General features: G+C 44.4%; 4 protein-coding genes across 7 annotated transcripts; 2 read left to right on the plus strand and 2 right to left on the minus strand.

The window, feature by feature from the left end:
* Positions 1 to 5,611: 5,611 nt before the first annotated feature.
* LOC119656111 lies at positions 5,612 to 12,660 on the plus strand. Its single transcript, XM_038062428.1, has 3 exons — positions 5,612 to 5,768; positions 11,243 to 11,981; positions 12,032 to 12,660. Exons 2-3 carry the CDS (start codon positions 11,245 to 11,247, stop codon positions 12,525 to 12,527), a joined length of 1,233 nt encoding a protein of 410 aa, XP_037918356.1. The 5' UTR covers positions 5,612 to 5,768; positions 11,243 to 11,244; the 3' UTR covers positions 12,528 to 12,660.
* Positions 12,661 to 18,224: 5,564 nt separating this feature from the next.
* Positions 18,225 to 30,730, minus strand: LOC119654219 (chromatin assembly factor 1 subunit A). Its single transcript, XM_038059432.1, has 5 exons — positions 30,095 to 30,730; positions 20,670 to 22,338; positions 20,444 to 20,613; positions 18,710 to 20,379; positions 18,225 to 18,579 (listed from the first exon to the last, which is right to left on the minus strand). The coding sequence occupies exons 1-4, from the start codon at positions 30,605 to 30,607 to the stop codon at positions 18,748 to 18,750; spliced, it is 3,984 nt and encodes a 1,327-aa protein (XP_037915360.1). The 5' UTR covers positions 30,608 to 30,730; the 3' UTR covers positions 18,225 to 18,579; positions 18,710 to 18,747.
* Positions 30,731 to 30,890: 160 nt separating this feature from the next.
* Positions 30,891 to 43,348, plus strand: LOC119654220 (dual specificity mitogen-activated protein kinase kinase dSOR1). 3 transcript variants are annotated; one of them, XM_038059433.1, is made up of 4 exons: positions 30,891 to 31,518; positions 31,576 to 32,224; positions 42,385 to 42,714; positions 42,833 to 43,348. In XM_038059433.1, exons 1-4 carry the CDS (start codon positions 31,412 to 31,414, stop codon positions 42,944 to 42,946), a joined length of 1,200 nt encoding a protein of 399 aa, XP_037915361.1. In that variant the 5' UTR covers positions 30,891 to 31,411; the 3' UTR covers positions 42,947 to 43,348. The 3 variants fall into 3 exon arrangements, with proteins under 3 accessions (XP_037915361.1, XP_037915362.1, XP_037915364.1); XM_038059434.1 differs by having other exon boundaries at positions 31,585 to 32,224; XM_038059436.1 differs by having other exon boundaries at positions 31,594 to 32,224.
* Positions 43,349 to 49,778: 6,430 nt separating this feature from the next.
* Positions 49,779 to 101,121, minus strand: LOC119653797 (DENN domain-containing protein Crag). Of its 2 annotated transcripts, XM_038058809.1 has the most exons (18): positions 100,306 to 101,121; positions 71,676 to 71,989; positions 71,375 to 71,563; positions 71,029 to 71,279; positions 70,809 to 70,915; positions 70,595 to 70,745; positions 70,432 to 70,533; positions 70,199 to 70,368; positions 69,910 to 70,123; positions 69,524 to 69,847; positions 69,201 to 69,435; positions 61,391 to 62,579; positions 61,048 to 61,335; positions 60,722 to 60,802; positions 60,007 to 60,382; positions 51,939 to 52,355; positions 51,693 to 51,871; positions 51,111 to 51,429 (listed from the first exon to the last, which is right to left on the minus strand). In XM_038058809.1, exons 2-18 carry the CDS (start codon positions 71,974 to 71,976, stop codon positions 51,111 to 51,113), a joined length of 4,893 nt encoding a protein of 1,630 aa, XP_037914737.1. In that variant the 5' UTR covers positions 71,977 to 71,989; positions 100,306 to 101,121. The 2 variants fall into 2 exon arrangements, with proteins under 2 accessions (XP_037914739.1, XP_037914737.1); XM_038058811.1 differs by lacking the exon at positions 60,722 to 60,802 and having other exon boundaries at positions 49,779 to 51,429; positions 100,306 to 101,120.
* Between the last annotated feature and the right edge of the window lie 43,058 nt (positions 101,122 to 144,179).

Consider the following 144,179-nt stretch of genomic DNA (forward strand, 5'->3'; position numbering starts at 1 on the left):
GGCAGTCCTGCAATTTTGTCAGCCTTGGATAGGAGGAGACTTTGGCATGCTGCAGCTTGATTTGACCAATCTTTATGTTTTTGGACATAAACTTGTTCTAATATGTAATAGAAAACTGTTAGAAGCATATGTAGAAGCATATCACGTCTCCGGCTTCCCTTTCTTCCGCCTGTTCCCTTAAAGGTGTAGGAGAAGTTATTAGCAGGTAGCATTCACTCTATAGTCCTTTCACCAAACCGAACCCCCATACGGGGTTCGACCACTGTATATACTATCCTCCGCGCGCAGCTCCATTGTGAGAGAGTGCACCGAAGATGTTGTGATTTGCTATATATTATGAGAGTCAAAGACCATCATTATCCTTCGCTTTAAAAATGGATTTAATGCCCTACAATTTCCTGATATGATTGAATTTCAATCTATCTAGGGAAAAGTGGAGCACCTCATGGTGACTTCCCTTAAGCGCATTCAGACTCTTTTGGTCCATTTCGTATACCAAGGTGAAACCCTCAACGTTTGTAGATTTGTCCTTCCTGGCATTCACGAACTTTACCCTCCAATGTCCAAAGTCCAAACCCGGGTTCTATCCACCGAACATGCGGATGATGTCCTCTACCTTCCTTCGAGAGCCCGGCAACCAACATCCGACATGTTCTGTCCTGCGCAGCTCAGTGTTCACAATAGTAAAGCCCGCCAGAACTCAAGCCGGGATTGCCTGCTGCAGCCACTTTAAGACTGCCTCAACAGTGTACTCCAAATAAAAAAGCTCATCTTGGCTTGGCTTGGAAATCTTGGCTTCGTTCCAGGCTCCAACATTTTTTCCATAGGCATTCCCGGGGGATGGTAAATACTCCCTCTGACATTTTGCCATCCTTGACCGAAACTTCCACGGCAGCGCTGGTGTAGAGCACAATAACGCGTTAGCCACCACAGATGTGTTAGTCTTATGCTTCTTGTGCGTATTACCACTGACAGAAGAGTCTGGTGTGCCAAGTGTGGATCTCATCGGGTTTATAAATTCCTTCCGCCGAAGATTTCGTTTCCTTACGCCCGATTTCTCTGGACAGTACCGCACCTAGTGGTATAGCAACGTCCTTATTCTTATTCCCAAGGTGCTTCATCTCCCTTCACAGTACCTCCTTCTGGCGCCGGCTTGGGGCCTTTCCAGGTTCATGGTGTCCGGGCCGCTTGGATGTGACTTCCTACCACTGGGAAAATTTAAATCCTTTGCTTCAATATTCACTCGTTTTGAGAATGATGGGGTCCTAAGTCCGCATCAACTTAATGCTGGACCGGACCAAATGGGGAGCAACGTACTCCCTCTTTCCTCGTCCACGGACCCCTCGCTTAGGGCTTGCACCCAAACTTTTAAAAAAGTCAAGCGACGACGGCTTTACGGTTTCTTACCAGGGCAGAGGCAGGGAACACTTCTGTTGCGTGAATGACAATAATGATACTTTGCTTACCAACCGTGGAGCCGCAATGGATAGATGGCGAGAATATTTCGAGCAGATTTCAAACGAAGAATTTATTTATCCTTCACTTCCACAATCATTGCCGATATTTGGAGCAGTTCCACCTGTCAACGCAACTGGGTGCTCTGAGGTGGCGGTGAGGAAGATGGGGCGGAACCCCATCGGCCAAACCAAAACCAAGTGGCCGGGGAGAACCTCCATAGTGGTGGCACCGGGAGACGCTGTACTCACTTTGGTTTGCCGGCCGTGATGCAGTAGGCGAATGCTCCAAAGGCCTAATTAGGGCGATCAGACCCGAATCTGCACGGGGACTCATCTGAAGTGGCAAATTGGTCACGAAACCTTACCAGGGGTATACTGGTACCATGGGAACCGGGAAAGCCCCTGGACTCACATACTTCGGATGAACTCCTGTTGTATGTGAGGACAGCTCGGTTATTTGCGGTTGGCCCCCCTAGTGGGAGTTTCATGGTGGTCGTGGTTATGCTCAAGCGAGAAGAGACCTTCGGGCCTCAACGTGATGTTGCGTATCAACACGGGTGCCGTACTCCATAGTTCGGTAGAGATTTAGGTAATTCTTGCATCCACCAGTATGAATGCTAAGCCATGCACTTGGTATAGACTGGTACCGTTGTAGCTTGTCACAGCGGCGCTCTGCAAAGCGAAGAGCTTGGACCCAGAACTGTGGCTCAGTGAATTCTTTTTCAGGAAGGAAGAACACCATCTGATTGGCAAGAAAGTACCACTGTTCCAATATGGAAAAAGAAAGGTAGTCCAACAGAATGTTAAAATTACCATCCGATCCGATTGCTACCACATACCATGAAGATTTTTGAACGCAGTCTTGACAACTGTTTTCGCGAAATCGTAGAAATAACCCTGAATCAAGCCGCATTTATCAAAAATTGTGGAACTACTGACGCAATACACGCTGCGCGGTTATTCATGGACAAACACCACGATCCGAAAAGTAAAGGTTGAAGTATGGCGGGTGTATCAAAATCGCTTCGTATCTCTGTAGGTCTTCATCAAGGAAGGATCCTCTCACCACTCCTCTTTGTTGTTGTTATGGACACCGGCACACGGGACATCCAACGTCCAGCGTCCTATACACTGCTTCATGCAGATGATGTTTTCCTAGCATCTAATAGCGAAAATGATCTCGAGGAAGTTGATCTCAGTCGCAGATTGAATCTAAATAAAACTGAATTTTTGACGACCGATCCCCATGAAACAGGCACAATCGATTTAAATATCTCGGGTGAACGCTATCAGCCAATGTAGAAAAGCGTTATGAAATTCCTTCACGCATTAACCCAACCTAGATGAAGTGGCGTTCCACAACTGATGTTCTTCGTGATCGACGTATCAAAGAACGTCTCAAATCTAAAATTTATCGTAACGCCCTCCGTCCTGTCGCCCTCCATAGTTCTGAGTGTTGGCCGACTATAAGAGACAATGAACGGTGTCTTGCGGTAATGGAAACGAAGATCTTGCGTTGGACGAGTGGCGTGACACGTTTTGATCACATACGAAATGAGGATATCCGCGATCATTATAGGGTTGCACCGGTCGTGGAAAAATTGCGAGGGTGGCGTCTTCGATGGTATTGTCATGCAATTTGTGCTAAAGAGAATTCACTTGCCAAGATTGGTCTAAACATCGAAGTCGATGATAAGCGACTAAAAAACCGGACGAAACAACGGTGGCTTGATACGCTGGATGAGGATTTAAAAGCCTCGAGATTGCATCCAGATCAGGCATTTGATAGAACCAAATGGCGAAACCAGTCACGTTTGTTAATAGAACAAAGGGTGAAGAAAAAGAAGAAGAAGTGGCATCAGGTTGCTTTACAGAAAGACGGAAGAAGAAGAAAGAAGGAACCCTGTCGGGTATATAGACCCTGATTGGAAAAACTGCATCGTGAACCCACGTTATTATATGGGCCTGAGATTCATCCTCAACAGCATGTCAAAAACCAAGTAGCCAAAAAAGCTTGTGTTGTCGCCGGGAAACATTGAGATGGTATACTAACCAAGGTGAATAAGCGAAAGCTTTGAAGCACGAACTTGCTGTCGAAATAGTAACTCCATCGTGGAATGCTTTGTTAAGCTAAGGATGGGGTAGTAAAGTTAGTGATACAGCTGTGACAGTATAACATAGAACGCATGATAGTATACTAGAAGGAAAGGTAACAAAACCAAGACTTGACTTGTTTCGGTTGATTCTTAACTTTCTGATGGGGATTACGATCCCCGCGTTCCTCAATTGGTATACCACGGGACACGAGCTAGTAAGTTAACTATCTCCAGTGGAAAGCCCAAACCGTAACCCCATGAGGGGAAGGTGACCTCTGCTGAAAACCTGGTTGTTAAAGTCGGAATCGTAGAGGTGGCAATTGACATCCATTCGGTTTAAATAGACTTCTTTTTCAACGGTAATATTTGGGACTTTACTAACATAAACTACCACCGCTGTAGACTGTTTGCATTCGGGGCGCTCATTTTCTTCCCTAACAAGATGATAGATCATCCTTCTTAAAGCCTTACGGCAATTGTTGGACTTAAAACCATATTAGAACCTCGCCTGTCCTCTCTTTTGAAGCCGAATATATGGGACTCACCGATCCTGTCAGAGAAAACATTTACCTCGTCGAATTCGCGTATGATCCAGACGATTATTTTCTTCATTTCAGTCCAGATTCAGATACAACTGCCAGAAATATTTCAAACAGAATCAAAGCTCTACCCTTGTAAACGACTATTGGCAGCATCCTATAGGCCTTCTATTATTCATTAAAAATTGACACCTAATTTTTCAAAAGTTTTCTCTTCAGAACTGTGAAACATTTTACGTAACCTACCACAGAAATTCATTTAAAAAAACACAAAACCAAAAAGTGAAGCACTTTCAAACCTTTAATCCAAACAAAAGCATTAATTTATTGATCCTCCACTTATCGAAAGTATTTTCCGCAAGAACAAAAAACAATTCATTTATTGTGATGGATAATTTCAAAAACATTCCAACCTCTCCAACAGTTGCTAAAATATCTCTCCCCCTTGGATAATAATGCAAATTGTTTGATGTTAATTTCATTATCATGCTAATTAGCATTCAGATACATTACAGTATCTATTTTCCGACATTCGTGCATTTTATCCATCAATCGACATCGGGGGCAATTCAGATTTTCCCAAGTTGCATCTGAGGTTTTCCCAGCCCCGTCATCATTTATGAGCGGTCCGTTCTGCTCGCTTAGATTTCATCAATTTCTGGACAAGAGGAAGAATCTTTCTCTGTGATTTTATTATTGCGTAGATTTGTAGTATTCTAATTATAATAGTGGAAAAAAGTTTTCATCATACGGAACAATCAATTCTGCGATTACAGATTTTTTGTTGTGATTTGTGGTGTATAGAGAACCCGGATATACGGTTGACAATCCAGAGATTCGGTTGTCGACCCAAAACAAAATATGGCATTAGCAAGAGTGTTGGATTTAGGGTGGGTTTATGGTGAGGTTGACTTTCAATGGAAATTGGGAAAATTGTGGAGTGTAACAGATTTTCCAGCAAAAATATATACCCTCGCAAAGGAACCTTTCGCACTCCCTCAGGCTTAACTCGCCTCTTTTGAGACAAGACAAATATCACCCCCAATTTATTAAGATACTATTGGCAAACCAATGAGTTTTGAACCCTCGAGTTGTCAGTCCTAATGGTAACTTCATCAAATGAAAAACACCATCGGCAAGCTGGTATCAACTCGCTCAACACCATCCTACCTTCAGTTAACTTCCTCGCTAACTACGCATTCACCACGTACTCAAAAACTTTGATTGCAAGTAATTATCTTCATCTGATTGTAATTCAGTGTCGAATAAGCAGCAACAACAAAAGCTGCGACCCCTTTGGGACTCCATCATTTCTATGATTGCTCTGTGTTCTGCGCTAAAAGGGGGCCTGACTCGATACATCATTGGAAACTATCTCATGTGAAATGGACAAATAATGCAAATTCCCGCCATGCTTTGTTACACATGGTCCAGTGATCTTTTGTTACTACGTTTTAACGGAGTTGAAACCTTATGAGCGGTTATTACCTAGGGTGATGCCCGCGATGTATGCCTGCATTTCTGGTAGCGTTTTTAGAATCATATTCAAGTCACGGATTGGATTCGGATCAGTTTGATTTGAACTTTCGCAAATGTAACCCGTTTTGGGAAAGCTGTGCTATGAGATAAAGTTTTCAGTGGATTATTACAGATAAATTGAGTTGTTTAATCAGTGGGTGAGTTGAGTTATAGTCATCATGAATTGAGCTTTAAAATGATACCCTTAATGAACTTCAAAAGGAAAAGTGTTCTCAGTGAATCCTTGTTTTGAAAAATTGTGAAATGCTGCAATAGTGCAAGAATTTAACAACAAATTCTTCTAGAGTCGATTTGTGCAAACCGTTGCGAAGTCAGTTATAGATACCATCACGCCATTTTAGTTATTTAGTAGAAAAGGATAGTATTTCGAATACTTAACGGGAAAGACAAGGACTTCAAGCTTTCAATATGGGAATGGGGGTGGGAAAATACTACATACTATTTTCAAATATAAATTCATAAGGCAACTATTAAAAAAAACTTACATGAAACAGTTTTGAAGTCATTTCTCTTGGTGACGATGCAGACTTCCAAACGTGGCTTTAAATTTTCAGGGATGAACCGCAAATTTTCTGAGAAAAATTAGTCTCATTCTCTATCTAGGGATTGTCCCAATCTCTCCAAACTTGCATCATGATTAGGTGAATGCACGCACGCAGGCACACAGTATGGGACTCCCGGTTCGATACGTCGTCGGACTACCCTGGAACCGTTTGTCACATTACTTCGGGCTAGTCCCCGAACTCTCCCGCTTTGCGGAGCCTTCAAATCAGGGAATTCCTTTCACCAACGGGAGGGGAGAGGAGGAAGGGAATTGTCAGTTCAAGAAACCCTCTGTCATCCGGCTCCTCCACCGGTCGAGCTATACCTTCTTAGCAACGAGAATTGCCCGAACGTAATGGGCAACACGGCCCCACCTGTCAGCACTCCTCAGCATCTCTTCAACAATGTTGTCTGGAGAGAGATCCCCTGTGTTTAAATAGAGCTACTGACGAACCCATCCCACCTACCACAAGAAATAAAAGTGTGGTGGGCTTCGTCCACAACTCCATTGCAAAAAACACAATCCGAAGATCGCACCTTTCCCATCTTGCGCAGGTAAGACTGAAAACTTCCATGCCTACTTAAAAATTGGGGAAATAGTCAGTCTCACTATGCTTCCGATCCAACCACGCACCTAAGTTGCCGATGAGTCGCGCAGTCCATTTGCCTCTAGTTTCATTTTTCCACGAGAGCTGCCACTCGTCTAGAGTGCATTGCCGTTCTTCACGAGCAACCACCTCCCTTGGCTTGTATATGACTCCCACGATCACCATCCCGGCCGGTTCAGAGACAGTGCAGTACGCAGACGCCACCCACAAAGCTCCCCGTCTCTGTAACTGTGCGAGACGTTTACGATATACATCCTTGTTAAGAGCGTCAGCCCATACCTATGCGCCGTAGAGGAGGACAGACTGCGTTGAACTCATCAGGAGACGTCGCCTGCTAGAGGTAGGACTCCCAATGTTTGCCATTAGCCTACTTAACGCCGAAACTCCGCCTTGTTGGCTGCTGCTTCGATTTGCTTAAAAAAGCTCATCTTTAAGTCAAGAGTCAACCTGAGGTACTTTACCGCCGGTTTTAACTCGATTATCGACTTGCCGAACGATATAGGACGCAGGGTCGGAATTCTCTTTTTAGTCAGGATGACTACTTCGGTTTTTTCCAGTGCAGTCATCCATCCGCTTACCCGTCGCATCAATATGCCGAATCTGCTTTGCGCTTGTTCGACAGTGTATCCAGCAACAAGCACCGCGACACCGCAACATCATCTGCATAGCCGACCAGGCGCGACTCTTCTGGCATGTTGAGTTTAAGTTGACTATCTTAGGTAGCGTTCCAGAGGTCTGGCCCTAGGATGGATCCCTGTGCTTCCCCCGACGTGACCTCCATCCTCCTTTAACCTTCTAGTGTTTCATAGAGCAGAGAGCTGTTCCTCAGGTAATCCCTCAATATCCGTAAGAGATAGTTCGGCACGTTGAAAGTATCGTCTAGTGTGCCTCGAATGTCTTTCCGTTACAAGGAGCACCACTCAAACCAAACTGCCGAGGAGATAAATCTCCGGCAGCGCGTATCGCTTCAGCGAGTCTACTTCTGATGAGCTTATCGAGTACTTTTCCAGCAGTGTCAAGCATACGTAGTGGACGGTATGAAGATGGCAACTCGGGGTCACCTTTCCCTTTATGGATCAGCGCAAGCATCGCCACCTTCTAACGAGCAGGGAAAGTGCCCTCTTTCAGGCAAGCGTTGAAAGCGCCCAGCAGTAGGTCTAGCCGGTGTTGGAATAGCAGTTTGTATGCCTCTGCTGGAATATCATCGGGTCCTGGCGCCTTCTCGCTTTTCATAGAGAGGACTGCCTGTTCCAACTCTTTTATAAAGAAAAATGGACAGTCCTCTGCGCTCTCCCCGCCGACGTCATCGTCCCAAACGGGGTGCGCAGGGAATAGTGCCCTTACAATGCGATCCATCTGCTCGGCCTTAAGTGAACAGGGTTTCCGCAGAGTCCCGATTTTTCGGGTTACCAGTTTGTAACCGAGACCCCACGGGTCCCCGTTCACAACGTCGACCAGCGTCTGCGGAGTCTCCTTTTGGCTGATTTGTACTCCGTCATTATAGTACATGCCCCCTCCTGGTCGCTTAGACGTTGTGTTAAGCAGCGGAGCCTGTGACAATCTTTCCGGAGCTCTGCGATTTCCATTGCCCACCAATACATGAAGGGCTTGCCATCCCTCGATGTCCTCCTGAGCATGGAAGCTCCGCAGGCTGTCGTTATCAGGTTCATAACTGAGTTTACGACAGTGTCAGCGGCGGAGCCACTGCCCCCAGGAGTACCCTCCAGCGCGACCCTACCTGTTCCAGGAATTTCGATAAACTTCCCAGTGTTCACCTTCGCAACGTTCCATGCACAGAAAGATCGCCGGGATGACGCACACCGAGAGTTTGTGTCCACCACTTCGAAGGCAATGTATTGATGGTCGCCTGCCGAGAAGTCTTCCAGAACTCGCCACCCGTCCACCAGCGACACCAGTGATTCCGACGCAAAGGTTACGTCTGGAATGTTTCCCTCGCAGCCTGGCCGCCGGAATGTTGGGGTAGATCCAATGTTTAGAACTACCAGTCCTATTCTCGCCGACAATTTGCAGATGTGTGCCCATAATCCAAACATCTCTATCATTTGGCTGGAGCGGCCCGGTTTCGTATCGTACACACTACCCAAGCAATTCTTATTTTCCCGCTGTTTAGAAGCTTCCTCGCCGATTGCTCGGCAACTTCCACAACAGCGAGTTTTGGCCTCGAGAATTCGCAGAGGTGATACCAATCCGAACATTGGTTATCTCCGGACATGACGGCTCCGGGGACTCCCAGTATGTCCCGGCGTGTATCGGTCATTAGCAGTTCGCTCTTCACCGAGAAACTTTCTCGAGTCTACTACCTAGGACGCAGGTATTATCCCAGCTAGGGTGTCAGAACTACTTGCTCGGGCACCTCGGGGACGCCACTCTCCGTATCGTAAGTGACCCGTTAAGGATCATCGACGATCCCTGAGGGAAGATGCTACCGGTTTGACGATAGCCCACTTGATCTAAGCCGATCAATTTGTAGTTTGTGAGCCCGATGTCCTTTTCAATCTGACCTGAGGTTCACCGCTTGATACATTGCACGGGTCGAAATCGAATGCTCTGAAACTTGTATGGCTTTTCGGTCCTATTTCGGCTATTCGTCACACTGATTAGTCTCTGAACCTCAGGAGTACCAAGAATTTCAGTCGACGCGCATTTTGATCACCTTCCGCTTTCTGGGCCGTAGAAGGCGGTGCCCATCATAGGCAAGTTCCATTCGTATAGGCGGCGTATTAGACCATCGTCACATTTTAGGAACATTTAGCCAATAAACAGTTTTGCATTAATAGAACGGCTCGGAAATTGGTTATTTGACACCAAAAAAAACATATCAAACGAAAAGGTGGTACCAATGGATTGCATCATGTTTTTGGCTAGCAATTATGAGCCATAAAAACTATGGTTTTGTATGAAGCAAAACCTTATTAGAATCGAGTCGATGTCTGTCTTTCCATCTGTCTGTCTTTTTTTGAGGAGATGGAAATCTTCAAAAGACAATGGTCTGGACATATCAGTGTGTGGGATTTTTACCCACTAAAATCCCCCCCCCCGACTCCTTCCCTGCCCCGGAAACCACCCTAAGGTATTACATCGCGAGGCGGAGTCAGCTAACTCTAGCTTAATCACCGTTCTTCTATACTCGGCGTACGTGACCACGCTTTTGTCCTCGTCTGCCTTTCGCAGTTTATTTTGGATAGGTGTGATCATGCAGTTGATCGCATCAAAATTCTCTTGTTACCGTTTTCGACACCAGATTTTCTGGTACCAGCACCTCTCCTGGAGTCTCCTCTAGATACCTCATTTCTTCCACAAATCTCGGAAGTGGAAGAATATATGCTCTGGGACTCCATCTCGATTTGGACAATCGGGTGAAGTCTCCAATTTAAACCTGTGCAGGTATTGGCAATATCCTCCGTGCCCCGGAAGAAACTGGGTGAGATTATAATTAATTTTCCAGTGTCGTCCCTCCAACCACTCCTTGATGGCAGGAATGAGTGTGTGGGTCCACGGAACCTTTCCCAGGCGTTCTCACTGCTCTTGCCATCTATTTATGGATATCTCTCTCAACGTTCTTCGTCTGCGATAAGGGAGAGATTAGCTTCGAATTATATATCTCATCTGCCAAGATGTCAATCGGCATCATTCCAGAGATGACGAATGCTGCATCATCTGAGAGAGTTCTGAAGGTAGAGCATACACTCAGGGCTGTTCTCCTGTAGACTGCACTCAGTTTGTTAGTGTTAACATAGAGCATGATTGAGGTCACCACCCTAGCTATAAGCAACCTAGAGGTATGCCGTGGCGCTCCCACGTTCCTCGCCAGGGCCATACTAGCAGTGAATGATTTATCGCTAACATACTGCATGTGTTGCCTACAGCTGAGCTTCCTATCTATCACCACCCCCAAGTATTTGATGGTCGGCTTGAAAGTGATATGATTCCCGATTCTAATATAGGCATAATTTCTCTTCCGGCGCTTAGTGATGAGGAGCACTTCTGTTTTTCTCCTCCGCAAGTGTCAGAACAGAGCTCTCTAGCCAACTTTTAACAGCACTGATTGTCTCGCTTGAGTATAACTCAGCATCTTCGATATGCTTTGCGACAACAACCAGCGCTATGTCGTGTAACCCACCACTGTGGCCTCCCTGGGAAGGGAAAGATTAAGTACATCGTTGCAAATGACGTTCCACAGTAGTGGGCCCAATACAGAGCCCTCCTTTCAGTTAAATAACTATCGACGACAGCAGCGAAATAGGCGGCAATACCAACCTTCAGTAGGAATTTGCGTATTAGATTCCAATTGACCGAATTGAATGCAATTTTCACATCCAGAATTACTACCAAGCAATATTTGCTGGCACTATCCTTTCCGTGGATTGCATCTTCGACCAAACCAGTAACTACTTGCCCTTTTGACTTAACATACCATTCCATTTTTTTCTTTTCTACAGATATGAGACACCTGGCATTGCTCCTAGCCGCTGTCGCACTTGCTACCTCAGCACAGTGCATGCTCATTCCTCAAGATATCGAAATTCTCGATGGCTATGAATTCGATGGGCCACCAGAAATCTACCCAGATGAAACCTACTTCGAAGCAAAAGCACTCGCCGATTCACTTCTCTTAAAAGCCATTCGAAATAAGAGATCATACCATGTCCTGCAATCACCCGGCTTACATAGTCACTTCCAAATAGATCCGATCGAGCCTGTGAAGTCACAAAAGGATGCTGATCACCTTCAAAGCAAAGTTCGATTACCACGCTCTATCGATGACTCTCAATCGCGAACAATCGACACCATTGAGGAGGCAGAAAATGAAACTCCTCCCAGTCTTCCAACTCCAGAAAAACAGGTTATGAATTCGGAATATTACTCAAAAGGAAATTGGAATGTTCAGACTTTTAACACTGATTACAATAACCAGAAATCAGAGACTGATGACATCGATTCAGTTCCAGATGCTACTATCAATGATGCAATTAAAAGTCGCCAGCCAAGAGTCAATTTTATAACACAACCAAAAAAGGACATGAACATAGAGGACAGAAACAGGGAGAGACTTACGAACTTTTTAACGAAACCCCCTGCTGCAACACCAATGAAGTCACGATATGAAAAGGGAGATAATAGGGGAGCAGAAAGTTATCCTTCAAGATCGTACGATCAGTATTTGAGACGATATGATAGGTAAGTTATATGCCCAGCTCCAAACTTCGATTTATATTTGGTTGTTTCAGATACGATGAAGATTACAACAATTACTATAAACGGTACGATCCCTATGAAGACTATCACCTCTACCGTAGACGTTACGACCCGTATGATAGCTACAGCCCTCGTACCCCTTCACATCCTGAAGATTACTACTATTTTCCCGATCGACGTTACGATCTCCCAGAACCTCGAGATTATCGACCAGTTTATTCCAATGATGTCTATGATCGGTCTTTTACCCCACATTATGAAGATCAAGCGGTTCGCAGACGTAATCGTATCATTTACTACGCTCACTTGCCCGAAGTTGTTCGAGCTCCGCCTACTGTCGATTTAACATATCGACATGGACGTGATCATCGATTCGATAGTTATTATCCTCCTTTGAGTAATTATCAGGCGGCTGCAAGCACGAATCATGCCCGTGGCACAGACTATGTTAAAAGGGAGAAAAAGGATTTTCGTCCCATCGAGACAGGGGTCAAGCCTGGGGCGAAAACTGAAACCGGTCGAGAATGAGTTTTGCATGAACTCAGAGGTACTCAAAAAATTAATAACCCTTTAGCGTTAGTTTTGTCTACTAATAACGACTAAATTTAGTTTAAGTTAGAACTGTAAAGTGAGAATAAAATATTTTTATTATTAGCATTGGGTCATAATTTTTTGATTTTGATAAGAATTATTTTTTCCATATTCGTAGACGTAAGGCAATATAAGAGCTACCGTTGAGAAAATACTGGGAAAATGAAAAATTTCAAGGAAAGTACAAAAAAAATGGTTTATTCAAAATATTGTCCCCCGCCAGCTACATATTTTTGCCATCTTTTTGGCAATACATGAATAGCGCCACGATAAAATGATGCATCTTTGGACCGAAGCCATTCATCCAGCCAATTTTGCACTTCTTCGAAGTTAATGAAATGAAGCTGAAGTGATAATCAGGAGCCAGATATTTGGTTCTTCGATTCTCCATCTGCCTCTCAGTCAACTAACGCGGCACCCATCTTCCTTCTTTTTGAATCTTCCAAATGGCATGTAAACGTTTCGAAATACCTTGGCATTAGTGTGTTTTTAGTTTAGTGTCTCTGCAAGTTATTCTTGTGTTTGCGCATCGTCTTCATCCAACAACGCTTGCAAATCGGCGTCCTCAAATGTTTTTAGTCTTCCGGAGTGCTCCTTGCCATCGGTGTCGAAATCTCCACTTCTGAAGCGTTTAAACCAATTTTCGCAGGTTACTCCCAACGATCCTCGTTCGCCTCCTCAATGGAACAACGCTGCATTTATTTTAAATTGAAGCAGAAAAGCAAAGTTTCCCGCAAATGCCGTTTATTTGGCACAAAACGCGATATATGTATATGTTGCGATGCGGCGGTATTATGACGGTTTATTATTGACAGATATCTAAGCAGTGAAACACAACTTGACACATTTAAAGTAAACTAAATACTGTGGCAGCGCCATCTATGCGTGAAACCCAGAAACTTAGTTGTGCACATAGTGTAACCTCTCTTATGTGAAAAATTGTTCAAAAATTTAAAAAAGTCGCCACTTTTTTATAAAAAATATTACGTCTTGCTCAAAGGCCCTGTTTCAACCTCTGGACGATGCAATGGTTAAGTGGGTAGAGCGTCAGCCTCCCAATCTCGTTGCTCTGTGTTCGAATCCCAGTCGTCATGGATGGCTATGTTTGTATTTTGTTTGTTTCGCTGCTGCAAACTTATCACTTGCACAGCATTAAATGTGATAATAACGAAACTGAACTACATCAACCACTCAGACCATCGAGAAAGTTGCAGACCACATATTCAAAATCAGAGTAGAAAACAAGCTGGTTCCCGTCAGTTTCAGTAGACTGAGTCTAACGACCTTACCAACGGATCATACACAAGTACATACCAGTTCGCAACCTACGGGAGCGGAATACTTCAAGCAATACCACACAAACTTCTTCTGAATCACGAGCTTTCGCAATGTCTTGAGCAACCACTAAGTAAGGTCCTTCTGTATTACGAGTTTTCGCTAGACTTCCGAAAATGACTACCTAAGCTTCTGTACCACGAATACCACGTCAGCATATAAGTGTAAAACACAATTTAAACGACTTTCCTAATACCAACCTAGGTCTCCAGCAAAAACCACGATACAGCAGCAAGAAAGGCAGGCAACGGGACTACGTAAACCATTCTTTAGTAACTTCAAGGATATCTCAAACCGAAAGGCGAGGGAATTGATACATTGTGCGAGCTCTAAAGGCTAGAACTAAGAATTAGAATCCTCCACTCTTGTTCGATCAGGAACTCAACGTGTGGAGTAGACACTTATAGCCAATACTGCGATACCTTGTCGTTGGAAGGAGCTACAACCGGAAAGGAGCAGAGAATCTACGGTAGAGATTGTAAGTACTGAGGAAGGAGCAACCCTCCTTGAAGTTTAATCATCTCACCGGCATTTAACGTCAACTCCTATTTGCCGAAGTCCTTAGTGAAACTCGCTACAGGATGAAACCCGAAGACAACGGAGCAGAGGAGTCTTAAATACGGAAAACGAGGAATGGCGGAGTTCTCGTCGAACTGGGCCCAAAGACGACTAACAAGAGTACGTTCTGCGAAGTGGTCAAGGGGTTATTGGGAAAGAAGGCTCTTGTTTCCAGCCTAAAGCCCATGTGCTCTCTAGAAATCCGGGATATTGACTGCCTCACAGAAAAGGTCGAAGTAGAGGGGGCGAGAAAGCGTGAATGTCCAGTCGGCATCAAAAGCTCACCGTGGTGGAGCAATATACGAGGAAACTTCTTAGCAGCGGGAGAATCAAAATCGGATGGGTAGTACGCAGGGAGCGAATGCGGATAGTTCCCACCAAGTGCTACAGGTGTCTGCACTATGGACACACATCAGCAGCTTCCAAGGGACCAGACAGGAGGACAGCATGCCGGAGATGCGGCCAAGTGGGTCATCAAGCTTGATGTTCTGGAGGACGCTGTTTCGAGCACGGAGGGACGAATCTTAGTAGGGGTCGATTTTAATGCCAGGGCTCTTGAATGGGACATGCCTCAGTCAGACTCCAGACGGAAACGGATTCTGGAAATGGCGACGAGAACCGGGTTCGTAGTTTTAAACACCGGATCCACACCAATGTTTCGGCGCCTCGGCTGTGAAGGAAGCATTCCTGACTTCATTTTAGCGTCGGAATCTCTGGCATCATCGGTGGACGGGTTGCGAGTCCTGGAAGACTTCTCGGTAAGGGATCGCCAGTACATCGTGGTTGACGCTACTTGCCGGCGAGCAGCAACGTGACGCTCCCCCTGACTGTGGAATGTCGCGAGGATGAACATCGGAAAGTTCGTCGAAGCTCTTGGAGCAGGTTGGGACGTGCTGGAGGGCGCTCGTAAATTCAGTGATGAACCTGATAACGACGGCGTGTGAGGCTTCTATGCCTCGGAGCGCCCCCAGGCGCGACAAGCCTTCTATGTACTGGTGGACGGCAGAAATTGCCGACCTACAGAGGGAGTGTCATAAGCTTCGCCGTTTGGTACATCGTTTGCACGCCAATGAGGAGGCATATGCCATAAAGGCACAGTATCGATCAGCAAAAAGGAGACTCCGCAGCGCTGTAAATTAAAGCAAACCTCACGACTGGCAGAAACTTGTTAACGAGTTGAATGAGGACCCGTGGGGACTTGGCTATAAGCTTGTCACCCGGAAAATCGGGCCTCTGGATAGGCCCGGCATACTAAGTACCGACCAGATGGATCGCATTGTGCAGGCATTGTTCCCCAGACACCCTGTACGGATTGATGTAAATAACGCGGAAAGCGTCGAGGATTGCCCCCTTTTTACAATGAGAGAGCTCAAAGAAGTTGTTCTCACTATGAAAAACAAGAAGGTGCCAGGCACTGATGGCATCCCGGCGGAAGTTTACAAACTAGTGTTCCACCAATGGTCAGAATTGCTCCTTGAAGCGTTCAACGTTTGCTTGAAAGAGGGCATTTTTCCTTGTCGCTGGAAAGTGGCCAGACTCGCGTTGATCAGTAAGGGGAAAGGGAGGAGGAGAATGTTCTCAGATTCGCTAAAGCCTGCGAACACCGTAGGCGGGAAGCCATTGAATAGGCAACTACGGGGATAGTACAATGGGCCTAATAATGGCCTGAGTGCTCGGAGCTGCGGCTCCCCCCAGTTAACTAAACTAACTAAGGGGAAAGGAGACCCGGAGCTCCCATCTGCATACCGCCCGCTGTGTATCCTTAACACTTACAACTTATCCCCAAGGCAGTTCGGGTTCAGAACAGGAAGATCCACAGTGGATCCACAGGTCGTAGATGTCGTTTATCGAGCCAAAGCACACAGCCGCCGATCTAGACGGATATTGTTCCTCATAACGCTTGATGTCAGAAATGCCTTCAATTCCGTAAAATGGACAGATATGCTAGGCACGCTAGAAAAGTGATTTCACGTGCCAAGCTATTTTTGCGGATATTGAGGGACTATCTGAGAGATCGACGAGTTGACTATAGAGTCAAAACCAACGGTTAAATACCTTGGTTTAATGCTCGACTCGAATATGAGCTTCTTCGAACAAATAAAAGCAGCAGCGGACACGGCTGTAACTGGAGTCGGCTAATGGCGAATATCGAGGGCCCTATATCTACTAGGAGACGTCTCCTTATGGGAGCAACCCAGTCGGTTCTGCTCTATGGCGCGCATCTTCAACGCCTTTTTCAATTCAGAGGCGGGGAGTTTTGCGAATGACGTCTGCTTATCGCAGTCTCCGAACCGGCTGTGATGGTGATCGCGGGAGTGGTCCCCGTTGCCCTCCTTTTCAAAGAGCGTGAAGCTATTATCGCCATAAGGGCGAAAACTTAATGGAGCTGGTTCCCCGTGAAGAACATCAACGCACCCTTACCGAGTGGTAACTTTCTTGGCAAAATGAGCCAAGGGGCAGATGGACTACGCGGCTCATCGATATGAGATTGATTACTTCCTTACCCTGGTGCTTAGAGGTGGCGGCAACCCTGTCGGCTGAACCAAAACCAAGTGGCCGAGGAGAACCTCCACGTGATGGCACCGGAAAACGCTGTATCGCATTGGCTTGCGGGCCGTGATGCAGTAGGCGAATGCTCCAAGGCTTAATTAGGGCGATCAGACCCGAGTCTGCACGGGGACTCATCTCAAGTGGCTTCGGTCACGAAACCTTACCAAGGGTATACTGGTACCATGGGAACCGGGGTAGCCTCTGGACTCATATACTTCGGGAGAATTCCTGTCATATATGAGTACAGCTCGGTTGTTTGCGGTTGGCCCCCTAGTGGGAGCTTCATGGGGGCTGTGGCTGTGCTCAAGCGAGAAGAGACCTTCGGGCCTCGGCGTGGTGTTACGTTTCAACACGGGTGCCGTACTCCTAAGTTCGGTAGAGATTTAGGCAGGTCTTGCATCCACCAGTATGAATGCTAAGCCATGCACTTGGTATAGACTGGTACCGTTGTTGCTTGTCACAGCGGAGCTCTGATTGTGGTCCCAAAATCAATCCATGCCTTAAGAAGACCGTAGGATTAAGTCTCCACGACAGGTACCTACGTTAAAACCCCAAGGACTTAACTTCCTTATCCAACTTCTAAGCGAGCATGGAAGTTTTCAGTCTTACCTACACAGGGGTGGGAAGGCGCGATCTCCTCATTGTGTGTTCGGCAATGTGGCGGACGACGCTGAACACACCTTTTTCTCTTGCGAGAGATGGGACGGCTTTCGTCAGCAGCTTTATGCCGATACAGGGGAGCTCCCTCCAGACAACATTGTCAGAGAGATGTTCAAGAGCGCTGGCAGTTGGAATCGTTTTGCGCATTATGTTCGGGCTCTTCTTATTGCGAAGAAAATTGAACTCCACCGACGGAGGGATCGGACAGTAAGGGATTCCTTGAACTGACAACTCCCTTCCTCCCCTTCCCTCCCGTTGGTGAAAGGAATTCCCTAACTTGAAGGCTCCCAAAGCCGGGAGAGCGGGAGGACTAGCCCAAAGTAATATGTCAAACGGTTCCAGGCTAGTTCTCTGATGACAGGAAAGTGTTGGTATTCCGGCGGCGTGCTGTTGCGGGAGTCCAACACTCTGTACGTGAACGCATTCACTTACCCTACTCCCTAAAAAAAACGTCAACCCCTACGGATACAGACACTAAGCAAAACAAAGGGTTGGACCGGGATGGCTGTCAAGAACAAACTACTAACGATATCCAATAAAATATCATTTTTTTTTATTTGTAATACAAACTACTTACTAGCATCCATCTTCTACCACATTTAAATAAAAATAATATTAACTTTACGTTATATTGTGTAACTTAGACGTAATTCATTTCCTAATAAGTAAACGAACAATTTACAACTCTATGGCTTAAAATAAAGCGAATCAGATGAGAGAAGAACGGTATCCCCTAGCACACATACGAATATAAAATAGTAACGCGGACATGATGACATCTGCAGCCCAGACATGTGGTCCGTTGAAAATGTCCCTTTCTACATAACCAGAATAGCTTCCAGGCTATTCCTTGATCTACGCTGAACGAATATGACCGCGGATGAAACTGTTGAGAGAATATCAAGCAAAAAGACTCCATAAATATTCAAATTTGATCAAAACTATCAGAGGAGCCCCTTTTTCGTTTTGAAATACAATCGAGAGAACAAAAGGAGAAATTTTGAACGTGAACTTACCTCTAACACTGAACAAGGTTCTTCCAACAATTCTTCGGCTAATCAATTATTTCTACTACCTCCGAGGGTGGATCGACCTCCATAGACACCACTGCATCGGTGTTCGCGGTTTTTCCATCTCCACTGGAAACTGGTTTGGAATCATCAGACTTTTCCGTGCTTTTATTCGAATCCTTCGCCACATCTGTTTGATTTTTCTTCAGGAAATTATTGACTAAATCTTTCTTCTGACTTTCTGATATTTTTTCGCCTCGTGCAACTGAAATAAGGAGTGGAACTCGCTTTTTGACTTTCGGCGTTGCTTGCTGCGGGGAACTTGTCGCTGCTGTTACAGGTTTGGGTGTTGAGGATAACGATTTTTCACTTTCGGGAGATGAAAAAACTTCGATAACTCTGTCTGAGTTTGGCTTTTTCTTAGGAGTTGTGGTCGTTTTAGTGGTTTTTTCGGTGGACTCCTTGTCTGAGTTTGCTTGCGATGTAGTGGAGTTTTCTGATTTTGTTTTTTCGTCCTTTGGGTCTTTCTTCAAAAATTTACTAATCAAATCTTTCTTTGTGCTCTCATTTACCTTCTGGCCTCGAGGCACTGACATCAAGAGCGGGACTCGTTTCTTAGTTGTGGAGTTATTTGCAGGCTTAGGAGCGGGAACCGTTGGTTCTTTTGTTGAGTCTTTCGATGGAGCAGTTGGTGGCACGCGGGAGTTGTTTGATTCGGAAGGAGCCTTCTTTTCTGTCGACGCAGGAGTAGTCACTTTATCAAATTGCTTGGCCTTCTCTAAATCGGACAATATCTTAGTGAATTTCGTTATTACAGCGGGGGTTTTCACCTTTGGATCAGTCACTTCTGCGACCTCTTCATGCACAGATTCCTCATCCTGGTTCACGACAGGTTCAATTGCATGTGACTGCGGTTGCAAGACGTATTTCCATTTGTTCTTTCGGTCCATACTTTCCAACCCATAACGCTTCAACATCTCTTCGCTAACCATCCAGCATAGTTTTTTCTTCTTTCGCACCTCATCTTCAACCAAAATCCACTTCGCTAGTTTTTCGATCTTTTTTTGAATCGTCGTCTTCGAATAGTTTGGAAAGGATTCATCTTTTCCAAATTTTTCAGTCAAATAGGCTTGAAACTCGCGAATCAAAAACTTTTTACTGTGTCGATTGGCATGAACAAGGCGTATTAGATCACATATCAGATCCTCCGGGAGTTTGACTTTCACCTTTTCCTTTTGTACAGTGGTGGCAGAGTCATTCGGCGAAGGTTCCGGCTCCGTCAGGATAATAGGATTTGTAAAGATCATTGCACGTTTCAGTAACGATTGCCAGACAATACTCGGACATGATTCAGGCTGGTTTCCATTCTCGTCGGCCCACACAACGCCTACCAAACGAGGCTTAATCTTTTCCGTTTTCTTTTTCATTTCTTGTGCAAATTGTTGTTGCAGGATTTTAAGCTTAGCTTTTTGAGTCTCTGGGCTGTTGTCCTCCTCTAGTTCGTCTTCGTTTTGAAGCTCTTCATCACTAAGATGCCCATGAGGAACGAAAAAGTCATTGTCAACTTCATACTCATCTTCTGATTCCTTTTCATCTTCAGACTCTTTCTCCAACGACTCGCCCGGCTCCTCTTCTTCCCATTCGTCATCTGAGTCGACCTCGTAATCGAAGGTATCCTAAGAGCGACAACACGAATCTCCAACTAACTGTTACTCTTCTATATACAAAAGATTGCCTTACCTTGTCCGTAGCGAAGGGCCTTCTCGGGCCGACGACTGCACTTTTCTTCCTCCAAGTACCTCGATATGGTGGTCGAACATTCTCGTGAAATAAGAAATATTTAGCGCGAAACTTCTGAACGGTTTTTTTCTCATCATCTATTTCGAGACCAGCGTCTTTTAACTCATCCTCTGCAAGAAAGCCACTTAGGACCTACAATTCATGAAAAAAACTCAAACCAACTTACCAACAATGACAACTTCGTCACTGCTATCGTCCTCCACACCCAGTGTCCTTGTATCCTTTCCTGGTGTGATTTTACCAGACTTCAAGCAGCCTAGATAGAGATTCTCCTTAGACTCGACTTCATCCTTTTCTAAAATTTGTTCGAGAGTTTCCTTTTCATTCCTTGCTAACATTTTCCGATGCAGAGGTGCCAGTTTCATATGATCTTTGACACGGAACGGCATAAAGTTGGTTTGAACAGGATGAACGTCTGAGTCCACTGACAAACGATCATCGGACTTTTCAACCGGTTTCGCCGAAATGAAAAACTTCGTGAAAGCTTCGGCTGCTTTCTTTTTCTTGTTCTCCGCTTCTTCCTTTTCGAGCTCCTTTTTTCGTCGCTCGTCTTCTTTCTTACGGCGTTCCTCCTCTTTTGCTTCTTCTTTTTTGCGACGCTCTTCGTTTTTCATTTCAAGCTCGGCCAGACGTTTCTTCTCCTTTTCTTCCTTTTCTTTTCGCTTTTGCTCTTCTTTTTCCTCTTTTTCTTTTCGGCGTTGTTCTTCTTTCTCTTCACGCTCCTTTCGACGTTGTTCCTCTTTTTCTTCTCGTTCTTTTCGCCTCTGCTCCTCTTTTTCTTCTTTCTCTTTTTTACGCTGACGTTCCTTCTCATCTTTTTCTCGTTGTCTTTGAAGCTTCTCCTCTTGAATTTTGCGTTCGCGTTCTTCCTTTGCTTTTTGTTTTTCAAGACTTTTCTTTTCAGACCCAACGGACGGTAGCGATTTTCTCTGTCGCGGCGTGTGGCAGTTAGAATCCTTGGAATCCTTATCTTTATCTGAATCCTTTTCTTTGCCAGATCCGGATTTAGATGCACCAGAATCATCACTGTCACTAAAGGAAATTGAATTGCGATTTTCATTCTGCTCTTCCTTATTTGCTACTTTCTCAGCGTCTGACGCAGCTTTAATTTCTGATTCAGATTCTTTGTTCTGATCTTCTTTGGCCACCGGAGGACTACGTGCTTTTCTTTCAAGTGTTCTACGAGATTTCTTCGAACTTTCAATATCTTCGTGAATATCCTCAGTTATTTCTTTTTTAGGTGTTTCTTCTTGCTTGCTCTCTGCAGGTTCGTCATCCTTACTCACTTTTTCACTGCATTCGGTTAAATTTTCGCCAGAACTTTCATCCTTTCCATTATTTGATTTGTCGCTCAGCTCGTCAGCCTCGTCCTTCGACCCCTCCTTGTCTCCGGCACTATTTTTGGCAGCTTCCTCTTCATCCAAATCTATAACCTCATCAACCTCTGGCACTGATTTATTTAACTCGGTGTCATCATTTTTTGAGGACTTTTCTTCCGAATCATTTTCGCTTGACTTTTTGTACAACATTTTTTCCAACATGTTCGCATTACCCATTGGTTTCGGGGAGTTCACCCCGTTGTTATCCGCTCCTTTGGCACTGCTTTTGTTTTCCAAACTTTTGTCAAGTTTTTTCGATTTTTCTTTATCGAATTTGGCCACCTCGGAACCATCATTAGATTTGAGTTTCTTTTCTGGATTTGATTCAATAATTTCTAAGTCACTTCCACTATCGCATGCATCATCGTTTTGAATTTGTTTTCGTTTCTTTTTTTGAGAAGTTAGTGGCAATTTTATGAGGAATTTGCTAGAATTTTTTGGTGTTTCTCCATTTACCTGGAAATGTATTTTCATAAGGTATCACTTCTAAAACTACGGGTAAATTTTAGTACTAAGAATGAGGAGTTAGCAAAGTACTAAATGAAAAATAAAATTGATTATTAAATATTTAATCTCTGCAGACTCAGTTCAACCACTTGCTACCAGAAAACGGGGTTAGTTTTCAAGAATAATTCCTTGCATGACTCGCTTTGACCCCGTCCAAAATGAGGGCATTTATGAATTGCGAGAGGTGGTGATGGTGAAGTAATGCCATTCGTGCTGATGATAAATCGATAGCTAAAGTATCGCTAACTAGACAATCAATTAAAAAACCCCGCGACATGCAGTCCTTGCCGTTTCGTGCAAATGTGCTTAAAATTTCTCCCCTCTCAATAGGCTTCAACTTCCCCACGATTATCCGAAAAGCTCATAATCTTTGTCATTTGTCATCCAGCCATAGGGTTGCCTTGTAGGTATTTCCTGGCTGATCCGACGAATACAAGGATGCCCATTAGGAGCGACCAGCCCCTCACTGACTTTAAAGTATAAAGTACATCAGGGAAAGTCTCGCTCCAGCAGAAGCATTCTCATGTCATACTTTCCATACTACTCCTCTTCTCCTTACCTTTGTTTCTGATCTGATAGATCGGTATTTGTCATCCAGTCTATAGGGTGCCTTGTAGGTAGTCCTGACTGATCCGACGAATACAAGGATGCCCACCTTGGAACGACCAGCCCCTCACTGACTTTGAAGTACAAAGTACATCAGGGAAAGTCTCGCTCCATCAGGAGTATTCTCATTTCACACTCTCACGCTACTCCTTATCTTCTTTCTTACCTCTATTTGATCTTGAATTAAGAGGTCGGAGGACATCGTGCTACCTTTAGTGAAATGTAGCTGCACCTCCATATTGGACGCTCATACTATATCCAAATGAGAGGGGCAGCTGCTCCCATACGAGTAGTCTCAGTCACCTACGGTGCAATTATACTCAACATTATGAATATCTGGTAGTAATATGGAAAACCAGATATCATGAAAGAATAGATCCCAGTTCACTTTAATATTAAAGACTGCTACACCAGCCTTACGGCAGATAGTGATAGCAACAAATGATAGGATGAGCTTGTAGCCAGAATGCAACAGAAAAGTGCTTGCTGACGACGAGGCCCCGTTACCGTAACGGATTAGGGACCATATAAGAGAGTAACAGCTGTTGGAGTTCGTGGATATCTCTGAACAAGAACATGTAATAAGATAATGGTCACCGGCGGATAGTCGCGGGTCAAGCCAGCTTGCAATGTAGAATGCAAGTTGTTGCCCATCCAAGTCTGAAAGGCAAATCGCATGCTGAAGTAATATATTACCGAAGCATGCCTTAGCGTTCCAGATCCCTCTTCACTTTCACAATGTAACCTTTAGGAAACGTCAGTTGGACCGTATTAAATTCCTCATAGCAATTTTCTTTCTCTTCTCGATATCGCGATCTCTATCCTGTCTAAAACTAACTCCCTGAATAAGGGGACACGTCTTTTGTTGGCTCTAAGTGGACTCCAGATTTACTTCTGCTTCGAACAGTCTTAATAAAGCACAGCATTCAAAAGAATAGTGTCCGGATGGCTCAAGTGGTTAGAGCGCTGGGCTGTCGTAGCGGAAGGTCGCCATTCAAATCTCACTGGTCTTGGTGGGATTTGTTATCATGTTTGGATGTCGGATACCAGTTGACTCAGCTGTGAATGAGTACCTGAGTCATATCAGGGCAATAATCTTGTGCGAGCGCAATGCTAGCCACATTGCCACCTACAATGTACTGTAGTACACCGTTACGATCTTGAATGAAGTGCTCTAACACATCATCCGTATAGAGTAGTGTGTAGGGCGTCAAACGTAGGATGTTCCTTGTGACAGTGTCCATAACAAGAACAAAGAGGAGTGTAGTACGCTTCCTTGGTAAATACCGACGGACACACGGGACTCAACGAATCCCCTTGAAAGATGTGCCTCCGTATACGGATAGACCCCGAGGTGTTGGAATTCTCAGATGAATACACTGATAAGGTGGTATACCATCCTTCCATGACTCCCGCCAAAAACTTTATTAGTTTGGAAACAATGCGATACAAATGTAGAACATCGATTAGCCAGGTATCTAGGATGCTGTCAAAAGCTCTAGCGTAATCCATATACCAACTAAAGTGATGTCTTTGACCTCTAGTTGCTTGTTCTACAACTACCAAGTCGATGAGTTGCTCTTTACAACTCCTTCACCCAACTCGGCTCTACACTCTTCTGCTTCTTCTGCATCACCGTGTCCTTTCTAGGGACAAGTTAGGTAATTCCCGCAATGAGGAAAGGTAGAAATTCCTCATCCCGACTAATAACTTGGTTTATGCTGTGTGCCAACTGACCATGTATACTGGGTAAACCTTTTATACCCGAAATTCTGCAGCCTGATCCAGACCAGGACCCCTCCAGTTCTTCGCACTGTTTATGGCTCATTAAACCTCCTCTTCGTTAACTTCCGCAAAATTTATGCCCGGCATAGCTCCCGGTCATACGCCTTCTCTAGATCCAGAAATACAATGTGGAGAAGGCGGCACTTGCCACGATGTTTCTCCATGAGTAACCGCGAAGGTGTATTACATCAGCAGCTCCGCAGTTCTTGACAAGCCCTTCTTAATTCACGATTATTTGAATGATATCGCGAAAACTGTGATCAAGAATGCGTTCATGATATGGGACAGAAACCGGATTGGATCAAAAATTGAGCATTCTCCTGGACTGCTTTCCTTTTTCCATATTCGAACAGTCATGTATTTCTTGCTAATCGGATGGTGTTCTACCCTCCTCAATAACCCAATTGAGAGCTCAGCTGTGATGTAGTCAAATCCTGTTGGTTCCCCGATTTGATTCGTTTGTTTCCTCAATCGTGTGGCGTTGACAGGTGGAATTGTACAAATTCCAGTTAGTCGGTATGTAAAGTACCATTCTTGTCATTAATGCAACAGAAATTTTGGATATCCTGTGTGCTTTGGAGTCGGCTTTTGACAAAACGATACAGATCTCCCACGCCATCCCAAGTGCCCCGTTTGTCGTAAAGATATTTGTCATGGACCGCTCGGGTGACAGCGAACGCTTTCTATACTTTCTGGTTGAAATTCTTGTAAATTTGCCAAAATGACCAGCGTTTCATCGTGGAGAAACTTATGATAGAGGCATTTTTTTTCTTGTGGGTCTTGATTTAGATATCTTCATCCCCTAGCCAAGTATCTCGATTGATGAAGCTCTCTAAGAGCTCCCTGAGAGTTCCTTCGTTTTTTCAGTGAAGGTAACATTATTTAGCGTGCAAACACTGATTTGCTTGGCTCAGACTTGCTTATGTCCTGACGCTGTCCATGTGTTAAGAGCCCTTGCTGCTGCTTCTAGACGGGACCGGGGCTCGTCATACCGCGTCGACCGATTTGAACGCCCTAACATTCCACGCGATCATTTTTTTAACGACATTAAATGCCTTTTCTTGCTCGGACTAGTTGGGAGGAATACGTACGTAAAATTAAGGCTTTGTACTCAGTGGCAACATCTTTCAGTCTGGTGGACGGAGATAAATGCTGCACACTCTGGACGAAATTCTCAGACTCACCCTCCTCTGGGTCCCCGGTTAAAGGAACATAGGGGAAAATGGGTAGGATTAATCAGACGGGGTGCCAATCTGAAACCCGCTGGCGACTGTGAAGTGTCGAATATGCTTATACTATTGGACAGCCACTTATTTCAGATGGAGAAGGTTCAACCCCTGCGCTAAGCCCAGGAACGAACAGGATTACAGTGGTTTACATAGGGCGTTGTCCATGACATTCAACCATTATCGATTACCCATCCCTATCAGAGTCAGGCTGCGGACACTAGGTAAACAATTCTTTGGGAAACTCCCAAAATTTCTGGCCTGGCTGTATGATGGGGGAGCTGCTGTCGTTCGTGGATGTCACGGGCTACCTCTGAAGATCTGTGACGGCTAGATTTCGCCCCCCCCCCTTTATCCTTTCCCTAGTACTCGCAGTCTTGGAAGTTTGTAGCATTAAAACAGCACACCGTAACGTGAACTGACCTATTCGAAGCGGTCTCTTATATTCAGGCAAAATTTATAATAATAATCGTTAGCGCAACAATCCAATTGGATCAGGGCCTTGAAATGTATTAGAGCACTTCATTCAAGACCGTAACGGTACACTATAGGATTACAGTATCCTGTAGGAGGCAATGTGGTCAGCATTGCGCTCGCCCGAGATTATTACCCTCATTTGACTCAGGTACTCATTCAAAACTGATTCGACTGGTATCTGACGTCAAATCACGAAACAAATCTGCCTGCCATGAGTGAGATTTGAACCGCGACCCTCCGTACGACAGCCTTGTGCTCTAAGCACGGAGCCATTCGGACACCAAAATTCAACGGTAATTAGCAAATTTATATAGTACAACAAGGCGTACCCAAAGAGGTTATTTCAGCGTGTCTAAAAATCCACTTCAAGACTACACCCGAATTTTCGCATGCCGAATCTCAAGGAAGATCTGTACGATGACAACAGATGTTAACTTTTTGTTTGAGAATTGATGGTGCCCTGGGTTAGTTAGTCTAGTTTACTGGAGGAAGTCGTAGCTCCGAGCACTTAGGCCATTGTTAGGCCCATTGTACTATCCCTGTAAATCGCCTATTCAATGGCTTCCCCCATACGTCGTTCGCAGGCTTCAGCTAATCTGAGAACATTCTCGAGAGGAAAAGAGTGTGCAGACTTTTCATTGAAGAAAACCTTACCAATGTGTCTTCGTCTGAGATGTGAAGAGGCTGGGCACCTGCATAAAAATGCAGAGCCGTCTTCTTCTCCTCCTTACATTAGCTGAATATAACCGAAACCAGCACCCCAATCTTTTCCATGTGATAGTTTAAAGAGCAGTGTTCGGTTAAAAGCCCTACTAGGGTCTTCATGTCCCACTTCTAAAGGGCAACAAAAATGCCGCTCTGGTGACCCCAGGTTCTTTCCCAAGGAATTTCCTCTGCCGACAAAAGTTCAAATTTCTCCACTCGGCTGCGTGAATCCTCGTAATTTCACCCTTCAGAATAGACTTGACAGTGGATTGCCAAATGCAAAAGCTGGTTCTGGGCCCACCATTGTGGATCCAGACCCTCGGCAAGCCAGTTTGTCAGCCTTCTTCATTATCAGCGATGTTTGGGGTCTCGGAATGTTTCGTTCAGTCGGCCAAGTTTCAGCAGCACCTGATGGCAACTCCACACCAACTGGGTTGATAGGTCATTGCTGTTTAGTGCTGATGATGCCGCCTGACTGTCGGAACTGATTCGAATGGTGCGACCCCTCCATTTTTGTCGCAGACATTCTTCGGCTGCCAATGAAATGGCATATATCTCCGCCTGGAATATGGTTATCATTTTTCCGAGGGAGCCAGTTCCATAATCGGATTCCCCGAGAACACCCTTGCGTCCGCCCTCCATGACTGACCCGTCGCTGAAGGTTATTAAGTCCGTAATCTGAAAAGACTCATGGCCATTTATCGACCATTCTTCTCTTTTGGTGATTACAACAGTGTGTGTCTTTTCAAAGACGAATCTGGAAACCATATGATCGGCCGGCATCAGAGCTACCGGATGTTTGTCAAGGAATTTCCAGATAGACGCATGACCGTGTGATTGGCCGCCTTTCCACGCTCCAATGGTGGTGTATCCGTTTTGATGAAAGTCCCCAGGTCCAACCTATCGCATTCCTACAGCACCAGAACAATCTGCAGGATTTCTCATATTATTCCTGGATATGGTGCTTCTGCGTTAACTTAGAGTCGAAATGTACTCTTAAATACTTGACTATTTGTACCAGCTGGATTCCCGTCCCTGTTAAGGTGGTTAGCGTGTAGCCGCCCCACCTGACGTTCCTAGTGAACATAACTAGTCCAGCCTTCCTAGCGTTCACCGTGAGTCCATTGCGGAGGCACCAACTCTGGATTTCATGCAGAGTTGCATTCAAGCGGTCACATACTGTGTCCGCAAACTTGCCGGTAATTATTACGGCTAGATCCTCTGCAAATGCTTACGTGAAGACTTTTTTGTCCTCCAGGAGCCACAGCAGGGTATCCATTACCAATAGCCATACAGCGGAGAGAGAACCCCTCCCTGTGGGTAACCCCTAAGACATCCTGCTTCGATAGACTTCTGGTCGACCAATATGTGGATTTTTCTCCACTTTAGCATGTGAAGGATCCAACTGATTAGTCGCGGTTCGATTTCATGCTGTCTTGCTGCATCACAAATTGCCGCGAATGAGCCATATTTGAAGTAGACTGATCGGTCGGAAACTTTTTGCGTGTAGGTGGGTCTTCCTGCTTTGGGAATAAATATCTCTTTCACATCACGACAGTTAATTGGAATATAAGCGTATGCTAGGCATGCACGATATATATTCCGAATGTGTAGATCCAGGGCATCCATTTTCTCTATTACTAGCGTAGGAATGATGATATCCAGACCTGGAGACTTGTATCTATGGAAGGAGTTAAATGCCCATTTTACTCACTCCAGTGATACTTCTTTGCATGCCAGATTCCAATCTCTCGGTTGAGGGCTGTATGCACCTGTCGGCCCTGGATTTAGGATGCTGCCTGGGAAGTGCCCTTCAAGCAAATGGTTTGCCGTTTCTTCATCGCTTTCTAGGTACCTCCCGTTCTATAAACGTAAATAACTCAGTTTCTGACTACGTTCTTTAACAAGAATCCGCTTCAACTTTGAGGTAGCTTCAAGAGAGTAATCTCTTCGCAAAGGCGTCTCCATGATTATCGTTTAGCCGATCTTATGCTCTTCTTTAGAGCCTTCTGTGGCTCTTTATAGCGATTCCAGCCAGCAACTGATTCACACTCCAGGGTACGATTGAGGAGCATCCTTGTCGTTCTCCTCTGTTTTGCCAAATCCGAGATCCACTATGGTGTTTTACCCTTCTTTAGCGTGTTGAGTGGACAGCTTTTCGAATGTTAGTTGTGATCATCTGGGTTGTCTTCTCAATTCTAGGGATGGATCTGAAGCGCTTCCCAGGGATCATGACTCAGGCGTTCAATTGTATTTTATACGTCGCCCAATTAGGAAATCAATGCGTCTGCGATCCGAGAGTGTGATATTGACACTCTCCACTGTCTAACCAGAGCCGCAATGTCAGGGTATGCCACCGTGATGTCGATGACCTCCCGCCTGACCACAGGGGTTCATTACCTTTATTAAGGATCTGGAGATCGGTTCTTACTAGATAATCCAGTAGTCTCGATCCCCTTAATGTTGGGTAGGTTAGCCTCCAATTGATAACGGACGGACGGACGGAATTTGTCTTGAATGGGGGAGGTACCTCAGATATTTTGCTTTTAAATCTATTTCAGACCAATATTACAAAATTATTGAGTGACTAGAATTCATCAAAAAATCCGTAGACACTGAAGTATCTGGAACTAATTGGAAGACACTCCATTACCGGGTCTAATCCCAATACGAAACCCCTTGATGAAGTTTCTTTTACATTTAATCGACGAGCTACTCTCCAAAAGATACAAGAACAGCTAATTTTGCAGCATTCCTTAAGTACCGCGACTGTGAATCTGTTAGTCAACTCATCAGTGACTCGCACTATCAGAGAAAGTTCGTTATCATTTTCGCCCCTAGAATCTCACATCAATCAAGATTGCACAATTTTACCCAATCAGCCCTCATGAAACTTGCACACTCACCTTGGGAACGTTTTTCTTTTGTTGCTTCGGGGTCCGTGGCGACAGGATAATCCTCCCCGTGCGATCGTTCTTGAGGCTGTTGATCATCACATCGATGTTTTCCAAGCGCACAAATGGATTCAAGCTCTCGCAGGTAGAAATAGTCATCGATTTCTGCTCCCCATCATGACCAGCTCCCTTGTCCTCATCATCGGACAGGACAACGACCTCGTTCTCCTTCGAATCGCTCTCCACATCCTTGCAGGCTACCTTCTTCGGACCTCTGATATCGCTATCGTCACTATACGAAAGTTTTCTTTTCTTGGGCATATTCCCGCCCTTCGGGGTGTCATTCTTCTTTTTCTCAATGCTCTCGTTCGATGACACCGCCTTGGTGATGGATGGCGGGGTCCCAGGTCCCGTCGCCGTCGACGAAATCACCTTGAACGGAAGCCTTGCCTGCACTAACTTCTTTCCACTCTGATTTTTGCCGACTTTCGGCGACGTAGGTGTGTTTTTCTCGACACTTTTCATATTGCCGGCACTTTGAGTTAATTCGAGGCTCCCTCCGGGAATTTAGTTTCATCTAATTACGTAGTTTCTGCGGACGAAAACTGCACTCAATACACAAAACCACACGGAACTGTCACTGGTTCACGGAGAAAACGCGCCAACGGAAAACATTGTGTTGGCCATGAAGTTGGCTGTGTGCGGTCCCGGCTCCGCTTTTTGGGGGCAAAATCGAACAGCTGTCCGCGGACGGTGGTGGGAAACTCCGATTTGACAGCTGATGGGAGCCTGGATACGGTCTATAGTGCGGAGTGGAAATATTGTTACAGGAAAATTGCAAGTTCGCAATTTCTGATTTGACCACTTGCATTTGTTTCAAGAACCGAATACTTCACGCTGATATATAGCATTTCATTCACGGATTCGCCCGTTTACCATCCGTAATTCAAACAATCCCAACCCTCGACGGGCACTGACTCCCTTCCCAACTGCGACTTCCCATGACAAGCCACCGCGACATTTGACAGCTCGACGTCATTCGGCTTCTCGTAGGTGGAGGTGGGGTGTTGATTTTTTGGACACTTTGCGCGGCTGCGGAAAAATTGTCAATCAGTCTTGTGTCTATCCCGTGAAGAAAACCAGTCGAGCCTGGCGAAAGTCCTCCGTCACACCTGTCTGCATCGGAATCGCTTCCTTCCCCGACTCGAACCGCGGCCACTATCGCGCGGTCCAAACTCGAAATCCGCCGCGAACAACCTTGCCAAGATAGGATTAGTAAATTGCAGAAGAAAAAAAACGCCTCGAACTGTGTAGTGCACGCGCCGAGCGATGTCGAAGAATAAATTAAATTTGACGCTGCCGCCGGGGTCGGTGGATCCAACAGTTGGCAACCAAGTGGTCCCCACGCCGCCGTTCAAGACGCCATCGGGAACAGAGTAATTGTCCTTTTTTACAACTTTCTCGTTTTTTGCTTAGTCATAAATTCACTAAAGTAATTCAAGAAAACATAGCTTGCTCGGGAAACCCAAGACGAGCATCGAGGCGCTCACCGAGACGCTGGAGGAGCTCGAGATGGACGACACAGCACGAAGGCGGATCAAAGTCTTCCTCAGCCTCAAAGAGAAGATTGGTGAACTCAGCGACGAGGACCTGGAGAAGTTGGGCGAGCTGGGCTCGGGTAATGGAGGGGTCGTGATGAAGGTGCGGCACATCCCGACAGGACTTATTATGGCGCGTAAGCTGATCCACCTCGAAGTGAAACCGGCGATCAAGAAGCAGATCATCCGCGAGCTGAAGGTCCTGCATGAGTGCAACTTCCCGCACATTGTCGGCTTCTACGGTGCCTTTTATAGCGACGGCGAGATCAGTATTTGCATGGAGTATATGGACGGCGGCTCGTTGGACTTGATCCTGAAACGAGCCGGCCGCATCCCGGAGAATGTGCTCGGGAAGATCACGCTGGCCGTGCTGAAGGGACTGAGCTATTTGAGGGATAAACATGCAATCATGCATCGCGATGTAAAGCCCAGCAATATTCTGGTGAATAGCAGCGGCGAAATAAAAATCTGTGATTTCGGAGTGTCGGGGCAGCTGATCGACTCAATGGCCAATTCCTTCGTCGGGACGAGGAGTTATATGTCGGTGAGTAGTTGAGTTTTCATATTATTATTTGCTTTGTCGTCATTTGTGCATAAAAAAGGGCAGACTTCACTTCGAACTTGAGGTCAAAACGAGGATTCTATTATCCCAGTAGTCTTCGTACTCGTACGTAGCAGTAAATCTATCTAAACTCGGCACCCGGAAAAGTGGGAGTCTGTGGAATCCCTGTTCACTTATTGCCGTAATAGATCGGCCGCATTTTACGGGCATTATACGCTGCACATTCCGTATAGGTTGACGACAGCACCATGTAAGGATTCGAGGATTGCCCGCTTTTCTCCATGAAAGAATCGGACGAGATAGTTCTCTCTATGAAAAACAAGAAGGCGTCAGAACTCGATACTATGCCGGCATAGGTATCAGCTGGTGGAATTTTTCTTTCCCGCTGGAAGGTGGCGAGGCTTGCACTGATTGGCAAATGTAAAGGAAGCCCTGAGCAGACGACACAGCCGGAAAAGTGCTCGAAAAGCTCATCAGCAGTGTACTTGCTGAAGCCATACGCGCTGCCAGAGTGTTATCTCCAAACCAGTTCGGTTTTAGAGTAGGGAAATTCACGGAAATGCATTCCGCGTGCCGGGTCATTTCTTATGGACACTAAGGGATTACATGGGAGACCATTCCCAGCGCAATGAGATGCTAGAAGGGCAGAGGAGAGTTGAGATCACATCCCAAGGTAAAACAGTGATCTATCCTATGGTCATACCTATTGACCGCTTCCTACCATAGTCTCTGCTAAAATTCCACAAGCCAGAAGAGTCGCGCCTGGTGGGTTATGCAGTTGATTTGTGGTATTTTTTGAGGTGCTAGGCTGACTTGACATATTGATGGAATGGGTAATCGGATGGATGACTGCTCATTGCTTTAACCTTGCACTGAAAAAAAAAACCCGAAGAAGTTATCCCAACTATAAAGAGGATCCCTACCCTGTGTTAAATGTCGAATGGTGAGTTGATAATAAAGTCAAAACCTTGGATTGACTCTCTCCGCGAAAATCAGCTTTGGTCTTAAGCTGGCCAATAGCAAACGTTGGGAATCCTATATACGCCTTGCACGAGTGGAGAGACAAGGAGCTTTTCGCATGTCGTCTTCCTAACAAATTGCCTCAGAATTGGCTGTGAGGCCGATCGCAAGAGTGTTTTGTGTTGCTCTCTTTACTAAGGAACGCCATGCACAAACGCAAGCGCGGTGGATACTCGTAAAGAACCGCAGTGCACATTAAATGAGTGGCAACTTTCTTGGCAGAGCCTAGAGGCAAACTCATCGGCAGCTTAAGTACATGGCTATATCGAAAGCATGGTAAGATTGCTAAGCTTTTAAGCTGGCATGAAAGTTTTTAGCGTTATCTGCACAAGATTGAGAAAGCATGATCCCCTCACTGTGTATTTTGCAATGGAGCGACGTCGATCTCATTTTTTTATGGAAGTTGGGACGGTCATGAGGCCTAAAAGAAGCCATTCGGAGGAGCAAAAAAAGCTGCTTCAAATAGCTGTGTGGCAATGGCGGCCCACAGAGTGGTAATAAAAAGGTTGCGGAGATCACCCCAGGTGATTTGTCCACCCTCCTGAAACAGATTGTTATCACTCTGTTCAATCACTACGAAAATAAGGGAAGGCAAATGGTTGTCCAGCTTAATGAGGGCATAATACCTTCAGGAACTGAAGAGGAGCTGTGGTAAATATGTGGTAGGATAGATGACAACAAGGCCCCAGGTTTGGATGGTATCCCCAATCGAGCTTTGAAACTGGCAGTGAAGACTAGGCCCGACTTTTTTCGCCAACACCTGTCCAGGGGAAAAAGCAAAAATTGGTGTTGCATCCAAAACCCGGTAAACCACCTGGAAACCCAGCGTCATATCTGTCTTACAATGGAAAAAATGATGGAGAGAGTCACCTACAACAGACTCCTACCCATCGTCGAAGTCAGCAATGGTTTGTCGGAACGCCAGTTTGGTTTCCGACGTGCCCGCTCTACAGTGGACGCAATTAGCATGGTAGGAAACCAAGCAAAAGGTGCACTGATTTCTGGCGGCTGCTCTGCCGTGTTGGCGCTCGATGTTAAAAAGGCATTCAACTCGGCTAATTGGAATAGAATTAAAGGGGTGCTGGCTGACATAGGTGTCCCCGGATACTTAGCGAATTTGGCGGAAAACTACCTCTCAGGGAAGACTCTCTGGTACGGAGCGGATGAGGGCCCCAAAAGTACATTGTCATAGCCGGGGTACCACAGGGATCGGTACTTGGTCCCCTGTTGTGGAATATCATGTATAACGGTGTGTTTGCTCTTTCCTTCCCAGAGGGGACTACGATTGTCGGCTTTGCTGATGGGCTGTGGTTGTTGTAACAAAACACCCATAAGATGTAGAGGTCCAGGCCACGGAAACAATGAGAGCGTTAAAGTCCTGGCTAGAAAGGGCCGGGCTGGCCTTGGCGGACTCGAAAACAGAAGCGGTCTTAATAACGAACCGCATGAAAAATAAGACTGTGAAAGTGGAGGTCGGTGGATATAAGGTCGTATCAAAGCCGGCTATCAAATACCTGGGGGTAATAATTGAGTGTCCGAATAGCTGAGTAGTTAAAGCACAAGGCTGTCGTACAGAAGGTCGCGGTTCAAATCTCACTGGTGGCAGTGGTATTTGTATCGTGATTTGACGTCGGATACCAGTCGACTCAGCTGTGAATAAGTACCTGAGTTAAATCGGGGTAATAATCTCGGGCGAGCATAATGCTGACCACATTGCCTCCTACAGTGTACTGTAGTGTACCGTTACGGTCTTGAATGAAGTGCTCTAACACACTTCAAGGCCCTGATTCAATATGGATTGTTGCGCCAACGATTATTATCCGAGTTATCACAATCTCGGCAGATGCCGGATTTTACCTAATACTAGCACTAAGTGCCAAGCATTTAGGCTCGGACGATCCTACCTACTTAAAAACTAAAGGGGCACTGGTGGTGGTGGCCGGTGGTAGGTCAGTGGGAGAATCCGTCCAGTACTCCCCGCAACATCGAGCACGTATGCAGAATGGTGTACTTCTGCATGGTTTGAACCAGACTGTGCGAAAGTCCCAGGACATCAAGGGAAGCCGTGAGGGATTTAGGTACAATACCTGTAGCTGACAATATTATGGGAACTACAACCACCCGCTCGAGACGCCAAATTTCTTTGATTTCCCGAGCCAATGGTTCATAGTTCACCTTCTTCTCCACGTATTTCCGTTCAATGTTGCTATTATGGGGGATAGCAACATCAATAATATACGCGGAGCGACCCGTCTTGTCAACTAACAGTACGTCAGGCTTGTTGTGTGCGGTATGGCGATCAGTCAGAACTTGCCGGTCCCAATACATGCTGTAAGCAGAACTATCAAGTACTGCTTGCGGCTCATATCGGTAAACCGGACATGTCCCCGTGATCAGCCCATGCTTGTATGCAAGGTTTTGATGGATAACCTTACATACAGCATTATGCCTGGTGATGTATTGCACCGGTGCCATAACAGTACAGCCAGAAATGAGATGGTCCAACGTCTCTAACGCCGAACCACACATTCTGCACTGGTCGTTCTCCACCCGTTCTTTCATGATGAGCTTTTTATAAGCTCGGGTGGCGACCACGCCATCCTGAATGGCACACATGAACCCCTCCGTCTCAGCAAAGAGCTCCCCAGCACACAGCCATCTGTTCGACAGATGCAAATCGACAAATGGCTGCCAAAGACAATTCACGTGTTTACCGTGCATTGCCTTCGACTTCCATTCCTCGATCCGCTCTTGGTCCGACTTCACCCCACTCAGAGGATTGAAAGATCGATCCTTCAAGTTAAGTGGAGTCAGTCCACAGTCTGCCTTACAGACAGCCGCATGCAAGGGACTCGCCTGCTCTTTACTGTAAAAATAAGCGCGCAGCGAGTCGACTTGGCGATGATGTTGTGCCGCCACGTCAACCACGCCCCTACCTCCGATGTCACGAGGCAGGTTCATCCGCTCCACGGCAGACTTTGGGTGATGCATTCGGAATTTGGACATAGTTGTCCGTATCCGCCGCTGGACGTTTTCCAGATCGGTCTTCGTCCACGGCAATATTCCGAATGCATAAGCCAGTGAAGGGATAGCGAATACATTCAACGCGCTTATTTTATTCTTCCCCGAGAGATGCGATTTCAGCACCAGCTTTACACGTCGCAGGAATTCGGACAGCAGAGCTTCCTTCAGATCACCAACTCGAGCATGGGTTCCTTGCAGAATTCCTAGGTACTTGTAGAAGTCTGTCTCGGTCATAGCTTCGATGTGGAGGTCACCAATGCTATGTCCGGCATGCGGCTCGTGATGACCTTTGCGGATGGCTTGGATTCGACATTTGTCTAATCCAAACTCCATCCGAATATCACGGCTGAACATGTCTATTATTCTCAACAGACTTCTAAGATGGTTGTCAGTACCAGCATACAGCTTGATGTCATCTAGGTACATCAAGTGTGTCAGTTCGCACTTAGCACGTAGGCCATATTTTATTGCAAAACCATGCCCTCTAGCATCATTCAGTAGCCATGAAAGGGGGTTCAGTGCCATACAAAACCAAAGAGGACTCAATGAATCCCCCTGGAAGATGCCCCTCCGAATACGGATGGGCTCTGAGGTATTAGCACCCTCAGATGTACGGACTGACAAGGTGGTATGCCACCCTTCCATGACTGTCGCCAAAAACTTTATTAGTTTCGGATCAATGCGATACAGATGTAGGATGTCGATTAGCCAGGTATGCGGAACGCTATCAAAAGCCTTGGCATAATCGATATAGCAACTGAAGAGGTTTCTTTGGCCTCTAGTTGCTTGTCCTACAACTACCGAGTCGATAATGAGTTGCTCTTTGCAACCCCTTGACCCAACTCGGCAGCCCTTCTGCTCCTCGGACAGAATGTTGTTGGTCTCGAGGTGCGCATTGATCCTTCCACTAATAATGGACGTGATGAATTTGTAGAGGGTTGGTAAGCAAGTGATCGGTCTTGTGTCTGCGGGGTCCTGCACCGTGTCCTTCTTAGGGATAAGGTAGGTAATTCCCGCAGTGAGGAAAGGTGGAAATTCCTCCGGCCGACTCATGACCTCATTTATACTGCGTGCCAACCGACTGTGTACGCTGGTAAATTTCTTATACCAGAAATTCTGCACCCGATCCAGACCTGGGCCCCTCCAGTTCTTCGAGCTGTTTATGGCTCCTCGAACTTCCTCTTCGGTAACATCCGCGAAATTCATGCCAGGTGTATTGACATGGCGGGTGCCTTCGGCGGTGATCCACTCAGCATGCTCAGCATGCTGGGCAGGTAACCCCCAAAGTCCACCCCAATACTCTTTCGCTTCCGTCACCGAGAACTGTATTGTCTGGGCGCTCTGTTGGGATTCGTTGAGAGATCTGAAAAAGCTCCGCTGGTTCCTCGCGTATGTTGCATTCTGGACACGTCTGGAATAACTTTCGCCATACCGTCGTAACCGACTGCATATGACAGAAAGTTTCTGTTTTAGTGTGTCCAGAATTTCAACAACGGGTGTCTCACAGGGGATGGCATAGTTCCGGTAAACCCTCTGCACTTTGTTTCTCACCCGTCGGCTGGCATTGCCAGTGCTGATCTGAATCAGTCTAGCAATGTCCTGCCTTAGTGAGTCCCGCCGACGCTCCAGACGAATTTTCCATGGTGGATCTCTTTTGTCACTCAAACCAATAACACGAAAGCGAATCTTCTGACCGTGCAATCTGATAGCCGCAACTGCACCACAATACACAAGTGATTGTAGTTGCAGCAGCGACATATCAGCACACAGTCGAGATGCAATCTCATCATTGATTTGAGATAGAATTCCCGGAGTTGCTGGAGATGCATAGAGCCTGGGAATGCCTGGTCTATGCAAAGGATCCATATCCGAGAATTCTATACACGCTCTTTGGAATTCGTCCCGAACCTCAGCGGAAACCTCAGCTGGACGGTGGAGAAGAGTGCTTCGGCGAGTACTGAACCTGTTGCCTGCAGTGCGGCGTGATGTTGTTGATGCCGCCGCCTCTGCCCCCATCGACTCTCGGTCACCAGTTTCCCCGATGACTTCAAGTCGAACACGTTCCCTGATGGTGGCCGGGATTGTGTCGCTGCGAGTAATAAAGCGGTACTGATCTGCGACTCGCTGCACAGTCACGTGCGCGAATTGCGGGAAACGCTCGACGAATCTCTGGTGCAACAAGGGGCGGTAAGATGTTGTACCCGCCCCCGCCGTTATTTCGTAGTAGGAGCGGATGATGAAGAGGTTCATTTCTTCAGTCCATTTCATCCGCTTCCTACGCGAACCTGCTGAAGTGGTCGCCACAGATTGTGGCGAAACAGCTGCAGCAGGCGGAGCTGTGCTCCTGGTCGTCGTGGCGCCTAGACGTCGAACCGCCCCACGACTAGCGGTTTCGACGCCGTGCTGTCCATTACGAGAGCCCGACCCAGTCACCAAGTCAGACGACTCCCGCCGGTTATCCGTACCGGACCTTAAATTTCTCCTTCTTCTCATTTTTTGGTGGTGCATTTTATCCCTAGCTGCCAGGTGTGTAGATAGCTTCCTTAGTGAGTAATCTGCAAGACTGCAACGTTCCTGCACTTTCCTCACCTACCCCCTGAGACGCTGCGGTGGCGTACAGCCATTCAGACTGAAGCTATCTATCCCTCCTCCTTTCACAACCGGGCTTGGGACCGGCTTCGGCGGAGTTTATTTTATTTTATTTTATTTTATTTATTATTATTATTATTATTATAATAATTGACACCAAATTGAGCTTTAGGGAACACCTAGAATATGCATGCTAAAAGGCAACCAGTGCCACCACCCGAATATTCCTGGGCCGAAACACTGCCGGAAGTTGCTTCTAACCGGAGTGGTACGCTCCATCCTGCTCTGCCCTGGGTGCGAATCTAAAGATAATCTGGTAGTTTCACAAAACAATCATCCGTCCAGTGGTTGCAGACAGGCCCTTGTATGGTGAACACAGTGAAGCCCACGGTGTTCTACGTAGGCACCTGTCGTGAGACTTAATCCTATGGTCCTCTTAGGACACGGATTGATTTTGTGACCACAATCAGAGCCCCGCTGAGACAAGCAACAACGGTACCAGTCTATACCAAGTGCATGGCTTAGCATTCATACTGGTGGATGCAAGAGTTACCTAAATCTCTACCGAACTATGGAGTACGGCACCCGTGTTGATACGCAACACCACGTCGAGGCCCGTAGGTCTCTTCTCGCTTGGGCACAACCACAACCACCATGAAACTCCCACTAGGGGGGGGGGGGGGCAACCGCAAATAGCCGAGCTGTCCTCACATACAACAGGAGTTCACCCGAAGTATGTGAGTCCAGGGGCTTTCCCGGTTCCCATGGTGCCAGTACACCCCGGCTAAGGTTTCGTGACCAATTTGCCACTTCAGATGAGTCCCCGTGCAGACTCGAATCTGATCACCCTGATTAGGCCTTTGGAGCATTCGCCTACTGAATCACGGCCGGCAAACCAAAGTGATTACAGCGTCTCCCGGTGCCACCACTATGGAGGTTCTCCTCGGCCACTTGGTTTTGGTTTGGCCGATAGGGTTGTCGCCCCATCTTCCTCGCCGCCACCTCTGAGCACCTATGGGGAACACAAATCAATCAAGGCTCAAGCTCTGTTTTGGCTTCCAAATATTCAGAAAGTTAGTTTGTCTTTGAATTGTAAAATGCCAATTGAGCTGCCTAGTTAGCCAGTTAATACCACACTAAGCCAGGACACGAAACCTGTCTAACTGCAGTTATAGATGATGACTGGCAACCTGTTTATCCTGAATTAGAGGAACGATCTATGGAGTGGATGCAAGACTTCTAAACATCGTGACGCATGCGGCAGAACCAGCAGAAGACATGCCATAATTCAGTTAAATTTCGACTGACCAACAAAATCGATCCGATAATGCAATCGATAGTAGATTCAGAAACAGTCTTCTGGATAGGTCACTAACATCGGTCTCAAAAGATACTACAATTTGATAGTGGCTTTGCGCATAATCAATGCGCTGTGACCTCCCAAATTCGGCTCAAGCCCCTTTTTCAGTCGATCTGTCGTTTAACAGTGAGAAATATTCTTCGCTCGTGACTCTTAAGACTCTTGAGCCTCTCGCCGGAGAATATTCATAAGCACTGGGCCGCAATCAAAAGTAGGATATACCGAAAAAGATTAATGCCGTCGCAAGGACGTAGACCTTTCGATGATGCTACGTCAACGATAGTTTTCTCATTCATGACAATGAGAGGAAACACGATTCTCACTCATATAATATCCGTCGAAGTTTCACCTCTCATGGATGAAACGACAAACTGTCGTAATAGCTAATGCAGACTGATCTTTCAGACAGAAACGCAATTACCTGTATCATCAATGCACTCAAGTAGGGAAACCTGGCTAGATCTGTGATCCTTACTAGGAAGTGAAAGATGGAGATGTTTGTTAGCATCCTTCTTCTAGCAAGCTAATGGAATAAGTAGTCCCGAAATGCATTTAAGAGGCCTCGACATAGACCAGGCCATTTTTCGCTTTGGATCTTCCTGTGTTGATTACATCATTGTAGAACAATTCGCCGGGTTTAGATGCCCGCTCCACCTGCTCTTCACTGATTTCTAAAGGGCTTACGACAACGTGGAAAGAGAATGTATCTGATTTATAGATCTTGGCAGATCGGCTGTAGATTTGGAGGAGGTAAGGAGAGTCAGACTAAATATAAATAACCAAGGTCCTCAGTTTGACGTCTAAATTAACGTGCAGAACTTCAAAGACACTGAACAATTTCTATATTAGGGTAGCGTTGTTTCTACCGAAGGTGACATTAAATTCAATATCGTTGGACGTATTAAGAGCCTTCGCTGTTTTATCCAAAATCTAGAATCGCAGCAATATCAAGATCAAGTCATTCCACATCAATGACCTCTGCAAAATTAATTAACATTAATCCTTCTCTGCGTTGTGGCCTTACCGGAAGAAAATATTAATCAGAAACGACGAGACCGAAAGTGGCAAATCATCCGCCTGATTTCGGGCTACGAAATACAGCGGATTCCACAGTGTAAGGAAGGGCAGTGGAGCAGGAACACAAAATTCTCGTAAAACTATATAAAGAGAAGAAACACATTACCAGAAACCTTTAAAGATGGCCCTGTATCCTCACATTCTTGGACGCTCCGATTCCAACATTTTTGTTACGTCGGATCAAATGCATTTCTTTAGAGGGAAGATATAAAAGAGATTGAAATACATCATAGGCTTCCAATGCAATATGGGGAGTATACTGTGTCACGTAAGAGTGTTTTTTGTAGATCCAGATCTGTTTTGAAAAGAACGCCACTGCTACATCAATACGCTCGTCCATACGTAGCTCAAAACTCCGTTGAAATTGCCAACAAATTATTTTTTTAAGGACTAGAACGTAGAAGCGTAGACTTTGCTCCCTACAGCTTTTATTTATTTATGCGACTAAAGGGTGTTGCGAGGTCATCAATTTTTCTCAGAAGCAGAGGTGTTGAAAATGGTCCAAAAGTGGCTTTGCAACCGCCTGGAAACCTTGGCAGGAATTTGCAAGCTTATGATTCGTTAAACTTCGTCCATTAGAAAGGAGAGAGAAGCTATTCAAAAATAATCTAAATGTCGGACCATTGATTTTTAAATGAATTGTAGAACAAAAAATCTCAAAAAACATTGCATCTCGTAGTTCTTAATGCGTATCGAGAACAGGTCCAGGAGAACTAGGCAACAACCTAGGGCACCAGGTCTAATAGGCCATCTGAAGTGGAAACATATTTCTGAGAAAAAAAACATTCAAAAACAAATTTTCCTAAAAAAGATTTAAAAAAATATTTTTAGCTATAGTTTTTGTGCAAAATTACAATGCTCAATAAGCACACGCTTTTACGTGAATATAAAAATGTAACACTTCAGACTTCATCTATTTAGTAAAGATATAGAAGATTTAATGGACTTAGAAACTTCCCTTAAGCCGACCACTTGGGACGCAAAAAAACTCCAAATGTCTACCATCGCTGCGCACATTGCTGCAAAAAAATATGCACATTTAACCTAATTCTTCACAATCATTTCTTTCCAGCCCGAACGTCTCCAAGGCACTCACTATTCAGTTCAATCCGATATCTGGTCACTAGGTCTATCGCTAGTCGAAATGGCGATCGGTATGTATCCTATTCCACCGCCCGATGCCAAAACCCTCGAAGCAATTTTCGACGAGAAGAAAAACGACGACGGGAGCAAATCGACCGTAGAACCGAAAACAATGGCAATATTCGAACTGCTCGACTATATTGTCAACGAACCACCACCTAAGCTGGAACACCATATATTTACCGACGAATTTAAAGATTTCGTCGATATATGTCTGAAGAAGAATCCCGACGAGCGAGCGGATCTCAAAACGCTACTGGTGAGTTTCAAATTCAGTTTAATTCTGAGCCTCTCGTTTGGTAAGCTCAGCAAAGCTATGCACCACTAAGTAGTCCTTTTTCCCAAAACTAACGCATCCTTTCCGCTTCACTTTTCAGAACCATGCATGGATACGTAAATGGGAAATCGAAGATGTCGATATAGCCGGATGGGTCTGCAAAACGATGGATTTGCCACCATCAACGCCAAAGAAGAACACATCGCCCAACTGAATCAATTAGACGCCATCGTATGAAATTGGTGCGAAAAACAACTTATCCTACACTATCCTACCAGTGAGGGTGAACGGTGCATCAGTCAATTCCGACGAACTGTATTCATGTGTACAACTAATGAAAGCATTTTCCGTTTTTCTACTCTTTTGTAAATTTATTTATCATTGCAAAGTTGCGTTTCTCGGAATTCACTGAAACTTTCAGCATCTCACGATACAGTGTACGATTTGTATGAAGTTTTGTCGATTTTTCTCTAGTTGTAAGGAAACGAATCAGCTGTTATTATTATTTTACACAAATGTATGTAATAGGATAGACTAGGAAGGGAGGATGAGATTTCTTGTTTAGTACTTTGAAGTTAAGTGAAAAAAGATGCAAATAAAATATTATGCCTGAAGACATCTATTGTTCTGGAATTTTTCTGTTTATCGTTGGCTATATTCACAGATATTCCGTAGCCTACATAACGACGAAATCTATCAGCGATACGACGACCGTCTGGTTGTGGATAAAATCCGGCTCAAAAGGTTGCGGTGGGCGGGTGACTTCATCCGTATGGATGAGGATGATCCAGCCCAGAAAGTCTATAAGGGCAACATCTATATTAGAAAAAGAAGACGAGGCAGACCTGAGATGGAGCGATGGTATAGGTGAGGACGCCACACAGCTTTTAGGGATATCGAATTGGTGGACCTCGGCGCAAAACCGCGGTGTCTGGAGTTCCTTATTAAGGCAGGCCTAGACCGGATACCGGACGAAATAATAGGTCATCCATTTAGAACTTTATGAACGTAATTCACAGATATAAGCCAAACAGCATCATCCAGGGCATGTACATGTGCATCTTTTTTTCAAGTAGAATTAAGGGATTATGGGTTCACCTCCCATTCGTGACAAAATTTGCTTCACACGCCTATTACCTTGTAAGGCCTGCGAACCAAAAATTGCGTAAAGAAAAGTATATATAAAGCGGAAGAGGTGATTCTGCTTTCTGATATCGAATGATGCTGGAAATTGAACCTAAAAGCGGACACACACGAAAAGACCACCTTGGGCAATGTAATGTTTGAACACTTGGGAAAACTTGGGGAAGACGGGTAAAATGCCAGATTCTCTCATAAAGGCAAGTGCGGTAAGCGATAAGTGGACAATCCCAGAATTACTATAGAATGTATGTGGACCATGACCATGGTGCGTGAGAACCAGGGACGAATTAGATTGAAAGGATGATTACCATTCTGTCAAAACACAAGAAATACTAGAATGCCATGTTACAAGAAAAAAGCGTGCACCGAACACAGCACCAAAACTAGCTTCTTCACAGCGGGGAAGAACGTAGTCAATACCAATATAAAGGTAATGTAATGCCTAAGAGGACTCTTGGAAATTTGCTATGCAAGGAATTATAAATATTGGTTGTAACAACCTCACTAGGGAGAGAATTCTGAATTGCGATGAGAACATCCTCTTCCCTGTAAAAAGAAATATTAGCATAATCACGGCGGACACGTCGTTTCTATACTAGTCATTCAACTAACTCGGTTGTAGCAAGTACATTAGAGTCGCATCCAGAAAAAGTTGGTTCAGTTTATAGCTTATGCAGTTGACTGCAGTTGTGGTAAAAGAACCTGTGGGTCGTAAGAAGAGTATTCTTGAGGGTTATTGTGGGAACTCTTCGAATAAGTAATGCTTCTTCTTATTTCGCACGGCGGGCATCACTGCTGATGCCACAAGATCTAAACACGCACTCGTCGGCCTGGACGAGAAGACGATTGAACTCGTCGCCCACGTTCTGAAGGAGTATTCCTACTCGAAATTAAAGGACATTCTCATCAAGCTACTATCGGTAAGTGAGCCAGCAAAGCTTCAACGGGAAGCCGCGGGAAAAATTGCTGAGCTTCAGCTCACGGTTGCAACCCTCGGGACTATCGTCTCTAAACTGCTGGTACCACTGTATCTTTGCCGATAAAGCAAAGAAATGTATCAGCCCATGCACGTTCATAGCTTCAAAAACCTGAACTCGTGGAAGGTCCGGCGACGACTACCCAGAACGCAGCTCCACGCCGCTTAATAGTATTCGATTCCTTGATTAAACGCCGTTACCTAATCGACACAGGCGCAGACGTGTCAGTTCTCCCAGTATCGCGGAATTACTAACTGATTTTGCATCAACTTAAACTTGCGGCGGTGTAAGTCTGGGACTTCGACGAACATTTTCATGGCGTTTCGCGGTTGCGGACATCAGCAGTCCCAAATTAGGCGCAGACTTTCTGGGCCACTATGGATTGCTAGTGGATCTGCAGAATAGGTCTCTTATAGATTCCGTAACTTCGCTCAGGTCTTCAGGTTAACTTGCCACCCAGCTCTACTATCAGTCTTTCGATCATTTTTGAAGAAGTAGCCGACCCTCGCATTCACGCGCTTCTTCAAAAATACAGCAGCATTACTACCGAAAGTCTGAGCATTTGGACCATCTTGAATTCATTTTTCAACGTCTCCTTGCGGCCGGTCTTGTGCTTAACATTAAAAAGTGCAAATTCCTTCAAAAGCAGGTGAAGTTTTTATGCCACATGTCATTATTGACCAGAGAATGCAGTTCGATTCTACCCTGTTCTCGGAGTTACGCATACTGCTAGGCTTCAAACGCCATCGGACGACCGCGTACCACCCGCAATCCAATGTGAGGCTAGAACACTGGCATAGGACTCTGAAGACGACTATAATGGCACACGATGATTCTTCGCGGTCGTTTTATTTGGCCTACGTACAAAAAATTACTTAACGTGTTTAATCACAGTATTACTGACATTATGGATAGAGAGAGTAATTAGTTAGTTGTCGGCAGAAGATCATGTAAGAGAGCTTTACTCAATTTCCTAAGACAAACAGCAGACCATTCGCTCGAATTTAATAACAGCAGAACCTTAAAAAATGGTCAATTCTTGTTCTGTAGAGGTAACAGATGTAAATCCTACCTTGAGGTTGTTCGCATCCCGGTAATCCCTTTTTATTGACTCCTCCATCTTTTCCGTGTTAGTGAGACAATTCAGATCCCTTATTTGAAGGGTGCGCATGGGTTCTAGTCTGGAAACCATTGCTTTCTTGTCTAGAATACTATGGGCTGCTTCGCAGGGCGTACTCTTCTTATCGGCCTTCGATCCAAGCTCGACAATTATACCTCGGTTCGAGTCCGCTCGATAGATTTAACAACCACCCCAGCGTTTTCTGGTTCGGCGTTCTTGCAGACTTCTCGAAGAAGTTTCGCGAAATATCTTTCTTCGGCTTGATCAAAATGGGATCTGACGGTGGTTTGCTCCTTCTCTTTTTCTTTGCCGCTGATGTTGTCGTCGTAGTCGACTTCGATTTTGCTACAGTGGAACCACTGCCGTCGCTATTCAACGTGGGTTGTTCTTTAATTTTCTCTATTTTTTAACGCAGATTGATTCGTTTTGACTACTAGTTCTCAGATCCACGCTGTTTTCCCTCGTTTCCTTTTGTCGATGGTTTGTTCCCCCCTCTGACGAGCTGATGGCACTGCGGTTTGTGCAACTTGGGGCAACTCCTCTTCGGCTGTCTTCCAGGAGTTTCGCAGCTGTGTAATGAGGTGAAGCATTTCTTCCATTTCCATTTTGCCATTTTTTTCATCCATGGAGATATTTCGCTGGAGAATGGTGGCAGCCTTCATTTTCCGTAGTACCACCCCGCACTTCTTGAGGAGCCTTTCTTCCTCTAACCTTGTCTTTCGGATGAGGTTCATCCTGTTGCCTTCAGCGTTGGGACAATGGGGCTTTCTACTTTTTTAGTAAGTGGCCGTTGTAACTTTGTATCCTGCTTTGTAACTGCTATTCTGTCGACTAAAAAGTACCTAGAATTCCTCTTTCAAATAAACTACCCTTGAGATATTTTCTAGACTGCGTATCATTTGTTAGAGGATTCAACAAAGTCGAAAATATAAGCATGCCGAGAGTGCTGTATTTGTTGCAGAAACAGCACGACTCAAGTTACCACTCCGCGGTAAATTTTTTGAGACGATTAAAGCGATTAAGGATATTTCCTAGAATGAGGCGATTTTTAAATCGGCTTGCAAGACAAAGTGACTTTCCTTGGCCATGATGCAGAGTTCCAAACTTGATTCGAAATTTTCGAAGATGAGCCCTAACTTTCCTGGGGGAAACTAATCGTACTCTCTATCTAGAGATTGCTTCAGGTAACTCTTCAATTGCTGCCTTACCTCTGCCTTAAGCCCGAAAACGGCGGTCCATCCACCAAAAGAGTGGGAGCAAGTTGCGCTCCATTTGCCGACCTCAAGTAGATGCGGACTTAGGAGCCTGCAACCCCTAAACAAAAAGAAAAAAATAAGGGAAAACAGTGTAAACACGTATGGCGTTTAGTGCTGGGCTAGACCACATGCTGAAGTCCATTGGATTGGAATCAAGAAAGTAACGCGGCCATTCAACCACGTCCGATGTCGGAAAAATGGACTCAACATTACACTCTGTGCCAATTTCACCTTGTGATTCTGGCATTTTTCATCGTCAAAATGATGCTGAGTCCCTGGAAGTACCACCGTCTCGATAATGTCGCAACGACAATTTTTTAGCTGACTTTGACCCTTTACTCCAGAAGACTAAGGGTACCTTGCCACCGGCAAAAAATTAGACTCAAATCATGGTCAGGATTTTGGTGATACTTAACAATGACAGGGATTTCAGAAGCCTCTGCATATTAGACGCTACCCCTTTGTACGGCAATCAGCTTCTAGTTTATAAAAAAATGTCCTTTTAAATCTTAGCTCAGCCACTCACCACTTGAATTTGCAACATCTAAGATGCAGACACTTTTTATTATAGATAAGAAATCGAATACTTTGGAGTTTAGACACTGATCAGTCGCTAATACCTCAGGAAACCCAAAAACTTTGTCGACGCGCATCTTGATCAAGGGTTCATAGGGTTCAGCAGAATTTCCACTTTTCCTTGATTCCCCGTAGCCTCGAACTGAGTTGATTTTCCGAGATATCTTGCGTTTCCATCGGCGTGGGATAAGAAATTTTGCATTTCTTGAATCTGGGGTGCCTCCCCTTTCGATGGAAGTATCCCCCAAGCGAATCCGACGATTTTCGATTCAGAATCAGAATACCCACAATATTTTTACAAGTCTTCCTGCTTTTCGACAGGATACACTTTGCAGTATGTTTGTTTCGTTCTGACAGGAAAAGTTTGGTGTATTTAGAAGCACTAAGGCTCGGCCACCTGTTATTATGGGAAGCTTGTGTCCGCATGGCTCAAGTGGTTAGAGCGCTGGGCTGTCGTAGCGGAAGGCCGCGGTTCAAATCTCACTGGCGGCGGTGGGATTTGTTATCGTGACTGGATGTCGGATACCAGTCGACTCAGCTGTGAATGAGTCAAATCAGGGTAATAATCTCGGGCGAGCGCAATGCTGACCACATTGCCTCCTACAGTCTACTGTAGTGTACCGTTACGGTCTTGAATGAAGTGCTCTAACACACTTCAAGGCCCTGATCCAATATGGATTGTTGGGCCAACGATTATTATTATCGTTCCCATATTTTGATAGCAGCATTAGCCAATGCTACTGACACCCCAATTGCTGGTTCCGGTGCAGCCCTGGAGGAAATTATTCCCTCTTCTACTAAAGCTTTCGAGATGTCATTTTTCTCTACACTACAATGACCAGGTACCCAGAGTAGTTTCACTGTATTGAATCTAGAAACAGAGATCAATCAATTTCTACATTCCTGAACGATTTTTGAAGTGATCAAAGGACTGCTCAACGTCTTCAATGTAGCTTGACTATCGCTACAGAATGCGATGCGTCTGCGCTTCAACCGATCGTCAATCATCCAGGTTGCCGCCCTTACGATCGCATACACTTCAGCCTGGAAGATCGTTGTATATTGTTCTGATGGAAAAGCCCACTTCACGCTTTTATTCGAGAGGTAAACTCCTGCTCCAGGACGATGTTCTGTCTTTGAACCATCGGTGTAGAAGACGTTGTGGCGCAGCAGGATTTGCAGAATTCGAAATTTATTTCTAGTGTCGCGAATGCGAGCGGTTAGATGACGCCACCGGCGCTCTCCACACATTTTAGAAGTCGCCACAGGAGTGGAGAGCCGGCGGTGAAAAAGTGCCGTTGGTTGGCAGCAGAGGGACTGCATGGAGAACATCCGGTCTCTTCTGCCTCCTTGACGGATTGGTGATTGATCCTTTTTCAATCAAATAAATTATTGATTGTGAAGTTTTCTTTGAATGTTTTATGACTTAGAATTTGGGCTGGTTGAGCAGACTAGCACAACGTCAATATATCTTAACACGCATTCTTCTGGTCTTTCTTCTTCTCAGTTTTCAGTTTCTGTCATTGCAGTGCTCTGAATAATTGAGTAATGCATTCAGAGCTGCGCCAGAAGTCGTGCTCATGGCACCGGTGACACCCAGTTTACGGCGAAAACTCTTTTGTTTCACATTAACCCACCAAACAAAGCATAAGCTGCATAAGCGAACATTAGGTCGATGTCAGCAATATAAAAAGTCTTTTCACACTTTTGAAAAAGTTATGTTGTTCTGTGCTTGTGAACCGGTGACTGATAATCCTGTTTTTGATCTCGTTCTTTATCCTTCTGACGTTCTCTTGGGTTGTAGACAAATGTCATTATTGAGTTGCGAAATCTGGGCCAGAGAAGATAACAACGTTTTGACCTTTAACGTTTGATCAATTTCTGCACGGCATCTCTTCTTCACATTCGTTATATGAGCGAAATGGAGTGTAGATAGGCTTCCATCATATAGGAAAGTAAAAAAAACACGGTCAGTTTCATAAAGGTGTGCTCTTTTTTCATTAATTTTATTTTTTTGATTTACATCACTTTCTTCCTCTAAATCCTAATATTATTTATTATCAATCATTTTCTTCGTTTAAATTTCTTTCTTTCGATTCAAAGGATCAGAAACAAAACGAAAACAGATAAAGATAAAGATATAGAGAGATAAATTATAAACTTTTAGTTTCATAATTTAGTTATTGAGATGACGGTTTCGACTTGACGAGTTTCTCTTCGTTTTACAATTAGGAAAGTAACAAGTACAATATATAAGTAACATTTTTCTCTTCCTGTCTTTATTTGTTATTAATTATTCATTTTTTTCTTGTGTTTATTTAGTTTTGAGTTTTTTTTATTCAGTTTTTATATAGAAAATATTTTTTTCGAGTTTTATCACATTTTTTTTAAATTGTTTTAATTTTCTCTTCCTCAGATAATCCTCTAATATCCCATCAACCCACCAATTGTTTTATTCTCCTAAACTCCATTTTCAGCTTCTATTCTTATTCCTTTTCTTATTTATTATAATATGAAAACTAGATTCAGTAGTGGAAGGAAGGGAATGACGAGGGTTTTGCTTCGACGTGGGGAGGTAATGAGCTGTCGTTACGACTTTCGCGTACGTTCTAGGGATGGATGTCTAACGCGCCTAATTCTAGTTTAAATGATTCATATTCTGTGATAAAAAATGCAATAAAGTATAGAAAGTCATGCGAATGGGTTGAAAGCAGTTTACACTAAAAATGAAGGTGGATAGTGTCCACACTGAACTAATGGATGTGGAATTGGCTAGTTAAAGTAGTTTTCTGCGTTCGTTAGAGCTGATGATCGAGGGTGAAAAATATACTTTAAGTACAGATTTAAAATATAATTCAAAGTCTTACTAACTTATACGATTTACAGTACATAATCCAACAATGAAAATCGTAGAAAGCCACTAAAGTTACGAGAAAATGTTCAGCTTTGAGCTGAAAGCAATTCAAAATACTCCTTCGCTCGCGACGCAGGCGGGTTCCGCGTCCTTTGTAGTTATCTGATTGGTCGCACTAGTCCATCGACGACGTTTCTTATTAACTACAATTGTTAGACTAAGAACACAAAGGATCGTTAAAACCCTAACCGCACGCCCAGTTCCAAACGATACAAATAGGCGAACGCTTAGAACAAATCATCAAACAGCCGGCGTTGTATTGCTTTCACTGTCGACATTTCTCATTTGATCGCTTATAGTTTCGTTTGCGATACCACTCTCACCTTTTCCTATCTACGTATATTTTTAAGTTTCAAATTACATTCTAGTCTCTTGAACGTTGATGGCTCCTGTCAAGGAAGCAGTAACGGTTTGAAATAGGCGCGACAACAGATAGCCGCCGCTGACGGCATTAGATCCTGACTCTGGTAGTACATATCACACTCTTGTTGTGTTAATTTATCAAAAACAGCGGCGTATTCACGATGAAATGACACCATATCGACATTCGAACGACCGATCGCGGTCAGTGCTAAAAACATAATATCCCTGTATATTGAATGAGGTCGTTCGACTCCAGAATGCTTGAGTTTATGACGTTCGTTCGCCAATCGTTTGACGGGGGAGATAAGATCGTTGCAACGAATCGCTGAAATGAGTTGCTGGATGACACTGGAAAGGAAACAAGATTGAATGTTTAGAATTAAAGTAAAACAGATGAATTGCATTGCTTCCGAGGTGAATCAAATAGAAACGAAGATTCATATTCAAGACGCTAGTTGAAATATCGGAAACCACTGGCTCTTGCTGTCCAATCATCGAATTTACAAAAATGTCGTTCGTTTTTGATTCATCCTCAAAAATTCATAACTCGAAAACGCATTTTATGCCGATTAATTAGAATTTATCTCTTAGCAAGGTCGGCTTCTACTTACTTCCTATTTAAACTAGTTTGGTCCGTGAGTAATGCCTTAAGCAAGGGGCTTGTTGGTTCTGGTTGTTTCCATAAAATGTAAACAGGAGGTCCTGTTTCGGCGTGCAACCTCAAATTATCCCATAAGCATTGGATATGGATAGTGTTTGGTTCCCGCAATGGATCGACTTCCGGCGCAACCTAATACAAAACAAAAAAATTGGAAGTTACCATTTCCTTATCAAAAAGTGACATCTTTCTAACTTACCTGTTTAGGTAGCGATAGTTCCGGCAAATGTGTTGAACTATCTATGCGTTCCATGATCCATATCAAATTCCAATAAATAATCGGATGTTCTTCAACAAATGACTCCTTCAAAAGCACCGAATCGCCCTCGTGTGCCAGTAGGTTTTCCAGCTCCTTTCGCAACACCAACGGATTTAAGTACGGAATGCTTAAGCTATCAGATTGCTTTTCGTTTTTCAATTTTTCGTTGACAATTATCTGAACACTTAAAAATGGCACGGTCATTTTGCCGCATGCATGGCACGTTGTGTTTAAATTTGAATCTTCCGCTGTCCAACCGGCCATAATTTCTTCGTCGTAGATAAGTACAGAGCAGTTATGACATTGCGAGCAGGAGGTCAGTTGTATGAGAACATCACAGTCGGGATTTTCGTGACCCTGATGAGAAAGAAAAAATGCTTAAACGTTTTGAATAATTTGCTTTAAACTGTGGAATTTGTTATCGGAACGACGATTTGTGCGCAACAATTCGACTATGTAAGGAGTTTCTTCATAAAGTAAATCATGTGATTTTATTATGAATCGACTGTACGCCACAGTGAGTTCAAGTCGCCTAAATTACATGAAAGGGAGACGGCATTTCAGTTCACAAAACACCCAAGGTCGGTCTACTCCGAATAATAGTTACATTAGTATCATTGATTTCAAATTCGAATTGAAATTCGTCTCAGTATATAAAAAGTATGCTTTTAACTAACCCCCAAAGCTAAACATGAGAGCTAACGATTCTGTCCAGGACAGAGGCAGTGCATCAGATGTTGCCTCACCTCTTCCCTGGGAGCAACGTAACCGAAAGCGGCGACAGATGATAATTGTTCCATTTATCTATGACATGAGTGCGAATTATATTCAAGTGAAATCTGTCGTGTGTTCAGGCCTAAACTAAGAGGGTTTGGATTTTTTGTTTGAGGATTGAATAAGTCCAGGCAGAGGTGCGGCAACGTCTGATGTGCTGCCTTTGTCCTTGAGTGGTTAACCCAAAAAGACGGAGTCCATAGACCACGCGAGAAGTAAGTTGCTTTGCAAGTGATCCGGTCCGTCATCATGTCAATGCGGTCTCAGGACTCCCTCAATCGTCAAATAACAAAACAGTTTGTCGTAGTGTTTATATTTCCTTGTGAACTACACAATCGCTAGAAAAATGTGCAGTTGCGCTACGAAGGGTCTTTTGAAGTCTTCTAAACATGCGTAACCATGCCATGAATCATACTTTACGAACACTCTAGTAGGCCTGGCCCTACTAGAGTGACCCTAGATTTTTCCTATGATGTTCGGAGCTTATATGGTAATCAAACTTTAATGTACCCCCATTACCATACTTTGCCTATGGTTTCTTGTAATTATTTTCATCAACTAAGCAAAGATTATCAAAGATCAATAGCACCATACCCAGTCTGGTCCATGGATACTATAAATCAGGATTCCAGATCTGCAAGAGAAAAAAGGACCTTCAACCTCTCCACCTATTGAAAGTTGATGATCTGCTAACAAGGGCCATCTTGCTTTGTAAAATTCAACTTGTAACTGAGTAGATATGGTTATTCCTATCGGTGGGCTGAAGATTCTATCTTTAACCTACCGATGATTGCATCGAACTTAATGTGACCTGACGTATTAAGTGGCTAACTTCACTTGTTGTGCCGAAAAATAGGTCATTTTCACGATTTTTTTTCAAAAGAATATCCGATGTCCACCCATGGTGCAATCCCTCTGCCATCAATCAGATTTGATCTAAGATCTACTGCTACTGCAACTGAGCACTCTAATTCCTAAGTGATTCGACAATAAAAAATATTTATAGCCTAAGCCGACCAAATCTGAATTCATGTTTGAGTTGTAGATAGTTTCTCTTTCAATTGGTATGGGACGCCATCAAGTGAACCCAGAAATCCTTAGTTTCTAAAAAAAAAATAATTCAGTTTCGCCAAGCTTAGGCCAAAACTATCAGGCGATTTTTTGTTTGTTTAGATATAATTCACACTTATAACGTACCCAGAGCAAAGGTGAGGCAACCTCTGATTAGTTGCCTCTGCCTTGGATGAAACCGTAGTGGCTTGAGTTCAGTGGATGTATTTCAGGGCAAAGTAGAATAAGTGTTAGGGGAACAAGTGGAAGTTAGAACCCGAAAATAGGGGGTAACCTTCAAATTCAAGGATCTACACAGATGAAGTTACCACGTGGAAAGATACCCATGTTGTGCTAAAATAACCATTACAGCGGTATAGACAATATTCGAATTATAAAAATGAGGGGGCAATGTCTATGAGGACACACAGACCGCTTCTATCGCAGAAAAGAACGGCCTCAGTCATGCAAAGAGGAAGTATCTCTTAAGGGATGCTTCAGATGCAACATGATAGGTCAAGGAGGTGCAGCAGGTGCAGAAGAAAATCGCGCCTAATAAAAAAGTCTACCGAAAATCCAGTCAGGTGCATCGTGCTTAAGATAAAAGATGCCCATATTGGCAAGCTGTAAATGATGATAACTGTCTGGCCAATAGTACGGGGCTGAATAGTTAAGATTTCCTCAAATAAATTTCAATCACCACAAGGCAGCTCAAGATCTGCTTTCCAGGGTTAAATTACCGGGCGATTATAGGTGAATTTTATAGAAATTTGGTTAGATGAAGAATACGATTGTAAACGCAACAATTAGAACTGTTTGAAGACAAACTGTACGGGAAAGAACCGAACTCTCGAAGTTAGTAAGACGGAAAATCTACAGCTTCCATATCTAGAGCTGCTACGTTTCTAATAGTGCAATAATTTAATATGGTAGTCCGAATGGGTCAAATGGTTAGAGCATAGAGCTCTCGCAGCGGAAGGTTGCGGTTCATTTATGTTAGCTCGATGTCGAATACCAGTCGAATCAGCTGCGAATGACCAGGAGTACCTGAGTCAAATCAGGATATTAATCTCGGGGGAGGGCAATGCTGACCACATCTAATATGAGGAAACATTAGTCGACCCTAAAATCAGGGATCGAAGGAAAGGGAGATGAAAAAGGTGGCTCAGTTGTGTCAGTATACAATTGACATATGTGGCGCTACAATACCACAACGACATTTGCATCATAGCTGGAAATTAAAGTACTGGTTGAACCAGGAAATCTTGACGATCTTTTTTTTATCTTTATACATGTACAGGATGGAATCCTTCACTTTTACGTGCCTTATGAAGGCAATTCTGATGACCGTGACGAATAACCGAATTCTGTCAACGGTCCCGTAGGTGCCTACAAAGTCATCTCAAAATCGATCACTATAATCCCCGGGGGATAACCGATGGCAGGATAAACTTAAAATGCACTTTGACCGTGCCCGAGCAAAAGCATCAAAGGAAGATGTCTAACAGCGGAGAGGGGGCACAAGATAGTTGCAGGCGGTTGACTGAGCTGTGGACGAGAGAAGCTTGGCATACCGACCAATCACGTAGAGAATGCTCAGAACATATAAGACAGCATTGGGTGGGGCAGTGTGTACCACTGCGGAAATGAGCCCCGTGGATCTTCCACTGAATGAGGCGCATTATCTCTAAGAGATAAGGAATTTACTGAAGACTGTTGAAAAGCCAATAAGGTATGGCAGCGACTGTGGGGTAATTTAGAAAAGAGCCGCTGGAATGTACATCGATACCATGTTCGGAGTAGTTGATATTCATATTCAAATGACTAAAAAACTAAAATAAAAGAATTCTTTGCGACCTCATTCATATCAACTGATTTCGTTGTGGTATTGGCGAATTTATATGGGATGACGTGAATAATGCACGAAATTCACAAAAAAATGGCAAATTTTCACCCCCTATAACTTTGTTAATAATAGTTGGATTTTATTCAAACTTGACAGAATTGTGCATTATGTTATCCCTTACACCTACGCCAAAATACTTCTGCGATGAACATAAGGAGTGGTTTTCGGTTAAATTTCTAAAATGTGGAAATGTACTATTATTAACTTTATTTGTGCATATATCGAAACCGGATGTATCTTGAGGCCTAGATCTCGTAGAAATGCACCAGTGTGAATTTTTCAGATTTTTCGATTGGTTAGGTTCTGAGAACGAGGCCTGTTACATTTTTTGATGGTCATATTTTAAGCCCTCTCTTCCTTATGCTTCATCCAATATTAAATATGGAACCAGTTTCTAACCAGTTTCTTTACTAATTGAGCCCTTTCATTTGATATCCCACATGGCCACATTCAGTGGAAAAAAATTTCGAACCCTCCATTCACATGTATGGGAAGCCCCCCCCCCTTAAACTTAACACAAAATGGCGCCACTTGTTGTATGTAAAGGGAACACCAGACTACATGTTCTTACCAATTTCCGTGACAATCGGTCTAGCCGTTTTCGAATAAATCGGGTGTGACAGACAGACAGACAGACGGTTATATGGTGAAGGATTGCACTAGCATCATTGATAGACCTAAACTGTGTCGAAAATGTGGAGAGGAAAATCATTTGGCGAAGGACTGCAGTAAAAACCCTCATTGCCTTCTATGCAGGGAAACCCAAAATCACGATTGTAACCACATAACGAGTAGCACCAGGTGTCCAGCCTACATGATAGCTTTAAGCACCCTAAATAAATGAGAGTCATTCAGTTGAATCTCAATCACTGCCAAGCCGCCCAGGACCTGCTAACACAGAAAGCATATGAAGTTTGCGAATACAGAAGCCTCCATCACGGCCTTCTGGGAAACACACATAGGTGGAAAGGCTGCGGTGTGGGCTTGCGGCAATCGAGCCTTACGGCAAGCAATGAAGCACCGCGAGCACGGTTCTGTAAGGGTTAAGATCGATGACCTCTGTATATACGGCTGTTATCTCGCCCCAAGTATGACAATACCAAAGTATTGCAACATGCTAGATAGACTGGCGAGAGACACCAAAGATCGCAACCCCAAAATTATTGCTGGCGACTTCAACGCTTGGGCAATGAAGTGGGGAAGCCAGAAAACAAATGAAAGGGGAAGAATCCTACTCGAGGTTTTTTCCCGCCTAAACGTCACCCTAACATCGGAAGTGTAAACACTTTTCGGCGTGGAGAGCTAGGCTCCGTTGCAGATCTTACTTTTGTAAGTTATTCGCTGATCAAGCATCTACACTGACATGTTAGCGAAGAATACACGCATAGCGACCACCAGGCGATATACCATATATTACTATTGAAAAGGGACCCAGAACAATGCATCTTCACCTCAAGAAATCAGAAACAGATTGGTCATCAAGAGCACTTGATGAGGATGCAATTCTCGAGGTATTGCAGTGGAACACAGAGTTTACTGGAACGTCCAGAGAAAAAGCATCGCAGCTGTCCCAACAGATATACCGAGCATGTGGAGCTTGCCGAAGACAAGACGGAGTTGGTGCTCTTTACAAAGCGGCGGAAAAAGAAAACTGTTGAAATTCGTATCCGGGCGCATGTTGTTTGCTCTCAGCCATCGCTGAAATACCGGGCAGTAATATTCGACCCCAAGCTGAACTTTAAACCCCGCTTAAAGCTTACTGGGTAGAAAGCGACGACTATCAGCTCAACACTGGCAAGGATGCTTCCAAAAGTAGGTGGCCCGACAGTCGACGATTAATTTTATCGCGAGTCGTCAGTTCTGCACTTTTATACCCTCCACCAGTGTGGGCGTCGGCGATAAAAATCGAAGAAAATCGCAGACAGCTTCAAGCTGCATGTCGATTAAGCGCTCTTCGAGCATGTTGCGCCTACCGAACAACATCTTATGAGGCAGCATGCGTGATTGCGGGGATGATCCCGATAGATATTCTAACCGATGAGGCAAGTCGTCTGTATGAAAATCAGGAAGCGAGCCTAAACAAGCAAAGTGAGCGTTTGCGGTCACTGGTTGCATGGTAAACAGCATGGGACCAGGCGGAGAATAGCCGGTGGACACACAGGCTTATCCCAGACATAAGCATGTGGACTATGCAGAGTGAGACGAGTTACGATCTGACTCAGTTCTTAACCGGACACGGTGGATACCAGCAACTAAAAACAGTAGAAGTACAGCGGAGGCATAGAAGGGAAGCTACTGCAATTAACGCCACGCAAAGTGGTAGCAGCACGTTTGGAGTGAACAGCTAAGAACTGAACAGCCCCGCGAAGCAATACCGAAACTGTGATCCCGCGGGGAGAGTGCGGAAAAAAAATATGGGAGGTTTTAGTCGGTAAGAGTCCGACATGCGTGTCCTAGATTCCAGATGCGTATTCATGATGGATCTCCCCCAGCCAATAAAAAGGCAGACAAACAGACGGACAGATAGACATGCACTCGATTCTAATAAGGTTTTGTTTTACACAAAACTTTAAAAAGCGATTCACAGGTTGGACGGTGAATGCATTCTATCATACTTCGAAAAAAATAAAATCCCAGATACCAGTATGGCGAGTAACTCCTATTTGGATAGAGCTCTTTAAAGGTGATGTTGATTTTGATTACATACATACTAACTTTTATAATGAAGTTTATATAGGGTTGGGGAAAAAGAAATGTTGTATTTTGTCAATAGACGGTGACACTTAGACATATCTTGTGTTGTACTTATCGCATCGGGTCATACTGTACGGCGATTCGAAGACGATAATCTGTGCTACAAGTATCTATTTGACAGTGTTGTGATCGTACGTTTCAGTCTCAAGTTATAGCACGTCAAAGATGGAGTCCACCAAGCAAGACATTCGTCATATTTTACGTTTTTACTACCTGAGAGGTAAAAATGAAACGAAGGCGGCCGAAAAAATTTGTGAAGTTTATGGGCCTGATACTCTAACGATTCGCACAGCACAGCGTTGGTTCGATCGATTTCGTTCTGGTGTAGTGGATGTCGAAGATACACCCCGTCCTGGTAGACCAGTGGTCGTAGAAACTAATAGAATCGTCGAAATCATCCAAGTAGACCGGCATGTAAGCATTCGCTCGATTGGCCAGGAACTGGGTGTAGACCATAGAATCGCTTGGAACCATTTGCAGAAGATTGGATTCCACAAAAAGCTGAATGTTTGGGTGCCACACGAATTGACCCAAAAAAAATCTCCATTTTTGAAGCGAATGGTGACTGATGATGAATAGTGGATCACGTACGACAACCTCAAGCGAAAAAGATAGTGGTCGAAGCGCAGCGAGCCGGCCCAAACCATCGCCAAGCCCGGATTTACGACCAGGAAGGTTTCGCTGATTGTTTGGTGGGATTGGAAGGGAATTATCCACTATTAGCTGCTCAACTATGGCCAGACCCTCAACTCGGTCCTCTACTGTGAGCAATTCGACCGTTTGAAGTAGGCGATTGAGCAGAAGCGGCCAGAATTGGTCGAAAAGAATGGTGTTGTGTTCACCAGGACAACGATCGGCTTCACACATCTTTGATGACCCGCCAGAAGCTACAGGAGCTCGGATGGGATGTCCTATCGCACCCACCGTATAGTCCGGATCTGGCACCAAGTGATTACTTTCTCTTCCGGTCCATGCGAAACGCTTTTGATGCTACTAAGTTGGCCTCAAAAGAGGCTGTTTGAGTTTTTTGCAAATAAGGAAGGGGGGTATAATGAAGTTGCTTTTTAAATGGCAACAAATTTGCGAACAAGACGGCGCATATTTGACTTAATTCGGATAATTCTAAGTATGTTAAATAAAGCATCAAATTTCGATCACAAATACGATATTTCTTTTCCCCCAACCCAATATAATGACGTTAACATGCGCGTAGACTTCAATTCCAACACTAATGTCTAGAAACCTAGATCGTAAAGAACAAAACAGCCCATCGACGTGGCGTGGCTTGACGGCTAGACATTGCAAAATAGCATATAGAGAGTTCTATGGAATGGCTTTTGTCAGAGGGTTGAAATTCTGGAAAATGGTTCTTAAAAAAACACATACGACAGAACAAATGTCCCAGATGTCTCAGTGAATATTGCCATCAACATTTTCTAAACTCCCATAACAAGCATAAAACTAATTTGCCAACTAGCATATATAATTCAAAACTTTCCAAATCAAGATAAAGACAAAACTTACCTCGCCATGAAATGAATACAAATTCTCCGGTAATGTGGGATAACCATTATTTAAACTCGTTGTCGATGAATGTTCACCCAGCGGAACTAGATTGTTATAGCTTGATTTACGCGATTCACTCAAACGACCCCATAAATCCATATCACTTGAAACACGACGAGTCCTCTGGCCGCCCGCACCAGATTCTTCATGATTCACTTCGTCTTCGTTGATGCTATCGTTCCCGTAACCGGAATTAGTTTTTACTGGAGTAGAATTAGCTGATATTGCTTCTTTGATCTCGTCCAGTTTCTTTGCCATCGAGGTGGCGGCATGTTTGATGCTGCTAATGCCGCCTTGAATTAATTCGTTGGACTTTTTACCTGTCAGACTGGGACTGGAGGGAAAATTTAGTGAGTTTATATCTGAGACAAAATGAAAGTTTTTAGGATGCGAAAAAGGATCAGCATTTGTAAGTTTATGTGAAATATTGAAAATAAAATTCGACTGTTTGGAAGATTTATCTAAAAATCAACAGTCGCGGGGCACGAATAAAACGTATTTTGAGAGTTATGCTCAGTCTAGAATCAAATTCTAGACGGCATCATGATTCTCCGTCTATAAAATTATTTCTAATTGGTTTTCATTTATGATTTTCTTAAACTGGGCATGCAAACGATAAAATTGTATGCAAAGCCCACATTCAGTGCAGTTAATAGCGTCTTTTCACACTTACCTAATATTCGATATATTTTCAATGAGATTTGCTGGTATTTTTAGATCTTTCTTAAATGACAGCCGTGCAGGTGAGTAGCGTCTACCATAATCATAATAGAAATAATAAATTAAATGATAAACGGTATGGCGAGTACAACAGGGTGAGGTGCAGGACGAGCGAGCGCGGACATATAAAAATAAAGTATACAAAAAACGTATGCATTACACTTTTGGTTTTCATGCAAATGAAAAGGATTTAGGGATAATATTCAATTGAATTTGATATTTTAAGGGAAACAAATCAAACTGAAAATGAATAAATGAAATGAACTCGCTTGAAATTACCCGAAATTGAATTTAAGCGAGGACCCAAAATTGGCCAGGCTCGACGTAACCGAATTGGCAGGCATCGTTTCCGAACGATGCATGCTGCGATGTGGATGCATTCCTTCATCAAATGTGGCACTTCGATGTCCCTTAAACAGGATCGGCTGGTCCGTATAGAGGGTGTTATTGTTCATTGCGATCCTCTCCTGGTCGTTCTTCGTTTCGCTTGACGCTTCAACGGCATCATTCTCAGCATTTAATGCGCCGAGGGGATCGTTTTGAGTTACAGGCGTTCGAGGTGATATTCTAAAAAAAAGTAATAAGTTCATCCAATTTAAGGGAATTGTAGGAGATTACTTACTTCGTGGGACTGCTGATTTTCAATCGCTGGTCCACTTCCATATCCAAATCTTCCTGCGAGCTGACAATCTCATGCACGCTTTCCACACTCTCGTCATCATGTGTTGTCATCATTTTAAGACGTTGAGCCATTGCGCTGCTACTACTCCCACCACCGTCTTTCCCACTTCCGCCACCGCTAGCTGCTAGCATTTGCTGTCGTTGCAGCTTGTCTAGAATCTTTGCATCATTTCCGAAATCATCGATAGGTTTCGAGAGTTGCCGACTTAAATCTCTTGGCGGGCTTGACGGAGCTGAACGAAATGAAGCTGTTGATTCCATTGCGGAAGGTGAGGGACATTTATTTCCAGCATCTCCCGATATTAGCAGTCCGGCACTAGTTATAACATCTGCAGATTCTTGGGGATTCGATTGACGAACAATATTCCCCAGTTTGCCTCGAATCTTATCGAATGCCGAGAAATCAAAAAAGTTGCTCACAGGCTCGACATGAGATGAGTTGTTCGAATCTAAACTGGTTCGAGACGTTCCATCGACGGTTTCCAAAGTGCTTAGATTATTTTCAAGAGATGTTGACAGCCTCTTTTTCGAAATTCGTCGCATCCCTGCTCGTCTGAAATGTGCAGCTCCCAAAACGACATTTTTTATACGATTCCATCGCATCTGACTGAGCGTTGTACTGTCTGAAGGCCATTCAGATTCCAGAACACATCTATTGTAGAAGCCATAAGTCAATGCATTCGGCTGGACGCCTGATCGCTTCATAAGATAATGAAGTCTCACTGCCAAAACGGGGAAATTATAGCTACCACACAATTGCATCATTACTCGGTAGCAGAACTCATCACAAGTAATTTTTAGCTTGCTGGCACGAAGCAGTAAGTCGTAGGCGGCTTGCAGGACAGTTTGCTCTTTTCCCGGTGCATGCAGAACCATACTTGGCAGGACCAGAAAGTAAAGAGAGTAGCAAGTTGCCAGTAAGTATTTGGCCCACAGTTCTGGATGTTGTTGACATTTTCGTGCCAATTTATGTGCTAGTTTGATTTCGTGTTTGGTACGACGTGCGATTGGTGATCCAGGAGCAACGCCCAAGTTTTGTTGAAGGAAAGATGTTAAATGGGTCTTTCGGAGAGGTTTTAGCAGTTGCGGATCCAAGGTGAAAGTTTTATAGACGAAAACTTGCTTGGAATCTGTAATAATAAACAAATTGAGTTGTGTGGTCATTTGTTTCCTGAGTTTTTATTCTATTCGAATTTTGATTCAGATCCATGACTTTTTTCTAGGCTTATTTTAGCTGAAATTCTTACCGAAAGATAAGAGTGAATGTAAAAATGGAGACAAAAAAACGATGAAAGGATAGGGACAAAGAATATGTGGCAAAGTGGGTCGAAAATACAAGCGAATTTGTAAAGACACAGTCATGTGTTAAGAAAACTCGAGAAAAAGGCAGTAGCATCTGCCGATCTTATCTTTTATTTGTAATCATCAACAAATTATGGCGTAACGAGGCGTCCTAAATGGATCACGAAAAAGAAAGAGGGTGCCTGCCTATTTACTAATTAGTTCAGATACTTACCATTCGTGTTTTTCTTATAGTTCGTACCGAGTAGTCTTCCCGGCACCCAGAAATTAAAATATGTCAAATTTCTTTTTTTAGGGATTGGGGAGTCCTAAGTCCGCATCGAGTTGATGCCGGACCGGACCAAATGGAGAGCAACTTGCTCTCACTCTTGATGGTCCACGGACTCCTCTTTTCAGGTTTAACACCCAAGTTTCAAAAATTAAAACAGGGAGGAAGACCGTTATGGTTTCTTACTAGGGCAGAGGCAACTCTTCAGACGCTGCCTCACCTCTGCCCTGGGAGCAGCGTGACCGAAGCGGCTCGCAGATGTTATGCACTCCCCTTCAAATCGATGCGGACTTAGGACTCCCCAATCCTTAAAAAAAAAGAAATTGTCTAGCTCCAGCCAAACTTTTGGTCTGAACTGTAGGCGGATTTACGTAGAATATAATTCGCACTTTTGTCGTGTTTGCGAATTATAAAAGGGAGCGCATAACATCTATGAGCCGCTTTAGTCCCGCTGCTCCCAGGGCAGAGATGGGGCAGCGCCTGAAGAGTTGCCTCTGCCCTGGTAAGAAACCATAGCCGTCTTCGTCCCTATTTTAAAATATGTCAGCTATACACTCCATTTGTAGAGGCAGAACCTCTATATAATCCCTACTTTTCTATTATTTTCTTTTCTTTTATCCCTTTGCGGAGTTAGACATAGTCCTGATCAACGTTAAAAGCGTGACAATCTTCCGATGAAGAAAGTTCGATTCGATTACTGATCTTACGTACGCCAGTTTCTCTATGGTAAAGTGTCTATGAGTGAGTCAACATTATACCCATTGTTACCCAGCAAGCGCAGCCAGCGCAGCAAGACAGCTTTAGGGATACCAATGATAACGGACTGAGGATTATCCGATTCGGACCACTATTTCGTTGGCATGGTGCTCCGAGCCCGAATTACGACACCACCTACAACCCCCTCTGACAATCAGGTGAGAGTGAATACTGAAAGCATCCACAACAGAGCCCTCCGCAACACCTATAAGAGGGAAATGGATGCCGCAATAACCGCAATCAACAGAGATCCTGGAGATGAAGCATCAACAAATGATGTTCACAACCACCTGACCGTTACGGTTATGGTGTGCGGGTCACTTAATCCGTATGGATAAGGATGATCCAGCCCGGAAAGTCTATAAGGGCAATATCTATGGTAGAAAAAGAAGACGAGGCAGACCCTGCTTCAGATGGAGCGTGGCGTAGATGAGGACGCCAGACAGCTTTTAGGGATATCGAATTGGTGGCCTTCCGCGCAAAACCGGGTTGTCTGGAGTTCCTTATTGAGGCAGACCTAGACCGAATACCGGTTGTTGCGCCGTTGATGATGATGATGAAAGTCACGACTTAGCGGTCATAATACGAAATAACTTCGATTATGCGGGCCCATTTGCTCTTCATATCTACTGGAGACTTGGCTCGGGTTTTTATAAGGATTACATGGCTGATCACAATTACTTTAAAGTTGTCTCGGGCATTCCCTCATTGCTAGCGCTCTCTGTCTCCGTCTGAGTCATTTTTCGTGGAAATTATCAATGCTGGCTTTCACTACGTTTCCGAAACTGGAGATGTACAGGGAACCGACGGAAATTAAATAGGTTATCGCCCATGCAATAATGAAACTACGTCAGCATATGGCCACCTCTTTCAACTAAATTAACTATTGGATTCCATCCCTATCGACATGATCGAAAGACGTGGTGGAAGAGACGAAACATATTTTCCAAGCCCTTCCGGTGAACTATCTAAGGCGGATTTAGTGCACTGAATGGGTTTATCGAGTGATATCTTGTCCGGAGCTATAATTGGTAGACACAAGGTTATGCAGGTACACGAATTGTTCAACACCTTTAATGTCCCTATGCGCCATCGCAGTCGTCACGACTTTTCAAAAAGCTTACACTCATAATCCACTCTACTACGCATTGATTGCTTGGCATAACTCGCAATGAATTTTTGCCCTTCCTTTATGTGATAATGTGACTTATTTCCTACATATCACTTCCGCCTTCTGATCAACACGTCTACAGGCCGTCTGGCCCGTATGGCGATCAAGTTCTTCATTGATTATTGTTATTAGAAACGTAAATGGATATTCTGATCCGATGATACGACGCAGATATAAATTGATGAAGGATTAGAACCTTTGAGCAATAGTGACAGTATGAGGACAGATGACTTAATTCACAGAATTCCTCCAAATCCTCCAACTAAGACAAAACGAAGAACGTCATAGCGGGGAAAAAATTCGGCTTTAGGCTTCGAATTCCTCTGATATTCGATCTCGCCCTGATATATAGCTATTACTTCCTCCGGAATCTCCCTTCTGATGCAGAGCATGTGCAACAGCTTAAACTCCGCATACTGCTCCACAATGAACCGAAGGGTGTTAATATGGTCGGTAAAGGAGCATCTGGAGCGGAAGCTAGCATGATCACGAGGTACTCCTTGATTGATTTTAGCTAATATCTTCGCGGAAGCAAGAACCAAGCAAATATTCATTTAGTTGCTTCATTGAAGGCGGATGCTTTTATTCGGAACATAAGAAATCACCCTTTCCTTCTACTCATTGAGAAAGATCTACAAATGAGTGTAGGAAACTATGTGGAAACTGCATGAGCTTCACGGAAAAGTCCTGTGGGGGACCGTTAAGGCTGGAAGCTATGCACCGTTTGAGTGCATTTGATGGAGATGTTTAGAAGAGCAGTGCAAATCTGCATGTTACGGTGACTTGCCGTATCATCTAGAAGAGATGGAATATATGCGGTGAAGTGCTCTTTGCACGTCATCAGCTGCTCAAACGCGCTGAGAAACCTACCGTTATCATCTCTTACAGTATGACCACTAGTAAGTGCTTCCAAGAGGACGTATACCATGGCGAAACCTTTGCTAATTGCGGCAGCTTCAACTTCTCTCACCACCGTTTCTGCTCCCTTCACCAGTGCAGGAGTGGATTTTTTTGTATCACGGCATATATCTCTGTAACAAAGCTCCAACGCGTTGCGTTTATCCCCGATCATAGCCAACCACGCTTTATTCCCCTGTGAACAGATGCTGTAGCGAAAATAAGCGACTATTAAATGATCCTTTCGACGACGATGTCAGTACCTCTTTTGATACGCACAATCAGAAGATAACTCCTAAATCTACTGCTGATCGCGATATAGTCAATATGATTATATATTTGCTGGCATTCAGGACAACCTTGTAGTCAAAGTCCTGTCAGAAGGCGACTCCTAAATCAAGAAAGCGCATCTTGCGGCATTCATCAGCAGCAGTCCGACACCTCTCTGTTACCATTCTTTACCAGGGTGCAAAAGAACAATGCCGAAAGAGAGAGAGGAGTACTGTCCAGAGTTTCATCATTTCAACTCGCTTACGCTCCCAATGTCCAGCTTATATCTTTGGAATTCTGACTCAAGTTTGAAATAATCCTCGATGCTGTTGTCGATGCTGGTGTCCACATCGGTTTTCGAAAGCAAAAGGTCGTAACCATGAGATCAGTCCCTATCCGAGGCATTGTTGACGTTCTGATAGCAATAAACTTTTAAAATTTGTAAGTTGCTAGCCTATATATTTCTATCCCTTTTAGACGCTTTTAACGAGAAGCAGGGAATACTGTCAGTGTATTCTTAAACTTCAACTTGGCTAGGGTGCGAGTGGCATGATCCGCATTTTACAAATTAACATGCACCGGAGTGCAACCGCTCACCAGCGAAGCTCGCGGCTGACAGAACCTTGTCAACGAAGTGAATGAGGACTCGTGAGGACTTGGCTGTAAGCTTGTCACCCGGAAAATCGGGGCTGCATACTAAGTACCGATCAGATGGACCGCATTGTGCGGGCATTGTTGCTCAGACACCCTGTACGGATTGATGACAATAGCGCGGAAAGCGTCGAGGATCGCCCCCTTTTCACAATGAGAGAGCTCGAAGAAGCGGTTCTCACTATGAAAAACAAGAAGGCACTAGGCCCTGATGGCTTCCGGGTGAAGTAAGAAATTTTTCCTTATCGCTGGAAAGTGGCCAGACTCGCGTTGATCAGTAAGGGTAAAGGAGATCCGGAGCTCCCATCTGCATACCAACCGCTGTGTATGCTTCACACGACCGGAAAAGTGCTTGAGAAGCACTCGCTGAAACAATCCGCGTTGCCGGGGACTTATCCCCAAGGCAGTTCGAGTTCAGAACAGGGAGATCCACAGTGGATGTTGTTATGGAGGTGGTAGATGCGGTTCATCGAGCCGAGGCAAACCGCCGCCGATCTCGACGGATAGTGCTCCTCATAACGCTTGATGTCAGAAATGCTTTCAATTCCGTAAGATGGACAGATATGCTAGGCATATTAGAAAACTCCTTTTACGTACCAAGATATCTCTTGCGGATATTGAGGGATTATCTGAAAGATCGCTTCCTGCTCTACGAGATACTAGAGGGCCAAAGGAGGATGGAAATCACGTCGGGAGTAGCACAGGGGTCCATCCTATGGCGGGACCTCTGCGACGCTATGATAGTCTGCTGAGACTCGATATGCCCGAAGAGTCGCGCCTGGTCGGTTATGCAGACGACGTTGCGGCACTTGTTACCGGACGCACTGTTGAACAGGCGCAGACTTGGCACATTGATGCGACGGGTAAGCGGATGGATGACTGCTCAGGATTTCAGCCTTGCGCTGGAAAAAACCGAAGTAGTCACCTTGACCAGAAGGAGAATCCCGACCCTGCGTCCCATATCGATCGGCGAGTTGACTATAGAGTCAAAACCAGCGGTTTAATACCTCGGCTTAATGCTCGACTCGAAGATGAGCTTCTTTGAGCAAATGAAAGCAGCAGCGGGCTGCGGCTAGAGTCGCGGCCTTGAGTTTGCTAATGACGAATGTCGGGCTTCTATATTCACTAGGAGACATCTCCTTATGGGAGCAATGCAGTCGATTCTGTCCTATGGCGCGGAGGTATGGGTTGATGCCCTTGACAAGGAGGTGCATCGTAAGTGCCTTGCTCAAGTGCAAAAGCGGGGAGCTTTGCGAGTGATGTCTGCTTATCGCACCCTCTCCGAACCGGCTATGATGATGATCGCGGGAGTGATCCCCATTGCCCCCCTTGGCAAGGAGCGCAAAGCCATCTACCGCCGTAAGGGCGAGAACTTAAGAGAGGTGATTGCCTGTGAAGAACGACAACGCACCCTTACCGAGTAGCAACTTTCTCGGCAAAATCAGCCAAGGGGCAGATGGACTGCGCGGCTTATCGACAATTTAAACTCGTGGATGAACCGAACGCACGGTGAGACTGATTACTTCTTTACCCAACTTCTAAGCGGGCATGGAGGTTTTCAGTCCTACCTGCAGAGGATTGGGAAGGCGCGATCTCCTGATTCTGTGTTCTGCAACGGAGTGGCGGACGACGCTGGACACACCTTTTTCTCTTGCGAGAGGTGGGACGAATTTCGTCAGCAGCTTTATGAAGACATAGGCGAGCTCCCTTCAGGCAACATTGTCAGAGAGATGCTGAAGAGCGCTGGCAGCTGGAATCGTATTGCGGATTATGTTCGAGATTTTCTTATTGCGAAGAAGATTGAACTCGACCGGCGAAGGGATGGAACGGTAAGGGGTTCCCTGAACTGCCACCTCTTTTTCTCCCCTCCCCTCCCTTTGGTGAAAGGAATTCCCTGACTTGAAGGTTCCCAATGCCGGAAGAGCGGAAGGGCTAGCCCGAAGTAATGTGTCAAATGGTTCCAGGCTAGTTTAATGATGAGAGGGAGGTGCTGCGGGAGTCCAACACTCTGTGCGTCTACCCTACTCTCAAAAAAAAACCTCAACTTAAAGGGCAGCAGTTATTTTCGGTTGGACTTTGTTTGCTGCTTTCTCCTAATTCAAAGCTGCTACATGACTCAGAAAATAAGCAACCACAGGTCGTCAGTACGGTCGAGATGTTTGAGGAATTATGTCATGGTTCAGTGAGCTCCTCTAAGTCCTTCGGCCAAGGCAAATATCCCAAGAAGAAAAATAGTATCAATGGATGTTTGGAACCCTAGCGGATTCTGTTTTGGGCATATTTTTTTTCTAGCACATTCAATCAACGACGAATATACCAACAAAATAATTTCAAACCAAACGAAATGTCCTTTCATAAATATCAAGGGTTGTATCCCACAAGAAAGTATTTTAAAATTAATTATTCACAAAAACAAGCAAAAAAATGGTTACTTACTTCCCGCACTAATACTATCCGGCGGCAAAATGAATTTCGTCCTCTCGCTACTATGTCCGGATTCCCAATCAACTAAACGAACATCTGACTGTGCATCATCATAAGCGCTAACTTTCTCCGTGCATTCATCAAAGAAAGCCAATCCATGATCGCCATCGGAAACGAACGATCGTTCTTCGATAAAACGAATAAACATTTGGGTTTTCATGAGAAGTTGGAAAAACTTATGATGTGCCTGTAGGAGATAAAATGCAAAAAAAAAATACAAAATTAGAAGCTTCAATCGATTAAGGATATACTGGGGAATGGGGAGGGATACTTACTTTATCACGCGATCTCAAAAATGCATTCAACTGAAACAAAGCATTCGGATCTGTCGCACCCACGGACGGTGCTTTCGATATAGGAACTAAATATTCACCATAGCCTCTCAGTATTGATGCCATGAAACGTAAAAAGGCCTCTTGGATTTGTTGCTCTAAACTCTGTTCTCGTTTCTTTCTCTTAAAATCACGATCTAAACTATTTTTCGAATCAATTCCTTGATTGGCTTGTAAATCCTCTAGATTTCGTAGTGTTTGCTTGAGAATGCGTGCTGCTCGTTTTGGCAGTAGTTTTGTGGTGAGATGTTTTTGAGCTTCACATATCTGAAAGATTTTTACAAGTTGCCGAAGGAGATGCATGAATACTTTGAACTTTTATGTCTTACGCTTATATTATTCGTATCTAAATCGATGCAAGTGACGTCCTGCGGCGGCTCGTATAGGTCGAAAAATCGTGAATCGACACCAATCAGGTATGGCACGGGAGCGTGCAGAACTTCCGCGAGACCAAGCGGGCACAGTGGTATGTAAGGACATTGCCATTTAAATGGGAATAATAGAGTGACAACAGCTTCCGCCACTGCTGTTAGCGTTGCGGGTCTTTTGAAAAAAGGACAAATTCAAATAAACTTGACGCCATCAACAGAGCTGGTTGGATAATCAATTGAAACTTACCTAAGGGAGTGAATTAAAATCTTTTGCTCTGTAAGTACTAAAAGTAAAACGTGTAAGCAATTTTCAGCTCCTAAATTGGACAAAAGATGACGGAACCCGGCCCCACTTCGTGGAAGTGGCGAATCTTCGGGTTGAGTTAATAATATCCGGTCATTGCTCTCGCTGGACATCTGAAACCAAGAATTATATTCTTATTTTCCTCGACTTCACTTAGAAATCGTCCGTAATTATACCTGTAAAAGAATGCTTGGGCTTGGGAATGGAACTTCCTCCAATAGTTGTGTGATATATCGTTCAATTGGAACCTGTAAACCATCCTTCTTTGTCGCCATGTGCTAGAGAGATTAAATGTTGTTCGGATTCTGTTTGATAAGCGAGAGGGAGGGCTGGGCTTACCTGTAAGTACTGTAGCCATCTCTCGAACGTATCACCGAATGAATAATGTGAAAGCAGACAGATTGCTTTGTTAACGTGCAATGAATGACTCTTACTGAATTCTTCATCCCATCCCAGTAGTTCTTTCTGGTTTTCCGTTAAATTCTCTTCGCTGAAATTCGTAAAATTGCGTATTAAATTTTAAAGCCCGCGAGATTGGCCGAAAGAGTCTTACTCAAAGTCTTCATAGAACGTCAATGCTGATCCATAGACCTTGTAGGTGCCGTCATTGACGGTCAGAACGAAAGTACTAAATACAGGATTAATTGCTTTTCGTTTGCTCTGAAAGTTGAAACAGAATCTTGAAATTCCTTTGTGAAAAAGTCCGTCAAAGCTTTTGGATCCCAGAATGAGTGTCTGTGATAAATTTTTAATCACAATTCGTGAAAACTCACCGATTCACTAATATGTGGCCACGCTTCCAGCGAGCTTCCCATCGGCAAACAGAATAGAGGCACACTTGGGCATAAATTTAAAGGAAAATCGTTATGATCAACGGTTGGGTATCTTAACAAAATTTCGGGCTGATAGCTAATCAATTTTGGACGGTTCATTGATTTCTTATAGCATAGATAGACGTCACTGCCGACAAGGCCTTTGTTCAATGTTTTCGGTATTTGACAAAAAGCGTGCGGTGGTCTTTCCCCTGTAAGAGAGCAACCGTTGGGCAAAGTCAATATTTCGGGAAGATGTTAAACAAACAAGCGTGACGAAGTCGTTTTTCTTGTTAACTGGACTAACCTTTTGATGCGATTATAATACAAAGCTCCGTCACGACCAATTCATTGCATGGCATATCACTTGAAGCGCGTCGATACGTTATGAATATCTTCGCTGATGAGTTGTTCACATTGGCGACCCGATTGCCGGGTGTTTCCGTAACCATCTCTGCATCAGGCATAATACGTTCCGCGCCATCATACATAACCCCTGGAAAGATTCAAGTCATCAAAAACTCAGTAAATTGAATGAAAGTGAATCGCAGAAGCAATCCACCCGTCGTACATGCAATCTAGACATATAAAAACATAAATCGTCTTACCAATATCAACTAAAGGCGGTCTATCCTTGCCCCGTCTAAAGTAAATGTAGCATGGTGTCGTACGAACCGAACCGTAATTTAAATCGGCATGCAATCCGGTTGGAGTATATTCAAGGATTTGATGTCCTTCAGGGATCTTCTCGCCCAAATCAGGAAAGAACACGCCAATATCGGTAATTGGATCTATGGAATTTGCTGCACGTAAATGTCCTGAGTCGTTGAATATACTCTCTTGTAAGAGTTGGGGATTTTCGGGCATGCCAGCCACCACGAAATAATCGGCTACACGTTTTTCATCCATTTTTTATTGATATCTGGAAATAGTGTAAAATAAAATGGGAAAGTGTAAATGCCTTGTGTTTTGGGAATTAATGATAGGTTGTGATGTTTTTTCGGGGAAAAAAGGAAAGTCATTTCGTCGAGACGGAGAAGAAATTGCGGAAAATAGAATGCCATTTAAAGTCTGAAAGGTTCAGGACAATTATTGGGTAATCATAGAAATTGGTCGATTGTACCTTTGGTTAACTTGAGGTTGGGAAGTAAAAGATAATATCGGGAAGGACTTTCCTGGAGTAGGGTTGCGGAATTATACGTCTGAAATATAGACAGGTGAATCAGATAGCCATTGTCTGAAAGTCTTATATGCAGGGCGGTAGGGAGAAATTCCGGGCCCTGGATGAAAATCCATTTTTTCATATAATGTGATGATGAGCAATCAAATGTCCTGAAGGAAAGTTATAAATTTTTTAATTTAATTTGGTTCGCAAAGCGGCAGGATGTTTTGAAATCGGAGTTATCGTGTAGGGTTAGGCGGAGAAAACGGAAGAAATCATCCACGCCTCATATATTAGATCCCCTGATACATCTATCTAAATGGTTTTCTGCCTGCGATCTTTGCAGATTTTTGCGAATTTTAAATCTAAGAGCACTTCTTGAAGACTGAGAGTGTGTGCATTCTTCGGCAAACAAGGCCCTGCCGAGTTATCTTCATCTTAAGACTGAGCCAGCCAGGCAACCGCATCTGGGGTACATGTCCATCTCATCCTTGCAACGAACAAAAAAGTCTATCATTCCAATTTTCTCCCGGGGATACTCGTAATTTAGGGACCAATATTTTCTTAGAAACCCTAGTGGTATTTTCATGTCTTCCTTCCTTAAGAAACCTCAAAATTTTCTCCCTAGTGGCCTCAGGTTCTTTCACAAAGGATTTCGCCTATCGTCATGAATTATATTCTCTATTTGACCCGCATGAACCGTTGCAAGTTTAATCTTCAGATCAAATTTAATAGGAAAGCTCCTGACCGCTAATTCCAGTTCTGTTCCTACCATTGTTACATCAAACTGTTGACTATCCTTGCCTGTTCGGATGAAGGCAGTTTGTACGTCTCGGTGCGTTCTTCCCATTATGTCGATATCGTCAGCATAGGCCAGTAGTTGGGTTGACTTAAAAAGAATCTACCTCTTACATTTACCTCAGTATCACGAATCACTTTCTCGAAGGCCAAGTTAAAGAGGACGCATGATAGGGCATCTCCTTGTCGTAGACCGTTGTTGATGTCGAATGGTCTTGAGAGTGATCCTGCTGCTTTTATCTGGTCACGTACATTGGTCAGGGTCAGCGTAGTCAGCTTCTGACCGCAAATGCCAGCTCTGTTTTCACCATTGTTACATCAGACCTTTGACGACCCAACCTAACAACATCCTCATTACCAAAGAGGATTGAGCGCCTACGCGCTGGCTTCATATGATATTGGCATTTAGTGCTGAAAACGCCGATTGATTGTCAGAACAGATTCGAATGGTACGGCTCTACCAGTAAAATTTATCATTATCATCAACGGCGCAGCAACCAGTCTAGGTCTGCCTTAATAAGGACTCCCAAACATCCTGGTTTTGCGCCGAGATCCACCAATTCAATATCCCTAAAAGCTGTCTAACGTTCTGGTCTATGCCGTCGTTCCATCTCTCTCTTCCTACCATAAATACTGCCCTTATAGACATTCCGGGTTGGATCATCCTCATCCATACGAATTAAGTGACCCACTCACCGCAACCTATTGAGCCGGATTTTGATCACAACCAGACGGTCATGTGATCACTAACAATTTTCGTCGTTACATAGGCTACGGAATCGCCCCCCAGGATCAGTATAGTCAGTCTTATCAATTTCTACCTTAACTTAACTACTTTTTTGCGACGGGACTGAATATGTTTGTAGCCGTATCAATGACAACGTTCTTGAGGTGGGTGTGAAGATAATTTGCCGATGTATCATTTTCAGGACCTCTGTTAACTACGATCATTGCTGCACCCATTTCTCTCTTGCAGATTTTACGGGGGGCTGTCTTGAGTGTTCACTCTCACCTGATTGTCATAAGGGATACAAGGCGCTGTTATTATTCCCGAAGCACCAACGAGATAGTGATCTATTCATTCCAATTTGATCCCTCTATATGTTCTGACATTCATCAAGGCTGAGAGGTGACGGCGTTTAATTAACACGTGGTGAATTTGGCTGAAAGTGGTCCCGTCTGCAGAAGCTCACATTTGCTTGCGGACCGCTTTCTATGGAAACCAAATACTTCCAACAACTAATTCGTGCGGAAATACTAATTGAATAATCCGCAGTCCGTTATTATTGGTATTTTCATTTAAGCTATAGGAGCCAATACATCGCCTAAATACGGGCCCCACCCCTACTTGGCTATTAAAATCTCCAAGTATGATTGTGATATACCTATGACGGGTTCGAGGGTCGGTTATACTACTTCGAAGACGGTATCCTTGTCCGAATCTGCGGTTTCCTCTGTAGGGGCGTGAACGTTAATGTGACATTCTTTCCCTACCAGTAAAATTAGATAGCAGGAATATGGTTTTTCGAGGACTTGGGCCAGTTCCATGAGCGAGTTCTCTGGAGCTTTGGTACATTCAATAAATCGCGTTGATATAATTGAAATGTGTCTTGTTAGATTATTTCTCGATCGAAGAAGATATTTCAAATGGATACAGGTCTCGTAACCATTGAAAAATTCTAGGTTTGTTTGAGGTTAATAATAATAATAATTCTGCCATATGCAGTCGGATACGACGGTATGGCGAAAGTTACTCCAGACGTGCCCAGAATGTGATACACGCGAGGAACCAGCGGAGCTTTTTCAGATCTCTCGACGAATCCCAACAGAGCGTCCAGACAGTGCAGTTTCCGGTAACGGAAGCGAAAGAATATTGGGGTGGACTTTGAGAGTTACCCGCCCAGCATGCTGAGTGGATCACCGCCGAAGGCACCCGCCATGCCAATACGCCTGGCATGAATTTTGCGGAAGCTACCGAAGAGGAAGTTCGACGAGCCATAAACAGCTCGAAGAACGGGAGGGGTCCAGGTGTGAATCGGGTGCAGAATTTCTGATATAAGAAATTTACCAGCGTACACAGTCGGTTGACACGCAGTAGAAATGAGGTCATGAGTCGGCCGGAGAAATTTCCACCCTTCCTCACTGCGGGGATTACCTACGTTATCCCTAAGAAGGACACGGTGCAGGACCGTGCTAATACCTCAGAGTCCATTCGTATACGGAGGGGCATCTTCCAGGGGGACTCATTGAGTCCCCTTTGGTTTTGTATAGCACTAAACCCCCTTTCATGGCTACTGACTGATGCTAGAGGGCATGGTTTTGCAATAAAGTATGGCCTACGTGCTAAGCTGGGACTGACGACCATCTTAGAAGTCTGTTGCGAATAATAGACATGTTCAGCCATGATATTCATGTCTAATATATTATTAGACAACTGTCGAATCCAAGCCATCCCGGGTATAGCATTGGTGACCCCCACATCGAAGCTATGACCGAGACAGACTTCTACAAGTACCTAGGAATTCTGCAAGGAACCCATACTCGAGTTGGTGATCTGAAGGATGCTCTGCTGTCCGAATTCCGGCAACGTGTAAAGTTGGTGTTGAAATCGAATCGGTCGGGGAAGAATAAAATAAGCGCGTTGAATGTATTCGCTATCCCTTCACTGGCTTATGCATTCGGAATATTGCCGTGAACGAAGACCGATCTGGAAAACGTCCAGCGGCGGATATGGACCGATCACACCGACTACCACTAATAAGCAGTGCACGCGAAGGAATACTAAGTTATCAAGAAACACAAAAGGAACATAAAATTGCTTGAGGCTTGTACCGCTCAATGATCTCTCGCTATTACGATTTACTCGAAGATCATGCATGAGGAACTGATTCGATACTCGTCGCAACCCTTCCTGACGACGCTCAAGAAATAGCTTATCATGATTCATACCGAAAATCGGGGGATGATCTTTGATGAGTCTTTGAAATAAGGTGAACCGCGGAGTATGAATTAAAGTAGACAAAAACATGTCGAACATTATGATTTGCGAAGCAGTTTTGAAACACTCTGATCAACTTTTTGTTTGAGGATTAAGGCAATCCAAAGTCCAAATCTTGACAACAGACTGGACCAATTGGGAAGCAAACTACTTCTCCTGAAGAAGCCTCTGATGAGTTAGTTACTTTTGCCCAAGACGAAACCGTCAGTCATCTTCTTGAATTACTTGGGTGTTTAACCCAAATATAGAGGTCCATGGACCACAAACTTGGTCGGTTCCGTCATCAAGTCGAGGTGGACTCAAGATTCCCACAATCCTTAAACAAAAAATTGAATTCGGACTAGTTTAGGTTTGGATCCAAGGTGATTTTCATTTGAATATAATTCGCACTAATGCCATGTTTGCGATTATATGTGAACGAAGCCGATAATCGCCTGTAGCCACTTTCGCTCAGAGGTAAGTTGTCTCTGCCCTGGACGAAACCGTCAATCGCCACTCTGATCCAGTTGGATGAATTATCTTAGCTTCATCCTTTCCCTCTCCTTTCACTGCTGAATCCATTTGAAGACCCTGGATGTAACCTTCGATGACAAACTTTGTTTCAGCTCGCCCTTCATTGAAATCATTAATCCACCTTTCAAAATGTCTGGTTTTATCCTACGTTCCTCTTCATACTTTATTTCAATTAAGCCATCGGTAACACTTTTAAACCTCCTAGACCCTCTTTTTGAAAAAGAACCATCCTTGTGTGGAGTATCCGTCACGACTCCATACCGCCAATCTCGCTTCCCTGCAGCAACGCCTTATCTTCCATGATATGTGTACTTTTTTCAAACTCTGTAATTGCCTGATGGACTGCTCTGACAACAACATTTCCGCATTATCTCTCGTAGTACACGTAGTGCGGATATTTTTGACGCCCTCTTCGCGGAGTTCGACATCTACTTTCAGTCCCCGATCCTGGGACTATGGCGATTTAAGTCCTTTGGCTCTGTCTCCTTAAGGGTAAGTTATGCCATTTACTTGCTCCTCCCTCTGAGCACAATATGTAACTAAATAAACATCGACGTTCAATGAACTGATAATTCGGCCATGTATATTCGCGAAGAAGAAATAAACAAGAGTTAAAGTTGTTAAAGGATGACGCATGCAATTACTACGGACAATAATGTAGCCCTGATCACTATTAGCGAAGAGAAGAACACTATGTTCTCAGCAGTTAGAAAACTAAAACAAAAGACTAACTTCTCCGATAATGCAGAAATAAGTTTTTTATTTCTCATATGCCGATATTTCGGGACCAGTTACCCTCTTCCTAGGTGAGTTATAAAAAACAATATGCGATGCCCGCCCAATGACAAAAGACTTCCTTTGGTAAAGCGGTGGCCGACATGGTTATTTTCGATAACGTGTACATCATTTGAAAGAGAGCAGCTAATGTCAAGGGGAAAGGGACTAGAGATATTCGCACTCAATGAACTAAAGACGTTTGACTTATTTCATATATTTCAGGAACAGGACAAGTAAGCTCATATCTGCCGCTACCAAATACTGGGTTGAACTCGAGAGAAAAGTGCAGGCCGCGAACAAGGTGGAACTCTTTTCAGAGTTAACATTGGACCGATAAGGCTAAAGCACGAACAGGAAGTCAACTCCGGTAATATTAGGGGAAGACGGTACACTACAACTATCAAAGGGGCAGAATTACCATAATACTATTATTATTGAAATTTAAGAGATAGTTTGATCATAGTGAGATTAATTATATAAATGGATCAACAGAATAATCAAAAGAACCAGTTATACATCAGTATTTGTCCCGGTCACTAGTGGAGTTGGTCGTACCTTTTCTCTCGGTCAAAGTCCTGATTTAGATGGAATCGTGAGGCTATCAGCGTATCAAGCCATCGTTGTTTCGGCCGTTCTTTGATCGTTTCCCATAAGCTCCGATGAAGGGACCAATATTATAAACCGAGTTCTCGTCAGCGCGAATTGCATGTCCATACTATCTAAAACGCTTCTATCGCAATTTCCCCCCAATTCATGCAACCCAATGTCGATCGCAGATGCCCTAATTCCGGCTCTGATCATGGCGTGTTATGCCATTGGTCTAACGCAATATGTTCGCCTTCATTACTGCGAGGCGCCGTTCATTGTCTTTTATAGTCGGCAAACACTTAGAATTATAGAGAGCGACAGGAAGAATGACTTTGCGCAAACCTTTATTGATAAATAAAATACTATGCTACCAATCGGCAACGATAATATCTAAGCAAAATACGATGTTTCGCTTCAAAGTTGATAACGACAATATCGGTGAAATTCAGTTGTTGTCCTTGACCAAAATTCGGAATCGATTAAATTATACAGCCTCGCTATCTTCAGACTATGATGTGCTTCAAAGTTCAATGAGTTCAGTTTGACGTAGTTAATTTTGTTTTTCATGCTCTTACGTAGGCCGTTCTGGTTTTCTAAGTTGCTGCCCCTTTTAATGACCCAACCCCTCTAATTCGAGAGCTACTGAATCCTTGCCATATAATTTCACTGATTCTAATTATCTTTGCAACTTTTTTGCTGGACGGAGTTACTTTATCAGATTTTTTATAACTTTTTTTTTTGCGGAAATGGAAGGCCTTATCCTAAACGGAATTATCGAGCGGTTAGATGAGACAAACCCCTTTCTTATCAGGTTTACGCGTGGCTCACGCCCGCCTTTAAAAAAATACTATTCATTGGACTTTCCACGATAAATTCATCTTTCCGAAAACACAAATGAATCGCAACACAATCTTTATGATATGACGTGATTCAATTCGCAAAGTCCTCATCTGATAACGACAGTTTTAACTTTCAATTAGAAACTGATAAGGCGCCATAATAATGCATTACCTGCGAAAATTATATTACGAAGCGTTTCGAAGCATTTCATAAATACAATAAAAATAAAAATAAATGGACTTATTGCTGACATTCACACTGATATCGAGCTTTAGAAGATAATCTTAATCGCAACATTGATATCGTAATAAAAGATAAATAGCAGAATCTCTACCAAGAAATTGATAGTATTCACTCATGCCTTTTCCGTCCCGCAAAAATGATTTCAATCGAATTGATAATGTTCGAATGAGATTTTCCCGGAAAGGAAGGCACTAAACTGTATGCTTTCCTCAAATTTCAGAAGTTGGAAGCAGTGCTCGAATTTGTCAAGTCCTTCAAACGGAAGCTCATAAGCATTTGAAAAACGCTTCCATATGAATGGATCCCTGCTTATGGCCCAATATCCAACTTTTGAGATTTGAGTGGAAAATTCACTTCTGATGGAAAATCGAAATTCGACACAGCACGGTCGGTAAGGTCATTGGATTTCTAGAGGCTCTCCCCAAGAACTCAAAGTGACGAGCCCCAAAACCAATTCTTGCCATGATAGCTGTTCGATTTTTTTCTCCCATCCAATCATAATTTTGCAATGAGGAATTTTCCTCGCTCACTTAATATTTTATGGTCCCGCCAATGGATTGACACAGCTCGTTTCACATTTAAATTGGACAATTGACCTATTTGAAAATGTTAGTGGTTCCCATATGAAATACTTATCAGGACAAAGTTCAATGCGATTTCGACACCGGGGATGATAAACGGAGTCGAGTTTTGTTGTTGAAAGGGATTTCAATGAGGGTGAGAAAAGAGCCATTGACACTCATTAGTTAATTCATCAGCTATTTGTGGATGTCTGAGATACTTCGAGATACTGGTCAAGTCTTGCTTTATTTTTATGGGAAATAGTCGCATGCGTGGACCTAGATTAAGCCAAATTATCTATGAAACTTTCGTCTGAAACAGAAGACTCCTCTTTCGTCCCCCCTTTTATAGCTGGCACCATGCTACCATTAAACGATTTATTTATTCGCACATGTTATCTCAGAACGTAACAGCCTCATTGCATTGAGTTACATAAAACCCGCACATATTGTATCTGGGTCTCACTGTCCATGCTCCGTAATGTCAGGCCATGATACAGACAGTAAACAACCACATGAAATCGGAGCCTCTTCAGCGACAACTTCTTTATTGTCACATTCAACTCCGTATACGTACTTTCATAAAAGTAGAGTAAATATATCGCGTTGTGAGCAGAACAGCAAAAAAAACGACTCCATTATTGTTCTGTACGAGTAGCAATGGATGATACTTGTCTTGCATGTTTCGTCGTTTCGATGTCCACAATATCAACTTTCTGAGGGAATTGTTGTGCCTCGCCACTTAATGGATTTAATATGAAATCCCATTAATTTTTAATTCCTTCAGTTATTTAGACGGACGGCCAAGCAGGCAAGTGTGCTTTCTTCCCAGTCTAGTGAGGGTGTGTTTTTGATTGTGGTGCATTTAAAAGAAGTCAGAGCGAGGACATATCAAATGTAATAATCTAAAAATAGTCCTGAATGGACTGTTTATGGGACGGGGAGGAAAATGTTTTCTCGAGCTGACTTATGCCAGTGTCAACTGCGGGGAAAGTAATGGATATATAATTCCATGATGATGTGAAAGTTTTTCAAAAAGCAGCACTGGTTGATGCGCTGCTGAAAATATCAAGACGAGATTGGCTGACAATGTTAACATCCATCAAGATTACTTTGGCAAGAGAGTGGAAGTGAACCGACAGAGTGGCGTCGGAAATCTTATAGCCACTGAAGCTTTTATCCACCACTCAACGCCAATGAATGTTCACAAGATTGCACTGGATGTCAGAGATTGCATCCTTGTAAGCCTGTTCGCCCACGAACACAGATATACAGAAAAGGCATATTAATGATCCCTTAATGCTGTCTTGTCGTTACTGGAGATCTATGATTGCTTGACAGATAGTCAAGTAAATCTACGAGCTCTAACCCTTCCACGCTCATAAGGCCGCGATGCACTTGGCTTTACATCAGTCTAAATTTGACTGCGATGTTATAAAGGATTATGGATAGTCCCCTAACCGACATTGGTGTATTCAGAAAGGGACAAACAGAGGGCAACGCTCTCTTATGTATACGGTTGCCCTTCACCCTTAGGTTGGATATAGTGCGTCAACCACGTCTAAGCGTTTTGCGATTACCTGAAATGAATTTCAGCTCCTCACGACTACCCGAAACGCTCGCACTCCTCCTCTACTGTTCTGCATCAAGAGCCCTTGGGGCGACCTATTTCGTCGGCCATCTTGGGAGAGTGGATCCCACTGCATGGTGTGGCCCGCAATGCAACTGCCACTCCTCCTTAATGCATGACCTATCCACTGCCAGTTCCGTTTTTCGGTTGCATCGCATACGAGTGCCAAGCTAGTGCGCCGATCAAGTTCTTCGTTTTAGATAGCGTCAGGTCTGCGTAATCTAATGGTACGACGCAGAGAGGCATTGTTGAAAACTTGGAGCTTTTGAATAACAATGAAGTTCACAACACAAGCACAGAATAGGCTCAACCTGATCTTGGTGTTGAGATAACTGCATTTCCATTTCATTTTAGACGAGGCAGCGAAAGCGTATTCAGCACTGCGTCGGGTAACATCTAGGTCGGTGCCACCGTCGGCAGAAACCACGCTTCTTAGATATACAAATTGATTGACGCCTTTGATGCTTTGCCCATTAATGCAGATAGGGAGAGTGTAATGACTTGTCAGACTGAGGACCTTTGTTTTGTTCGTCTATATCATCAGCCCAATCTTACTTGCCTATCTATCCAAATCCAGAGCCATTTGGCCAAAGTCCATGACTCGATAAGAGAGCAAACATATGTCATCAGCGTAGTCGAGGTATTTGAGGAAGAATGTCATCGTCTATTTAATTCCTCCACTTCCTCCGGACAAGCAGCATGAGGAACGTCATCGATAACAAGAAGAAATAATATCGGTGTTAAAAACGTCCAAATCTTTGAATTAACCTCCATTCGGTGGCAAAAGATCAGTGAATAGATTTCAAGGCTGTATCCCTAGTAGCAAATCAAAGACTAAGTGACTGAGAGAACCTCCTCGTGGTATCATCAGGAAACTTATTTTTATCCGATACGCTAGTCAAGGCTAGTTACCATAGTATGGACACAATGAGAAATACTGCCCTCGACGATCTTTAATCGATGAACTACAGGACTTGAATATATAGATAAATGTTTAACCCGGGGAAAGCAGTATTCATAAGATATAGGCAGTAAATGCAAGATACCCTGGGCTGCCAGATATGTTTTAGTTGTCGTCTAGATAGTATTCGACATGGTAGAAGTTTAGATAGACTTCGGTCCCAGCAGTAAAATTGGGAGACCTTCATCCTTCATAAACTGTGATCCGAACTACCTTTTTTCGTACCAAAACGATGAGTGTCCAGTGAATCGCCTATTTTAGGCCATGGAATGTCGACAAACTGTTAAGAAAAGAAAAGTCTCTTCAGCGAAGAAAACCGAGCGTACGATGGTCAGTCGTTCCAATATCAGCAAGAATAGAAGAATCTACTAATGGAAACTACGAACACTAGGTCAATGTCAGCAAAAAAAGCAGAAAAAGACAAAGGGAACATCTGTGGCCTTTTGGTATGTCAGGCTACTCACTTTAATACTTTAATGCGATACTGTCATTCTACGATGGGAAAATCTACACGAAAAACGCAAATTTGACCTATCAAAAATGTGTTAATCATAGGAGGATTTGCATCAAACTTTCTAGTAATGTTCACGGTATCAATAATTTCTGTTTTTCAAGTTGATGACAGCGGAGAAAGGAGGGGTTAGTATTACATTATTGATTGTGTGCATTAATTCCACCCGTTATCCAATAGATAGTTACCACATCTTATCCAATAGATAGTTACCACATCTATTGGATAACTGGTGAGTGATTAGCGATAGATAGTAATAGTAGTGATTTCATTGGAAAATACTTTGGCAGTACTTTTATATGAAAGTATTTTTGACAAGTTGTCAAACACAGTATTTGACATTGGTCTGATGTGAGAAGTATTTCGTTTGTCGCATTGAAAATGGAAAATTTTGTGCTAAAAAAGTATTTGCGGGAAGCATTACTCATCGTTTACTTGTTGAAGCTTACGGTGAACATGCTGCAGACGATAGAAGATGGGTTAGACAGACCAAAGGTGTTTATGACGCAGCAAGCCTCCTAATTTTTTCAGATTTTTCAGTTGTGTAGTTTCTAAGAATGGGTCAGTGAAAGAAATGATCATTTTCGACTCCCGTACTCCACACCTTTCCAACAAATGTCAAAACTAAGATCGACTTCGGAAAGTACTAACCAAGACCTTTCATTTGATACCCTATATAACCATATTTGATAAATAAAAATTTACACCCCGGTTTTGCATGTATGGGGACCCCCAACCCCTAGCGCTCTAACCGTTTGAGCCACCCGGACTTATGGATTTGAATAAAAAATTATGACACCTTTGAGAGAGAGGAGAAAGCAAGAAAGGTACCCTAAGCTTGAAATGAATATAAAGAAATGAACCTAAGAAACTAAATTACAGAACATTGCAACACCGATATAGCCTATATTGTGAACAGATATCGAAATCGACGAAGGCTACCCCTATACTACCTTTGCTATATATTATAATATGTTAGATCGTTGGGATGTAAACATCGTATTAAAAAAACAATATTGTAAAAGCCTTCGAATCCGAAAAAAATAGTTTACCCCCAAAAGATGACGTTAAGAATTAATTTTTGAAAATCCCCCCTCAACCAAGAGATACCGTATCTACCAAAGCAAATGTTAATCCGAAGGTGCCAAGCCTAAGTCGTATAGCGGGTGAGGTAGCACTTCCCAGCCCAATTCGTCTATTTTCTACTAGATGATATTCGCGAGTGATATCTGGTCGCGTAAATATGCTCTGTGACCCTAAGCCCTAAACACAACATAATTCTTTTCCTGAATGTTCTGTTTAGAAATCTGTCAACCACCGTTGTTGTCTACTCTTGTTGTCAAAGGGGTATTTACTTTTCGTCCGACGGCCCGGAAATCGCTATTGCTAATGAGGTCACTCGTACTGCATTGTTTGAATCAATGGAATAATGCAGCCCTGATTTTCGATACCGATTTGTCTTTTTTTAGTTTTCTTCAAAATGGCCCAATGGTAAACAAAAGTATATCAAAAGAACGCCTATAATCACAATTGTGGAAGAAGGCCTAGTCACAGAACGACACCTCAGGTTATATGTAAAAAACGAGTTGAAATGCGTTAGGGAGGGTTGGATCAAGTGGAATTCTGAAGAACTTAGAATAAAGCTCGATATTTAGGATGCATGATTGATGACACCAAAATAGTAGCTATCAGATCTTAGGAGACGCGAAGGTTATGGAGAGACCTCAGAGAGGATAGAACGTTCCCATCAAAAGAGTAGGAAAAGGGAGTTGACACGGTTCTGAGCAAGTAATACATCAAATGATGAACGTTCAGTGTTAATACAGAACACCCGTACACCAAAGTGCCAATGCCAAACTTAAAGGAGGAGCAATCCATTGAATAGAAGAGATAAAGGAAAGTCCTCATGGGCAGGAAATGAAAGAAGGAAATTGATTGATGAAAAATAAAAATAATACAGTGTCTACAATCAAACCCTGTATCTACAGAATTAGTTAGGGAAATCGACGTAGGTCAAATGACGGGAGGATAATGCTTCCCTGACCTGCTTCTGAAAGAGTTAAATTCAATGGCAACATCTACAGTTGATATGCCCATCCTAGTCCAACGGTGGCGCAAGCTCATATTAGTTAGTATGATATTGTACCAGAGATAGATGTCGAGATCAAAGCTGTGAAATAATTTCTGGTGACTTCAACGTGTGGGCTCTGGAAGTCCGTTGGCGATCTTCTATTTGAGTGTTAGTTATTATTACCGAATATCAGATAGAAGTCAGATGTGCATCGACAATTGGTCTGTATCTATTGACGCTGCACTTGGCCACCCCGACTACTAACTCAAATAAAAAGAGATTATTTGACTATAAAGGAGACAGGAGATCAAGAAATAGGGAGTGGATACAGATGAAAAATGATCACGAGGGTGCTCATAGGCGAATTGGGGAGAGTTGGAAACCAAATCAAGAAGTTTTAATGTTAGTAAAGGGAGGAGTTGACAAGGGTAAACAATTGTAGATATCTAACCAAAATATAGTGTGTTGAATTGCTGCCGTTGTGTTTGGCACCTAATTAAATAGAGTTTGCAAAAAAACGTAGACTGATGAGGTCAGAACAATCTTTGACTCCACCGGAATGGCGAAATTTTCGTCAAGATTTATATTTAGTTCGAGCACCTTCGCATATTTTTATGCTGTGGTAGGTAGCGTGTTCGCATAGACCAATGTGAGATAGGGAAACAAAACAGATAAGCAGATTTTCTAGAATATCAAGAGAAATGGAGGCTGCGGCTGGATAGATTCTGCAGAACACAATTCGATTGTAAAGGCTAAAGAGCTATTAAGAACCAATGGAATCAGCATAGTTGACATTAAATTTAGATTTCTTTCGGTGCAGTGTAGATTTGAACGATCCATTGCAAAATCTAAAAAATAGTGATCGTCAGGAATTTTGACAAGCCAAATCCAGATTGAGAAAGGTAGTAGTGATGAAATTGAATTGTTAAGAACAACGTAAGTGCCTATAGGGGTGGTAGGGAGAGACTACATTCCATAGTAATCTGGCTGACCTTTTGTAGGAGTGTCCGAACACGAGCGTCAGTAATGTCCTCCAAGATTACGGAAAGGCTGTTACTTGGGTGTGACCTTTCTGCAGTCCACCAGCAATCCATAGTGACACAAGAAGTCTGCATCTAAAATCGGAAAGCCGACATCGACTAGGATGAACCGCCACGAAAACGCTCTACGCAAGCTAAGACTCACGTCCACTTGCCTGTACCTGTAGGTATTTATTTGTGAGGAGTTCGTTGCTGCGAGTTTCAAATTTTGTGGTGTCGAGGCACGGGAAGAACCGAAACCTCCGCGCCGGTATCCACAAGGTAGCTGCGCCTGCTGAGAGGGTCTTGGATAGTGAAGCGACGTGGCGCTGCGTTCTGGGTGGCCGTCGCCAGGACCCCCGCGAACCTAGTTTTTTGTATAGGTCGCGAAGTAACACGGTAGTCCGGACGACCGGACCCGAACCCGAGCGGCCTTTTCGGGGTGGACCGTGAGCGAGCTCACGACCTACCACCCGAACGCTTAGCGTTCCACGTCGCTCTCATTTCGGCCATGCTTGCAACAAGAGCGGCCATTTCGCGTTTTAATGTGTATTCCTCGGTGAGTTGCTCTATGGCAGATAATGTAGAGGCAGATAGGCCAGAGCTTCCAAAGGACCTGTAACGCACGCGAGGACCGCCTGGGTGCCTTCCGAAAGACGCCACAGCCAGAGTGATTTTAGCAAGTCGTCGTCAATCTTGCTCCCGTCTAATGGCCCCATTTCACGAAGTAATTGGCTGGGGGTTCGATCGCCCAGCATTAAGCCCGCTATCAATTGATCCAGTTTTGCTGACTCACTTACAGAGTAAACCTAGTGAACCCAGACGATTTCAACTTGTCAAGCCAATCGTCATTCGTATCGCTTGAGCAATACAGAAGCGGTGAGAACTATACCGTCTGGGCCACTCTACGCTATTCTAGATATACATTTCAAGAAATAATCATTTCTAAAAGATTTTGTGGGAACAAAACCTTACTCAAATCGGTTTATTGTTTGTCCGTGTGGATTGGCACGAAACTTGATGGAAACCTTGGAAATTCCACGGATTTTTTCCGCACCTCTAGTGTGAATGACCGCCATATCCTTTCCCGCCTAAAAATGAGCTACTTTGTTGTTTTAAAAATGTTTAACGCTATTGAGAGTTTCATAAAACGTATATATTTTCTATTGGGACAGTGTCTAATGAGTCAAATGGCCATTCCCTTTTACTATCTTATTTTTCTCTTTCTATTGTACATAGTGTCGGTTCCGATGCCCTTTGAAGAGCTAGATTTCGATCGCTATAGAGCTCTTTAGAAAACTTTCGTAATTGTGTCCATTAAGTCTACGTCCAAAACATTGGTACGACAAATCAACTGACCTTGCGTTGAGAGACATTAACAAATATGGACCTTGATAGGATGTTTATGGTACATTGAAGGTATCTTTCTCCATCCACCACTTTGAATAGCCAAAAATAAGACCCATTTTTGAAAATAACTATGACTCAGTCGCGATTGACACTTTTTTGCACCGCATCCGCTTTTTGGAAAGTAAATGTTTTCCCGCAGTGCTTTTAAGAACAATCTGATTTTCTAGAAGTTGATGACTTGTTGTATTCAGGGATATTTTTCCAGGATGTTTCCGCAGAATTTCGCTGAATCGCCTGAATATCATGAGATTATTTTTTAAGAGCAATTTTTTGGTCAGCCTACCCTTGGATTTCATTTTCATTCGCTTCCTGTAGTGACAAAGGAGAGTATTTTGAAGACCAAGTGGTGACGGATATTTTTCCGCTTATTCACAGAATGTGCTGATCAGGATAAGTAAGCGAAAATCCTTAGGTATAATACCAATTTCATTGGGGAATTTTCTAGTTAGCATCTATACCTGAGGCGATACAACATGTTAGGTGTGTTAGGTAGAAATGCGTCAGATTCAGGGCTTGCTTTGCCATGGCTAATTCCTGGCATGCTGATGTGGGGTGCTGTCCCCAAGCTCCTTAATTGGCGCGATATGAGATCAGTTTCTAATTTAACTCCCACCAGCGGAAAGGAGAGGATAGAGCTTGGCTATTTAGGTTGGCCTCGTGAACGTTGTGGTTGGCGTCCAAACGGACAATATTGTGTGCTAATGCGATATCAAACAACGCCGCGTGTATTCAACACAATAAAGTTTTAAATAGGTTTCGGTTTCAACAGTAACATTAGGCGTTGTCCCCAACCAGATGACATTCCGGTGATTATCCTTGGGGCTTTATATCAGTTGCTGGTCGTAAAACCATCATTAGGAACTTTCTTGACCCCTTTCGGCCTCCATACATCTACTGGCCCATCAAACTATTTTTGGGCCGTTACGGCCAGTCAAGTCGGTTTTAGACGTTTTATTATAGCATACGAATTGCTTATTGAATTACATATCCATCATTTTTTCGCTCTATAACAGCGAACTATAAAAGAAATTGGAGCTTTCATACTTCCAACGCATCTCCTTTACTATTCAGACGCGGTAAAACCACGGCTTTAACATTTACCTTCAGCAGCTTCAGACACGGTGAAATCATGACTGTAACATTGACTTTGAGCAGCTAATGATTGGTGCTAGTTTGGTGTCATCGGTGCCTGAAAAGATCATCAATCTTGATGCCATTCCTACATTTTTTGAATCCTTGAAAGCAGATTAGAGATGGCTCTGATAACCGAGGATCACTTGATTTTCAGATTATTATTAAAGAAACCCTACTTTGTCGTAATTACCAAAAGGGACTGCGTGGCCTTTAATAGGGTCATAGCGTAGTAATTCATATCGATTAGTAAACTATGAAAAGACAATTGCCAATATGGAACTGACGGAGCTCCTTGGAAAAATAGTGACTATATTCCAAGCGGCGATACATATACCTCATTTTATTGGTAACAGGAAAATGGTGGCAACAACAATGGTAGGTTCGAATCATTTGAATCCGTTCGAGTAGTCGTTCGGCGGGGGAAAAGTTTGCTTGCCAAGGATCTAACTCTACAATGGTGGGCCATGAGCAGGATTTGGCGTCAAATCACCATAAGTCTGCTCTGAAAGAAAGTACTTCTATTTCAAAGAAATTGGAATTCAATCCGACAATCCGATCCTTACGAAAATTGCTGAGGCACCTAAAGAAGCATTTTTATTGTTTCTTAAGAAGGAGTGCATATAAATCCTGTTAGAATTTGTAGCGGAGCAGTGCTTTCCAAACTATCATCTGTGATGGATGTGTTTAATGGAGAACACGGCCCTGCGCTCCTGTTGTAGTATGAGACCTATCTTCTTTTTCTCAGCCTTTGTCCCCTTCACAAGCGGGGTCGGCTCGATATATTATGAGACCTATGTAATTTGGATTTCGAAATCCCACCATTTGTTATCCTAAATTACCACTGGACCCATCTGCTTACGATATATGGTGGTGGTATAAAATATTTGCCTTGCTTTTGAGGGCAGCGGTACATCAGGGGATCCGGAGGTAGGAATGTTTCATTGGTCGACGTTTATGTGTGAATTAAGAAGCTGAGGAACGTTAAGAATAAGATAAGATATGCAATTGATTTGAGGAGATGCTGATATCAAAGGAGAAATAGGTCACAATGCTACGATACAAACGAAGCTTCAAATTGAATTGGGCGACTCACTTGACAGGCTGGTCTAAACCGATGCCTTACCACAGAAGTAATACTTGATGATGGTCTCTCTTCGTGGAGGCATAAGAAGAGTTGGAGTGGGTTTAGTCTACGTGAATCTGGTGCAGCAATCTTTCTAAAATGTCAAGCCCTATTCAACAGAACAACAAATTTTTGTAATTGGATATATCCTTCCAAAGCAACGTCTTTCTGGGACTGAATTTCACCCTTTCAAGTGTCTTACTAATTGACCCGGTAAGAATTCACTACTTGTAACTCATTAAATGCAGGAACACTTTGTTGGTTTTTCCTCCTCTCCCAATTATACCCTGAGAAATACCTGCACTAGAAACTTCTCTGACATTCAACACGAAATTAGAGCCACATAAGTCCTGAAACTACTTGTCCTAACACTAATCTTATATTTCATCATAATTTACAAATTCCTCGAATATTTCTACGTTGAACGTAATGGTAACAAGTCTAGCCCGGACAGAAGCACATGTTTGTGGCGAAACACTTCCCTGTACAGGTAGCATACCCACTCCGAATGTCTAATGCAAGGACGAATGAATAATAGAATGAACACGGCTGCAAGGTACTAAATTACTCGTAATTAACGTTAGCGATGACTGGAAAATGAAACCGGGAAAGTGGAATAGAACACTTTTCAATCGATACCGAGGAAGGCACGGTAAGGTAGGAGCATGTTACTCCTGCACTTAAGTGGCTTTTCCCTGACGAGCCTCTAGATTCTAATTTGATAGGCGCTCGCTTTGATCGAAGTCGTTATTTGTGAATGTGTAATAAGTTATTGTAATTGATGGAAGGCATTATTGAATTTGAATGCCATTGGACGTAATTTATCTCGGAAGCAACAACATGAACAGAAAAGATCTTTCCTCCACCGCTGCACCGAATAGAACAATGCACATTCGCCCTAGATTGGACGTCCCACATATATTGCGATTCTGGTCAGTTTAGTTGAGTCTTTTTTTTCAGCCCCGGATGAAGAACGAAGAGGCCGTGAAGGCAATCGCGAAAATGGTAACAGGCCGAGTTGCATTGACTTCTACAACGATGTCTTCGCTGTATCTTATGAATGTTGTCTCGTAAATAACGCAATTGTTGCACTTATTTGCTTTATTTACAGCCTCATTGTTGTGAATGTTCAGTTTTTGTTCGGCGACAAAGCAAAATGGAATCTTCAAATGTGGGTATTCATGGAGCGGAGCCACAGTATCTGTAATCTGTGAGCGAAATCTCAGAACTGGGTTGGCTCTTTGTGCTCGACACCAAAGCCGGTTGTGCTTGGTTGCTCTGGTTCTTTTGTCGACGGAGTGTGGAACTCTTTATCTGAATGGAGGCCACAAGACGGATTTTTTTGATTTTTTTCCGGTAAAGGGAATTGTCCCATGATAAAAGGCGAATTAAGGAAAAGCTGAAAGGCTAAGTGCTTGAAATTAGGATTTAAGCTTTCTTTTGAAGGATTTCAAGTGCATTAGGCTTGATTTTTGGTTGATTAAGTAAGCGTGGTGGACAGAGAAATTGAATTGAGAGTCGAGCCTGTCATACATTGTTGTTCTGATCAACACGATCACCCATTGTTCTGATAACAGAATCTTTATCAAAAATGCTGGCAAGTGAAAAGACATGACGCAATCGTTGAAGATATCTTTGAACTTCCGGTATTCAACACAAAAGTGATGTAAAGCATTTTAACTTCTCCATATGTTTGAAAACGGCGGAAAGTGCATGACATTTAACGGTCGTTCACTACAACGATCGTGTCATACATTCATTCGTCGGAGTCAAGGTAATAGAGCACAAGCTCCGAATAAACAAATAAAAAAAAAACTAAATTAATTCCCAGCATAACAATGTGATGGCCACATAAACTGTTGCTGCGACGATCTTTTTATGCTCCCAGGTAACATTGAAGCGATCTGGTTGGCCGCATGCTTTGTGGTCCCATAAAACAGACTTGGGGGGGCTTAGTCTTATCATCGTCCACACTCACCTCACGGAATCTTCATGGCATGAAAACGAAACCAGGCATCCAACCTAATAAAGTCCTCTGAGCATTTATCAAGAACGCTATCATGTGGAACTGCTGCGGGTGCGGCTTCACTAATTAATCGTATGCTAGCTCTTACTTAGAATCTTCAGATACAACGTGAAATAGATTTCGTGGATTTCATGAATGAAATTGTGTAAGAAACTGAGGAAATTTGTAATGATCTCGAAACGGAAATCTGGTTTGTATGTGGTAAACTGAAATGGAAAGTGACGTCGGGGCTCGATTTAAGACCATCTGGAATTCAGTGTTTCTTCTTGTATCTGCTTTCCATGGAGAGGTGTGGAATAAGATTAGCCTCGACAGATCGATTGGCTTTAATTACAAACGAATCGAAAGCGAAGCAAAGCCATTGCAGCATGAAAAGTCTTAACTGTTGCAATCGGATGTGGTTACGTGAGCACTTGCACTTGGGCTTTTATGTGGATTAATGAGTGTTTTTGCATGAGAGGCCTCGACTACTGGTCTGAATGGCTGTTGTTACCTAAAGGCCAATCGTTGTCAGGCTAGGAAATAGCATTATCTTGTTACCGCCCCATTCAGACTGTACTTTTCCAAGCAACAATAACGTGAAAACCACATTGGGATCGAAACATTTTTCGACCCCAAAACATCTAAGCCACATATCTTATGTGCATGCAATCTATCGAGCAATTACCCTGATATTTGCTTTAAAAGCAAATTAAAAGATTGTTGTGTCAACATCGTGTCATTCCTCTTAGAATTCAAAGGTTATCGGCTGAACATTTATTCGAGAAAACAAGATTGATGGCGATAAGCCAACTCTTTTACTTATTTCGATTGAATAAGCTGAGAAACTTTGAAAATCCAGAATTTTTGTTTGTCAAATTTGGCGTTTCCCAGATGACTCAGCTTTAGATCGTTTACACAGAAATTGGGAAATTACAATGTAACAGGTTTGATGGGAGCTCATATTTGGAAAGAATGCTGATGCGGAGGCGACAATTTCAATTTCGGAATGTGTAAGTTGAAGATCTAAAGGCTATTTCAGCATAGACACTTATAGGACATGTGAATATTTTTCGGGATTAGTTTGTTAAACTTGGCACGAGGTATGTGAAAGTCACTGCGCTAGGCAACATATCTAAGGATATGTCTCAAGCAGATCAACCAACACACCGACTCAGGACGTCCAGCATCCTCAACAAAAAATTTACTTTGGCCTGGTTTGGGTCTGGATTTATGGCGGATTTCACTTGAATATAATTCATACCCATTACGTGGAGCGATTACCATCTGTCGTTACTTTCGGTCACGCTGCTCCCAGGGCAGAGGTGAGGCAGCGTCTGATGAGTTGCCTCTGCCCTAGACGAAACCGAACGAAGCCGTCAGTAAACTTTTTCGTTCGTTTTTGAAAGCTTGGGTGTTTAATCCAAAAAAGAGGAGTCCGTGGACTACAAAAGAAGAAGTAAGTTGCTTCCCAAGTGGTCCGGTCCTTCACCAAGTGGGTGCGGACTCAGGACTCCCAGCATTATTAAGAGTAATGATGTCTTTTTATTTTTTCGATACAGTGACTTAATTTCGTTCCAGCTGGATTACTAGGAAAATTACTGGATTACTAGGAATTACTGTCCGGTAAAAGAGTTAAACTGCGGATCAAAATTTCTCGACAACTTGGGGAAAATTATTGACGAGCTTGCAAAACCTAGGATTGGACCATCTTTCAGTCAACGTTCACCTGCCGGATTTGAACCCAGATTGAGATGGTGGAGTTGACGCCTTAACCGGCTCGACTTTGATGTCGGTTTAAGATCTTTAATAAACCATAGGTCCATTACGATACGATAACATGATATCTTTAACTAGCCTAGAATTTATCATCAACGGTGCAAAAATCGGTATATCGTTTAGGCCTGGTGTAGTAAGGAACTCCAGACATCCCGGTTTTGCACCGAAGTCCACCAATTCGATATCCCTAAAAGTCGTCTGGCGTCCTGACCTACGCCATCGCTCCATCTCAGGCTGGATCTGCCTCGTCTTCTTTTTCTACCATAGATATTGCCCTTATAGACTTTCCGGGGTGGATCATCCTAATCCATACGGATTAAGTGACCCGCCCACCGCAACCTGTTGAGCCGGATTTTATCCACAACCAGACGGTAGATTTCATCGTCATGTAGGCTACGCAATTTTCTATCCTCATGTAGGGGGCGAAAAATTCTTCGGAGGATTCTTCTCTCGAACGCAGCCAAGATTTCGCAATTTTTTTTGCTAAGAACCCAAGTTTCTGAGGAATGCATAAGGACTGGCAAGATCAGTATTTTGTACAGTAAGAGCTTTGACCCTTTGCTGAAACATTTCGAGCGAAACAGTTTTTGTAAGCTGAAATAGGCTCTGTTGGCTGCCAACAATCGTGCCCGCATTTCATCGTCATAGCTGTTATCGATTGTGATTTTCGACCCTAGATAGGAGAAATTATCAACGGTCTCAAAGTTGTAGTCTCCTATCTTTATTGTTTTCGTTTAACCAATACCATTCGATGTTGTTGGTTCTTTGTTCTTTGGCGCTAACGTTGCCACCATGTACTTCGTCTTGGCTTCATCATTGTGTAGTCCGAGATCTCGCGCCGCCTGCTCTATCTGGATGAAGGTAGACAATGAAAAATACCTAACGTTTATCCCTCAACACCCTTCTTTTCCCTGCAGGTATGGAGTTCAAAATTAAATCCTATCGTTACAATATGAAAATAGCCACACTTCAAGGCACCATGACTTTTTGACACATGGGTCATTAAGCCCCGGGACTAGCACACACATCGCACCGCGATTACCATACTACCATGTTTTCCGGTAAAACCAACTATTAGAGTATATGTGTCAAAATTTCATGGCATTCCCGCTAGTAGATGTAGCCTGCCCCGCATCCCCTACCATTCCTCTTCTTACCCCTCTCTTTGTCGAATACCTCACTGGCAAACTTGATGCCAATGTCGGCCCTGGCTACGATAGTCTTCCAAACCTGTTTTTGCTTAAAACTGTTCGGTCCATTTCCCTTCCCCTATCCTTTATTTTCAACAAAAGCCTTGAAGACAATCATTTTTCCGTCTTGCGGAAAGAGGCTCTCATCATCCCCATTAACAAAAGTGGCGATCGTACGCTTGCCGAGAATTACCGTTCCATTTCCCTCCTCTCCTTCTGTTCCAAAATCCTGGAAAGATATGTCAGCGACAGGTTGTCCGCCCACTTTGGCCACCACATAGTGGAAGAACAACACGGCTTTGTTAAGCGTAGGTCCACTGCCTCCAACTTGCTCGACTTTACCAATTTTGTCGCCAAATGTCTAAATTCTCGACAAGAAGTGTTCACATTTACACACTTTTTTAAGGTTTTGTGTAAACACAAAACCTTATTAAAATCGGTTTACTATCTGTCTGTCAGTCTGTCCGTCACACGCATTTTTCTCGGAGACGGTTATAGCGATTGACGCTAAATTTGGTAGAAAGGTGGGAACTGTGAACGCTCACGCATACAGTGAATTACATCCTTTTACGTCGAATTTAAGAGGGGGTCCCCATACATGCAAAAGGGGGGTGTACAATTTTTTTTCATCAAATATAGTCATATGGGGTATCCAATTAAAGGTCTCGATTAGTATTTTGCAAAGCCGATCTTAGTTTTGACATTCGTTGGAAGGGTGGAGAGCGCGGAGAGTTGAAAGTGATCACTTCTTTAAGGGGGCCATTCTCAAAAACTACCAAACCGAAAAATCTGAAAAAAATTAGGAGTCTGCCAATATATGGTGCCTGGGCTCCGAAATACCTTCCATGCCGATATCTGTTTAAATAAAGTTATTAATAGTATATTACTAAAATTTTTTGTAATTGGTTAGAAACCCCCTTTAAGTTCATCCTAGTACCATGAAATTGCAGTGATATAGGCTATAATATAGAGCATGATCTTACCAAGTTTGGTGGAAATCGCACTATTACTAACAAAGCTATAATACCTCAAATTTGTTGCTTCTTTGAAAATTGAAGACTATGAATGTCAATATCACCCGAAAGTGGATACTCTCACATAATATATGGATATATTACGTACTACGTACTAAGAAATACACAAAACCTTTCGTACCTGAAGCGTCCAGCTTCCGGTTTCCCGACTTGTTTAAACTTTCCTCGGGTCTGATGAACTGTTTCTCCTCTAATGACATCACCTGCCGTCCTGAGTCTTATAACACAGGTAACGCAGACATTTTGATTATGCCCTTCGCGGAGCTCGAAGTCTATTTCTACTACTCGATTCCTAGGCTTTGCCGAAGTTACAACGCACAACAGCTTGATCCTTCTAATTTTTCTTCTTTAAGTAGTTTTACGCATAGGATAAGATTATTGCTTTCTCCTCCTCCAAAGGGCAATAAGTAACTGGAGTTTACTCTGTTTATTGTCCGTTAAATGAATGAATAAATGAACAAATATACTAGTACCGTTGTTGTTTGTCACAACGGAACTCTGATTGTGGTCCCAAAATCAATCCGTGTCTTAAGAAGACTGTGGGGTTAGGTCTTAACGACCGGTACTAAACCACCAAGACTACCAGGATGTAACTGGCTTATCGTCGATTATAATAATCATTACGAGGCTATGGTTTCTCAATCAGAAGGAAATGGAAGCGTGGTCCAAGGACCGCTTATCTCTATTTAGATTGAGTTATCCGTTATTTTACGTTAAAGTTCTATAAATAATAATAACGAAAGGTACATGCCGTGTATCATTCAATGGCACTGGTACCTAAAACTGGTGACTTTAATTTGATCTCTGACTTGTGATCAAATTTCGGTCTTCCGAAGACCACGTTTAGGTGCAGGGTCAACGTTGCTAAAGGAACGTTGGACCAGAGAGAAATTGAGCGTTGTCTACCACATACATTCATAAGACCCTGTGTGGGAACGTCAAAATTTCCATCAGGCGCATCCTTTCGTGTGAATCGAAAGTGCTCGGCGAAAGTGCAAAGGCACAGGCCGAGTAGGTTAGAACAAACGGCTCATCCGTGGACAAAAATTGGCTATGGAAAGGATATCCGAAAATAAAACCGAACATGGAAGAGAATTGGAGAGAAAATTATTTTCTAGGGCTTCGGACTCCCTGTGCCGCCGATTTTTAGGAGTGGGCGAGCGGACTCCCGTTGTGGGAGCCTTAGCGACTGTAGCATCAAATGTTCTAAGTGCCTGGGGGAGTAGAATTGATTCTATCGTTGAGAAGAAGCTCGATTCTTCGCGAATTCCGACCCAAACGGACACAAGCGATTGAAAGTGCTACCTCCAAGGAAAGGAAAATCCCTAATCACCCAAGCGATGTATGATGCAGTAACCAATCGGGGAAGATGCTGCGATTAAACGTATTAACAGGGCAGCAAACCGCAAAGAGAAAAAAGTCCTAACTCGCAAAGAAATGAGAAGGCTGGCTCAAGCTGCCGGCGAAACTTAAGTGAATGCAATTCTGGACAAAGGGATTGTGTTTTATATCCATGAAAAAGGAAAGATCGGAGGAAGATAAGACCGGCTAAATTCCTGAGATAGATTGGAAAGTCCTTAGGACAGGAAGCCGACATAAGGGCTAACAGGCCGGAGATTATATAGTCCGAAAATATTTAGATGAGATCACCATGATAGAGGAGATTCGCAAAGAATTGAAAAGCAATTCGACCTTGTTGGAATTCAAGTTTCAACGATAAAAAACCCCAAGGAAAACTTTCGGTGGAACGCCATTCGACCAGTGAAGACAGTAGAGTAAGAATAGGCTATGTTATGTGTCGATTTAGGGAGCGTGACAAAGAACTGTGTCTGAGTATTATCGGCGTCATGAGCACCACATCCGGCGTAGCTCTGAATGCATTACTCAATTTGCAGCCCTTGGATTTCTTTATTCAGAACACTGCAGAGAACTGAATCTAGTTTTCGCAATGCCTTCCGATTCTCTGATCCCCATACATCTGTTTGGTAGACGATATGATGTTATCTTGAAACGGATAAAAAACTGGGACGAAACAGAAGAATGCGTGTCCGGATATACTGACGTATTCTACACCGTTGGCTCAAAGACAGAAAATATTTCTGGAGCCGGAGTCTTCCTCCCGAATAAAAACGAGAAGTGGACTTTTCCTTTGAGACAATACACAACGGTCTTTTATGCTGAATTATACGCGATTTTTAGGGTGGCAACCTGGATGATTGACGAGTGGTTGAAGGGCAGGCGCATCGCAATCTGCAGTGGGCGTTGAGTAGTCCTCTAATCACCTCGAAAATCGTTCAGGAATGCAGAAATCGTTTGAACTCTATCTCTAGATTCAATACGGTGGAACTACTCTGAATACCTGATCACTTTGGCGTAGAGAGAAATTATATCTCAAATGCTTCAGCAAAAGAGGTTTCAATCTCCCCCATGCCGGGAACGGAACCAACAATTGGGTACCAGTAGCATTGGCCAACTCTGTCGTCAAAAACTGTGAACAACCTTCCAACAATGACAGGTATCAGATCACAGAGCCTAAATGCTACTAAACACAGCAAGCCATAATTCACTATTTGGACATATGTTCAAAGTAGGAATTATTCAAGATGATACGTGTCCCTCCTGCAATGAGGAAGCGAAATCCACGGAGTATTTCCTATGTGAATGCCCCACCTATGGACAAATCAGGCATCATATCTTAGGTGCCGATGTTCTTCAGTTGCCACGGGTAGCATCACATCTACTAACGGAAATTCTGCGGTACGTTAACGAATCCGGGATATTAGATGAGGGTGTCGAGTACAATGGGCCATCACGACCTGAGTACTCAGAAGCTATAGCTTCTCCCCCACCACACACACGAATAGGGAGCGTAACACTAAAACAGGGCTAGATGCTTTTGTTTCCGCCAGTACGAATTACAGGTCGAAGTAATGCATTTCATTTCAGAAATGACTGTGGGGCTGACCTAACTTACCAACTATGCAAAAGGAAGGTGGTATGGACCATCGGCACACTGCAGGCAATAACAGAGGCTTGGAGCACAGAAGAGCCTTCAACCCAAACCGCAGATAAGGTTGATAAAATCAACATCAACCACCCCCAGGCGGCGGAGGACCTACTATTGCAAACCATCCGCGAGAAAGATCCTGAAATCAAGGTAGTGGGATTTGGGTCAATGCGCTCTGGACTTGCGGAGAACAACCCTTCCAGGAAATAATGGAGCATCGGCGTAGACTTGTCAAATATGAGCAGGTGCTGGGCGCTCTGATTCTGGATGCGATAGGACATTAGTCGAAAATCATAGTATGGGATTTTAATGAATGATCTCTTGAATGGAGCATGTAGTATTCTTTTCGAAGCAATCGCGCAGCTAGACGTGGTACTTGCGAATGTCAGGATTTAATATGTCCTCTGTGATGTTCTTCTCAAGTCAATGTACTTAAGAGCGGAGCACGAATTTTCAATGTCAATGAGAGGGGGTATCCTAAACATTTGTACGAATTTGTGCATTTGGAATTAGCAAAGCCCTAACTGTGTGCTCAAGCTAGCAACCTATCAATGGGCTACAATAGCCTTTTCAATGAAGAGGACGAAGTAGCTTCCCACATCCTATTTGATTGAAACGTGCTGTCGCTGTTGTGATCATGCCACCTGAGGAATGACGAACCCTGAAAAAAAGGGCTCGATCAGGCGCTTATAGTGGATTATCTCCCTAGTCTAGGTGCTAGGACAGGACTCTTCACGTAAATGAACTTTGGTAGTGATAAAAATTTAGGCCAACAGTCTGCAGTATGGGGTAACATATCCCCATGCTTGCCAAAGTTCTACCATTAACCCATCCATCCTAATGCGATTTTAGTGGTTTGAACTAAAAAACAGCGTAATGGTCGAAGTGGTTGACCGTTGGCCCCCCGATCTCATGCTTGATTCGGTCACAGTTGCTTGCTTTGTGCCTATCTCAGTTTTGTGGGCTGGATTGCAATCTTGTGAAGGATGGAGTAAAAAGCAATAAGAGATTATTTGGATTCTCAATAATCCAAGAACGAAGAGAGAAGACAACAGTCTGAAGGATCTCCCAATTCTTACAAGATCCCAGACTATATCGTCTTGACCAGCCAACGTTAACTAAAAACAAGGCCTTCAGTGATTGTCTAATCTATTTTTATCAATCCTGCACCAACCTCTGCGTATTTTACCTGTTTCTTTACTCAGCGCAAACAAGGGAGACCCCGCCGTCATCTTCTGCATTCAACTTTATCTGAAAGATTTCGGTTACATCATTTCGGGCCTCTTATCATGATTTCCCTTATCTTATCGTCCGTAGTACGAACAAGTTACATTTTTGCGTTTATGGGAGAGTCCCAAAGCTGCCACGAAGCATTTAAACGAAATTCGAGGAAGCTGTCCCTCCGAATTGTACCTTGAATTGGGGCCCTTCCCACTCACTTTCAAATCCTGGTAAAAGTAATCAGTGTCTGCAGCCTAGGCTCATTTTCTGTTTGGTTTTTTTGCGATCCATGTTCAGATGGCAATGAGATGAGCGGAACCGTGATCACACCAGTTTGAGCTCATCGCCCAGGTCGGATTCAGTGGACAATTGGCAATAAGGTAGCTTCAAGCGATCGCAATATAAATTGATCCAAAACTACAAGAGCAGAAAACTCGACAAGACTTGGGACAGCCCCAGGGGAAGTTGCGAGGTCCACAGTGAGGCGACTGGTTTGTTTGATCTTCTCCCGGACCTACCTGCCAGGTCGAGACCCACAACTCCCCAAGTCCAGGCGCACTGACTAATGCTAGCGCGCTTGCAGTCCGCCAGTCATACAATTGGCATCTTTCTGCACTCAGAGGTTGGCGAGCAGATGTTCGGTGTTGGTTTGGTGCTTGCTTACCTGAACAGAATGCGGAGGTTGAGGTGCTCGGATGCTGCGATGGAGCAATCTGCACGGGTTTCGGCCAGGTGATGACTGTGCCGTTGCTCCGAATCCGTTTCAAAACCGCTCCCCGCTTCCTCAGCCGCGGCTCGCTGCAATTAGCGCGACGGCCGATCAATTGAAAACAAAGAGATTATAAATTTTAAACACGCGGACTGGCGACGACATCGCATTGTCTGCGGAATCTGCTTTGCATGAATTGCGCGGCCCCACTCGTCGCGGGAAGGCAGGCAACCGCGCGGCGGCACGAGCGCGACGAGACGATATGCGAATTGCTCTAGAAACGAGTTGACACTCTGCCTTGCACCAATTTGACCTGAAATCACTGCACTAATTGCCACAACTACGCACTATTCCACTTCCACTCGGGGCACAATGTTTACTTTTCCACGAATCGATTTTACACAATTGCCAGACGATTCCACGCGACCAGCGTGTCCTTTCCTCGCTGCAATGAACAAGTGGCACTTTTTGTTAGCGCGTGAAAAAAGGTCAAAGGCGCCCCGCGCTCCGCCGTTGCTCTGCTTCCTGGGGTTTGTGTCACGTTTCCCAGTCGAACGGGTTTCGTTGAATCGAGGCGGCACTCGCGGTGGAACGCACGGTTTCCGATTGGAATTGATTCAATGTTCACACGATTCGAGGTGATTGCGCGATTCTTCACGCACGGAATGATTCAACGCCGGACGTTTCCACAAGTTTGAAGCCGCGACCAGAACGACGTAATGTTATGTCAATAGCGGACGCCATATTTCGTGAGTGGGAATGTCTGTGGGGAATAAGCCTTTTCTCAGTGGCCGAAATGCCGGGGAGAAATGTCAAATGGACACTGAGCGAATTCACCGCGGTGAGTTTACACGGCGACCTCTGATTTTCAGTTGGGATGGTTTGTGTCTTGAATTCGTGTTCACAGTGTCGAGCCGCTACGTCAGTTTTTTTAACCGGTTCCTGCGGTTCAATATTAGCTACTGACATCGAAAACGCATTCGATACCGTCTTTAAAGTCCCGTGCCCTTCTAAATACAGCAAAAAGACCTTGTTACCGTGGTGTAATGAAGATCTCTCTAGCCTCAGGAAGCTGACCAGAGAAATCTTCGACATCTGCTACAGGCAAAAATATTGGCAGCCATACAAGGACTGCCTGAAGAAGTATAAGTCGGCCATCATGACCGCCAATAGGCGGTCTTGGCTGGACTATTGTCAGAACATCGAAAGCAGCAGTGAATCCGCGATGCTCAGTAAGATTCTATCCAAGGAACATAAGAGCCCATCCTTCCTTAAAAAGTCGGAAGGCTCCTGGACAGAATCTTCTAGCGAAACCTTGGAGCTGCTGGTTCAAACGCACTTTCCCGCCAGCGAGGAGGACTGTGAGTCAGAACCTTGCTGGGAAGGTTTGCGGCAACTCAAGCTGTGCGAGACTATCAAATCGGTAATTACCGAGGATAGGATCGGCTGGGCTATAAACAGCTTCTCCGCATACAAATCTCCAGGCCCAGATGGCATAATGCCAGTCATGCTACAGAAGCAGCAAGAAAGGGTTGTGCCATGGTTTGTTGAGATTTACCGGAGCTGCATCGAGGGATTTTCATACCGAAAGCAGGCAGGCGCGGTCATGAGTCCGCGAAGGACTTTCGACCAGCCAGACCTCTTTCGTGCATGAGACCCTAGAACGCGTCCTGGACATTCACTTAAGGACGATTACGGAGAGAACGCCTTTCTCTAAGTCCCAGCATGCCTACCTCAAAGGAAAATCCACTGAAATCGCCCTCCACGAGGTAATTGGCACGGTTGAGCGGTCGCTGCAATACAAGCTTTCAACAACGTCAGTATCAACGCCATCAAGGAAGCCTTGACCGGTATTGGATTGGAGGCGTATCTAACGCATTGGATTATATCCATGCTAAGTACCAGGGTAATCCAGTCGGATCTGGGAGGCAACCACTTGACCGGAGCTGTGAACAGAGGCACGCCCCAGGGTGGCGAAATCTCACCGGTGCTCTGGTTAATAGTAATGGACAACATTTTACGTAAATTGGACAGCAGCGGGGTGAAGGTGGTGGCATATGCCGACGACTTGGTGATATTAGTATCAGGGATGTTTCCGTCCATTATGAGCGACATCATGAAAGGAGCGTTGCGAAAGGTGTGCCTGTGGGCCGGAAGATGCGGACGCAGCATAAACCGAACCGGCCGAGGATGGTTCTTTGGATGTACACCGCTGTAGTGCGTCTGATCCTAACGTAAGGCTCTATTGTATGGTGGCCGGCTTTGAAGAAAAAATACAATAGAATGACGCTTAATAGGGTTGGGGCTCTGCAGTCCTGCTCGGCAGATGCTCTCAATGTACTCCTGCATCTTCTCCCCCTAGACCTCCACATTATATATGTTGCAACGTACAGTGCCGTCAGACTACGTGAGTCCGGATGCTGGGCAGCGAAGTCCTACAACCACAGCAACATCCTAGATGAAATACCTCGAGAGATCTGGGCATTCCCTACGGACTATGCCACACAAAAGCTGAACTTCACGAGAAACTTTGCTGTGGACTTGCCAACCAGGGCAAAGTGGAAGACCGGCGGCGTGTTGCAAGAGTATGACAGTATTCTTTACGGACGGATCAAAGATGGTCTGTGGAGTCGGTGCGGGGGTTTTCTCGAATACACACAGTGTATCTAAGCCGTATGGTCTCGCCAGTGTCTGTCGATGGCTGGAGCGAGATTCGAGCCCCAAGCGGAACATAGTCATTCTAACCGACAGCCAAGCGGCCATCAAAGCCTTGTATTCAGTGACGACATCTTCCAGGCTGGTGCAGCAGTGCAGAGACGCGCTGAACCGTCTGGGTGGCACGCTCAAGGTCACTCTCCTCTGGGTTCCCGGGCATAGGAACATAGAGGGGAATGAGCGGGCTGACGAATTGGCCAGGCAAGGCTCTGGTCTAGGCAGTCCTTCGGTGAATACAGTCGGTGTTCCGCTGGCGGTTGTCGGAGGCTGTCGCGGGCCTTTGATGCCGAAGCCTTACGAGCTGTGCCAAGTGAAGGAGAATTTGGCCCGCTTATAACATAGTCCTATCACGGAAGCTCCTGTGCCAGACGCATGCAAATGGATTCAAGATTACGGAAATCTGCACGGGACACTGGCCCGTAGGGGACCATGCCGCTAGGCTCGGCATACCCTCATAGTCAATCCGGATGGTAACTCTGACCAATCCCAACACCGACCACCTCAAAAGTCGTCAGTGATCCTTCATGGGTTGCTCTTGATACGGAGCATCCTAGGAAGTAGTTCTGACACTTTAACTGACTTTATACCTGCCACGATGAAGTCCAAACCGCTAATAATCGATACATGTCCCGACACACTGGTGCTACCTGGGGACGTTGACAATTCTTTGTCGACGTCGATGGAGTAATGTGAGCTTAACTCGCTAAGGTGATAGTTGTGGCGTGTATCAGGAGCTAGCCTCCCCGGGATCTTGGTCAGATAGTGTACATTGAATGGATATTAGTAGACGGCGTCGCTTCGAGCGACCGTTGATCCCTTCCTTAGTTCTAGGATCAGCTAAAGGTAGATTGGGCTGCGGGGATAGTGATTTTGTAGCCGATGGTACACCTGTTCCTGACTATTGCGACCAGCAGTAACTGCATCCCGAGTACATACCCACGCACCAGTTACTGACCTAAACTGGTACAGTAACCTTCTGTATCACCTTTTAAGCGGGCTTCCCACCCGCGCGTGTCAATGGGACGCCCATGTTCCTCCCTGCATGGGCGATACGGCGACCCGGGCAGGGATGTTACTGGTCGGTTGAGGTAAACGTTTCCTGCGGGTTTCGGAATCCAACACGCCACTTCGTCACAATCCTGAGACAGGTGAACCGCGGTTTAGTGGTGGTAGCACGCCCTGAACTAGGGGAAATACATGAGTTAGTCCAGCTAGCTCAGGAGACCTGCAGGGGGAACTATTACTGAAAATCTACGTAACTTTCGGCGACTGTCTACTGTTTGGTAGGTGGGTAGTTCAAAGAGGAGAAAGGACGACTGGATGAATAGGACCTCCTATGGAGGACAGTAGTGGGATACGAAAAACTGGTAACGGCCATGGCTGTTGTCCGCGAACGCCAGCCTGCGCCTGAATTTGGGGCAAATATCCGAACAAAAATATGGATGAAGAAAACAAAATACCATTAATATAGAAGGACTATGGGACTATCGAAGTAGATGCTGCAGGAAATTATAACGAGGAGGTAACGAACTTGGATCACTTTAAGCGAAGTGGTAAAATGCTACGCTCTTCACTCAGGTCCGGGAAGGCGGATGGACGATTAGAATTAGATTAGAAAAAGTACTCTAGGTGGAAAATTGCCTGCAGGAAATAGGCAATGCCCTGAAAACGCTCTTCGTATTCTTCGGGCGGAGCATAATGTCCATCGCTATATTAAGGTGGTTGTTCGAAACCTTATAGACGCCTGCGAAAACGCCATGGGTGAATTAGGTTTGGCGAACCAATGCACAGCGAATACAGGACTATTACAAACTCCTATGGTGACCTCATTGCAGTAGGCACCTATTGCTATCAAAAGAATGGAAGGAGCCACCAAAAATAAGTCCCAAGTGGAATGTTGTAGAGGGCGTAAAGAGGAGCAGAGAAAGAACGGAGGATACTGGTGTAAAGATTCCAACACCAAAGAAAAGCCGATGTTCCACAGAACCAATAATGGAGGAAGTGCAACGTTTGGATTTCAAATCGGCTCTACAAATGAAATCCCAGAAAATGGGAGAAAATTTTTAGACAACTGCGAAGCCAAGGAAGCAAGTAAAAACAAGGAAGCTCCGTCCGGATGCAACCGTTATTGAAAGCAGAGATGACCTCTCTTACGTTGAGATTCTGCGGAAGGACAAGGGAGATCCGATGCTAAGCGGCTTGAGAGACAATATCACACGGATTAGAAAAACGCAGAAGTGAGAACTACTCTTGGAGCTTCGAAAGATGCAGGACGAAAGGACCCTGAACTAACAAAACTTGGTTGGTAGATGCTTAGGTGAGGAAGTTACAGAGAGCCAGTTAACCCACGCGATAACTGTGGAGTGCAGGGACCTTGACGAAATTATGACGAAGGCGGATATTTGGCCAGAACTGGTGCGGGGATTTCAGATTCCAGACGGTAAAGAATTTCCGGAAAGCATACGGTGGCACCTAAACGGCAATCATCAGGTTGCCAGCTATTTGGGCAGACACGTTGCTGAAAGCAGACAAATTCGAGATCGTCTGTAGGATTCGAGTGAAAATATCTCCTGCTATGTGTTTTAAACGTCTGCAGTACGGCCACATAGCCAGATCTTGCTGAAGCAAGCAGGATAGGTCTGAGCGGTGCAGGCGATTTGACGAAAAAGGATACCTGGCACGAAATTGTGAGAAAGACCCTGAATGCATGTTGTGTGAAAATGCAGGTTATAATGATAAGGCTCACGTCGCAGAAAGCGGAAAATGCCCGTTGTCTAGGAGGGAAGCAAAAGCAAGGAGGAAATGAGATTTATTCAGATAAGTCTCGACCGTTGTGAGGCCGCACACGATCTGTTGAGCCAGTCAGTCTAAGGGCTCGATGTGGATGTGGCGATTATTAGCGAACCACACAGAGCAAAACATTCCAAGCGAACCTCCATTGTCATCGAGGGAGACTTCAACGCATGGTCTACTGAGTTGGTAATCAAGGTTTCTAATAAGAAGGGGCTGGTATTGCTGCAAGCCTTTTCTTCACTAGTTCAGTGATAGATATCACCTTCGTAAACAATGAATTGATAAGGGTCATTTCCTGGCGATTTAGTGTTCGATAGACATAAAGTTATGCCGGAGGAAGCAGCAGAGTTCAAAGATGTTTAACGCGGAAATATTCGCTGAGATATTTAAGGATAGTTTAACAGCAACAGCTACAGCGAGAGAAAAATTTTAGCAAATTGTCAGAAATGTGGTCACAGCCTGTGATGCCTCTATACCCAGCACCAGAAATAATGTCTAGAGGTAGAGAAATGCGAATTTCAAAACTAGTCAGAGAAAGCTGCGGTAGGCGATCGGTGAAAGTAAACGGAATTCCTTCTAAGAACTTTTCGAAGTAGCCGACATCAACCCTTGGGGAGGAGCCTATAGAGAAGTAATGGCTAAGTTGAAAGCAAACAGAGAGCCACAGACCAAGTCCCCAGTTTAGTGACCACTCTTTTTCCTCAGCAAAACAAGCTACCGAAAGAGAGTATCCCTCAAAGGATATCCCTAGTATAATAGAGGATGAATTTACCATTGTCTGCGACAAGATGGGGATTAAAAAAGTACCCGGTTTGGACGGAATACCGAAAGTGGCTTTGAATGCTGTACTGGTCAGCAGCCGTAAACTAAAAGAAATTCTACGGTTTCGTGTGGGACAGCATGTGATAGAGTCCACGCCTTTCATCAAATACCTCCGTGTTATGCTGGATTGATCGATGAGATTGACTTTCAAGGAACACTTGAGCTACCCGGACGAGAAAGCAACGAAAGCTGTAGTTGGGTTAACTGGCATGATACCCAATATTGGAGGACTAAAACCAGCAAGGAGGCTGTTGTTAGTCAGAGTGTCTTCATCTATTTTAATGTATGCAGCACCAGTTTGGACAAGTATATCGTTTGAGTGCGTCGTTAGCGCATTGTGAACAACGTCAGATACGCAGTGGCCATGATGCCGAAGATCGACGACGAGAAGAGAGAGCATGCACAATCAGGGTGTGGCAGGGACGTTGGGATAACTCTCAGAAGGGAAGGTGGACGCACAGGCTGATTCCAAATATCCAGCTTTGCATTATGCACAGTCATGGAGGTGTCCACTATCACTTGACCCAGATTCTAACTGGGCATGGTGGATCGTTTTGAATATGACGATTCACCCTTCTGTCCTGAGTGTGTAAACGAATACAAGGACTCGGAACACATACTCTTCGTATGTCCGAGATTTGCAAATAAAAGGGAACAATTTCAACTTCTCTTGACAAGGCCCTTACAAGTGGAGACGATCATCCCGCAAATGCTCGAATCCCAGATGGACGGACAAACACCGATTTGTTTTACATAAAACCTGAACAAGTCGGGAAACCAGAAGCTGGACGCTTCAGGGATGAAAGGTTTTGTGTATTGTTTTTATAAAGACATTGAGTACGTAAAAAGTAATATACGCATAAATTAAATGAACTTAAGGGAGGTTTTGCAGCCAATTAGTTAAAATGATACTAACTTTATTTGAAGGCATGGGACATATTCCGGAGTTTGGCCACCTCTTGATTTTTTTCAGAATTTTCGGTTGGCCAGTTTCTGAGAATAGACCCGTTAAATAAATGATCGCTTTTGACACCCCGGACTCCTCGCCTTTCTAAAAAATGTCAAAACTAACACCGGCTTTCGAAAGTACTAACCAAGACCTTTGATTTGATACCCCACATGACTATATTTGGTAAAAAAAATGTACACTCCCTTTTGTGTGTGTGGGAACCTCCCCTTAAATTCGGCGTGAAAGGATGTAACTCACTGTATGCGTGCGCGTTCACAGTTTCCACCTTTCCAGAAAATTTGGTGTCAATCGCTGTTACAGTCTCCGAGAAAAATGCGTGCGACGGACGAACAGACAGACAGACAGTCCTGTGAGGAGTAGCCAGATCTCCCATCAGGCGCGTCCTTTCGTGCGGATAAGGGAATGCTCGGCGGATGCGTAGGAATATGTACATGTACGCATTTGGAGGTGTGCGTGCATGAGCATCTTTATGCGCTTGTCGGGTAGGTGGGAGAACAACACCCACCCGTGGGCAAAAATTGTTATGGGAAGGACACCCAGAATAAGAAGCCAATATGGAAGAAGAAGGGAGTTAGTTACGGTGCAGGGACTCGCAACCCCAGTACCGGCAGCTTTTGGGAGTGGGCAAGCAGGCTACCGGCCGTCGATATCCCTCGACTGCAGTGCCTCGGTGGTGGATTACTTGGCCACCGTTGCATCGAATACTACAAGTAGCCTGGAGAAGGAGGCATTTAAAAGGAGTACATCACTCTCGAGAACGCCTGTTCAAAATACAAGGAAAGATGCTCCACAAACTGTTTATTCATTAGCCTATAGTGGGGTGGCTACAACTGATCGGAACATGCCGCAGGACTTAGTGTTTGACCCATTTAGGAGACGCTCGACGCTCTTTCGATCTCCTCCGAAATCCACGTCGATGAAGGAAGGAAATCAGGGAAGCCCCCGGAAGGCTAATAAATACGTAAGTGCCCAGTGGGAAAACCAAGCAGTGGAGCTACTCGGAGGTAAAATAGTAGAGTTGTCTGAATTAATAAAGGACAAACCAAATGTGCACCAGGCCATCAAAAACATGGTCCGCACCATTCGTGAACTGTACAATTGTGCCAAGGACGAAAAAAATTCCTCGAAGAAATCAAGCGTCACCCAGGCAACATAAGTGACACCTCCTCAAAATCTAAAGGGCGGTAAGCTTGAAAAGAGGAGTAGAGAGGGCGCGAACGGTTCTTCACAGGACTCGAAAAGGTAACAAGGCATCTCACCCGCAAAGGGGAAGGCAAACAAAGTTACCAAAATCGTGGAAACTGCAGCGCCGGCTCCAATCGACCAAGCTTCAGAAAAGAACCAAGGAAGCATGGACCAAGGTTGGCGGAAAGAAAAAGGCGATACAGAAATGAATATCACGGCCCAAATTAATTATCATTTCCTAAAAAAAATGATATGACTTATGCCGATATCCTCAAGAAGGTCAAATCCGATCCTGAGCAGATAGACCTTGGAGAAAACGTCAGCCGAATTGGAGGCTCCCAAAAAGGAGATTTGATGCTGGAGCTGAAGAAGTCTCCGGGCAAAACGGTAGAAAATTTCCTCAGCAAGGTGGAGAAGTCTTTAGGAGAAGAAGCACAAGTACGGGCCAGAAAGCAAGAGATTGTTATACATTGATGGAATCATTTGGCTTGCAAGATTCCGCAATCAGGGGACTGAGGAAGGCATACGGAGGCACGCAAACGGCAAACATAAGTTTACCAGCTGAAACAGCGTTCAAACTGCTGGCGGTTGGTAAAGTAAAAATAGGTTGGGTCGTTTGTCGACTCAGGGAGCAGGTGTCCCACAAGCGCTGCTTTAGATCTCTGGAATTTGGCCGCATAGCGGCGAAATGTACCGGTGACCGTTACAGGTCGAAAAGTTGCAGAAAATGTGGGGGAGAAGGTCATAAGTTCAGGGAATGCAAGGCTGAGCCTGAATGTATGCTTTGCAAGGAGAAAAAGGGCGTTGACTGTCGGCACGTTGCAGGCAGCAGCAGATGCCCAGTGTTTAGGAAAGCCTTGAATGCAGTAAAGAATTGAGGTTGATGCGTTTTTGCCCCCGGATAAAGGGGAGCGCAAAAAACATAAGCAAGCACTGGACGTCTACACCATACCTGTGGTAACTGAGGACGTACTTGCGAAAATTTGCCAGAGAATTGTGATAACAAAGTACCCGGTCTGGATGCTGTTTCCAATGGAGCTCTTAAACTCGCTGAGACCAGACTCGACTGGTTTATCAGCGTCTTTGAAACATATATTGTAGAAGGAGTTTTCCCCGACCGGTGGAAAAGGCAAAAACTAGTTTTGCTCCCGAAGCCGAATAATCACCCAGAACACCCATCATCATACCGAGCGATTTGCCTCATCGACACGGCAGGAAAGATGCTCGAAAGGGTCATCTACAATAGACTGCTCCCTATCATTGAATATAAGGATGGACCAGCCCACTCAACGATCGACGCCGTAGACTTTGTTTTGGCTCGAGACACGATGTCGTTTAAAAAATGCTGTGCCGTTGGACATCAAAAATGCGTTCAATTCCGCCAGCTGGGAGTGGATAAAAAGCTCACTGGCTAACACGGGTGTCCCTAGTTATTTGACTAAGCTCCTCGACAGTTTCCTTTCGGAGAGGACGACACGACACGGATGAGGGATCCAAGCAGTACACCGTCATCGCAGGAGTACCACAGGATTCAGTGTTGGGTCCTCTCCTGTGGAATACGGTTAATATTCGTGTTGGTGGTCACATCTCCACTTCGAAACCGGTTATCAAATACCTAGGGGTGATGATTGACGCTTAAATCAATTTCAAGGGATACCTGGACTATGACTGTGAGAAAGCAGCAAATACCAGCGTATCATTAGCATGGATGATGCCTAACATTGGAGGCCCAAGATACAGTCGCAGATTACTTGTGGCCGGAGTGGTTCGCTCCGCACTATTATACGCGGCACTATTTTGGGAGGAAGCACTAGCGTGTGAGAGTAATCGGAGGAGGGTAAATATGGCTTACCGCTTAGTGGCGCTAAGGATGTGCAGCGCCTTCAGAACAATATCAGGCGAGGCAGCATGTTTTATTGCGGGAATGATGCCGATAGACATTCTGGCAAGTGGAACACGCTGCCTGTACTAGAAAAGGAAAATGAATCCTCCTGAAAAAGATGCAGAATACCGAAAGGTGGCAAGGCGAGAATCACTGGAGAAGTGAAAGCAACGGTGGGACGACTCGCAGAGGGTCGCTGGACCCTTACTTTGATTCCCCATATAGAGGAGTGGATCCAGCGACGACACGGCGAGATTAACTACCATCTGACGCAATTCTTGTCAGGACATGGTTACAGGTTGCAGGAAGTATATGCGCCAATTCAGGCTGGATTATTTTCCCTGTTATCCTGAATGCGGTTGCACACCTGAGGACCCGAAGCATGTTATGTTCCACTGTCCACGAATTTTCGCAGAGAGGAGGAGTTTGGAAGACTCCCTGAAAACCAACCTAAGCCCGCAGAACATCATTGGGGAAATGTTGAAGTGGGAGGGAAGCTGGTGTACGGTGAATTCCGCAACGAAAAAATACAAGAGGAACTTGGAAAAGTGGAGCGCGCAAGGAGGACGCGAAGAACGGAAGGCTTGGTCGCTTAAAACGTAGTCCACCTCGCGAAGTAAAGCTTTGCGGCGGTTCCGCGGGAAGAAAGAAGGAGAAAGTGGGGGTGGTTTTAGTGGGTGAGAATCCCACACGCTGCTGCAACCTGGCGCGGCAGAGCTTTTGTAAGATTTCCACCTCCAAGTTGTTAGAATTACTACTAAGGGGGATGGTATGATATTTTCATCGTTTTGTTACCAATGCCATTTATAGACTATGGTCATCGAGGATGTATTTTTGGAAGTTCCGAGAAGAACCTCACCATCTGGACACCGAGAATGTCAACAGTCAAACTTGGTCTTCACACCATCCCCCCATTTGTCCAAATCTATCTGATGTCTGCCAGCCAACGAAGGTATACCATTTGGGGCTATCATTTTAATTTCCATCCCTTATTATTCGGTCCTTTTTTAAATCACAATGAATAGAAAAGAGCGTCAAATGCCTAATGTCATCTTTCACCTTTACTGAAGGCATGCGGGACGTATCCAGACACGCTACGTCTAAGACAATGTCATTCTACTCTCAATCAAATAAATTTATCACTAACAAGCCAAGAAGAAATCGCAGACCCGAAATCCTTCAAGGATTATCGTAGAGTCTGCCTATATTCGAAAGGATTTGACCTAATTCCACATAAAAGCCATATTCGAAACAGGTGTCACATCTTTTACAAGCTTTCTCCTTTCGTGTGAAAAAAAACCCTTTTTCATGACACAACCACTTACAAAATGGGCATATCAGACAATTCGCATGTATTTATTCACCCAATTTTCCCGACTAAATGTAGATTCAGTGTCAGGATATGGTTGCCAGTAAACCAATTTCCACTGAAAAATCCGAACAGTCCTATCATGTTTGCTTAATGTCGTGGGTGTAAATGTGCTGAAGGGTTGGGCGATGGGCCCGAAAAGCACAATAAAAGACAGAAACCAAACAGAATCAATGTTTTAATAAGGAACCCTTAAACATAGCTGGCAGTAAATATGGTATCCTGTGGACGATGGACGAAGCGCAATGAAGGAGGCGAGTGGTGCCTGTTTGATACGCGTATCGTTGCTAAGGGACTCATTTTTGTGATAGACGAGAAGGGTTCGCCTTTTTCTTAAGATTGGAGCAAGGGCAAGCTAGAAGGGCATAATGTTTGTAGGACTAGTTGGAAGCAAACCGGAAATCGATTTAATTCAAACCAATTGAGCGTGTCCTTGGAAGGTTATGGGAGTTATGGGTGATGTAACTCTTAAAGGAAGTTGGAAGGTGTCGCTCAACGGAATAGTGATTGATTTCAGTAGTAAGGATTCTGATTGAATCTGTTGATAGTTGAAGTTTACACGTGACTGCGTTTTCCACACGAGTTGGTGAAAGGAGGTGGATGCTCCTCATACAAAAATGCCGAAAGATTTTCCGATTGTCCCTACGCACAAAACAGAAAAAAACAATTAAATAAAAAATTTATTCGACATTATGGAACCTGTCAAAGAAAAAAGGAAAATATTCTTCCAATAAACATTCCAAACCAAAAGAAAACCTGCTCCTTTCAGTCATCAAGGACAAAGCCAAGCTACAACCCGGCCCATCGTCCATCTAGAATACATTGTGCTAGGTTTGCTGAACAGGACCACAATATCAGAGCACCCTTTTGGGAATCCTTTATGCTGTCTTTCCTTCCTCCGTTTTTTCTTGGCTGTTGTATGCGAAGGAAATGAAGGCAAATAGACAAAAAAATAGGAAAAGACAGGATGGTGTCAGGTTACTATTGTGTCAGGCTTCTGGTAACATACATATGTATATGGTTGCCGGGCTGAAAAAATTGGGAGCCAAGTTGCCAATTAAAGAGGGACGGGATCCTGCCTAGAAGGAAGCGAATCGAAACTCATACTTGTTGATTAAAGAGACCAAGAAAAGTTTGCAGAACGGTGTGTTTTCTGGACTATTTTGGGGGAGTTATATCTTTTAAGGACTTTTTTTAGGGCTCAAAGCAAGCTGAGCAGATTTTGTGCAGAAATCTGAGAGAAATGCGTGTTCCTTCAAATTTATAGCTGAATGCTTGTGGCCTTTGTTCCTCCTGCCATCAAATGTCTGGTCTGTACACAGCACACTTAGTTATAAATCATCCTTCCGAACAATACGCTACAAATTAATAGTCATGGAACGTATCCTGAGAGTGGTCAGATAGTGCTTTCGCTGCGACTCGGGGCAGATTAATGTTCGAGTGGTGATTTATTAGCTTTTGAAATATGAATGAGCAATAGAACTTGCTCGGAGGCGAATAAATCTGGTGTCCTGAATGCTTTGGGCAAATATTTGATTTTTTTAAAAACCTTGAAAGGCTGAAGTTGGCTTTATTTGAGAGGATCCTTTTTCTGTGTTGATTTAGATTAAAATTCAATCTCAAGTTTAGAGTGGAAAATAAAAACTTTTTAACTTTGCAATCGTTCTCCATCTTACTCTCAGGATTATTATTTGATGCGGAATCCTTTCATCACATTTAAAGGGTCGAAGAGATTGATCCGAATTTCATCTATGAATCCTTGCGGAAATCGGTTTTAAAACTTTATCTGTTTGTTATGGGGTTGAGGAAGTTTTCAGACAGTTTGATTGTATATTATGCTAATTTCTGACTAGACATTTGACCTTTCCTACATGTCGGCTTGCTTAAGGAAAAAGAAATAAAGGAAAGATAAGGAACATCTATCTATGGCAAAGACGCCTATAATCTGCTCTTCAATCGATTCGAGCGACAATGGATGCTCAGCCACTACAAACTGCAGCTGGCATAGCTGATAAGGTCTATGTCCCACTCCCTTCAAGTATCGTGGAAACAACTACCTCACCTTCAGCAGCGGAAACCAGCTTCACACGGCCAAACAGGAGTCTGCAGTAGCTGCGGCTTCGTGACGGGATCGGGATTTTTATCGCCTTTTCGGGATTAATTTGATCAAATAATGCAAATAGTTTGCAATTACCCCAAATTTCACCGCATATTCCACATTATTGCATGCATTCGGGCGAATTGATCCTGACAGAGGGAATGATCTGCCGCATCCTTTAACGCTACTGGGAATGTTGCTGGCAACATGAACTCGAGAAGTTCAAGGCCAACTTTAGCGGGACCGGCTGATCGAGAGGCAGCTGATGGGTAGAGGAGATTATTTTTGGTTGAGATATCGGACGAGTTGCAAGCGAGTTGACAGTTCTATTCTTTCTGCGACAAATTTAAGAGAAGGATTTTGGACTGGGGTGGATCGAAATCGGAAGATTTTATTGTGAGGTTGTCATTTCGGGCGCATTTTCAATAGTTAATTGTTCAGTGCATTTTTTACATTTTGCAAGAAAGTTGCCACTTAGTAAGGGTGTGTTGACGTTCTTCACGGGTAACTTGTCGGGTAAAGTTGTCGCTCTTACGGCGGTAGATAACTTTGCGCTCCTTGGCAAGAAGGGCAACGGGGATCATTCCCGCGATCACCATCACAGCCGGTTCAGAGACGGCGCGATAAGCAGACGCTACTCGCAAAACTCCCCGCCCCTGCATTGGAGCAAGGCGCTTACGATGCACCTCCTCGTCAAGGGCATCATCCCGTACTTCCGCACCATAGAGCAGAACCGACTGCGTTGCTCTTATAAGGAGACTTCTCCTAGTAGATATAGGGCCCCCAACATTCGCCATTAGCCGACTCAAGGCCGCGACCTCAGCCAGCTACAGCCCTGTCCGCTGCTGCTTTGATTTGCTTGAAGAAGCTCATCTTGATTTTGACTTTATACTCAACTTGACGATCGATATTGGACGCAGGGTCGGGATTCTCATTCTGGTCAAGGCGACTACTTCTATTTTTCCAGCGCAAGGCTGAAATCGTGAGCAGTCCGCTTACCCGTCGCATCAATATGCCAAGTCTGCTTTGCGCCTATTCAACAGTGCGTCCGGCAACAAGTGTTGCAACGCCGTCTGCATAACCGACCAGGCGCGACTCTTCGGACATATCGAGCCTCAGCAGACTATCACAGGAAGCGTTTCAGAGGTCCGGCCCTAGGATAGATCTCTGTGCTATTCCTTATGTGATTTCCATCCTCCTTTGGCCCTCTAGCGTCTCATAGAGCAGGGAGCGGTCATTCAGAATATCCGCAAGAGATAGCTTGACACGTGAAATGAGTTTTCTAATGTGCCTAGCATATCTGTCCATCTTACGGAATTGAAGGCATTTCTGACATCACGCGTTATGAGGAGCACTATCCCTCGAAATCGGTGGCTGTGTGCCTCGGCTCGATGAACCGCATCTATGACTTTCATAATAACATTCACTGTGGATCTCCCTGGTCTGAATCCGAACTGCCTTTGGGATAAGTCGCCGGCAGCGCGGGCCGCTTCAGTGAGCCTACTCCTGATGAAATTCTCGAGCATTTTCTCGGCCACGTCAAGCATACACAGCGGTCGGTATGCAGACGGGAGCTCCGTGCCTCCTTTACCCTTGATGAGCAGAGTGAGTGTGGCCACTTTCCAACGACAAGGAAAAATGCCCTCCTTCAAGCAAGCGTTGAACGCCTCAAGCGGCAATTCTGGCCGTTGGCGGAACACCAGTTTGTAAACTTCCACCGGGAAGCGATCAGAACCTGACGCCTCCTTGTTTCTCATAGTGACAGCCGTTTCTTCGAGCTCTCTCATTGTGAAAAGTGGGCAATCCTCGACGCTTTCCACGTTATTTACATCAATCCGTCCAGGATGTTTGGTTAACAATGCTCGCACAATGCGGTCCATCTGGTCAGTATTTAGTATGCAGGGCCCCCGCAAATCGCCGATTTGCCGGGTGACAAGCTTATAGCCAAGCCCCACGGGTCCTCATTCACCTAGTTGAGAAGGTTCTGCCAGCCGCGAGCTTTGCTTTTGTTAATGGCGACGCTGAGTCTCCTTTTTGCTGATCTATACTTTTATGGCACATGGCTCCTCGTTGGCGTGCAAACATTGTGCCAAACGGCGGAGCTTGTGACACTCCCTCGGTAAGTCGGCAATTTCTGCCGCTTTTTGCGCTTGGAGCCCCTCTTCGGCATGAAAGCCTTACACGCTGTCGTCATCAGGTTCATCACTGAATTTACGACGATGCCAGCTGCGACAATACCACCTCCCGGAGTGCCCTCCAGGACGGCTCTGCCTGCTCCAAGAACTTCCAGGAACTTCCCGATGTTCACCCTCGCGATATTCCACAGGCAGGGGGAGCGTCGCGTTGGTGCTCGCCGGCAAGTAGCGTCAACCACCTCGAATGCCATGTACTGGTGATCACTTGCGGAGAAGTCTTCTAGGGCTCGCCACCAGTCCACCGATGATGCCAGAGATTCCGATGCAAAAGTGATGTCAGGAATGCTTCCTTCACAGCCTGAGCGTCGAAACGTTGGCGTGGACCTGGTGTTTAAAACTACGAGCCCGGTTCTCGCCGTAATGTCCAGAATCCGTTTCCTTCTGGAGTCTGACTGAGGCATGCCCCATTCAAGGGCCTTGGCATTAAAATCACCGCCCGCCAGGATTCGTCCCTCTGTGCTCGAAATGGCGTCCTCTAGAGCATCAAACCGCCGCCGAAAGTCCGGAATCGTCTCATTCCGCGTCAGGTAAACGTTAAAAAACGTTTTGCCTAACCACCGGATCCAGACAAACCCGTTCCCCTGGCCTTGGGCAAGAACACGAAGTCGAACGTTGTCCCGAACTCAGATGGCAGCGGTGTCCGATAAGTCGAGATGCCATGCGGATGGGTCCTTGATTAGGTGTTGCTCGCTCATTAGCACTAGATCAGCATTTATTTCCGCAGCGAACTGTGCTAGCAACTGGTGAGCGGTTGCACTCCGGTGCATGTTAATTTGTAAAATGCGGAGCATGCCATTGACACTCTAGCCATTTCCAATCCCGCCCTGAAGATTGGACACCGTTCGGAGCCCGCCGTGTGTGCGACGCTCTCACCAGAGGCGCCATGATCCTTGCGGAGAACACAGCTCTCGATTGCATTGCAGATCTTCGCTTGATTACCCACTTGGCCGCATCTCCGGCATGCTGCCCTCCTGTCCAGTCCCTTGCAAGCTGCTGACGTGTGTATATAGTCTAGACACCTTTAGCACTTGGTGGGGACTATCCGCATTCGCACCCTGCATACTACCCATCCAATTTTGATTCTCCCGCTGCTAAGGAGTTTCCTCGCATATTGCTCGGTGACTTCCACCATGGAGACCTTTTTGCCTCGAGCATTTACAGAGGTGATACCTACCCGGGCATTGGTTACGTCTGGACATTCACGCTTTATCGCCTCCTCCACTTCGACCTTTTCTGTGAGGCAGTCAAAATCCCGGATTTCTAGAGAGCACATGGGCTCTAGGTTGGAAACAAGAGCCTTCGTCCCCAATAGCTCCTTGACCGCTTCGCAGAACGTACTCTTGTTTGTCGTCCTTAGGCCCAGTTCGACGAACGACGACTCCGCCACTCCTCGTTTTCAGTATGGAAAACACCTCTGCTCCGTTGTCTTCGGGTTTCTTCTTGTAGCGGATTTCACTAAGGACTTTCGCAAATGTCTTGCCTTCCGTCGGCTTAATGGCCAGAGCTGACGGTTTAGTCCTTCTTCGTTTTCTCGACTTTTCTGCTCCTGGCTTTTGGTAGCAGCCTCCTTGCCTTTGGACAGACGTGTCTCTGGCCTTCTTTTTTGGGCCCTGGAAACTACTTCTATAAAGTCTCCTTCAGGAACGTCATCCTCTTTCCGCTTCGCTTTGCGGTGGGCTATCTGCGGTACTTTTAACGCAAGCAGCGTTCTCAGCGGGCAGTGCGGCTATTTCTGCTCTCCAATTGTCGCTGCTGCTATCCACATTTGCCTATAGAAGGAGATGCGGTCCAATAGTTCCTACAGTTCAATCAGCCCGTTTTTGACGCCTTTGCTGACGTTCCATTGGAGGAACGTTGTCGACCGCATACGTTTTACCACTGCTGCGCATTTCCTGATGAGCCTTTTCTCTTCGGTTCTAGCTAGGACGGTCAACTGCACTTGCACTCGGTTTGCGTCTGAATCCATCTGCTCAGGACTATCGATTCTGACTGAGCTTTCCTTCAGTACAAGGTGTTGGAGTTGTCATCTTTGCACGGCCAGTCGCGCCACTTGATAAGGGTTCCTCTTTATTTGGCCGCCCCGGTGTCACACCGGGTATGTCAGCTCTCGCTGCCTCTTTCGCTGATCACTGCGGTGAACGATGCATTTTGATGCTGCGCCCAAACGCACTCAGCTTTTCCTCCTTCCCTGTTGTTTCGTCGATTTTTTTTTATAAATTTATGTATATTCTCCATGGAAAACTAACCAGCGCATCGCTTAGCTGATCCCGGAATTCACGGACGAATCAGCGCTCGCTCGGGACAACGCGGTCTACTAGCACCAGTTCAATGCACACTACCCGACCAGGGTCCCGGCTCCTGATAAACGTCACAACTACCACCTTGCCAGAGCTGCGCTCACATTACCCCGTCGAAGTCGACAGAAAATTGTCGAAGGCTCCGGAGACTCCCAGTGTATCCCAACGTATACCGGTCATTCGCGGTTCGCTCTTCACCGAGAAGGTTTCTTGAGGCTAATACCTAGGACGCAGGAATATTCGGGCACCTCGGGGACGTCACACCCCGTATCTTAAGTGACCTGTTAAAGGTCGCTGACTACCCCTGAGGATGGGGGATGGCTGAGGAAGATGAGTACAGTCAGAAGCTAAGGACGCTGGTTCAATGGAAAGTAAAGATCAGAGAATGAATGTCAGCAATCTCACGAACTCTTTGCGAAGAGTTTCCGAAAATGCTCGTCCTCGTTTAGAAGATTGCTGAAAACTAGAAGGTGGACATTTAGATGATATTACCTTTAAATGCAAATTCCTGCCTCAATCGCCATGGGTTTTAATATAAATTTCCATGCAACAGATTGATTGAAAGAATATTGATGAAGTACATATGTATCTACGTCAAATTCTAGATTTCGAATTGTTTTGGAAAATTCAATTTGAGGCTTCATCATTGGAACAAAATGAACTACAAATCAAATCCATAACCCATCGCTTGTACGGGCATTCTGCATAGAAATACATACATATATCCTTGCATTTCAGATATTCAAAATGAACAAGGATCGATTGGTATCAACCAGATAGATAGGAAAGCACTTATACAAATGGATACTTGCATCATTGCACATTCTCCAAATCCCGATTCAATCAGATCAAGGAAATAAATGGAAAATGCCAAACATTTCCACATGGACGATAGCCTGATTTATGCAAATCGGATAGGACAATAGACGACATTTATTGAATTGCAAAAGGATATTTGCTAGCTTTCTTGCTTTTCCGGCAAAGCGAATGTCTTTGAGCATATGTAGCAGATCTGAGGAACGCATGAAGCAGGAAGTGTTGAGAATCTGAGAGCCACAGCCGAGTAGATACAATGTTGACTTCAAATTGAATTTTATATAGATAGATAGATAGAAGAAAGCCTATGAAAATGTTGGAATGTATCTGAACATTTTTATGAGAGTATCCATAAGGATTTGTGAGGAATGATGTTTGGTGTTGTTAAAAGTTGCTCTGCATATAAACTATAATAATAATGTTGATATATGGATATAGAAGAGTAGATAAAAGATTTTACAAAAAAGGATTTCTGAAACATGGCCGTATAAATTTTGCACTGCGTTGGACTGGATTAGGATTAACTGTCATATTGTGAATTATGGTCGCTTTTATGGTCAAATACTATCAAATGTTTTAGCTTGTTTATTGGGCAATTTCAAATATTTGTAAATGAAATTATTCCACCGAGTGATATACGGCATCGGTGGCTATAGGAGTCCATTTCGGGAAGTTATGGCTTCGTCGTTCCTTTTGAGGAAAGGGTTGGAGGAGGTAATAGAATACTACTAAAAGTTCATGAGAATTAGGCTTTATCGATTTCAATATACGCATAAGAATTAACTTCAATGCTAAACCAGACAAGAAGTAAAAATTTGATTTATTGGTGTGGCGATGACCCCTAGATGGTTTTCTTGTATGTATTTCCTCATCCTATCCTAGCAGCAAATGAATGCATTCGAAAGATTGATCTTGGATGCATCTACTAATCCGAAATGAATCTTTAAGGAAGGTCTGCTTTTGGTTCTCGCTGGGATGTGGCAAGCCATACACAGCTGTGTAATGTCAATTGTTATGACAGATGTTGCCACATGCTCGCAACAATTTGGAGCCATGTGTTCACAACCATGTATCGCATCACATACACGGCATTAACACCAACCTTATTTTTGTAATTTTGGTCGCGCAACTCCCATCGCGGAAGAAGATGTGCAGTTTCTAAGAATGCGCTGTATATAGTTTTCCTTTGTATGACTCAAAAATAAGAAATTGCGTAACATTTACTGCAGCGGAGAAATGTCGTTAGAATAGATAAAATAGAAAGTCATTTTGCACTTTCGGTGATAGATAGTGAAAAGTGAAAATACTGTAACAATGAAATGTAGACGGGAGACATCGGTACCGATGGGAAAGTCAAATATATATACATACGGGAGTTGGCCAATAATTAACGATAAAAAGGCTGGATAAAAAAAGTATTTACTTAATTTCCTAAATCAACATGTTCCTTTTCAAAGTAAACCAGCTTTCGCCGTCATTCTTGGCACTTTTTTGTGTAAAACAAAACCTTATTAAAATCGATTCAATGTCTGTTTGTCTGCCTGTTTGATTGTCACACGCACTTTTCTCCAAAATGACTAAACCGATCCGAACGAAATTTAGTGGACAGATGGGAACTACGAAATCCCAGGCATACAGTGGCATAAATTTAGGTAGAGTGCAAAGGAGGGATTCAAAAATTCAAAAAATTTTTTCAGCGGACATAGTCGTGTAAGCTATCAAATGAAAGGTCTCGATTTGACTGAACTGACGTTAGTTTTGGCGTGAATTGCAAAGTGCGTGAGTAAGGAGTCAAAATGTACGCACTTAAAGTGAGACAGAACTTATTTTCGGAAACTACCCAACCTAAAAATCCGAAAAAAATCACGGGGGTGCGGTTAGATGAAATCTAGGCCTCAAAATATGTCCCATTCCGATATCTGCTCAAATAAACTTAATCATAGTATATTACTAACTTTTAGAAATTTACTGAAAACCCCCCTTAAATTCATCCTAGGACTTCCGAATTTTGCACCAACATAGAGGAAAATATTTCGTATATACGTGCTAAATATCATGGAGATGTGGCTACTAACGCCAAGATATTTAAACCGCTCAGTTCTGGGCAGGTTACTGCCATTGGCAGAACTGAGCGATTTAAATATCTCGAGTCAATGCTATCAGCCAATGAAGAATTGCGTCATGCTGCTCACATAGAGAAACACAAAACCTTTCATACTTGAAGCGTCCAGCTTGCAATTTCCCTACTTGTTAAATACTAATTTTAGTCCGCCTTCTTCAAGCTTTTTTCGTTTGTTTTTACCACTTGCTCATTTATCTCGAATTTTCTCCCCTCGAGGAATTTTACTTCGGTGAACAGCTAAAAATCACACGGGGCTAGGTTTGAACTGTATGATAACTGGGGCATAGTTTTGATGCCGTGTTTATCCAAAAACTTTACTACAGTTGAACAAAGTGGGTCTTGGCATTACCATGATACAGTTAAAATTTCGTTGATGTTCTTTTCCGGCCGTTTTTTCTTGAAATGATCCAACATGGTCGTGTAAACAGAGTTGTCAGAGTCTGTCGTTACTGCCTGACGTTGAGGGACTACATAATCACAAATACTTCGGAATCAAAGAATATTTATCTTCGTTACCTCACCAGAGACCGTCGTCTCTTTTAACTCCTGGAGGCGAATACTAAACACTTATTCCGAACACTGTTGCACACGTCTAATCTGTGCACCGACCGTCTTGAAAGTAGGGGTTTAGATGGCTAAAAGAATGCTGAATATGATGATGTGTTTCCACCTTACCCAACACATGACTTAGTTGACGAAAGCTCCAAGATCTATATAGGTGATCAGATCCAAGTCTGCACGGAGGCTCATCTGAAGTGGCACTAGGGGTATATTGATATCATGAGACACGGGATAGCTCTCACAATTTACATGCTCCAGAAGAATTTTTGGGTCATGCACTTTCAGCCTGGCTATTTGCGGGTGGCCCCTTAGTGGGAGTTTCATGGGGTGGTTACGTCTAAGCGGACAAAGAGACTTTCGGGTCTCAAACGTGGAGTTGCATTTCAACTCGGGTGCCGTACTCCGTAGTTCGCTAGATATTTAGGAATATCTTGCATCCAAAAGTATGAATTCCGAACCAAGGACTCAATGCAGAATAGTATTGTTGATGCTTGTCACAGCGGGGATGTGATTGTCGTCACAAAATCAATCCGTCTCTTAAGAAGACCGTGGGTTTAAGTGTACACGACAGGCATTCACGTAAATCCATCAGGACGTAACATTTTGAAACAACTACATATTAAGTACTATTTCATATTTATAATGGATGTTGTTACATAAAACTCTGGGACTTCAGTCCTCGGACTGGTTTCGTGTGAAAATCGCTGAATTTGTTATTACTTGAAACCCTAAGTCTTCTGTAATTAGACTTGAAAACCGCGGGTCCTTCAAGACCTTATAGGAAATTGCTTTTTGGGAAAACTTCAGTATATTTTTGGCGTTATAACTAATTTCACTCATTTGCCACTGTTTACTCACCATTCTTGATTCAAGAGGGGTAATGATCCACCTGATTACCGTCGCATATGACTATGTACTAAAAACCTTACCAGTTTTTGCCAAATCTGATTCAGATACTTCAACCTGATTTGCGATCTGACCGGAACTAGGAGTTTCCCTGGGATAGATTTTTTTAAACCACTGTTTTGGTTTCTGATCATTTTATTATGGTAGATGTTTTCTACTATAGCATCGGCAACAATGAGTCCTTACCATCTTCGACACGTTCGTAAATCGCCCGGTTGGATCTTGACATTTGTGAGACTCGGTGCATGATTAGTATTAAGTTTTGAGAAAATTGGGGTGCATGGATAAACTTAAAGGGGTAACTATTCAGTGTAATACGCTCAAGGCTGGGGATAAGGTCCATAGATAAAAGAGGTTCTTCAATTTCATAAGCTAGTACAGAACTTGTTAAGGGTCTCCATTTTTTTCAATCCTTGCTCAAAGATGTTTGTAGTAGACAACTCGCCCATCTTGATAGTGTGCTTCATGTCCACTTCTTGGTAGGGTATAGGGTATCCGCACATGCAAATTGTGCTTGAGTTTCATATCATCACACTTAACGCTATGCAAGGCAAGACGAACACAGACACCCATGACGACTGGGATTCGAACTCAGAGCAGCGAGATTGAAAGGCTGGCACCCTACCTCCTAAACCATCGTGCTGTCGCTTGTTTTTGCCCAGTAAGCTGTAATTGGGGTTTAAAGCTACTCCCAAGTATTTCAGTGATAACTGGGAGCGAAAGCTATCTGAATCGATGCAGATCTGAACGGTATTTTATTTCCGCCACTTCTTAAAAGATATCAGCTCCCCTTTCGGTTCGGCAAATTTCATTCCCAAGTATTCAAGCCAAGATTTTATCATGCAAGTAGCCTCACTCACATAGGCCTCTACTTCGATGGTTTGATTAGATGTTATGAGCATCCAAACGTCATCTACGAATCTCATAACAACGGCTTGCTTAGGTACTCTGAGCCTTAGAACGCCATCATACAATATGTTCCATAGCAGGAGACTCAGAACAAATTCCTTATGAATCTTCCGCCATTATATCATACGTCTTCAACCCTTCATCCGAATATATAATTTGGTATTTGTGCCGCGATAAGCATTAAGATAATACGGTTCAATCTGGCAGAATTAAATGCGGTCTTGACATCGAGAGTTACCAGTGCTCAGCATTCTCCCTCGTTAAAGGCTTTCCTGGCTAGTTCAAAAAGCACCTTGGTAGCATCAACCACTGACCGAGCTTAGCGAAAGCCAACCTATTGATTTGATAAATAACCGCCACTATTAATTATTAGATGCAACCGGTTATATATTATCCGGTCGAGATCCTTGCCTATTGTATTCAGAAGGCAGATAGATCTATAGGATGTTGGCTCGCTTATCGGCTATCTGGCTTCAGGATCAATACAAGCTTTCCACTCCTGCGAGGATCCTTCTCTGTGAATACTTGCGCGAACATGCTTGGTGCCATTCTCATTGCCAGTTTCAACGCCTTTTTGGGGACTCGATTAATACCGGGGGTGCTATGTTATTCAGGGTTCGTTTTACTACGTCCAGAACTTCCTCTGTGGTTTTCGGAGAAATGTCTTCCGCACTTATGGTAGTGATATCGTTCAAAATATAGTTTCTGTTTTTTGGGAGATCAGTAAACTCAGTACCATACCTCAATACCTCCAGAAATGTATCTATATCAAGTGATGCTGATGACCAACCTGTTTCTGGTTTCTTCAGGTTAACATTCATTGCTCTAAGTCTCTTATAAATGGTGATGTATATCGTCTGGTAATCACTACGCACATAATTCTTGCTAACATGCCAGTGCATATCCATGACCAGCGGGTTACTGACTAAAGTAAGATCCATCCATCGATGGAATCTGGTTCTCCATGCACAAACGTGTCTACTCTTCCGAAATTGAGCAGGGTGATATTTAGGCAGGAGAACACCTCGAGTGGGATTCTTCTCTCTTCATTTGTTTCCCGACTTCATACTTCGCTGTCCAGGTGCAACATAATAGCTGTAAATATAGAGGTCGTCGATCTAAACTCTTAAAAATTTGTGTTCGTGGTGCTTCATTGCTTGTTGCAAAGCTTTGTTTCCGCAGGCTCGCATAGCAGCCTCTCCACTTGCGTAAGTTTTCCAAACGCCTTGGAAGAGGTTCCTGTATTGTTCACAGACAATAGAAACCTCAATTTTCTTTTCAAAGACTTTTTCTGATAGTAGGTTCTGAGCAGCTTGGCTGTGATTTAAATTTAGCTGGATGGGGTAGATAGGTAGGTAGGTATCAGTGGCCGCTCCGAGGAGCCCAATTAGCGCTTTGGTGCGCCGTTTTGATGCCACAAACTCCTAAGACCGTGACTGTTGTTATAGGAACAGGGAAGCAGAGTCCTGCTGGCTCGGATCTTCAGAGCCAGCCCGTAGCATTCACGAAGGAAAGCAGCTCTCCGACCCTGCAGCTAGAAATCTCACTGAGGTCCCCAAAGAATGGTTTACCCAGTGTCCGCAGCCTGACTCGAGCCAGAGCCGGGCAATCGCAGAGAAAGTGCATGATGGTTTCCCTTCCTTCTCCGCAGCTTCGGCAATGCGAGTTGTAGGGTAAGCCGAGTCTAGCGGCATGGTCCCCTATGGGCCAGTGCCCCGTGCAGACCGCCGTAATCTTGAATGCAGTTGCACGCGTCTGGCACAGGAGCTCTCGTGATCGGGCTATGTTATAAGCGGGCCAAATTCTCCTTGATTTGGCACAGCTTGTAAGCCTTCGCCATCTCAGGCCCGCGGCTGCTAGGTAGTGCGAGTAGACTCGGCCCCCGACAGCCGCCAGCGGAACACCGACTGTATTCCCCGAGGGACTGCCAAGAGCAGAGCCTTGCCTGGCCAATCCGTCAGCCCACTCATTCCCCTCTATGTTCCTATGCCCGGGAACCCAGAGGAGAGTGATCTTGAGCGTGCCGCCCAGATGGTTGAGCGTGTCTCTGCACTGCCTCACCAACCGGGAAGATGTCGTCGTTGAGTACAAGGCATTGATGGCCGCTTGGCTGTCGGTCAGAATGGCTATGTTACTCTTGGGGCTCGAATCACGCTCCAGCCATCGACAGACTTTCAATATCGCCAGTACTTCCGCCTGGGATACACTGGTGAAACCTGGGAGACCATACGACTTGGATACACCGTGTGTATTCGAGAAAACCCCCGCGCCGACTCCATAGGCCATCTTTGATCCGTTCGTAAAGAATACCGTGTCATAGTCTTACAACACGCCGGCGGTCTTCCACTTTGCCCTGGTTGGAAGGTCCACAGCAAAGTTTCTCGTGAAGTTCAGCTTGCGTGTGACATAGTCTGTGGGGGATGCCCAGATTTCTCGAGGTATTTCATCTAGAATGTTGCTGTGACCGTAGGACTTCGCTGCCCAGCATCCGGACTCACGTAGTCTGACGGCACTGCACGCTGCAACATATTTGATGTGGAGGTCAAGGGGGAGGAGATGCAGGAGTACATTGAAAGCATCTGCCGGGCAGGACCGCAGAGCCCCCGTAGCACCTGCACACGTGGTTCTTTGAATCGTATTAAGCTTCGTTCTATTGAATTTCTTCTTCAAAGCCTGCCATCATACAATAGATCCGTACGTCAGGATCGGACGCACTACAGCGGAGTACATCCAGAGAACCATCCTCGGCCGGAGACCCCATTTCTTGGCAAAGGTTCTCTTACAGGCATAGAAGGCTATACAGGCCTTCTTAACCCTCAGTTCTATGTTCAACCTCCAATTTAGCTTAGGATCCAGGATTACACCCAGATACTTTCCATTAGAGGAAAGAACCAATCTTTGTTCATTCAGCCGTGGTAGATGGAATTCAGGTATCCTTGTCTTGGTGGTGAATAGCATCAGTTGCGTTTTGGTTGGGTTTATGCTGAGTCCGCATCTTGCGGCCCGCAGGCACACCTTTCGCAACGCTCCTTCCATGATGTCGCTCATAATGGACAGAAACATCCCTGATACTAATATCACCAAGTCGTCGGCATACGCCACCACCTTCACCCCGCTGCTGTCCAATGTACGTAAAATTTTGTCCATTACTATTAACCAGAGCACCGGTGAGATAGCACCACCCTGGGGCGTGCCCCTGTTCACAGCTCTGGTCAAGTGGTTGCCTCCCAGATCGGACTGGATTATCCTGGTACTCAGCATGGGTATAATCCAATGCGTGAGATACTCCTCCAATCCAATACCGGTCAAGGCTTCTTTGATGGCGTTGGTACTGACGTTGTTGAAAGCTCCTTCTATATCCAAGAAGGCAGCAAGGGTATACTGCTTGTACTGCAGCGACCGCTCAACCGTGCCAATTACCTCGTGGAGGGCGGTTTCTGTGGATTTTCCTTTGAGGTAGGCATGCTGGGACTTAGAGAAAGGCGTTCTCTCCATAATCGTCCTTAAGTAAATGTCCAGGTCGCGTTTTAGGGTCTTCAGCACGAAAGAGGTCAGGCTGATTGGCCGAAAGTCCTTCGCGGACTCATGACCTCGCCTGCCCGCTTTCGGTATGAAAACCACCCGTGCGCGCCTCCAGGACTGCGGTACGTATCCTAAAGTGATGCAGCTCCGGTAAATCTCAACAAGCCACGGCACAACCCTTGCCTGCTGCTTCTGTAGCATGACTGACATTATGCCATCTGGGCCTGGAGATTTGTATGCGGAGAAGCTGTTTATAGCCCAGCCGATCCTATCCCTGGTAATTACCGATTTGATAGTCTCGCACAGCTGGGGTTGCCGCAAACCCTCCAAGCGAGGTTCTGACTCACCGTCCTCCTCGCTGGAGGGAAAGTGCGTTTGCACCAGCAGCCCCAAGGTTTCACTAGAAGATTCCGTCCAGGAGCCTTCCAACTTTTTAAGAAAGGATGGACTCTTATGTTCCTTGGACAGAATCTTATTGAGCCTCGCGAATTCACTAGTGCTTTCAATGTTCTGACAATAGTCTAGCCAAGACTGCCTCTTGGCCGTCCTGATGGCCGACTTGTACTTCTTTAGGCAGTCCTTGTATGGCTGCCAGTGTTTTTGCCTGTAGCAGATGTTGAAGATTTCCCTGGTCAGCTTCCTGAGACTAGAGAGATCTTCGTTCCACCACGGTGGCAGGGTCTTTTTGCTGTACTTAGCAGGGCACGAGACTTTGAAGGCGGTATCAAAAGCCTTCTCCAGAGCCCCGACCTTTGACTCCAGTTCGTCTGTCGTGCTAATCCTACCAATTTGCGCACCGGAGAGTTTGTTCTTAATTACCTGACCAAACTTTCTCCAGTCGATGCTCCTGGGGTCTCTAAAGGGCTTGGAGACCTCTGCGGCGAGATCTAGACTGAAGAGTATCCAACTGTGGTCAGAGAAGGATCTCTGGTCAGACACTCTCCAGTCCTCCACCCTAAGAATCCCGTTGTCGGTTATTAGGGTGATGGATGACTTTTATTTATGTAAGCTAATTGTAGCCTGGACACCTGGTGCTACCTGGTATATGGTTATAAACGCGATCTTTAATTTCCCTACATAGAAGACAGTGAGGTTCTTGGTGTAGTCCTTCGCCAAATAATTTTCCCCTCCTCATCTTTGACAAAATTTCGATCTATCGGTGGTTCTAATGCAATCCTTCGCCATGTGTCCGAATCCGAGGCATTTCAAGCACTTTCTTTATCCGTTCGCGTTTTCGTAGCTGACGTAACAGATATGTTAGGGTGTGTTAGCTGTCTACGTTGCTATATGTTTACCCTAGGCTCTTCACACCCGTTTCTTACATAGCTTCCAGTTTCAGTTTACCTCTGAGTGCTTCGCAGATTTACTCCTTAGTGGTGCACTCTATCACAGTCAATGGCTGATTTACGTGGACGGTACTTATTCACCGAGTGATGTCCTTCTGTAGGTTGTAATGCTCCATCTTCTTCGCCTAATTACATCACATTGTCGCTTACCTATTTAAGTAGCCTACGTAGAATGTCAGCATAGGACATCTCCTTTTTTGTTGTTATCACCAGCGCTTTTTGGCGGTTTTGTTTCCGAATTATCCACTCAACTCAGCTCGCTCCTTTTTTGTATTTAACCGATATCCAGGTTGGGCTCGGATTTTTTTGACCGTCGGCTCTTTCTATCCCAACACTGTTCAGTGCTCTGTCTCTTCTCTGTCAGTTGTCTGCTTGTCTGTTACATGCACTTTCCTCAGAAACGGTAATACCTATGTGCACGGAATTTGGTAGAAAGGTTGGAACTGTGAACCCCTACGCATGTAGTGAATTACATTGTTGCATGTTGAACTTAAGGGAGTCCTTATACACCTTAAAAGTGATGTGTAACTTTTTTTCATCGAATATGGCCCTGCGGGGTATCAAATGAAAGCTCTCGATGAGTACTTTCCGAAACAGTGATTAGTTTTGTCATCGGTTGTAAACAGGAGGAATACGGAGGTCTGAAAAGGTCTATTACTTGAAGGACGCATTCCCAAAAATCTGAGAAAACTTGTAGTGGTCCTGCACATGGTATTTAGGCCCCAAAATGCTCTCCGTTGTGATATATGTTCAAATAAAATTAATAATAGTACATTAACATATTTTGAAACTTTATAACGATTTTCCCTTAAGTTCATTCTAGACCCATAAAGAGTCCGTTTTACTGCCTCGTAGAAAGTATCCTATTCGCTGCAGGGGCGTAAACTTTAATGAGGCTTATATTTCGAAGTAAATCTGACAAGTGTAGAGTACATAGTCGTTCGTTTATGTTTTCAAAGCCAATTATGGCAAGGTTCATTATTTGACTGGCTTAAAAACTTACCTCAGCACATGGCTTGCTAAATATAAATATCGTCTGTGGCTGCGTCGTTGTCTGTGGCTTTTATTCGCCTGTCCACGTTCTGAAATCATATTAGGACAAGATATTAGCTAGGTATTGAAAGCTTTCGATCTGAACAGGAAGTACAGGTTCCATAAGGAAATGTGCGGAGGGTGCCATCCCCACGTACTCGAGGAGGGCGATCAGACCCGACTCTGCAAGGAACTCATCTGAAGTGGCTCTTGCCAGGAAGCCTCACCGGAGGTTTTCTGATACCATGGGATCCGGGATGGCCCTTTGAGAGCATATGCTCCTGGAGAATTCTTGGAGGATGTGTTCTGGGGCCGGTTATTTGCGGTTAGCACCCTAGTGGGAGTTTCATGGTTTCATGGTTGTGGTTATGCCTACATCGCGGGCAGAGCTCCTCGGAGCTCAAGCGTGGAGTTGCGCTGTACAACTCGGGTGCCGTACCGCTTAGTTGCGGCAGAGGTGTTAGATAGGCTTTGCATCCACTGGTATGAATGCTGAGCCTGCACTCAGTATAAACCAGTCCCGCTGTGCCAGTCATGGCGGGGCTCTGATTGTGGTCCCAAAATCAATCCGTGTCCGAAGAGGACCGTGGGATTATGCTTACACGGCAGATATTCACGTTAAACTCCCAGGACGCAGGAGTTGTATTATATCTAGGTGACCATAAGTTTATGTACATGTAGCGGGCACCAGGTACTACTCAGATATAAAATGTTGGAGAAAAATAAGACTAAACGATATCAAGTCAAGGTCGGTTGGGATCTCTGTGCACTAAAGACAAATCCCGGGAAAAATTGGCTTCATAAACTATTTAATTGACATGAGCCGAAAATCAACATAATTTCCAGAAAACGCAACCAACAAGTAAATAAGAAATCGAATTCAAACAAACAACAATTCCAACAACACCATTAACGAAAGTAATTGAAAATGAACAAGAATGCTTTTACCCAATACCGCAAACATTGAACAATAAACCGCCACCAAAACCACCCCTAAATGCAGCCGGCATCTAATGGAAATTCCTCATCCTTTCTAACTTTTCGGCATTCTTAAACATTCACCGTTTCCACGCTGTTTAAACACCCCTTAACATACACCCTTCTTGTAAACTCGGAAAAGTAATTCGCTTTTCGGTCTAAGAACGGCCGAGAGTGGGAGAGAGGCTTTGGTTTTATGACTTGCTGCAAAAATTCTTTCTCGTCCTTCGAAAAGTTCTGCTTCTCCAGTTTAAGGATATCGAGAGAGGATCCTTGGCGAACTTTTGAGGTTTGGATTGAATTTGGGTAGAAGAGAGACAGGGTCTGTGGTTGAACCGATGTGACCCCAAATGGTGATAAAAGTTATGCATGTTTTATTTGGCCATGTATTAATCGCGGGTCAGATATGAGTCCAGGACGTATCTCATTCTGCATAGTTTGATATTGTGTGTTTACCGGAGAATCCTAAGAAGTGATGTCTGGCATCTTCAGAAAAATAGCCCCAACCGATATTCTCATTCCATTCTAGGATTAGGAGAGATGGTATCGGTGATTTGATACAGAGTACCAAGGACTCGACCAAGCAGCCACATGTGGGTAGTTTATAGCACCTTACTAAAACAAAAGTAATAAAAGTAGATTAAAAAACTTCTTCGGGTCGAGGTCCTTGAAAAATATCAAAGAGAAAGTCTAATATTCTCTGAGGGATCGTCTCGCCGATAATACCCACAATCTCTCGATGGTTTAACCACACAAAAATCCCATCCATCTCATCTCCTGCTCAAAAAAGGCACACACTCCGCAAAGTTATTTGTTAAGTCAAACAAAAGGCAAGCATTAGATTATTATTTGTAGGACTACAACGATGGCGTGATTGAAGACTGACGGTTGAGGGGTACAAACTTTTAAACTGAGCGTGCTTTTCCCAACAGCAGTAAAACAGTCGTTCAGGAAGTTCGCTGATATGATTTTCGAAGGACTTCATTTTTTGCCGAATCCCTTGAACACTCGGCTCGGGCGATCCATTATATTCTCCGCAAATCGCCGATGGTGGTGGTTGGTCCCATTTCTAGCATTTTTGCGGAACTTTATGCCAGCCGAGATGCTTTTTTCAGGAGCATTTAACATGAGTTCAAAGAATAATCAAAGTAATTAGGGGTAAATCGAAATAGGAATAAAAGTTGGATTTTTGACTTTTTCCAAGGAAGTATCCTTTGGGTAGTTGGAGGATTACATTGCGAAATCTGCTCAGGATTGGGCTAGAAGACTTTTGGTGAATTTTAGCTACATGGTAAGGCCTTTTTGAGGACGGAAAATAGGCATGAGGAAATGATGTTGACTGAGGGTGCACAAGCGGAAGAAATCTTTATAATTTACTTCCCTTGATAGTGTTATGGGAATCATATTGTGTAAATGGGAAATATTTTGAAGTTTTTGGTTTCGTCGGTTTTTTGTCAGCTTACGTTCAGGGCACTTTATCATGTATCCCATCTCCTTTCTACTGGAAGACTATATGATGCTCCCCTGAAAGACGGATGAAGACAGCAAACCGATTAATTTAAACCTGAACTGATTTTGGTTTCCATCACCTGGTGAGGAACTGGGCGATTAATTTCTTTCTACTTCGTACTTTTGTGTAAAACAAAATCTTATTAAAATCGGTCTGTCCGTCTGTCGTTTTTTAAGGAGGTAGAAATCTTCAAACGATACAGGCCTGTAGTATGGGCTTTTTACCCACTAAAATCACCTCGACTCCCCCCTACCCCGCGCAACAACATTTACATAATACATCACGGGGCGGAGTCAGCGCACTCTAGTTTGGTCACCTTTTTTCTCTACGTGCCGTACCTAACCACGCTTTTCTCGTCTACCTTTCGTAGTTTCCAATTTTCCTCACGTGCTTGCAGTCTCAGCACCAGATTTTCTGGTACCAGCACTTCTCCTAGAGTATCCTCTAAGTTATTTGTTTCTTCCACAAATCCTGACCAGTTGAAGAATTCGTACTCTGGGTCCTTTGGGACTCCATCGCAGTTTGGATAATCGGGTGAGGTATTCAGTTAAACCTGTACAGGTACTGGCGATAAGATTATAATTAATCTTACTGTGGTGTCTCCCCAACAACTCCTTGATGGCAGGGATGTGCCTCCACATACCCTTTCCCGATCGTCCCTAACGCTCTTGCTATCTATTTAAGGATCCCTCCCTTTCGGAGTTCTTTGTCTGCGACAAAGGAGGATAGATTTCGGCTCGCATATGTTCGTCATCCCATCTGCCAAGATATCAATTAATATCATTCCCGAGATGACGAACGCAGCATCATCTGAGACAATCCTAAAGGCAGAACACACCCTTAGGGCTGTCATCCTGTAGACTGCACTTAGTAGTTGAACGTCAGCGGCGATCTACAATGCCTTTCCCCGAACTGGCGCTGCATAGAACAAGATCGAGCTCGCTACCCTGGCTATAAGCAACTTAGAAGTATCCTTTGGCCCTCATCAGGCTCAGCATCATCCTTGCCAAGGCCATACTTGTAGCGGATGCATTGTCGCAAACATACTGCACATGTTGCTTATAGCAGAGCTTTCCGTTTATCATCTCTCCCAAGTATGATATTTGATGACCGGTTTGGAAGTGATAATATAATCCCCAATTTGAATACGCGCGTAATTCATTTTACGTGCTATGTCGTCGGCGTAACCCACCAACGTGGTTTCCTCTCGGCCCGGAAGATTAAGCACATCGTTGTACATCATGTTCCACAGCAGTGGGCCCAGTACGGAGTCCTGTGGGACAACCACGGTGACAAAATACTCCTGGGGTCCGTCATTGGTGTCATAAGAGAGTCTCTGTTCTTGTAAGTAACTGTCGACAATTGCAGGGAGATAAGCGGCATTACAAATCTTCGCCAGAAATTTACGTATTAGGTTCATATTGGTCGAATTCAACGCATTTCTCACCTCCCGCAAATATATGGGTTTTTAGGAGGGTGGTTCACCTGGAGGTTTACCAGCCTTAGGTAGCAGGAGCAACTTCTGCAGCTTCCATGGTGCAGGAAATATCCTCTTGGAGACGTAGGATTCGAACAACTCAACGAACGTCTCCGGTCTGGATTTCAATACCAGCTTAAGGGCCTTATTCGGTATTCTATCCCGGCCTATTCTACCGCAAATCTCCAGTAGCTCCTTTCTGTCACAGTTGGAATCACCTTCATATTTAGTGATCGCTAGACGTTGTCGGTGCCCCTCTCTTGCTGAGGGAATAATCCCTTGGTGACTTTCAACAAGAGAGTAGGACACGTTATCTGCGGAGATGAACAGCCTTTGAAACGTCCCAACACGATTCTGTAGGCACTACCCCACAGGTTTACGTCCTCCTCTGAGCAGAGCTCTTTAAAGCATACCCTCTTGCTTCGCTGAGTGGCCAGTTTGAGGATTTTGCGGCCTTTTCATAAGCGGTTTCTTCTCGCCTCTGATCGATCTTGCCTACTGATCTCTGGACCATTTGTCTGGCTCGGTGACAGGCTGATCGAGGCTAGTCAATTTATCATTCCACCAGTAGTTATGTCTTCTACTGGGGAATGAGCCTCTTCTAGGCATGAACGGATTAAATGCTTTGCCGATGCATTGTGTGTGGTCTTACCACACTTCTATGAAGGTCCTCATCCAAAGCTTTTGCAGGCCAGCCTGACATCTTTCTCGAGTTTGGGCAAGATGTTTTTTTGCCCTGCGATTCCGTCCATAGTTCAAAGAAGATTGCTTGGTTATCGCTCTGGGTGTAGCGCTCATCAAGATATACCACGTACCAGTGCAGGGTGGACGAAGGTCTACGATTGAGGCAGATTCTCCTTTCCAAAAGGTGTTTACATCACCCTCGTTGGCTAGGACTACATCCAACTGCACAAAAGCCTCTAATACACTGTGCGCCTTCACATTTGTTTCTTTGCTACCCCACTAAATTGCCCAAGCATTGAAGTCACCGGTAATCACTTTTCGACTTCATCCTCGTGTGTTGCAGTCAAATTTGTAGCTCATACGCTACAGTGACGGTTTCTACAAGGTTCACTTATAATGGCAATTTCTATCTCCGATTGGTAGGTGATCTGCTTAAGCAAATCCTGGGCGACCTTGAAATGATTTAGATTTATTTGAATAAACCTCATTTTCTAATTGCAATCAACGCCTTCCTGAATTCCGGGCATTTACCACTTTTGGCAATGTGCCAGCTACCCAGCCCTTCTTTTCCTTTGCACAACAAGTATTTGGGGTCCCTATTACACTTCCTGGCACTATGGCCCTTTTCCCTACACTTTCTGCATCGATAGGATCAATCCATGGCGCTGGTGCATGCTTTCGCGTGGTGTCCGAACATACCTCATTTAAAACACCTTTTTAGTGAGATCTGTTCTCTCAAACGGCAGACAACCCATCCAATCCGAACTTTTCGGGCTGCCAACGACTTCTGCGCTGCCTCCACAGGTAATCCGTTAAGGGGAATATCTATGGTAGAAAAAGCAGACGAGGCAGACCCAGCCTGAGATGGACGCGATGGCGTAGGTCAGGACGTCAGACAGATTTTAGGGATATCGAATTGGTGGACCTCAGCGCAAAATCGGGATGTCTGGAGTTCCTTATTAAGGCACGCTTAGACCGGATACCAGTTGTTGCGCCGTTGATGATGATGATGAATAGTATCCAGTCTATATGCGCTGTTAGCTGCTTTCCATTTCACCTTCAAATGAATGGCGGGTAAATTTAGGATAATTTCGAGTGCCTCGGTCGGCAAACTACTCGTTGCTCCAGTAATACTTAGGCAATTGAGCCTTTGAATTTGCGTCAGCAGCTTTCTGCTATTAGCAAAGTTCGGTCTCGGCCACCATACGATATGGATGCATATATCAAAATGGGTTTTATTACCCATTGCCCATTACCAGCAGCCATAACAGAGGAGAAGAGAGAACTCCCTATGGGCATCCCCTAAGACATCCTGCTTCAATAGACTTCTGTCCGACCAATATGTGCATCTTTCTCCACTCTAACATGTGGGGTATCAAACTGATTAACAGCGGATCGATTCCATGATGTCCTGCCGTGTTACAAATCGCCGCGAATGAGACATAATTGAAGGCCCCTTCAATGTTCATGAATGCGCCTAATGCGTACTCTTTATTGGACATCGCATTCTCAATTTTGGCCATTCTCATGTCGTGCTGTCTCCGCGGATTTGCTTTTCTAGTAAGCATGTTGCTACAGTGAAGTCATCACTTAGCGATATACGTATCCTTGATGAACCGATCTGCTAGTTTTTCTAGTCCTTTTAGCAGAAAAGAAGTTAGACTGATCGGTCTGCCTAGGTGGGTTTCCTTGGTTTGGGAATAAAGATTATTCGTCACATACCGCCAGTTGGTTGGAATATAAGCGTGTTCTAGGCAAGGACGATATATCTTCCGAATGATCAGCAGCATCTGCATGTGCAGCGGGGAGACCGTCAAGCCAAGTGGCTCAACTCCGTTTGAATGCATTGATCGACGAAATGATTTCTCTTCTGCTTTGAGGAACAGTCCATATTCGCATTTTACGATGGTTTCATCCACAAAACAAGGAACTTTACCGCGGTGAAGTGCTCTTTCCGCCTTTTTAGGTGTTCATAGACGTAGATAAAAAGTTGACCGCTGACGTTCTTCACAGGACCACCTTTCGTGATGCGATATACTTTTTTGATATCATTGCGGTCTGCGGTATTTTCTGTTTCCCTGACCGTTGGAATATCAAATGTCCTCTTGCCACGGGAACGCTGAACTTCTTGGGATTTCGTTGGGTATCAGAGTATGAAAGTGGCACGCCCGCCAGGACTCGCAGCGGACAGTAGAGCCTTTATCCCCTTCCGTCCATTGATCCACATTCAGCCAGATCTTATGACGCCCCTTTGGGACGTGGCCGACGACGTGTGTAGCACCCGAGAATAGAGTACTCAGTGTATCTGCCATTCGATCAGCAAGATAGCTCTCGCATTGTCGAGTGATAGCGGGGTCATACAAGTGGTCGATGTTTAACTTAGGAGGCCGCAGGTTTCCAACTTTGGGAGAAATAGCGGACGCAACAGCAAACGAAGGTAGCGATAATCAGATGGTGATCCCTTTCAAGGTCGATGTCAGCACCTCTCCTGTTGCGCACATCCATGAGGCGACTCCTAAATCTACTACTGATTGCGAAGTGGTCAATCTGATTGCTCGTACGGCGTCAGTCATTTGAAACCCAACTGATTTTATGGCATGCTTTGTGTTAGAACAATGTGCCACTAGTGACGAGGCGGTTGAAGTTGCAGAAATCCGCGAACCTTCCACCATTAACGTTGCGGTCGCCAAGTCCGTGTTTCTTCACCACATGTCCGAGCAAGGTGCTGTCAGAGTCCACCTTGGCCTTTAGATCACTCATCACGACCACGATGTCACCTTTAGGAAGCTTCCCCTGAATTGCATTTAATTGCTTCTAGAAAGCATCTTCCTCTACTACATAGGAAGCCTCGGTACGTTGGTGCGTAGCATTGTAGAATTGTGATGCTCCTTGGCCCAGGGGTGTCAGAAACCGGCTCCCAGTTCAAGAGAGCAGTCAGAAGCACCCTGACACCGAATTCGCGTCTGCAACCACTTGGCTTGGAGTATAAAAGCACATTGCCGCAAGAGGGAGAGCAGTACTCTCCAGAGTCCCACCATCTTACTTCGCTAAGGCTCAGAATGTCCAACTTATATGGTTGGAATTCCCGCTCAAGTTGGATAAAGCGAGCATTCTGAGGTACCTCGCTGCCGTTATCGGGGAGCGTGCGTGCATTCTAATCATAGTATATTTTGGATAGCCAAAGGTCGTTGCCAGTTGTCAGTCTCTATCCAAGGTGTTGACGTTTGCACGCTGCTTGCTAACAAATTTCTATCCCTTTTAGTCGCCTTTCACGACCAGTAGGGAAGACTTGAAGTGTATTCTTAAGCTCCAGCTTACAGAGCATTGCTGAATTTTCTACGCAAGCTTCCTTCGAGCGAATACCACATTCAAACAAAAGTCTTTCAAATTGAAGAACTTTCAAAGTGATTTTACGGGAAACTCGGTAAAACTTGTTGTTCCTAGCATTATAATTCCAGAAGCTACAAGCTACGTGACTGCTTCTGTAACCTTTGCACATTCCTCTACGACTCCCTACTCAAAGTATGGATTACAAATCAGGACATTAAAATGCTAATAACGCTTTCCAACGTCAATCTTTCACATGAAATTCTCAATGCCACACTCTCTCCACCCTAAATGTCTTGAGAAGTTCGAAATAGGTTAGGACACAAAGCACCTTCCAGCCAACTACGTCCTCACATCTAAACCCGACTTCATGGAATATTCAGGTTGCGTGACAAGACTCCATTGCAACTGATACCCGATAAAATCCTACACGGAGCAACTACCCCGTTCATTAAATGCATAGAACAATTGGAACATCCCTTCCTCTCTGACTCTATTCAGGGTAATTTCCAAGGAAATCAATAAACTTGCCAACATGCCTGACTCCTTGCTTTCACGCTCTGTATTCCAATTGGTTTTCGCCATAAAATACTGTTTGTGGGGCGAAGCAATAAAATCGTCTAAATTAGAAACGTAAAGGAGAAAATCACAATCGGAGGATCCACACGCCAGGCTAAGGGTTTTCAAATGAAATAGAATAAAGACATTCTGTGGTATTTTATGTAGTAGGAAAATCCTCAATCAGAAAATCCTGTGCTTCAATCTTAGATTGTTAGATAAGAAAGCGGAGCGAGCAAGGGAATGCGGCGTATGAGGAATCAATTTGGAGTACAAGGAGAGCAACTGGTTGATGGCTGATTCGATAGCATTCAGCATGGACTACATTCAGGACTCTATGAATGGCAGAAATAAATGGAAATCTGGGCATTGTCGTTGATCCTACCACGGTCAATGTAGCAATTTCTCTCTGAGGACAATTCGGTGTTAGGAACCATTTAGTGAACTGGGCTTAGTTGCTGAGCTTGAGGTGCGTCCAAGCGAAACTATTTCGGTTGGAAAAAGTTTTAGAAAGTTTAGAGTCTTATTTCGGCACATTTGGTTGGAATCCTTAAATTTTCTCGTATTCTGAGAAGACAATTTCAAATCAAATTTTAAGAATTATCTGGGAAGCTTGACTAGGACCGCGTTTCCAAAAGGAAAAAAATCATTTCTAATGGCCATTAAAAGAAATGATGGTTATCAGTGGTTCAGATGAAGCTTATAAAAATCTATTTCATGGTACAAAACTTTTCCAAGATGGTGAAAATTTGTATTAATTAAGCCACCCATTAGCACAAAGTCAATAGTATCTCAGGTCGCACGTCTTGTACCTAGCTGCTGTTCGATTCCAGAACATTCGCTTCCTGTACCCACGACTAACAAGTCAAAAGGAATACAGCAAGGAGGAAATTTCGGCCTGAAGCAAAAGGTGACCGATAAAAGGAGAATTCTTCTCGAAGTGTTTATAACGACCATCTGCAGACAGATGGATTGCAGAAAACATCAGTATTCTTTCTAAAAGTGATATTTATGTCAGGAGCATGACAGAAAGCTTCTAATCAGGGCTTCTAAAAGGTAGGAAGTGGCTAAATACTTTAAGGACATTGATCAAGTTGCAACAAAGGAGAGCATTTTCGAGTGTAAAAATAGTTTGGATAGCTTAAGTTGCAAAAATGAACAATTAAGGGGGTATGGAGGCATGCAAAGTGCAATCATTAGCTTGTTTGTTGAAGCGGTGTAAACTATTGACGACAAGTAAGGTTAAAATTGGGTAGGTCATTTACTGAAGCGATAATAGGCACTGGTAACTTCGACATGGCAGAAAGGTGCAGCAAATGTAGAGTAGAAGGGCACATGGTGAGAGTATCGTAGATATCCAACATTTACAAAAGGCACGCCAACGAGAAGGCATGCGGCATACAGGCACAGTATGGATCAGCAAAAAGGAGACTCCGCAGTGCTATAAATAAAAGCGAAGCTCGCGCAGGCAGAACCTGGTCAACCAGGTGAATGAGGACCCGTGGCGACTTGGCTATAAGCTTGTCATCTGGAAAATGGGGGCTCTACAGAAGCTCTGCATACTAAGTACCGACCAGATGGACCGCATTGTGCGGGCATTGTTTCTCAGACATCCTGTACGGGTTGATGTCAATAGCGCGAGAAGCGTCGAGGATTACGCACTTTTCACAAAGAGAGAGCTCGAAGAAACGGTTCTCACAATGAAAAATAAGAAGGCGCCAGGCCCTGATGGCACCCTGGCGGAAGTTTACAAACAGGTATTTCGCCAACGGCCAGACTTGCTGCTTGAGGCGTTCAACGCTTGCTTGAAGGATCGCGTTGATCAGCAAGAGTAAAAAAGACCCGGAGCTCCCCTCTGGATACCAACCGTTGTGTATGCTTAATACTTTCGGGAAAGTGCTCGGGAAACTCATTAGGAGTAGACTCGCTGAAGCGACTCGCGCTACCGGTGACTTATCCCCAAGGGAGTTCGGGTTCAGAGCAGGAAGATCCACAGTGGATGCTGTTATGGAGGTCGAAGATGCGGTTCATCGAACTGAGGCAAACAGCTGCCGATTTCGCGGATAGTGCTCCTCATAACGCGTGATGTCAGAAATACCTTCAATTCTGTAAAATGGACAGATATGCTAGGCACATTAGAAAACTCATTCCGCGTGTCAAGTTATCTCTTGTGGATATTAAGGGATTATTTGAAACACCGCTTCCTGCTCTATGAGACGATAGAGGGCCAGAGGAGGAAATCACCTCAGAAGTATAGCACAGGGATCCATCCTAGCGCTGGACCTCTGGCACGCTTCCTATGATAGTCTGCTGAGACTCGATATGCCCGAAGAGTCGCGCCTGGTCGATTATGCAGACGACGTTGCGATATTTGTTGCCGGACGCACTGTTGAACAGGCGCCAAACAGACTTGGCATATTGATATGGCGGATAAGCATACTCACGGTTTCAGCCTTGCGCTGCAAAAAACAGAAGTAGTCATCTTGACCAGAAAGAGAATCCCGACCCCGCGCCCTATAAATTCCTTTTTTTAACGCTCGATTCCAAGATGAGCTTCTTCGAGCAAATCAAAGTAGCAGTGGACAGGGCTGCAGCCGGAGTCTCCGTCTTGAGTCGGTTAATGATGAATGTTGGGGGCCCTATATCTGCTAGGAGGCGTCTCCTTATGGGAGCACCGCATTCGGTTCTGCTCTATGGCGCGGGTTGATAAGTTTGACAAGGATGTGCATCGTAAGCCCCTTTCTCAAGTGCAGAGGCGGGGAGCTTTGCGCTATCTCTGAACCCGCCGTGATGGTCATCGCATGAGTGATCCGCGTTGCCCTCCTTGGCAAGGAGCGTGAAGCTATATACCGCGTAACGGCGAAAACTTGAGAGGGGTGGTTGCCCGTGAAGAACTTCAACGCACCCTTGTCGAGTGGCAACTCTCTTGGCAAAATAAACCAAGCGGCAGATGGAAATGGGGTTGATGTAAATTAACCTCAACCATTGTGGAATGTATAATATGTAAGACAGGGATATGGACATGTGAAAGTCAAGCCATCTAACAAGTGATGGTATTTTGGGAAGTCAAATTAGCTGGACCAAAATCAGTTTGCGTTTACATTTACTGTGACTATACTCCGCACGTTACAAGGGACGCTAGGGGTCTTGGTTTCAGATTCTAGAATTGCAACGATCTGCCGGGATCTGAGTATGATCGGGTTTTTCACTGCAAAATGGGCTCAAATCGACTCTCAGGCAATCTTCCCCCAGCGGCGTTTTTGCAGAAGGTGTACACGAAATTTGAGTTGATCTGGGAATGAGTCTGTTTGAATTGGGCTATGTCCGCACAAGTCCTACTAATAATAATCAAGTGAATTTGCTCTACATTATGTCCGAGTTTCTACCCAGATGTCGTGATCTTGAAGGTGTAGTAATGGAAAAAGTGAAATCATGCGACATGCCAAAATGACAAATACTAACAAGGAGAAGTTATGGCCTGTATGCTTTCGAACATGAAGAATTTGCCAGTCATTTGGAAGGGGACCAGATTTATGTAAGAAAAAGAATGCTTTCTGCTCACGAATCTACTTAGTAAATCCAAAGTACGTCATAGGCACCCCCAAAGGCGACTGTTTGCGGGGAGACAGAATGAACCCGCAGCGGATAACTTACTGGGTTATAAAAAGGCTAAGGGGGTTGACATCACAAATGATCTGTTTAGTATCGTCTTTTAAATATAATGGGTTGCAGTTTCACCTGCAGAAAGGGATGACTGGGTAACTTGAAAGGAACTCGTCAAGATTTGTTGTAGAATGGGAGATAATAAAGCTTCCGGTTTATATGCCATTCTCAATCTTAAAATCGTTAAGTTCCATATCAAGGCCAAGGCCGACTTGTTTTTGGAAGGCGGACGGAGTGCCTCTAGGTATTCGATTAAACGGTCCGAGTTCTACAGGGCTTAGTTCTTCACCCTCTTCCAATGAACATGATGTGTAATCCAGTTCGCATCTGTCTCAAGCTAAAGGAGGTTACGATAATCGGTTCTGAGGATAACATAGCTGTGGTCACTCCGCATTGCAACAATCTGGTAATAGCTGGGTTTGGCGTCAATCATAAGGAAACAAGTTGGTGGATGGTAGTTGATAATTGCAGGAAGGTTTCGCAATGACCTTGGTGGGATGATTTTTCCCTTATTTTGAAAGTGGTAGTTCACCTGATGATCCTCAGCACGTACAGAAGGAGGGAAGTTGGAAAATGCTTAGAAGGCCGACAGAAGGAAACATTATCGGGAACATACTGGACTTAAGGAAAACTGACTGGCAGTTAACTCCCTAATAGCATCTTGAAAAGGCAGAACATGTACCAAAAGCCTATAGAACGACTCTTCTTTCCGAGTAATCCTTGGTGGCGGTTTTTTGGGGGAATTAGTAATGAAAATGCTACAAAAGCATCAGCTTTTTTTAAGATTTCCAGATTAAATACGTTGTAGACTGGAGCGTCGTCAAATTATGTCAGTCTGGATTTTGAACAGTGAAATCCTACAGCCATAGTAACATCTTCAACGAAGTACCTCCGAGACTCTGAGCATTTCTGACAGTCTACACCATATGTAAACTGAAATTCACGAGGAATTTCGAGGGCAAAGTGGAGGTGGTATTCTTCACCGGCAGATCAAAGATAGTCGATGCGGGGATTTTCTCGGATACGCACAGTGTAGTCGAGTCATACGGTTAGCGCATTATAGGTGGAAATAATGGCGGTTCCGGAAGCCTGTCGATGCCTGGAGTATGATCCGAGCCCTAGTTGTAGGATAGCCACTGGTGGAGCTGGGCAGAAATATATTAAACAATCTAAGCGTCAAATTCCTCTGGGTTCCCGGTCATAGGAGCATAGAGGGAAATGAGCAGGTAGACTAACTGGCCAGGCGACGATCTGCTCTTATCAGTCCCTCAGTGGGCACAGTCTGTATCCCACTAATGACTGTTTTTGGCACACTTCTTAGCAGCTGCGGATCTCTGATGGCGAAGGTTCACCACCTGCGCAAAATCCAGAAGGATTCGGTCCGTTTATAAAAAGAGCCGATCGCAAGAGCGGAGACAAAGCCGTCAGACTCGGTATGCCCTACAATTCGTATTGCTGAAGCTGCAGAAATAAAGAGGGAAAAATCCTTAGTCATTTCCTTTCCGATTGCCCAGCTCTAACTAGCGCCAGGGTGCGGACACTAGGAAGACAATTACTTGGGGAGAAATCTCTAATTGCACAGTGCGGGTCCTATGTGATTACTTCGGGCTGGCTTTGAAGCTCTGAGCCGGATGGATATTGTTTCGCTTGCTCTTCCCACAGAAGTCATGGCCTTCGTCGCATCAGGACATAGTACCACAGTAGCATTAATTGAACTCCCCGGAACGGCCACTGATACCTACCTACTTACCCTCGCATGGGAAAAAGAAACACAAGCAGACGCAGGGCCAACCACGACACTGTTTTTAGCAAGCTTTTAGGCTGTGAAGTATGTAAATGAAATATTAAGGACTAGGGCTAAATTTGAAAAAAAAAAACAAGAAACAATAGCTGCAGCAAGTCTAGGGATAACCTAAAATCCCCATATATGTAAGTAGTTTCTATGTAGGATTAAAGATTCTCAACTTCCATTAATTAGGCCCTGCGATAGTAAGCAAAAGCGCCGCCCAAACGTCTCCACATGAATATACATCGTTTAAAAATGTCCTGAAAGCATCAACCGTCTAACCATAGATTAAGTTCAACGTAACAA

The sequence above is a fragment of the Hermetia illucens genome, chromosome 4 (genome assembly GCF_905115235.1).
Source record: "Hermetia illucens chromosome 4, iHerIll2.2.curated.20191125, whole genome shotgun sequence".
In the NCBI taxonomy this organism is placed as follows: Eukaryota; Metazoa; Arthropoda; class Insecta; order Diptera; family Stratiomyidae; genus Hermetia; species Hermetia illucens.

Bases quoted from the DNA above. Each gene is read 5' to 3' on its own strand.
- LOC119656111 (XM_038062428.1), top strand. From the start codon at position 11,245: ATGAGACACCTGGCATTGCTCCTAGCCGCTGTCGCACTTGCTACCTCA. The intron at 11,982-12,031 runs GTAAGTTATATG...TGGTTGTTTCAG, and splicing joins TATTTGAGACGATATGATAG to ATACGATGAAGATTACAACA.
- LOC119654219 (XM_038059432.1), bottom strand. From the start codon at position 30,607: ATGAAAAGTGTCGAGAAAAACACACCTACGTCGCCGAAAGTCGGCAAA. The intron at 22,339-30,094 runs GTGAGTGTGCAA...ATACATTTCCAG, and splicing joins AAAAGAAAAACGTTCCCAAG to GTAAATGGAGAAACACCAAA. The intron at 20,614-20,669 runs GTAAGTTGGTTT...GCTTTCTTGCAG, and splicing joins TGACGAAGTTGTCATTGTTG to AGGATGAGTTAAAAGACGCT.
- LOC119654220 (XM_038059433.1), top strand. From the start codon at position 31,412: ATGTCGAAGAATAAATTAAATTTGACGCTGCCGCCGGGGTCGGTGGAT. The intron at 31,519-31,575 runs GTAATTGTCCTT...AATTCACTAAAG, and splicing joins AAGACGCCATCGGGAACAGA to TAATTCAAGAAAACATAGCT. The intron at 42,715-42,832 runs GTGAGTTTCAAA...TTCACTTTTCAG, and splicing joins CGGATCTCAAAACGCTACTG to AACCATGCATGGATACGTAA.
- LOC119653797 (XM_038058809.1), bottom strand. From the start codon at position 71,976: ATGGATGAAAAACGTGTAGCCGATTATTTCGTGGTGGCTGGCATGCCC. The intron at 62,580-69,200 runs GTAAGTAACCAT...TTATTATTACAG, and splicing joins GGATAGTATTAGTGCGGGAA to ATTCCAAGCAAGTTTTCGTC. The intron at 61,336-61,390 runs GTAAGTAATCTC...ACTTTTTTTTAG, and splicing joins AAAATCAGCAGTCCCACGAA to AATATCACCTCGAACGCCTG.